We start from the raw sequence: 142,991 nt of genomic DNA on the forward strand, positions 1-142,991 counted from the left end.
ACCTGGGCAGGGCGGTCTTAGAGGTGACACCTGGGCAGTCTTAGCGGTGACACCTGGGCAGGAGGGTGTTAGAGGTGACACCTGGGCAGGGTGGTCCTAGCAGTGACACCTGGGAAGGGCAGTGTGTTTTCCTGTGGCTGGCAGTGTAGAGTCACGTGTGCAGTGTACGGTCACATGTGCAGTTGACACGTGTGCAGCTGTCAGGAAAAACTCGCAATTCCGCGGCCATCTTGGTACACTCACCCCGTAACACCAGAGTTCTGTTCAGGCACGCGGAAGTGTTTGCCTACGAAATCGCGTATCTCTCACAATATATCCGGTTCAGAGTGATGTTAAGTAGATTTTTATCATTGTAAGAAAAGTTTTCATTCTCAGAATGGGCACCACAATAAGATTAAGGTGTGTCTGGGTGTACAAGCATGGCGGCAGATCTTCGGCTCTGGGCTCGTGTGCTCGGGAAGTTCCGGGCAGTGGGCGTGGCCAGAGCTTGCATCAGGACCAGGCAGCTGCTGCATCTCTCAGCATCTCCAGGAGGCAGAGGGAAGACATGAAGTAAGGAGCCACCCTCACTCAGCCAGATCAGCCCTACCACACTCAGCCAGCTCCCCCCACACCCAGTCAGCACCCCCCCATACCCAGCCAGCTCAGCCCCCACATCCAGCACCCCCCCCCATACCCAGGCAGCTCAGCCCCCACACCCAGCCAACTCAGCCCCCCCCCCCCCCGACACCCAGCCAGCTCAGCCCCCCCCCCACACCCAGCTCAGCCTCCCCAACACCCAGCCAGCATGGCGGAGATCACCAACCTCAGACCAAGCTTCGGTAAGTACAGAAACCTTTAGGCGAAGCTGGGCTCCTGTTATTGGGATTTCTGGGCATGTCACGAGATGATGCCAGGCTCCGTTATGTGCGTTTCCATCTCTGTGTCAGGGGGGGGGGGGGGGATATTCAGGCTCTGTGTCGGGGTGGGGCGGGGGGATATTCAGGCTCTGTGTCGGGGGTGGGGGGGGGGATATTCAGGCTCTGTGTCGGGGGTGGGGGGGGGGATATTCAGGCTCTTTGTCGGGGGGGGATATTCAGGCTCTGTGTCGGGGGTGGGGGGGGGATATTCAGGCTCTTTGTCGGGGGGGGATATTCAGGCTCTGTGTCGGGGGTGGGGGGGATATTCAGGCTCTGTGTCGGGGGGGTGGGGGGGATATTCAGGCTCTGTGTCGGGGGGGTGGGGGGGATATTCAGGCTCTGTGTCGGGGGTGGGGGGGATATTCAGGCTCTGTGTCGGGGGGTGGTGGGGATATTCAGGCTCTGTGTCGGGGGGTGGGGGGGATATTCAGGCTCTGTTGGGGGTGGGGGGGATATTCAGGCTCTGTGTCGGGGGGGCTGGGGGGGATATTCAGGCTCTGTCGGGGGCTGGGGGGGATATTCAGGGGCTGGGGGGGATATTCAGGGGCTGGGGGGCGATATTCGGGCTCTGTCAGGGGCTGGGGGGGATATTCAGGCTCTGTGTCAGGGGCTGGGGGGGATATTCAGGCTCTGTGTCAGGGGCTGGGGGGGATATTCAGGCTCTGTGTCAGGGGCTGGGGGGGATATTCAGGCTCTGTGTCAGGGGCTGGGGGGGATATTCAGGCTCTGTGTCAGGGGCTGGGGGGGATATTCAGGCTCTGTGTCAGGCCCCCCTCCCCCCCCCCCAACAACTCTGTTCCCTCCCCCCCAGAGGTCTGTGCCCCCCCAGCAGCTCCGTGCCCCCTGCCTCTTGCCCGGTACAAGGCGTGGCTGTCCCTGTACACGGTGCTATGTAATGCTGGGCCTCATGGCACTGACATGACGTGATGTTTATTCTTATCTCCCTGCTCAGGTTCTGGGCGCTCCGGACTCCCGGGGCTGGGGGGATGGAGGGAGGGGGGGATGCAGTTGGGCAGCTCCCCCGACGTGGGAGGTCCCAGTGTGCTAAGCTCCCACACCTCTATCCTGTCAGCACTGGGAGTCACTGTGTGCAAGGCTGTATAGTGAGGAGGCTGTATACTGAGGGATCTGTGTAGTGAGGAGGCCTGTATACTGAGACAGCTGTATACTGAGGGATCTGTATAGAGGAGGCCTGTATACTGAGACGGCTGCATACTGAGGGTATATGTCACACACCTCAATGCCAGATCTTCCCAGCGCCCTGATAACGGCAGGGGTCCAAACACGGTGTATCTGAATATTCATACATAGTAAAATCATGTAGATATATTACACACTTTCAGAACCATAGCACACACATGACGTAAGAGAATAACATATTATGCACCATGTGGTCTTAGCCACCCAATTATGTATATAGTTTATTCTAATGATATTAATGTATGTGAGAGGGCATATTTATGTATAACGTGTTACCAAGTGACACATTGAGAGTTAGCTCTCGTTCTCACGCACAGAGTTAGGCCGTGATTATACCGAACAACAAGCGTAGCACAAATCCAATGAAAGTGCTCATACCGCAGGCGACGGCCGCGCCGCACTGCAAAGCGGGCGGCTGGGGAAGAGGCTGACAAATTAGTTTTTTTCTTGCGAAGGATGTGTCACGTGAGCGGTTCAGCCAATGAGGGCGAGCCGTTCATGGCCACGCCTCCGCTGCCCTGTCTCCCACCCGGTATAACCAAGATGCTGCTCGGCGGCAGCGCTGCGTGACGTCACAGAATAGCGCTGCCGCCTGCAGCTCTTGGTATAATCCCAGCCTTATGGTGACAAATAATACCTGGTTACATTAGGTTTGCAGGGTTATACATTATATGGCCTTGATTATACCAGATGCCGCTGAGCGGCAGCGCAATCCGGTGACGTCACCCAGCGCTGCCACCGAGCGGCATCTTGAACATACAGGGAGGCGTGGCGGAGCCGTGGCCGTGAGAGGTTCACCCTCATTGGCTGAACCGCTCATGTGACGCGGCCATCGCCTCAAGAAAACATTTTTGCTGTCTCTTCATGCGGCTGACGCTTGGCAGTATACGCGGCATGTGAGGTATGTTTACTTTAATTTGATTACAGCAATTTGTTTTTCAGCCGCGCTCGCCGCCGGCGATTTTTGGTATAATCACGGCCTATACCAGACATTGCATGCACAGTAAGAGATAATATATATTATAGGCGCATGTAACCGTTACAGACCTGGTTAAAATGTGAGACAGCTTTAGTTTTAGTTGGGGATGTCTCTGTGTGGGGGTTCATAAATATGTGTCCCTGATGTCTGTGTATTAGGAGAGGTGAGAGGTCTGTGTATTAGGAGGGAATGAAAGGTACGTGTCCTTGATGCCTGTGTATTAGGAGGGGGTGAGAGGTACATGTCCCTGATGTCTGTGTATTAGGAGGGGGGGGGCAGAGGTACGTGTCCCTGATGTCTGTGTATTAGGAGGGGGGAGAGGTACGTGTCCCTGATGTCTGTGTATTAGGAGGGGGGGAGAGGTACGTGTCCCTGATGTCTGTGTATTAGGAGGGGGGGAGAGGTACGTGTCCCTGATGTCTGTGTATTAGGAGGGGGGGAGAGGTACGTGTCCCTGATGCCTGTGTATTAGATGGGGGGGGGGGGGGAGGTAACGTGTCCCTGATGTGTGTGTATTAGGAGGGGGTGAGAGGAACATGTCCCTGATGCCTGTGTATTAGATGGGGGGGGGGGGGAGGTAACGTGTCCCTGATGTGTGTGTATTAGGAGGGGGTGAGAGGAACATGTCCCCGATGTCTGTGTATTAGGAGGGGGTGAGAGGAACATGTCCCTGATGTCTGTGTATTAGGAGGGGGTGAGAGGAACATGTCCCTGATGTTATAATCTACGTTTGTATTCACATGACTCCTGTCTCCTGCATTTTCTCTGTCACTAATACATGCGAGTGTCCAACATCCTCTTCACTGGTCACTAAATAAACACGAAACAGGTTTGTCATTACACAAGAGAAGAACAAAAATAAATATATCGCCAGAGATTGCGAGAAACGGCCCTTTCCCGAGATACCCGATGGTCACCCCATACATTTCCAGGCCTCGTTCACTCCATTCATTCCAGATCAGTATTTTCCAGAGGAAGGAGACCCTCTCTCCTGAGCAAACATCCATATTGTTCTGTTGGCCTTTTACCCACACACATTTCCAGCACAACAATGTATGGCTTTGCTAGTCCAGTGATATATTCCGGATAATACTCCTCTCAGCTCAGTGAGGTTATGTATCAAAGCTTTCTGCTGGCAAAACAAGATGGATCACAGATAACAATCACATTTCGTTCATTTGATTTGTGTTACAATTTGTTTCGACAGTTTTCAAGTCAGGAAACATTGATAAATAATCATCCTTACCTTCAGTTCTCTACAGAAATAATGTAAGATACATTCATTGTCACGGGATACCATCCCATTCATTCACACGAAATACCATCTCATTCATTCACACAGGATACTAGCTCATTCATTCACACGGGATACCATCTCATTCATTCTCACGGGATACCATCTCATTCATTCTCACAGGATACCATCCCATTCATTCACACGGGATACCATCTCATTCATTCACACGGGATACCATCTCATTCATTCACACGGGATACCATCTCATTCATTCACACGGGATACCATCTCATTCATTCACACAGGATACCATCTCATTCATTCACACGGGATACCATCTCATTCATTCACACGGGATACCATCTCATTCATTCACACGGGATACCATCTCAATCATTCTCACAGGATACCATCTCATTCATTCTCACGGGATACCATCTCATTCATTCTCACGGGATACCATCTCATTCATTCACACGGGATACCATCTCAATCATTCTCACGGGATACCATCTCATTCATTCTCACGGGATACCATCTCATTCATTCACACGGGATACCATCTCATTCATTCACACGGGATACCATCTCATTCATTCACACGGGATACCATCTCATTCAGTCACACGGGATACCATCTCATTCATTCACACGGGATACCATCTCATTCATTCACACGCGATACCATCTCATTCATTTACACAGGATACCATCTCATTCATTCTCACGGGATACCATCTCATTCATTCTCACGGGATACCATCTCATTCATTCACACGGGATACCATCTCATTCATTCACACGCGATACCATCTCATTCACACGGGATACCATCTCATTCACACGGGATACCATCTCCTTCATTCACACGGGATACCATCTCATTCATTCTCACGGGATACCATCTCCTTCATTCACACGCGATACCATCTCATTCATTTACACGGGATACCATCTCCTTCATTTACACGGGATACCATCTCCTTCATTCACACGGGATACCATATCCTTTATTCACACGGGATACCATCTCCTTCATTCACACGGGATACCATCTCCTTCATTCACACAGGATACCATCTCCTTCATTCACACGGGATACCATCTCCTTCATTCACACGGGATACCATTTCCTTCGGATACCATCTCCTTCATTCACACAAATTCATAATTCATTCATTCATTCACACGGAATACCATCTCATTCATTCACACAGGATACACTCTCATTCACTCACAAGGGATACACTCATTCACTCACACAGGATACACTCTCATTCATTCACACGGGATACACTCATTCATTCACACGGGATACCATCTCATTCATTCACACGGGATACCATCTCATTCATTCACACAGGATACCATCTCTTTCATTCTCACGGGATACCATCTCATTCATTCACACGGGATACCATCTCATTCATTCACACGCGATACCATCTCATTCATTTACACAGGATACCATCTCATTCATTCTCACGGGATACCATCTCATTCATTCTCACGGGATACCATCTCATTCATTCACACGGGATACCATCTCATTCATTCACACGGGATACCATCTCATTCACACGGGATACCATCTCATTCACACGGGATACCATCTCCTTCATTCACACGGGATACCATCTCCTTCATTCTCACGGGATACCATCTCCTTCATTCACACGCGATACCATCTCATTCATTTACACAGGATACCATCTCCTTCATTTACACGGGATACCATCTCCTTCATTCACACGGGATACCATCTCCTTCATTCACACGGGATACCATATCCTTTATTCACACGGGATACCATCTCCTTCATTCACACGGGATACCATCTCCTTCATTCACACGGGATACCATCTCCTTCATTCACACGGGATACCATTTCCTTCGGATACCATCTCCTTCATTCACACAAATTCATAATTCATTCATTCATTCACACGGAATACCATCTCATTCATTCACACGGGATACACTCTCATTCACTCACAAGGGATACACTCATTCACTCACACGGGATACACTCTCATTCATTCACACGGGATACACTCATTCATTCACACGGGATACCATCTCATTCATTCACACGGGATACCATCTCATTCATTCACACAGGATACCATCTCTTTCATTCTCACGGGATACCATCTCATTCATTCACACGGGATACCATCTCATTCATTCACACGGGATACCATCTCATTCATTCACACGGGATACCATCTCATTCATTCACACGGGATACACTCTCATTCATTCACACGGGATACACTCATTCATTCACACGGGATACCATCTCATTCATTCACACGGGATACCATCTCATTCATTCACACGGGATACCATCTCATTCATTCACACAGGATACCATCTCTTTCATTCTCACGGGATACCATCTCATTCATTCACACGGGATACCATCTCATTCATTCACACGGGATACCATCTCATTCATTCACACGGGATACACTCTCATTCATTCACACGGGATACACTCATTCATTCACACGGGATACCATCTCATTCATTCACACGGGATACCATCTCATTCATTCACACGGGATACCATCTCATTCATTCACACAGGATACCATCTCTTTCATTCTCACGGGATACCATCTCATTCATTCTCACGGGATACCATCTCATTCATTCACACGGGATACCATCTCATTCATTCACACGGGATACCATCTCATTCATTTACATGGGATACCATCAGGGGCGCAGTGATGCTGAGAGGGGCAGAGGTGCAGTGATGCTGCGAAGTGCGGGGATGCTCGGAGGCGCGGTGATACTGGGAGACGCCCATTTGGGGCGGGTTGTACATGTAATTTACCTATTGTATGGTGAGTCACAATTTTCCGCACTGCTTTCCTGACAGTGTTTGCACTGCAGATTTTGAAGCACACACCCGTCGCCTATTTGGGGCGGGTTATACATGTAATTTACCTAAATATGACATCTGAGAGTGGCTGTAATAAAACGGCTCTGTGATGTACTTCAGACTATTCTCTGCCGTTAGCTCACAAAGTGCTACACACGGTGCTATCATACTCCTGCTGTCCTGTCATGAGGCACTTCAGAAGAGCCGTTTCCAATTTGCCAGCACTCACTACTTCATATAGCAATGAGAGGGTGACAGGTTCCCAGCAATATATTCATTGCGGGCTGTTCAGACATCATGTAATGGCCAACGTCCTGCAGATAAAAGCATTAATAAAAACCCTTCTATTTCAGCATAATATGGTCTCCAGCCCTAAAGGGATTTCAATCATGAAGGTATTATATAGTCATTAGGATTATTAATGATTGGGAATCATTATTAAAACATTAGAAGAATGTGGGGGTCTTATTCTCTATGTTAGATGGGATGACCCTGTGACTCAGACAGCCCTATATCTAATGTAGGGAGACTCGTTCACCTTAATGGGCTGTAAGGTGTTTCCTGCATCAGAACGTGACTTAAGTCATAGCACTACTTACATAACATGGGCCTATGTGTTTAATAAAGATTGAGTTATATGGGGTAAATGTGAGCGGGGAACAAGCACATATACACTGTCTGAATAAATGGTATACAAACTTCTCTATTCTGCACATATTCTTGTCGGCCTGATATATTTGTTTTTACTGTGGTCATACCTCGTTCTCCAAGCCCAGGGAACTGCCGAGTGGGTGCCCGTGTGCATGAGTGGCAAGCGGTCTTCTGGCATTGGTTTTCTTGTTCCGGGGTAGGTAAGGAGAGATTGGGTTTCAGGTATGTGTTATGCGGGACTAAAGCGTGTTTTCAGGTTTAATACCTCCAGTGTGGCTGCATTTGTCCCAGTAGGATAATTACCCCTTTACGGATGGTGAGGAACAAGTTATACGTTGTCATGGAAAGTCGTGCAGTTCGGGTTGCCAGGTGGCTTCTCCAAAAATAATAGACACAATGGTGAAAGTTGCGACGTGCACCAGAGACACACACCTCTCCATGCTGTTTCCTCCTCTCCTTGGCCCCAACCCCAGGCTCCTGACACCACCTTCTGATTGGCTGCATTACCCAGCAGCAGCCAATCAGGATGGATGAAGCTGCCCAGACCCCTGGCACCAGCCCTTCTCTCACCCTGCACAGGGAAATCCTGCGGGCCCCAACCCGGTCAGGTCACTAAATCCAGAGAGGTAATACCGGTATACACATACATGCCCAGAGAGGTAATACCGGTGTACACATACATGCCCAGAGAGGTAATACCGGTATACACATACATGCCCAGAGAGGTAATACCGGTATACACATACATGCCCAGAGAGGTAATACCGGTATACACATACATGTCCAGAGAGGTAATACCGTTATACACATACACGCCCGGAGAGGTAATACCGTTATACACATACACGCCCAGAGAGGTAATACCGCTATACACATACGTGTCCAGAGAGGTAATACCGCTATACACATACGTGTCCAGAGAGGTAATACCGCTATACACATACGTGTCCAGAGAGGTAATACCGGTATACACATACATGTCCAGAGAGGTAATACCGGTGTACACATACATGTCCAGAGAGGTAATACCGGTGTACACATACATGTCCAGAGAGGTAATACCGCTATACACATACATGTCCAGAGAGGTAATACCGGTGTACACATACACACCCAGAGAGGTAATACCGGTGTACACATACATGTCCAGAGAGGTAATACCGGTGTACACATACATGTCCAGAGAGGTAATACCGGTATACACATACATGTCCAGAGAGGTAATACCGGTATACACATACATGTCCAGAGAGGTAATACCGGTGTACACATACATGTCCAGAGAGGTAACACCGGTATACACATACATGTCCAGAGAGGTAATACCGGTGTACACATACATGTCCAGAGAGGTAATACCGGTATACACATACATGTCCAGAGAGGTAATACCGGTATACACATACATGTCCAGAGAGGTAATACCGGTATACACATACATGTCCAGAGAGGTAATACCGGTATACACATACATGTCCAGAGAGGTAATACCGGTATACACATACATGTTCAGAGAGGTAATACCGGTATACACATACATGTCCAGAGAGGTAATACCGGTATACACATACATGTCCAGAGAGGTAATACCGGTATACACATACATGTCCAGAGAGGTAATACCGGTATACACATACATGTCCAGAGAGGTAATACCGGTATACACATACATGTCCAGAGAGGTAATACCGGTATACACATACATGTCCAGAGAGGTAATACCGGTATACACATACATGTCCATAGAGGTAATACCGGTATACACATACATGTCCAGAGAGGTAATACCGGTATACACATACATGTCCAGAGAGGTAATACCGGTATACACATACATGTCCAGAGAGGTAATACCGGTGTACACATACATGTCCAGAGAGGTAATACCGCTATACACATACATGTCCAGAGAGGTAATACCGGTGTACACATACATGTCCAGAGAGGTAATACCGGTGTACACATACATGTCCAGAGACGTAATACCGGTGTACACATACATGCCCAGAGAGGTAATACCGGTATACACATACATGTCCAGAGAGGTAATACCGGTGTACACATACATGTCCAGAGAGGTAATACCGGTATACACATACATGTCCAGAGACGTAATACCGGTATACACATACATGTCCAGAGAGGTAATACCGGTATACACATACGTGTCCAGAGAGGTAATACCGCTATACACATACGTGTCCAGAGAGGTAATACCGCTATACACATACATGTCCAGAGAGGTAATACCGGTATACACATACATGTTCAGAGAGGTAATACCGGTATACACATACATGTTCAGAGAGGTAATACCGGTATACACATACATGTTCAGAGAGGTAATACCGGTATACACATACATGTTCAGAGAGGTAATACCGGTATACACATACGTGTCCAGAGAGGTAATACCGGTATACACATACGTGTCCAGAGAGGTAATACCGCTATACACATACGTGTCCAGAGAGGTAATACCGCTATACACATACATGTTCAGAGAGGTAATACCGCTATACACATACATGTTCAGAGAGGTAATACCGGTATACACATACATGTTCAGAGAGGTAATACCGGTATACACATACATGTTCAGAGAGGTAATACCGGTATACACATACATGCCCAGTATTACCGCTAGTCTTTTACTGGACAGAGTGTCCAAATACAGGACAGTCCGGTTCAATACTGGACACCTGGCAACCCTAATGTACAGCCTTCGCCAAAAAGCTGTGTTCTTGAGTGAGTCCAGCAGCTTCTCTGCGTGATAATCTGTATGTACAGTATAAATAAATATACATATCATTGTTACAATTATTCAGAGCATTCTAACACCTCTACACCTACGCCTATAAGGGGTGGGGGTCAGGGTATTATGAGATGACCAAACCGTTTCTTAACTTTATTACATACAAATTGTAGTAAGGCGAAGTCTATCAGAAAAAGGAGCTATTACACAAGTAGAAATCTACGTTTTTATGGCAGATTTCATTACGGTAATTTTAAGTTCAGGCATTTCACATGAAGGCGCTAAAATACGGGGGCAATTCTGCGTCCCGACAGACTTTTCCAGGACAACGGGACACGTCAATGAAATAAGGGAAAATCCTGTATATATACAGGACGTCTGGTGACTCTGTGTAGGCCTATACCAACATATCAATATTAAAAAGAGCTAACCCTCAGTATATAATACATTTTGGCATCAATGCGAATGCCTGTTTTATTGAGGGTATATTGCGGAGTAAGAATGAAGGATTTCAGCGACGGGAATATTTTCTCCTTGTTAGACATAGATACATGTGAATGGACGCTTATCCCCCAGTACTCCACTGTGGACATCATGATGACGTTTTCTAAAAGCGTTCTCTCTTTTGCAGATATGTCCCCAATAGCAGCAGGATTCATTGGAGCTACGGTTCTGGTGGTGTCAGTCTCGGTGACAGTCCTTGTCTGGACCTGTTGCCACCACCGGGCAGAGAAGAAGCATAGAAACCCACCGTACAAGTTCATACACATGCTTAAGGGGATTAGCATCTACCCGGAGACCCTGAGCAACAAAAATAAGAACCTCCGCACCCGCAGGGAAAAGGAACCAGCCGACAATGACACTGCCCGGGGGAACCTATTGGTGGATGCAGCTGAGGCTGGTTTGATGAGTTCTGAGAAGGGTCCAAATGGACTAGCCACAGCCACCTGCATGGATCAGTTGCCCATCAAAGTGGACTATGGGGATGAAATAAGCCCAGGTCAGAGCTTGATTTCTGGTGGCAGCAAAACATCATCCCCCTCTTCTCCAGATGATGAGATCATGCTTGGGGCACTGACCCTCTCAGTGGATTACAACTTTCCCAAAAAGGCCTTGGTGGTGAACATCCAAGAGGCTCATGGGCTGCCTGTGATGGACGAGCACACGCAGGGCTCTGACCCCTACATCAAGATGACTATCCTACCAGACAAGAAGCACCGGGTGAAGACCAGGGTTCTGCGCAAGACCCTCGATCCAGTCTTTGATGAGACCTTCACATTCTATGGCATACCTTACAGCCAGCTGCAGGACTTGGTCCTTCACTTCCTAGTACTAAGCTTTGACCGTTTCTCCCGCGATGACATCATTGGAGAAGTCATGGTGCCACTCGCAGGGGTGGACCCCAGCACGGGAAAAGTGCAGCTAACCAGGGACATCATCAAGAGGAATATCCAGGTGAGCTATGTCCCAAACACAGAGATTGTGGGCACACTACAGCTGCTAAACTTTTCACCAGCACTTTCTTTTTTCTGTTATTAATTCTAATACTGAAATCTTGGGTCTTTCAGTTACAAATACCTTACAGTTGTGTGTCTTGGGCTTTCATTCAATTACTCCCAGAACAATGATAGGAAGTTACTGGCCCAGTCTGGCTCACAGGAGCTGGGTCTTTATCAAATCTTTTGACCACAGGGGATCCTAGCGTTTAATCTGAAGTGTAAATCAGGATAACTGAATGTCCTTCTGCAACCACTGAGATGGATATAATCAGAGATCACGACTCCAACATTATTCTTACTTTCCGAGTTGTTTTTACTAGTAAGTTAAAGTAGAAAACGTACAATTCAGTTTGTTTTCAGATCTACAGTAGGCGACTCTTGCAGTCTCCTTGCCAGTGGTCAGTATGAACATCACTTTACTCCATCCTGATATATACGTCCCTCGAGCAGCCACTTTACTCCATCCAGATATATACTCCGTCCCACGAGCAGCTACTTTACTCCATCCAAATATATACTCCGTCCCACGAGCAGCCACTTTACTCCATCCAGATATATACTCCGTCCCACGAGCAGCTACATTACTCCATCCAAATATATACTCCGTCCCACGAGCAGCCACTTTACTCCATCCAGATATATACTCCGTCCCACGTGCAGCCACTTTACCTTTTGTTCCAATATTGCCCCTTATTGCCTCCAGAACAGGAGTGTGCAAACTGGGGAGCGCAACCCCCAAGATTTCCCAGGGGGGGCGCGGCGGTTGCAGAGGCCCTGCACTCTTCCCCAAGGCACTTAAATTAAGTGCCGGGGGATCGCGTGAGGCCCCTGCAACGTCCCTTACCTTGTCTTCAGCAACGTGGCATCAAATAACGCTGCAGGGTCACATGACGTCACATAGCCATGGTAATATGCAGTCACGTGATCCCGCAGCGTCATTTGACATCGAAGACAAGGTAAGGAGGGGGCGTGAGCGGGGGGAGAGTAGGCAGGGGGGCGAGAGCAGGGAGGTTGGAGAGTAGGCAGGGGGGCGTGAGCGGAAGGGGGTGGAGAGTAGGCAGGGGGGTGCGAGCGGGGGGGAGAGCAGGCAGGGGAGCGCGAGCAGGCAGGGGGGGAGAGTAGGCAGGGGGGTGCGAGCGGGGGGGAGAGTAGGCAGGGGAGCGCGAGCAGGCAGGGGGGGAGAGTAGGCAGGGGGTGCGAGCGGGGGGGAGAGTAGGCAGGGGAGCGCGAGCAGGCAGGGGGGGAGAGCAGGCAGGGGAGCGTGAGCAGACGGGGGGAGAGTAGGCAGGGGAGCGCGAGCAGGCAGGGGGGGAGAGTAGGCAGGGGAGCGCGAGCAGGCAGGGGGGGAGAGTAGGCAGGGGAGCGCGAGCAGGCAGGGGGGGGAGAGTAGGCAGGGGAGCGCGAGCAGGCAGGGGGGGGAGAGTAGGCAGGGGAGCGCGAGCAGGCGGGGGGGAGAGTAGGCAGGGGAGCGCGAGCAGGCAGGGGGGGAGAGTAGGCAGGGGAGCGCGAGCAGGCGGGGGGGGAGAGTAGGCAGGGGAGCGCGAGCAGGCAGGGGGGGAGAGTAGGCAGTTGCTGCTCATGAGAGTTTACAGTCTATGCCCTTATTTGGTATGTCATTGTGTTTATGTAATATACATAGCTCTGTACCCCGTTGTACCGTTCTGTGGCATATGTTGGCGCTTTAGAAACAAACGATGATAATAATACAAAGTGACAGGGTTCTCCTCCTATAGTAATGCTGCTCCCGCCCGTTATCTGCACTAGGAAGCCTGGAAGCGGCGGTTTGTTCTGCCGTTATCTACTCTGCTCACTTAGAAGCATCAATGTCGCCTGGGACATCGCTTTTGTGACAAGTGTAAACATGAAGCTATGGGGAAAAATATGTATCGAGGTACATGCACCGAGGTGCGCTTGGCTCAATACACCCTTATCCCCCTGAACACTAGGTAAACCTCTAGGGGTTAACACACAAATGGGGCGCAAAAAAAGAAAAAACAAAGATTAATAAATTCAATAAAATGTTTTATAAATTGACTCATAAAAACATATAGCTCAAAATAAAAGACATGATCCGATATGATCACAAAAGATAAAAAAAAAACACCCCCACAAGGCTCGTGGTATAAATACCACCACTCCAGACAGAACAAACAAATGCCTTAAGATGTAAAAAGGAGTAAAAGAAAGTCCAGCTGCCAAAAAATGAAAACCTTATTCCCTTAACTTCTGTATGCGAGTGTCCTCGTGGAGCGGCCCCGCTGCTTCCGGGTTACGTCGTCATGCGTCTCCAGGCGCAGCTATGATCTCACCACTCTACGCGTTTTCGTGTCCATTGGACACTTCTTCAGGAGGTGATTGGGTGGTCCCGTGGTTACACTTAAGTACCCTGGCTTGCTAATATATCAGCCAATCAGAACCATACCGCATATTAAACTAACAAGCCGTCCAATAGGCTAATACAAACGTCTAGGGGTACAGGATCTGAGCCTTGGAAAAAATATAAATATACGTAATAAAATCAATTAAAAACACAGTTGATCAAAAATAGAAGCGCAAGAATGAAAATAAAACTGATAAATATACTCAATGATGCAAAAAAGACCAATAAATAGATATAAAATCACTGATAGCTATAACCCTTTGGAATGCAGACCATAAGTCAGTACAGATATAGTCCCAGTGGTCCTAAAGGTATATAATCTTCATATGTGTGTAGGAATATTAAGTACAGGCATACCCCGCATTAATGTACGCAATGTGACCGGAGCATGTATGTAAAGCGAAAATGTACTTAAAGTGAAGCACTACCTTTTCCCACTTATCGATGCATGTACTGTACTGCAATCATCATATACGTGCATAACTGATGTAAATAACGCATTTGTAACAGGCTCTATAGTCTCCCCGCTTGCGCACAGCTTCGCTCAGCTTCAGTACAGGTAGGGAGCCTGTATTGCTGTTCAGGACGTTCTGACAGGTGCATGCGTGAGCTGCCGTTTGCCTATTGGGCGATATGTACTTACTCGCGAGTGTACTTAAAGTGAGTGTCCTTAAAACGGGGTATGTCTGTAGTTGTGCTGTTCAACAAGTAGATGATGCTGCCCCACAGGAGAGAATACCCCACTCCTCTCAGGATAGAGAGAACCTTAAAAGAAAGAAAAAAAGAAAGTGACGGGCGCAAGAAATAGATGAAAAAATACTTTATAAATAGCTTTGAATATTAAAATACACACAACACAATGATGGATATTAAAACCTCCCAGTAGAGTCAAAAGAACATATGACAATGGTGGGATAGAAGGTAGACAAAAAATATGAGGGCAAATAAAATTGATTGTCTAATGGGTGTAATAAAATGAAAACTATAATTGCATGACCGTAGAGTCTGAGACTTTCTCCTTCTGTGACCGCTGGTGGCAGGAGCAGATGAGGGCAGTAGTTTTCCCAAGGGAGTCTACCAGGCTGCTGAATGGCTCCAACAATGCTGGACAAGTGTCCGTTTGAGTTCTGCAAAACCTCTGCTGCTAGGCAGTTGCTGCTGAGCCTCCCCAGGGATGCCGTTTCTGTCGGTGCCTTTTCCCTTCAGTGTCTGGGTGAGCTGCTTGCCTCGGGGTTACTTCCTGGTATCGCGTGATCCGCTCTCGTCAGGCTTGTCCGCCTCTGAGCCCCTCTGCTCAGTATGAGTACAAGTGCAGGTCCAGAGTTGGTCAGGATTTGACTACAGAAATCTGTATTAGCTCTTTGCTGCTCCTACTAGTATCCTCACTTGATGTGAGTTCATCAGGGATGGGTCTGCACCACTCCCCTCCCAGGTACTCATACACACCCTGCTGATTTGGCTAACCAGTGCTTGAATAAATGAATATATTAAACATTTCTTTGGAGCAGGCGTGTCATTAGGTATCCTGGGCAAAGGGAGTGGTTTGCTATCAGTGGTTTAACTAATGAAGTAATGTTTATAAAATGCACTTGATGTGTTCAAATAGGTGAATGATTAACTTAGATAAAACAATTGGCATTGAGAGTAAATAAACAAATCAATAAATAGGTAGCAGTGGGTCTGAAGGTATACAATGCCCATACTGGTATATACATTGAATACATTAAAAGAAATTACAACTCAAATGGTGGGCTCTCACTGGTGAATTGAAATAAGAAAAATGTAAATTAATGCACAAATATACCATCATAACATGAATGTTGTCTCGCAGAATGATTAGTATGATTACAACAGTAAAACATAGTTGATACATAAGTATATATCTTTTAGAAGAAACATTATCTTTCCTTGTGTATCTATAGTGCAGCTCATTGGGACTTGAGTGACCCCCTGTGGTCATTTGGTTGTGTTTTGTATGACTACGAGATACCCAGAAGTCTGTTTATAGGTACACTACTATTATTTTACCCCAGGAAGTTTTGGTTTTCTCACAATGCCATATACCATTCACAAAATCTGCCTTAACACTTCTGCACGTCAAACAAGATCCCGATTCATCTATACAGGCAGTCCTCGTTTTACAACGCTTCGCTTTACAACGAATGGCTTATCCAACGCTATGCAATGCATACCTATGTTCATTTTTACAACGCCAAAACGGCTTATCCAACGCTCTTACGACGCTTTGCAAAGTTGTTTATGTGTATATAATATATATATTATACTATATTATACTATATAATATATTATATTTTTATATTATATTATATATTATGTTATATTATATATATAATACAGTATATGCACTATATAATTTATGTATGTGCTGCATATCTTATTGTCTGCGTAAAATATTTTGTGTATTTTAGCATTCAAAATGCCTTCAGGAACGGAACCTTTCATTTAAACAGTGTTCCTATGGGAAAACGTGTTTCGCTTTACAACGTTTCGCTATCCAACGCCATTTTGAGTAACGCATTCTGTCGGATAACCGAGGACTGCCTGTATTGGTTTTACTAAAAATATACCAGGAAATGAGAGCTCTTTCATAAAAATGTAAACCGCATTTCACTGAAATCAAATTAGGTTTGGTGTTTGCAGTGTGGCCGTGTCCCACTGGGTGCTTGTAGGGTGGCCGTGTCCCTCTGGGTGCTTGCAGTGTGGCCGCGTCCCTCTGGGTGCTTGCAGTGTGGCCGCGTCCCTCTGGGTGCTTGTAGGATGGCCGTGTCCCACTGGGTGCTTGCAGTGTGGCCGCGTCCCTCTGGGTGCTTGCAGTGTGGCCGTGTCCCTCTGGGTGCTTGCAGTGTGGCTGTGTCCCTCTGGGTGCTTGCAGTGTGGCCGTGTCCCTCTGGGTGCTTGCAGTGTGGCCGTGTCCCACTGGATGCTTGCAGTGTGGCCGCGTCCCTCTGGGTGCTTGCAGTGTGGCTGTGTCCCTCTGGGTGCTTGCAGTGTGGCCGTGTCCCACTGGATGCTTGCAGTGTGGCCGCGTCCCTCTGGGTGCTTGCAGTGTGGCTGTGTCCCTCTGGGTGCTTGCAGTGTGGCCGTGTCCCTCTGGGTGCTTGCAGTGTGGCCGTGTCCCTCTGGGTGCTTGCAGTGTGGCCGTGTCCCACTGGGTGCTTGCAGTGTGGCCGCGTCCCTCTGGGTGCTTGCAGTGTGGCCGTGTCCCTCTGGGTGCTTGTAGGATGGCCGTGTCCCACTGGGTGCTTGCAGTGTGGCCGTGTCCCTCTGGGTGCTTGTAGGGTGGCCGCGTCCCTCTGGGTGCTTGTAGGGTGGCCGCGTCCCTCTGGGTGCTTGCAGTGTGGCTGCGTCCCTCTGGGTGCTTGCAGTGTGGCCGCGTCCCTCTGGGTGCTTGCAGTGTGGCCGCGTCCCTCTGGGTGCTTGCAGTGTGGCCGCGTCCCTCTGGGTGCTTGCAGTGTGGCCGTGTCCCTCTGGGTGCTTGCAGTGTGGCCGTGTCCCACTGGATGCTTGCAGTGTGGCCGCGTCCCTCTGGGTGCTTGCAGTGTGGCTGTGTCCCTCTGGGTGCTTGCAGTGTGGCCGTGTCCCTCTGGGTGCTTGCAGTGTGGCCGTGTCCCTCTGGGTGCTTGCAGTGTGGCCGTGTCCCACTGGGTGCTTGCAGTGTGGCCGCGTCCCTCTGGGTGCTTGCAGTGTGGCCGTGTCCCTCTGGGTGCTTGTAGGATGGCCGTGTCCCACTGGGTGCTTGTAGGGTGGCCGCGTCCCTCTGGGTGCTTGCAGTGTGGCCGTGTCCCTCTGGGTGCTTGCAGTGTGGCCGTGTCCCTCTGGGTGCTTGTAGGATGGCCGTGTCCCTCTGGGTGCTTGTAGGGTGGTCGTGTCCCTCTGGGTGCTTGCAGTGTGGCCGAGTCCCTCTGGGTGCTTGCAGTGTGGCCGCGTCCCTCTGGGTGCTTGTAGGGTGGCCGTGTCCCTCTGGGTGCTTGTAGGGTGGTCGTGTCCCTCTGGGTGCTTGTAGGATGGCCGTGTCCCTCTGGATGTTTGCAGTGTGGCCGCGTCCCTCTGGGTGCTTGTAGGGTGGCCGTGTCCCACTGGGTGCTTGCAGTGTGGCCGTGTCCCCCTGGGTGCTTGCTTGTAGGGTGGCCGTGTCCCTCTGGGTGCTTATAGGGTGGCCGTGTCCCTCTGGGTGCTTGTAGGGTGGCCGTGTCCCTCTGGGTGCTTGCGGTGTGGCCGCGTCCCTCTGGGTGCTTGCGGTGTGGCCGCGTCCCTCTGGGTGCTTGTAGGGTGGCCACGTCCCTCTGGGTGCTTGTAGGGTGGCCGTGTCCCTCTGGGTGCTTGTAGGGTGGCCGTGTCCCTCTGGGTGCTTGTAGGGTGGCCACGTCCCTCTGGGTGCTTGTAGGGTGGCCGCGTCCCTCTGGGTGCTTGTAGGATGGCCGTGTCCCACTGGGTGCTTGTAGGGTGGCCGTGTCCCTCTGGGTGCTTGCAGTGTGGCCGCGTCCCTCTGGGTGCTTGCAGTGTCCCTCTGGATGTTTGCAGTGTGGCCGCGTCCCTCTGGGTGCTTGTAGGGTGGCCGTGTCCCACTGGGTGCTTGCAGTGTGGCCGTGTCCCTCTGGGTGCTTGCAGTGTGGCCGTGTCCCTCTGGGTGCTTGTAGGGTGGCCGTGTCCCTCTGGGTGCTTGTAGGATGGCCGTGTCCCACTGGGTGCTTGCAGTGTGGCCGTGTCCCTCTGGGTGCTTGTAGGGTGGCCGTGTCCCTCTGGGTGCTTATAGGGTGGCCGTGTCCCTCTGGGTGCTTGTAGGGTGGCCGTGTCCCTCTGGGTGCTTGCAGTGTGGCCGCGTCCCACTGGGTGCTTGTAGGGTGGCCGCGTCCCTCTGGGTGCTTGCAGTGTGGCCGTGTCCCTCTGGGTGCTTGTAGGGTGGTCGTGTCCCTCTGGGTGCTTGCAGTGTGGCCGCGTCCCTCTGGATGTTTGCAGTGTGGCCGCGTCCCTCTGGGTGCTTGTAGGGTGGCCGTGTCCCACTGGGTGCTTGCAGTGTGGCCGTGTCCCTCTGGGTGCTTGCAGTGTGGCCGTGTCCCTCTGGGTGCTTGTAGGGTGGCCGTGTCCCTCTGGGTGCTTGTAGGATGGCCGTGTCCCACTGGGTGCTTGCAGTGTGGCCGTGTCCCTCTGGGTGCTTGCAGTGTGGCCGTGTCCCTCTGGGTGCTTGTAGGATGGCCGTGTCCCTCTGGGTGCTTGTAGGGTGGTCGTGTCCCTCTGGGTGCTTGCAGTGTGGCCGAGTCCCTCTGGGTGCTTGCAGTGTGGCCGCGTCCCTCTGGGTGCTTGCAGTGTGGCCGTGTCCCTCTGGGTACTTGTAGGGTGGCCGTGTCCCTCTGGGTGCTTGTAGGGTGGTCGTGTCCCTCTGGGTGCTTGTAGGATGGCCGCGTCCCTCTGGGTGCTTGTAGGGTGGCCGCGTCCCACTGGGTGCTTGTAGGGTGGCCGCGTCCCTCTGGGTGCTTGCAGTGTGGCCGCGTCCCTCTGGGTGCTTGCAGAGTCCCTCTGGATGTTTGCAGTGTGGCCGCGTCCCTCTGGGTGCTTGTAGGGTGGCCGTGTCCCACTGGGTGCTTGCAGTGTGGCCGTGTCCCTCTGGGTGCTTGCAGTGTCGCCGTGTCCCTCTGGGTGCTTGTAGGGTGGCCGTGTCCCTCTGGGTGCTTGTAGGATGGCCGTGTCCCACTGGGTGCTTGCAGTGTGGCCGTGTCCCTCTGGGTGCTTGTAGGGTGGCCGTGTCCCTCTGGGTGCTTGTAGGGTGGTCGTGTCCCTCTGGGTGCTTGCAGTGTGGCCGAGTCCCTCTGGGTGCTTGCAGTGTGGCCGCGTCCCTCTGGGTGCTTGCAGTGTGGCCGTGTCCCTCTGGGTACTTGTAGGGTGGCCGTGTCCCTCTGGGTGCTTGTAGGGTGGTCGTGTCCCTCTGGGTGCTTGTAGGATGGCCGTGTCCCTCTGGATATTTGCAGTGTGGCCGCGTCCCTCTGGGTGCTTGTAGGGTGGCCGTGTCCCTCTGGGTGCTTGTAGGATGGCCGTGTCCCTCTGGGTGCTTGTAGGGTGGCCGCGTCCCTCTGGGTGCTTGCAGTGTGGCCGCGTCCCTCTGGGTGCTTGCAGTGTGGCCGTGTCCCTCTGGGTGCTTGCAGTGTGGCCGCGTCCCTCTGGGTGCTTGCAGTGTGGCCGCGTCCCTCTGGGTGCTTGCAGTGTGGCCGCGTCCCTCTGGGTGATTGTAGGGTGGCCGCGTCCCTCTGGGTGCTTGTAGGGTGGCCGCGTCCCTCTGGGTGCTTATAGGATGGCCGCGTCCCTCTGGGTGCTTGTAGGGTGGCCGTGCCCCTCTGGGTACTTGCAGGGTAGCCGTGTCCCTCTGGGTGCTTGCAGGGTGGTCGCGTCCCACTGGGTGCTTGCAGGGTGGTCGCCTCCCACTGGGTGCTTGTAGGGTGGCCGCGTCCCTCTGGGTGCTTGTAGGGTGGTCGTGTCCCTCTGGGTGCTTGTAGGATGGCCGCGTCCCTCTGGGTGCTTGTAGGGTGGCCGTGTCCCACTGGGTGCTTGCAGGGTGGCCGCGTCCCACTGGGTGCTTGCAGGGTGGCCGTGTCCCTCTGGGTGCTTGTAGGGTGGTCGTGTTCTCTGGGTGCTTGTAGGGTGGCCGTATCCCTCTGTGTGCTTGCAGTGTGGCCGCGTCCCTCTGGGTGCTTGCAGTGTGGCCGTGTCCCTCTGGGTGCTTGTAGGGTGGCCGTGTCCCACTGGGTGCTTGCAGTGTGGCCGTGTCCCATTGGGTGCTTGCAGTGTGGCCGTGTCCCTCTGGGTGCTTGCAGTGTGGCCGTGTCCCTCTTGGTGCTTGCAGTGTGGCCGTGTCCCTCTGGGTGCTTGCAGTGTGGCCGCGTCCCTCTGGGTGCTTGCAGGGTGGTCGTGTCCCACTGGGTGCTTGCAGTGTGGCCGTGTCCCTCTGGGTGCTTGCAGTGTGGCCGTGTCCTACTGGGTGCTTGCAGTGTGGCCGTGTCCCTCTGGGTGCTTGCAGGGTGGTCGTGTCCTTCTGGGTGCTTGCAGGGTGGCCGTGTCCCTCTGGGTGCTTGCAGTGTGGCCGTGTCCCTCTGGGTGCTTGTAGGGTGGCCGCGTCCCTCTGGGTGCTTGCAGTGTGGCCGTGTCCCTCTGGGTGCTTGCAGTGTGGCCGCGTCCCTCTGGGTGCTTGTAGGGTGGCCGCGTCCCTCTGGGTGCTTGTAGGGTGGCCGCGTCCCTCTGGGTGCTTGTAGGGTGGTCGTGTCCCTCTGGGTGCTTGTAGGATGGCCGCGTCCCTCTGGGTGCTTGTAGGGTGGCCGTGTCCCACTGGGTGCTTGCAGGGTGGCCGCGTCCCTCTGGGTGCTTGTAGGATGGCCGCGTCCCTCTGGGTGCTTGTAGGGTGGCGGTGTCCCACTGGGTGCTTGCAGTGTGGCCGTGTCCCTCTGGGTGCTTGCAGGGTGGTCGTGTCCCTCTGGGTGCTTGCAGGGTGGTCGTGTTCTCTGGGTGCTTGTAGGGTGGCCGTATCCCTCTGTGTGCTTGCAGTGTGGCCGCGTCCCTCTGGGTGCTTGCAGTGTGGCCGTGTCCCTCTGGGTGCTTGTAGGGTGGCCGTGTCCCACTGGGTGCTTGCAGTGTGGCCGTGTCCCATTGGGTGCTTGCAGTGTGGCCGTGTCCCTCTGGGTGCTTGCAGTGTGGCTGCGTCCCTCTGGGTGCTTGCAGGGTGGTCGTGTCCCACTGGGTGCTTGCAGTGTGGCCGTGTCCCTCTGGGTGCTTGCAGTGTGGCCGTGTCCTACTGGGTGCTTGCAGTGTGGCCGTGTCCCTCTGGGTGCTTGCAGGGTGGTCGTGTCCTTCTGGGTGCTTGCAGGGTGGCCGTGTCCCTCTGGGTGCTTGCAGTGTGGCCGTGTCCCTCTGGGTGCTTGTAGGGTGGCGCGTCCCTCTGGGTGCTTGCAGTGTGGCCGTGTCCCTCTGGGTGCTTGCAGTGTGGCCGCGTCCCTCTGGGTGCTTGTAGGGTGGCCGCGTCCCTCTGGGTGATTTTAGGGTGGCCGCGTCCCTCTGGGTGCTTGTAGGGTGGCCGCGTCCCTCTGGGTGCTTGCAGTGTGGCCGCGTCCCTCTGGGTGCTTGTAGGGTGGCCGTGTCCCTCTGGGTGCTTGTAGGGTGGCCGTGTCTCTCTGGATCAGTGTCAGTATCTCATGGGTCATTTCCTTTCTGCCAGCGAGGGTTGTTCTGTGTTGTATTTGCTGCTCTCAGAACCATGCAGGAGACACACACAGGTATTATTCTGCTGGAGGATGTTTGGACTGGGGCGCTCCCTAGATTGTGTGGCTAACAAAAGTTACAACGCCTTAACTCTATTAAAAATAAAAATATGAATATGAAGTTGTGTTTGTGATGTAAAAAAGTATATAGAAATATATACTGGCCCTTTTTTTTGATGATTTTGTGGTTGCTGCTTTACCTTGAAGAAGGTAACCCCGTGTCCTTCTTAGCGTGGCAGTGGTGGTGTAAAGATGGTCAGCGCAAACCTCATGGACCTCACGATATTGATGGAACCGGATGGAGTTAAATAGAATAAAAAACTAATAAAAAAGGGGAATAAAACACAATATTAGTGCATCATATCCACATGTGTGGGGGATGGGTGGGGGGGTGGGGGAGGGATAGGTGTGGAAGGAGGATACGCTGGAAGGGTTGATGGTGTTTTTCCACTATCTAATCAAAGAATACATAAATATATGGATTCAGTGACTCACACGGGCTTGTGTGGTGATTCTCCCTCAACGCAGACTGAAGTGGGTTAATGCAGACTCATATAATGGAGTCTCAATATACATAAAACTCACACGGCCTAATGTGAGTTCTTGCCCTCAGAGGGTAGTGTCCTGTATGGATGGTGTCTGGTCGTCTCAGCAAAATATCCCCCGATAGGTGTGGTGTGTCCCTCTGGGTGCTTGCAGTGTGGCCGTGTCCCTCTGGGTGCTTGCAGTGTGGCCGTGTCCCTCTGGGTGCTTGTAGGGTGGCCGCGTCCCTCTGGGTGCTTGTAGGGTGGCCGCGTCCCTCTGGGTGCTTGTAGGGTGGCCGCGTCCCTCTGGGTGCTTGTAGGGTGGCCGCGTCCCTCTGGGTGCTTGCAGTGTGGCCGTGTCCCTCTGGGTGCTTGCAGTGTGGCCGCGTCCCTCTGGGTGCTTGTAGGGTGGCCGCGTCCCTCTGGGTGCTTTTAGGGTGGCCGTGCCCCTCTGGGTGCTTGTAGAGTGGCCGTGTCTCTCTGGGTGCTTGCAGGGTGGCCGCGTCCCTCTTGGTGCTTGCAGGGTGGTAGTGTCCCTCTGGGTGCTTTTAGGGTGGCCGTGTCCCTCTGGGTGCTTGCAGTGTGGCCGTGTCCCTCTGGGTGCTTTTAGGGTAGCCGTGCCCCTCTGGGTGCTTGTAGAGTGGCCGTGTCTCTCTGGATCAGTGTCAGTATCTCATGGGTCATTTCCTTTCTGCCAGCGAGGGTTGTTCTGTGTTGTATTTGCTGCTCTCAGAACCATGCAGGAGACACACACAGGTATTATTCTGCTGGACCCAACTCCATAGAGGTGCAGCAGTATCTATCTGAGGATAAATGGCTGGGCTTAATGAGTAAAGCATAACACTGAATACAAGAAATCATAGGTTCAAATCCATCCAGAGCCACCAGCATTCAGCAAATGTTATTTATTTTATGTATAAAATGTGTTACCAGGGAGTAATACAGTGAGAGTTACCTCTCGTTTTCAAGTATGTCCTGGGCACAGAGTTATGATAACAAATATAGGGTTTAAAATACATAGTTACATTAAATGAACAGGTTTATACACTATGTATAAAGACATTGCATGAACAGTTTAACATATTTTATCTTTTAGGCGTATGTAACAGTTACAGACCACATTACATTGTGAGACAGCTTTAGTTTTGAAAGAACTTAGACTGGAGATGACTTTGAAATGTGAGAGAATAAACAATAAGTGGGTAACAATGATATACAGAAACTCGTTTATTTCCTCTATTCCTCCATGATGAAAGGTAGTCAGATTGCTTGTATTTTTCAGAATCTAACACTCTGATTCAGATATCTCATGGGGACACTGTTATACACTCACCCAGTATAAATTCACACAAGACCTGGGAGGTTTGGAAATCTCTGTACATGCTTTTTCATCAATGAAGATGATCCATTGAAAGGTATCAGCCTGGGATGGAGCCGCTATACAAAGCATCCAAATCTATTGTTTCTGACCAGTTACAGATATGGCTTGTCTCTGCAGCGCACCCTCACCACCCAGTGTGCCACCCTCTGCTGCCTCCCCTCCACATTACACTTAATGACTCAGAACTACTAAAAACTGGCATGGGGAATACTGTCCCTGGTCCATCATACAGTGGGGCTCAACTCTGTAAACTTTCACCTCCATCTAAGAAGCCTCCGCTCTATATATATATCTATGTAACTCCTCCTTTATTTCCCTAGATGTATCAATATGTATATACTTGGGAAGGGGCCTGAGTACACCTCCACCATACCTGTAAGAGGATATTCAGCCGGTGAAGAGCTGGGCTGCGATCAGAGAACGCAGCGAGACACGTAACTTATAAATAACAGTACTTTATAAGTAGAGAACACAGAAATCACATACAGTGGCCCTCAGAATCGGAGGACCATCAACAATGCTTATGGCAAAACTACAGAAATAATATCAATGCTCCCTGCTGCGCAATTGTTTCACAGTGTCTCTTACTCCGCCCATGTCCTAACTAATGGGCCACTGTTGGTGCCGACACAGTGTTGGAGCTCATGTAGAGGTGTAAGTGTGTTAATAGTTGCAGGCCTAGTACTTTGCAAAGAATGGCAGTAGCCGTGTATGTTGAAAGTGGCACTGACGTGTTGTAGAGGCGTTTCTAATTGGTTTACTCGCCGCTACAAAACCCCAGCTTTCACGTGTTCCCATTCATCTGGAGATGTACCCTCCTGGATTGTATATATTATCCCAGGTACATGCTGTTCTGCCAGACTAGCCAGGCTCTGCCTCCGTGCTGAATCACTCACCTGGCTCCTCAGAACAGGGCCGCTTTCTCTCTTCCTCACGTACTCTTCTCTATTTCCACATAATGTGTCATTGGTACACCACGAGGTACCACACTTGCAGGGATCACATGGATCACGCACCATAGGTTCCCTCGTTTTGGTACACTACTTCCCGGGACTGCTCAGTTCTGGCAGTAGACGGGGGGGTCCTGTGGTAATGTGCACTGTATTTGAGGGGGGGCCTTCTGGAGACTCAGTCACCGGAGTCCATAATGTTAGATAAGTGGCCTAACAGTCTCTCACTTCCATACTCCTCTTCAGCCTCCTTCACCACCTTCCTCATCTGCAATGGCAACAGGTGGATTACAGGGCTGACCCTGACTTCTGTTTAGCCTGTTTCTTCGCCTAGGTGTCTCTAATGAGTAGGGGACAAAATGTCTAAGTGGCAGCAGATGCTTCCGATGGAGCATTTTAAAGGACCCATGTCACTTTTCAGGCTTTACTTTATTCACGGGTAGTTCACACAGCTTTTCAGTTATAACATAGGGTTCTGGTTTTCATAAATTAGCAATTTTGTGCTTGCAGGATATTCCTAAATTCTGTATGAGGACCCTGTCTCGCACATGTATTTCTTGGCCCTACACTCGTTTATCATAGCGGCCTTTGTTCCCTGTTGGCAGAGTGAGACGCTTCAGTAGCGAGTCTATAGGCTTTGCGTAGCTGCTCCTTGAGCCTCTGTACATACTGCATATATGTCATGGACGATGTCCCATTAGGAGACACATTGAAGAACAGATCCACAGGCAACCAAGTTTCACGTCCGAACATAAGGTAGTATGGGGAGTACCCTGTGGTTTCATTATAGGTACAGTTGTAGTCATGTACATGTTGACTTACTTTTCCCCTTTCTCTGGTATATAGGGTCCCCATCATATTCAGTAATGTTCGGTTGAATCTCTCAGGTTGAAGGTCTCCTTAGGGGTGGTCGGGTGTCGTCCTAGTCCCTAGTGCCCCCCCAGGATAAACATGATGGGACACTGTCTAATCTGTCTCTGTCAACCTGCACTGGGGAGGTTCAATGGGTGATGATTTATTTTCTGTGCCTTGGTTAACATGTCACCCTGTGGTGTTAGGGATTTTCTGCTTCTCTTACCCCCAGACTCTACAGGCCTTTCCCCTTCACTCTCTAAGTTACTTTGTTATTGTCTTATGATATGTCCCTGATAATCAGGACTAGCTTTGGCCAAGAAAACACAATGTCTGCATGGGCCGATGACTTTCTTCTTGCTTGGCAGGTATTTGATCTCTTTCCACCAAATTAATTTCCTTCACATGAAGCCTGTCCTTTCAGTCAGCCCAGAGCCATCTGGCAGTGCCAAGAATCAGCTAATTAGAGAATCACAGAATAACGAGCTCCCGGCATGGAGCGCGGGAACAAAACAAGAACAATAGGGAGCTTTATGGCAACCCTCGGTCCTGTGTTATGTGCCATGCTCTCTATTCATGGCAATGTGCACCATAGTATAGTATATAATATGGATGTATATACTGTATGTTGGGCATATATGCTTTTGGTTAACTAGTCATGCTTTATAATGCGTTGTTTGGCCCTCAGGCAATAAAGGGATTTGTCCCCAAGCAAGAGTATATATCAACAGTCTACAACTATTAATGGCTCTGTAACAGGGACTTATCTCTGTTAAAGCAACTTGCCTCTAATCCAGCAGTGTGCTGGTTAATTTCTGGTGTGCAACCAACCAGCTCCAGCTGCCTAATCACAGCTCTCTGAGAAATAGTCTGTTCTGAGACAGGAAGGGAGGATTCCTTAGTCTCACAATTGGGGGCTGAACCAAGAAAGAACAGACAGATTTCCTTAGCTCACATTTGGTGAGCTGACCCAGGAAAGCAGAGAAGCCTGCACAGACACTGTCTTGAGCACAAAGGGGTGCTGAGATAAAGACACCCAGAGACCTATATTCCTGGACACAGGGGACCCAGGAACCTACTAGAGACTGTCATGAAGGGCCACCTGCTTTAAGGTATCTCTTGAGACTTTGGGGAATATGGTGGTAATGGGATTATCCCTCCAGCCCTGCAGACAGGGACTGGGGAAGTAAGTTAGCCCTTACACAGGGATAGGTGTTTGTTGTTTTTGTTGTTTTCATATGTTTGCTGTGCTACTTAAGGGAAACAGGCAATAAAGCCTTATTTTAATTTCACCTTAAACCAGTCTCCATTGCGTACCTCTGAACACATCTCTTACAGGCTCCTTATCCCCTTCAGTTGTAGAGCGGCCTGGAAGATATCACAGATGTGTTTCTATAATGCACCAAGCAATGTCTCTCATGCATCTTCACCAATGAAGGGAATAAAATACTATGTGGAATCCCAGCATTGAATGTAATGAACACAAAACATACTGTAATATTAATGACAATCCCCTGTGCATTGGGTCCCCTCGCACTACAAGGTCTTTAGTTGTGGTTTAATGTGTACATGCCTGGGACTAGCCCACACAGCCACGAGACTCTTCTGCACGGGATACAACTCCTAATGCTCTCCCCTTCCACAGAAATGCATCAGCCGCGGGGAGCTGCAGGTATCGCTCTCGTATCAACCAGTGGCACAGAGGATGACCGTGGTAGTGCTGAAAGCCAAACACCTGCCGAGGATGGATATCACTGACTTCTCAGGTAGCAGCTATTTCCCCAGCCTCCTAACCTGCATACTTGAGAGGGGTTACCTCCGGCATACAGCATAATACATAATAAAAGCACAGCAGGCACTGCTGCTATAGGCATTACATGTATTTAATACAGTATAAAGCATACCAGAAATGCAATATTTTCATATTTCTTATACTTCAATTAATCAATTAGTTTGATTGTAACGATCACTGAACAATCTATTCTGGAGCACTCTGGGTGTGACCTGTAGTCATCGTGGTGTGTTCACTTATGTGTAATAGCCATTATCAAATATTAACGGCTTTACAAGTGAATTTCGTTTAAGAACTAAAGATACCCAACTTTAGTGAACTGTGCCAAAAGTAGAACCATCTCTGCAGCACCCTGTGTGACCACAGCTCAGCATCCAGGTACTGGGTAAAGAATTGGCTTATTACATATTACTACCCCAGACTATTAATATCCCACCGTCCCGACGGAAGCGAGATTTCAGCTGGGCCTCCCATCATTTCTGCTTTATAAAGCCATGTGTGAGTAGAATGGTTACACTAACAGGGTCACATACCAAGAAGTCCTGTAGTATGTATTTGCATCCGTCAAGATGTGTAATACATAAAAACCCTCAAATAACGAAGGTGTATAAAACAAAATATCAGTACAAAGAGTTGGAGCCTTTAGCAAGATACTTGGCGTATAGAAATGCACCCCAGCTCCCTGGGGAGGGGGGCTGGGCTTTGTGTGAAAAGAATAGGATGCCCTGGTGTTCTGTGATGGGTAGTGAATAATATGGAAATCAGACGTTTGAGCTGAGCATTAAAAACCCTGGTGCTGTGCTTGAATGCACAAGAACATCATTCTGAAAAACAATGGGACATTATAGACATTATTATTGGTGTCCTATCACATTCTACAAGTAGGGAACCCAAGGGGTCCCAAACAAGCTTTCCACATCCACCCTCTGACCCAAGGGTCAGATTTACTAAATGCAGCTGAACCTTATACTACACTAAGTGAATAGACCTTGAGATCAGCTATGATCTAACACTGTTTAGTATATCTAAGCCTAAATGTATTAAAGTTTCTTGGATTGATTTATTTGGGAGTTTCTGTTTTTCCCTGACAGACCCGTATGTCAAGGTGAATGTCTATCATGGCAGGAAGCGCATCGCCAAGAAGAAGACTCACGTCAAGAAGTGCACACTAAACCCCGTCTTCAATGAGTCCTTCATCTACGACATCCCCACGGACCTTCTGCCCGACATCAGCATCGAGTTTCTTGTTATCAACTTCGACCGCACCACCAAGAACCAGGTTGTGGGCCGGCTAATTTTAGGGGCGCATAGCATCACCGCCAATGGCATTGAACACTGGCGGGAGGTCTGCGAGAACCCTAGGAAGCTGATCGCCATGTGGCACAGCCTGAGTGAGTACTAGTTGTCACTTGTGGTGAAGGTCGAGGGAAGACTGGAGGGGTGGAAGGGATGAACACAGGTCAAGCTGGTGTTGACAGGACTGGAGCCAAAGGGGCAAGAAATGTCCTTTTTGTTTAACCTTGTATAACCTCTCCAGTGACGGAGGCGCCTTTAAACCACTGGATTAAAGGTCCGCCCGATACTGAAGGAGTTAACCTCGTTTTAGTGGTAGATCGAATCTTTCTTAGGCAGTCGATTCTTACGACATTTTGCAGGACACTATAATTCTAAACATTTACTAACTAAACCGTAAGATAACACAACTCTATTGATATGTATTCGTATACAGGAGTATAACCACGTTATTGCATGTTTAGGACAGACTGTTTTTTTTTTTTTTACGCAACCGAAGGTGTTTCTATTTTGAACCTATGGCCGGTCTCCGTGAAAGCCCTGTGCATGTCAGGTGCACATTACTGATCCCATTAACTCTTCGAGGCATTCTGCAAAGTACTGTGGGTGCCTAGAGAGACTACCAGGGCTGCTTTATTGCAGAAGAGGTTTTGAGTCTTTACTTTCACTGTTCCTTGTCTACAGTGAGTACAACAGCAAATTCTTAAGTGGACTCCTCTTGTTTTGCTCCTCACCTGTGGGTGCCCTAACCACTTTATGTAACATTTATATGCACTGTGTCTACAGCATGCCAACATGCCTAGATTACCCCAGAGCGAGCAGGTTAGTCTTCAGAATCAAGGGTGTTATTTAATGACGGCGGCTAGTACAAAACTGGGTCAAACATCATTTGTTGCTCTTTTGCAGTTGAGAACTTTACAGCTTAGCAGTCTTTAAATGACTCCTAGCATTCTCCGCCTTCCCCCAGTGGTGGCGCCCAAGCTTGGTGACGTTGCTCTAGCTGACGTCTCTTGGAGAGACCTCTGAAAGTGCTTACAGGGTCGTGTTTTGATGCACTTTGGTGCTCGCTTGTCATTTCAAGACTTTATCAGTTGGTATGAGTTTTGATGCTTCATCTTAATGGTGTTTTCCCAATTTTATCTTCTCTTCCCTCCTGGGGTTTTATTTATTAGCATGTTTTCCTTCTGTATTTCATGTATCTGGGGGTCAGCCTTCTGCATTTTTACAAAGGATTACATGACTTCTTAGAAAAACCTATAGGCCTCCCTTTTAATATAAAAGATGGCTCAAGAGAGGTTTAAAATCTGCAGTTACAATGTGAAAACTTTAACAGGCGGGAACAAGTTGTACAATTGGAGCCAAGAAGCTGTACCAGCGCATCAGGCACGAAAGAATGACTTGTAGGAGACGTGCAATTATTTCCCAGGGGCGCATGGTTACCTGCATTTGAGACCCATCGGTTTAATAAATGTTTGTATTGAAAACAATATGCAGCGTTTTCCCACAAGAGTGACGCCTGTCTCTGAGACAGAACCCGGGGGTCTCCTGATCTTCTTGTGGAGTTCTTTCTTTTGGATGCTCTAAAGAATACATTTTCTTTTAATTTCTTCTCACTTGTTTGGGGTATTTTCTTTTCACTTTACAATCTTGATTTGATCAGTTCACTATTGTGAATGCCACTGGCTATGAAACGACTTTTCTGTCATGTATTCGTGTCTCTGAAATGTAACCGTTGCTTGGATTTCAACCTGTTTGGCTCTTGATGGTCCAGCAATGTGCTGCTTGTGTAGTAGCTGGTACAGTACATGTCACGGAGCTGTTCTAGCTGAATCTTTTGTCTCTTTACCAGGATCTTTACTGAATGCTGGAGCAATAGAAGGTGTAATCCTTCTTGCAGTGACATAGATAGGGATTCTTCTAGGAGGCGTATCAGTCCCTGGAGAGCGGACTGTGCCACTGAGTTACAGTACACCTTAACAATGATAGTGTCAGTGAGCAATATGTGATCAGTGTCACAGGATAGCGAGCACACTGCCAGGCCTTGCAATAATCACTACACATGAACACACCACAGCCCTAGTTATCTGTGACATGTACGAATGTGCACTATAACCCTAGTGATGAGTATCACAGAATAGTGCACATTAATCTCCTACTGTACTGTACACAGATTAGTGCAATTCTAGTAATGACACAGAGATCAGTCTCCAATAGATATGAGAGTTTGCATTGCTCAGTGACCCAATAGACATCCCATTCTCACTCACTCGGAAAGGCAGACTCACTCACACTCACTCACTTTGCTTTGTACCACTTTGTACCACTTTTCCCAGCAAAGATCATTCTATATAAACATGATCGGCCCTTACCCAATGAAACATGTGGTCACACATCACGTCTGAAACGTTACAGAAACTCAGAGCAGTTAAAGGTCTCTAACAATGATTACCCCTTGGACGGAAGCACACCTGGGGACCCCTCACCTTTGGATCACATGGACTGTGCAGCACTCAGAGTGAGTCAATCGCTTGCTGTATGTTTTCCTGTTCAGGACTTTATTTAGACAATTGGTACGTTATAGGGTGTTATTATGCTCAATCTTCCTGGTGTTATTGTTAACAACAGCGTCACTTATTAGTGAGCTTACCATCCGGGACTGCTAACCAGTACCTGTCTTCTATCAAGTTTATGTTTAGGGGTCCCCCCTACAAGTATCTGGTCATTCATTCATTTATCCTACTGTTGGGGTCTTTAGCATTACGCAGTCACATGGTCTAACAATGATGGGACAGATTTTCAATAGCTGAATGCTACAGAATTTTGATGATGCCATTAAGGAGCTCCTTATCCCCCCTAACACTCCCCCGCCCCCATAAACCACCAATCCTAACAACCCCCCCCCCATAAACCACCAATCCTAACACACACACACACACACCCATAAACTACCAATCCTAACACACACCCCAATAAACCACAAATCCTAACACACCCTCTGATTCCCCATTTCCCGCACAAAGCTTTGCTCTTTATGAGCACTTTCTAGAAGGTTCTGTACAGTTTATTCCAACATGCTGGGGGATTTCTTTGTTTCTGTTCTGTGAATGTGCCACATTCTCACTGGCCCCTTCTGCAGGAGGCCAAAAAAAAGCTTCCCAGTTGTTAAGGGAAAGGCTCCAGGGAGAAAGACCAAGCTTGGCTTATCGTGTTGACATGAATTTATTCCAGTCTGGAGAATACTCCTGAGGAATAATAAGGAAGAGAGAAGATTTGTGCTGATACACGAGTTCTTTAAAATGAGCAAATGCTGAATCTTTCTTAGTGTATTGCAGATAATCCTCTACTGAATCCCGTTAAAACGAGCAGTCCCTCCAAAATGTGCTAACTACTACGCAACACATTTAGAGTTCATCTTTATTTCCTCAGAAATAATATAAGCATGTAATCATCATTCAGTATCACCATTATCCCCCACAATAATAGCAAAATAAATACCAGCAGATCTCTCAGGAGGGCTGTAGCAGAAGTAAAAGTAAGAATCTTGGTATAAAGTGTGAAAAGTTTTGTAAAAGGTGACGCAAAAAAAAAAAATGAAAAAAAAAAACACTTCAAGATCTAATTGCAGATAGAATCCCCTCCCTGCTTGTGAGGTCTGCTACACAATGCTACACAATGCCACACAACGCAGTGCCTTGCTGGTCTGTTCACAGTGGAAGGGGCCATCCATGGTTTCTCCTATAGTTACATAACCTCGACAGTTCTGTTTTTTTTTTTGTGTGTCAAATACAGAAAAAAAGATACAAAAATAAATAAAAAGCCTTTCAGTTTATACTGTGTGACATTGCATAGTGCTGTATGCTAACTTATACTCTGTAACGCCTTCTTGTATGTTGAATTTGTTAACACACATTGAACGTGCAAATAAAGATTAATTCACTTGAAGTAACTGCTTTGCCCCAAGACACTTTATGTACAGATACAGAGCTGAAGCCATCAGCCTGGACAAAAGGGATCTTAATGGGGGTGATGTCATGAATGCCAAAAAAGGGATCTTAATGGGGGTGATGTCATGAATGCCACAAAATGGATCTTAATGGGGGTGATGTCATGAATGCCACAAAAGGGATCTTAATGGGGTGATGTCATGAATGCCGGGTAACTGGAAGATGTGCCGCTCCGAGACTTTCTGCTGCTTAATTAACTACTGCAGTGCTGAACAACCTGCTACCCTGTGCTTTTAATTAACCCTTTCGAAGGTAAGTTCAAGTTAAGGGAGTAATATGAAGGGTACAGGTCATTTGTAAATGATTGCGCGGATACATTCCCCACGGGAAAACAAACAAACACATGACCAATTCCCTTTACACTTTATTTACAGCAATGTCTCATGCTTTTTTACTTTGATCTACGGTGTTTGCTTTACCATTTACATTTGCTGGTCAGAGCTGGTACTGTCCCATCTAATAATGTGTATTTGGGTTTTACTTTGAATGTATCTGACACACCCGCTAGGTGCTTGCCAAGTTTACTTCTTGTAATCTTTATCATCACGTCCCCGCTTACATGGCGCGCGGGCACGTACGGTCTCCAAAGCTTGGTGCTTGGGGAGACAGTTACATTTGACTTTCAAGCGCAGAGCAGGGTCACATGACCCTCCTCTGACCAATGGGGAGAGAGAGGCAGTATAGGCTGAGCGAGATAGTTGGAAAGGAGGGAGAGAGTGAGGTGAAAGGGGGGGGGGAGAGTGAGGTGAAAGGGGGGGGGAGAGTGAGGTGAAAGGGGGGGGGAGAGTGAGGTGAAAGGGGGGGGAGAGAGTGAGGTGAAAGGGGGGGGGAGAGAGTGAGGTGAAAGGGGGGGGAGAGAGTGAGGTGAAAGGGGGGGGGGAGAGAGTGAGGTGAAAGGGGGGGAGAGAGAGTGAGGTGAAAGGGGGGGGGAGAGAGAGTGAGGTGAAAGGGGGGTGAGAGAGAGTGAGGTGAAAGGGGGGGGAGAGAGTGAGGTGAAAGAGGGGGGAGAGAGAGTGAGGTGAAAGGGGGGGGAGAGAGAGTGAGGTGAAAGGGGGGGAGAGAGAGAGTGAGGTGAAAGGGGGGGGAGAGGTGGAAGGGGGGGGAGAGGTGGAAGGGGGGTGGAGAGGTGAAAGGGGGGGAGAGAGAGAGTGAGGTGAAAGGGGGGGGAGAGGTGGAAGGGGGGGGAGAGGTGGAAGGGGGGTGGAGAGGTGGAAGGGGGGGAGGGAGAGTGAGGTGGAAGAGGGGGGGAATGAGAGGTGGAAGTGTGGGGGGGGAATGAGAGGTGGAAGTGTGGGGGGGGAATGAGAGGTGGAAGTGTGGGGGGGAATGAGAGGTGGAAGTGGGGGGGGGGGGAATGAGAGGTGGAAGTGTGTGGGGAATGAGAGGTGGAAGAGGGGGGGAATGAGAGGTGGAAGAGGGGGGGAATGAGAGGTGGAAGAGGGGGGGAATGAGAGGTGGAAGTGTGGGGGGGGGGAATCAGAGGTGGAAGTGGGGGGGGGGAATGAGAGGTGGAAGTGTGTGGGGAATGAGGTGGAAGAGGGGGGGACTGAGAGGTGGAAGTGTGGGGGGGGGGGGAATCAGAGGTGGAAGTGTGTGGGGAATGAGGTGGAAGAGGGGGGGGAATGAGAGTTGGAAGTGGGGGGGGGGATGAGAGGTGGAAGTGTGTGGGGAATGAGATGGAAGAGGGGGGGGGGGAATGAGAGGTGGAAGTGTGGGGGGGAATGAGAGGTGGAAGTGTGTGGGGAATGAGGTGGAAGAGGGGGGGATGAGAGGTGGAAGTGGGGTGGAATGAGAGGTGGAAGTGTGGGGAGTGGGGAATGAGAGGTGGAAGTGTGTGGGAAATGGGGTGGAAGAGGGGGGGAATGAGGTGGAAGTGTGGGGGGGGAATGAGGTGGAAGTGTGTGGGGAATGAGGTGGAAGAGGGGGGGAATGAGAGGTGGAAGTGTGTGGGGAATGAGGTGGAAGAGGGGGGGGGGATGAGAGGTGGAAGTGGGGGGGGGGAGATGAGAGGTGGAAGTGTGTGGGGAATGAGGTGGAGGAGGGGGGGATTGAGAGGTGGAAGTGTGTGGGGAATGAGGTGGAAGAGGGGGGGGGAATGAGAGGTGGAAGTGTGGGGGGGGGAATGAGAGGTGGAAGTGTGTGGGGAATGAGGTGGAAGAGGGGGGGGAATGAGAGGTGGAAGTGTGGGGGGGGGAATGAGAGGTGGAAGTGTGTGGGGAATGAGGTGGAAGAGGAGGGGGAATGAGAGGTGGAAGTGTGTGTGTGGGGGGGGGGGGGGGAATGAGAGGTGGAAAAGGATTATAATGAGAAACTCTTTAACAATTCAATGGAGAAGACTAAAAACCTTGAGAGAAAAAAATCTCTTACAATCAAGGGAGGAAAGGGCCCCAGAAAGAGAATTAAAGAAAGTTTTCAGTGTCTCATTCCTTACAGATTATAATAGAGAAGCAAATAAAATAAAGAAAATTATCCAAAAACATTGGCATTTATTGCTTAATGATCCTATATTAAGGGAAGAGATTCCGGATAGACCCAACGTCATTTAAAAAAAAGCTTGCAAGATAAAGAATAAAATAGCACATATTGCTTTAAGAAAGATCAAACAAGAACTAGGTTGGTTAAAAAGAACAAAGGGATTTCATGGAGGCACATCCTGCACAGCTTGTAAATATAAATCAATGGAAAAGAATTTCTTTAAATCCAATGTGAAAAAAGATACGTATAAAATGGAGACATTTATAAATTGTAGGTCGGGCTATGTTATCTACCCACTAGAATGCCCATGTGGGCTGCATACATGGGAAAAACTATAAGACCATTAAGGACGCACATCCTTGAACATTTGAGTAATATTCAGAGGGGCGTAGTCACACGTAATGTGTCTAAACACTTTGCACTGCCCCACAATTCTGACCCATTGGGATTAAAATACAAGGGAATAGAACAGATCCCCCAACATTGGAAGGGCAGGGACAGGAGTTTGGATCTCAGTAAAAGAGAGATGTTTTGGATCCACAAACTGAAAAAAATTACACCATATGGATTAAATGTGAATTTTTAATTGATACCTTTTTTTTAAATAATTTAAAAATATTTATATAATTTTTTTACTGTATACATATTGAAGTAACAAATTAGATACTGGAATTTTACATTTTAAAAATTTCCAGAACTTAAAAGGATTAATACCACAGAAATATAGCTGAATTATATACTCCCATGTACTTTTGATCTTTGTTGAGGTAAAATGGTGTAATATACAGAGTCAGTGTGAAATATTAATTTCTCTTATCTGTTACATGCATTGATACCTAAATATTGTATTGTACTAACTGATATGTTGTCTCTCTGTTTCTTTTCTCCTGCGTAGTTGGGGGTTTACTGTGTACTTCTACATTGAGTATAATGTGTCTCATAAGTCAGTGATGTGTAAGCTAGAGCTGATACAAACCTCTGCATCTCTATATGAATAGTCATGAAAATTGGATATATCTATTATATCTTGTCTAGTGATTATCCATTTATGTTAGTATTTTGATATTGTGTTTTATTCATTTTATATACAATATTGTGTATTAAAGTATATGTTCAATTGTTTATAGTATGTAGAACAAGCACTTTCAAATATGCACTTTATTGTTGATTGCTGGTAGCAAATGTGGAATTAATTAACCATTAGGGCTATATAAAGGTAGAAAGACTGGGAAAGGTACATTCTCCTGAGGAAGCAGCGCTAAGCTGTGAAACGCGTTGAGAATGACTGATAGAGGACAGAGGACGGATCGCTGTTGGCTTGCAAGTGCTCCATAGCGAAAACCAGAAGTGACGCCAGTAAGCATCACCGGAAATGACGCAGGTCCAACCAGAGGTGACGTCAGACACCGGAGAAGCCCACAAGGGAATCCTCCAAAGGGATACCAGCGGGGCAAACACGCAACAAGCACGAATCCAAGGGGGCAGCTGGATAATCAAAACTTTGACCAGGGACACCATTCTGAGTTCCTCATGTATCACTTATTATATAGGCAGTGTCCCTTATTATATAGTCAGGGCCACTTATTATATAGGCAGTCTCACTTATTATATAGGCAGTGTCCATTCTTATTGTAACGCTCGCGCTACCCACAAACAATGCAAGACCCCGGTACTGAGGTGGGAAGGTACAAAGCCACGCACCCACAGCAGCGGAAGCGTGCCTGGAAGGCGGATTGTCTAGCGTTGCCGGGTCTGGGTTGGAGAGAGGGTTAATCTGTATACTTGCATGTCCTGGGATTGGAGAGAGTAGAATCGTAGAAGTCCGTTAGCCGTGGTCTGGGATTATAGATGGTAGGATAGTCCAAGTCCGTTTAGTCATGATCAGTGGTTGGAGAAGTCGCCGTAGTCGAGGGTAAGCCGTGGTCAATATCCAGAGGGGTTCACTTACAAGCCAGGTCGGTACACAAGAGGTTAATCTGAAGACTGGAACAAGGCAAGGCACAACTGTAGGAAGCAGAGAGGCTACACCGAATTATGCTGAGCACTGACTGAGAGCAGGAACAGGGTATATATAGGCAGATAGACAGGGGATGGAGCGGAGGCGCGGCCCCAGCGGAAGCTGGGATAGGCTGCAGGAGACAAGAGGCACAAATGATGCTTGACACGCAGCTGGGGATCGTTGCACGTTGTCACATACGCGCGCCGCACGCGAGAGCAGCGCTGTGCGTCCGGGGGGCGGAGCCAAGCTCTGTGGCAGGGGCTAAAGAGCTGTGGGTGCGCGCGCGCTCTATAATTAGAGCGGGGTTGCGCGCATGAGTGGTGAGTGGAGCAGAGGCAGCAGCACTAGGTAAGGAGGGAACACGTCGCAAAGGACGTGTTCCCAGATTCCTTACACTTATATAGGCAGTCACTTATTATATAGGCAGTGCCCCTTATTATATAGGCAGTGTCCTTTATTATATATGTACAACAGAAGACAGGGGTGCCCAATGCTACATCAAACTGACAAAACATATATGGTAATGAGTATAAAGTTTAAATACTTGAATAATAATAGTAATTACTTGGTTTTTTAGTTAAACCCTTTGGCCAAAGCGTCGTAAGCCTGCATACCAACGTCAAGGTAAACCAAAAATGCAGGTCCTAACACTAAAACTGTGAACCCTTCCAGTTACCTCTGTATGAGGGGAAGGAACTGCAGTGAGTCCTGTCCATTCAGCAAGTTCCCAGAACCTCCCAAGTTAAAAAGGTGGGGAGGGGCGAGCTCTGGGGGGAGGTGCCACCTAACCTCCATAGACTGTTACCAGTCAGAAATTGATTAACACACATTCCCAGATAGCTGAAACTCCTACATCCACCACATCCTGAATATATATTTATGCCAAAATGAGTGCTACTGAGCGTGGCAAATGTATACGTACAACAGAAGACAGGGGTGCCCAATGCTACATCAAATTGACAAAACATATATGGTAATGAGTATAAAGTTTAGATACTTGAATAATAATAATAATTACTTGGTTTTTTATTACAGGAAGGGTTCACAGTTTTAGTGTTAGGACCTGCATTTTTAGTTTACCTTGACGTTGGTATGCAGGCTTACGACGCTTTGGCCAAAGGGTTTAACTAAAAAAACAAGTGTAACGGTTATTCCCCCCCCAATCGCAGATCTGATGTGGGTGCAAGGAACATACGGTGTTACCATAGGTGTGTGTGGTGCGTTACCTGTTGGCTCACAGGAGGGCTGAGCTTCCGCCACGGGGAACCTGGGGCAATTACAATACTATGGACAACCACTTACAATAGGTGCAGCGCCTCCACCTGCGATGGCTCCCACCAGAGGGGGAGTGGTTCCTCGCAGGACAATCAATTACCACATACAACGGAATTGATAATGACTAATACCTTTACTAACATGCATAGAAGACATATAACATCAACACATAACAACAGGTGTCCCTCGCTAAGGGCAACCTGACTACGGCGTCTCGCTGGACGCTAACCTATGCGTCACGGCGGACGCTAACCTTATGCGTCACGGCGGACGCTAACCTTATGCGTCACGGCGGACGCTAACCTTATGCGTCACGGCGGACGCTAACCTTCCAAAGAGTGATCCCACCCAGTGTCCAGTAACCCCAACCCAATGTCTCGCACTCCCAAGTCATATACCAATGTGTGTGTGTGACTGCGCAGCCACTATGGTGATAGGCCTTGTTGGTGCACGTGAGTTTGTGGGTTACCTGCCCGGGCTCCAGCCACGGGCGCTGCTATACCACTGGGGTTGAGTCGCCGGGATATCCTCCTACGCGTGGGGTGAATTCCGGCGTGGATAATATCACCGCAGCTCTGCACCGTCTATACCTTGGCTAGGGTCTGTCTGCTACCAGCAGGCCACAGTCACTGCTAGCTTGGTCTCCGTGGAGATAGTCCAGCTCCCTTTTGGCAACGATCAATATGCTTTACTCACTAACTAATAAATGGATAATGGGGCAGAGTCCCTACCCTAGGGCCTGTCCCTACAATACTCAGCTAGGATGACTCAGGGCTATCTGGGGCCTAGGGGATTGCTGGCCTAGTGCAGAGAGTCACTGACTCCTGCACCCTACCTCCTTCCCGTAGCTGCTCCAGTCACCAACTGCCAATGTGCTCTCTGCCCGCGAAATGTATCAATCTCCTCTCCAGGGAGATTCTTCAGCCCTATTGGCTCCCTGGCGTCACGTGGGGTGCTGCTGGGGCTCATGGGACTTGTAGTCCTCTTCAAGAGCATTCCCTGGTAGGCTAGTGCTTCGCGGGCTTTTGTTAGCTCCCTTCTGCGCAGGCGCGAGCTCCCTAGGGCTGCCTGACTGTTCCCTATCTGCTCCGGCACTCGCGCGACCCTCACTGCCTCCAGTGCCTTTCCTGCGCATGCGCGAGTGCTGTGGAATGGCGGCACCCTAATCACCAGCCGCGGGGACCCTAGCGACTTGACCGCGGCCTTAGCAACGGCCCGATCGCGTCCCCGGCAACTGGCCATAAGCAGGGGAAGACGCGCGGCTCCCTGCTCCGGCCCCCACCCTCGGAAGCAGCCGTCGCTATCTTCGGCGGTGCACGTGACCATGCTGCGCAACCAGGAGGGGGTCGCCAGGGTAAGAGGGGTGACCTGGCTACATCCTCCCCCTGGTAAAATCCTGAACGTCCTCGCTTGGGACACAACTCAATGTAACTATATACAGAAATTATATAATGAAAATGCATTTGAGAATATAACTTAGCACATGCATGACGCTACACGATATTGCACAATTCGGTGAGCATCACACTCACAGATTGGATCTTGCTCCGAGAGCACTGCTGAGCCTCATAATGGGGTGCCCCCATCTGATCATAGGTTACCCGAGTTGGAGGGTACCTGATTCTTTGGCTCCATCGGAGTTGTTCTTCTGCAACTCCCTCGGGGGAGTAATAAGCACAGTCCTGAGGCTCAGCCTCTTCCCTTGAGGGGAGAAATGTCTCTGCACAGTCTCTGTTAGGCACAAAGCTCGGGCTCTGTGGATCCAAAGGTTGGCCTGTTGGTGCCACCTTAGTAGGCGTTGGCCTACGGGGCCCTTTACCCGTAGCTCCTCCGGGAGATGCCCCTTCTGTGGAGCATTCCCTTTGAGAGGGTCCTTCCATAGGATCTTCAGGAGTTTCAGAGTGGGTCTCGTTATTGACAGTCTCTTGACCCAGCTCTGATAAGTCGGGCTCACCGTTGAGCGGTGTAGCCAGTATCTCTGTCTCTTCATCTTCCACTTTTGGAATGGGGAGAAGATGATTGCGGTGCCATACCTTTACCCGGCCGTCAGTGTCTTTGATGCGATAGACCGGGAGGCCAGACATCTGAGATTCTATTTCACACACTCCGTCTCTCCATCGATCGGCCAATTTGTGTTTGCCTGGTACGCCCAAGTTCCGAAGCAACACAGTATCTCCTGGCCGAAGTTCCCGATATCTGACCTTATGGTCGTATCGCCTCTTATTGTCAGCATTTAGCTTAGTGGTGGATTTCTCTGCCTGCTGGTACGCCTGCTGCAAGCTGTCTTTGAGTCGTTGCACATATTTGAAATGGGTAGCATTATGTATCCCATCCGTTGAGACTCTAAGACGCACATCCACTGGTAATCTCGCCTCTCGCCCAAACATGAGGAAGTATGGGGAGAATCCAGTTGACTCGTGTCTGGTGCAATTGTACGCATGCACCAAGGCCTCCACGTGTCGACTCCACTCCGATTTCTGAGCACTCTGTAGTGTTCCGAGCATATCTAGTAAGGTCCGATTAAAACGTTCGGGTAGTGCATCTCCTTCGGGGTGATAAGGGGTCGTTCGGGATTTGGCAATGTTCAGCATTTTGAGCAGTTCCCTGATCAATGTACTCTCGAAATCCCGTCCTTGGTCAGAGTGAAGGCGGTTGGGAAGGCCGTAATGTACAAAGTACTTTTCCCATAATATCTTCGCCACGGTGATAGCTTTCTGGTCTTTAGTAGGGAAGGCTTGAGCATACCGAGTGTAATGGTCTGTGATGACCAGCACGTTGCATATTCCTCGGCTATCAGGCTCAATACACAGAAAGTCCATACACACGAGGTCCATGGGACCAGAACTTTTTAGATGGCCCATGGGGGCGGCTCGGGTAGGCAGGGTCTTGCGCTGTATACACCTAGTACAGCGGCGACAGTGACGTTCAACGGCCTCTCGCATATTGGGCCAGAAAAAGCGATCTCTGACCAACCCAAAGGTCTTTTCTATCCCAAGATGTCCATGATCATCATGTAGGGACCTCAACACCAGGTATTGTAAGTTCTTAGGGAGAACTAGTTGTCGCCTATCCGGGTGGTTGTGGTATTGCACCACCCGATATAGTAAGCCATTGTCTATTTCGAATTTTTCCCATTCCCGCATGAGCACAGCCACTAAGTCATTTGGGGCACGCTTCAGAAGGGTTGGATTCCTCTGGGCAATGGCTTGTCAGATGATACTGACAACAGAATCTCGTATTTGATAGTCTACCAGATCTTTCCACCGTAACACCTTGTCATGCGTGATGTTCATCCCCTTTGGATCGCAGTAGGTGGCTGGGACAGCCTGCGACCGGCATCCCAATGAGTCGGCCACTCTTAATTCTGAAAAGGCCACTTGGTCGTGGACGATGGCGGCCATACTACACATAGCTCGTACTCCGGGTCCGGGGAGTTCCTCCCATTCCTCATCGTCCGGAATAGCACTTAACCTGGGCCGTCTGGATAGAGCATCAGCCCCTATATTCAAAGGTCCCGGCTTATACTTCATAGAGAAACGGTAGTTGCTTAGGGCGGCCAGCCAGCGGTGTCCGGCGGCGTCCAATTTGGCCGAGGTGTTGACGTATGTGAGGGGATTGTTATCCGTCCTTACCTCGAAGGCAACACCGTACAGGTAATCGTGGAGCTTCTCGGTGATAGCCCACTTGAGAGCCAGAAACTCCAACTTGTGGACAGGGTACCTCTGTTCACTGGGGGTCAGACTGCGACTGATGTAGGCGACAGGCCGAAGACCCTCGGGGTGCTTCTGGTGCAGGACGGCACCCAGTCCATTGAGACTGGCATCCACATGCAGAACGTATGGTTGTTCGGGATCAGCATACGCAAGCACCGGTGCTTCGGTCAGACATTTCTTCAATTTAGAGAAGGCCTGTTCGCACTCAGACGTCCATTTATCGCCAAACGGTTGGCGAGCAGATACAGTCTTCCTCCCGGTTTCTTCGGGGTATATCTTCAACAGATTGTTCAAGGGTTTTGCCTTACTAGAATATCCTTCCACGAACCGACGGTAGTACCCGCAGAATCCCAGGAAGGATCGCAGCTCCGTGACATTCTCGGGACGAGGCCAGTTCACGACCGCTTCTACCTTGGCGGGGTCGGTGGCGATCCCTTGGGCGGATACGATGTGTCTCACATAGGCCACTGAAGTATGGCAAAACCGGCACTTGTCTAGAGACAATTTCAGCCCTTCATTCCCCAGACGGTCTATTACTTTAAGTAACCGCTCTTCGTGTTCTTCTAGAGTTCTTCCGAAGACAATGATGTCATCCAGGTATACAAGACACTCCCGCGGGCTCATGTCTCCGATAGTCTTCTCCATCAGCCTTTGGAAGGTAGCAGGCGCCCCACATATACCTTGGGGCATACGTGTGAATTGGTAGAATCCCAAGGGGCAGACGAAAGCTGTTTTCTCTTGGTCTTCCGCAGTCATAGGCACCTGATAATACCCGGATCGGAGGTCGAGCACGCTAAACCATTGGCTTTCATTCAGCGCGTTCAGGATCTCTTCAATGCGCGGGAGGTTGTACTGATCTGGTATCGTACGATTGTTCAGGGTTCGATAGTCAACACACAGTCGCACGGACCCGTTCTTTTTCCGCACCACCATTATGGGGGACGCATAGGGTCCCCGGGACTCCGTCACAATCCCAGCGGTCTCCATGTCGTGTAGGGCATTCCTCACATCGTCCACATCACGCGGGGCAATGCGACGCGAGCGTTCTCGGAACGGAGTGGCATCGCTCAGTCGAATGGTATGTTGGGCACTGCGACTGCACCCCACATCCATCTCACTCGTGGAGAACACATGTCGTCGTTGGAGCAGCTGGGTTGTCAGCCGTTCTTTCCACTTGCTGGACAGCGCCGACTCACCGAAGTCGAAGTCCAGATCGACTAACCGTTCCTCCGCGACCGCCGCCTTCACCTGAGGCGTGGTTTCTACAGGGCTGACTGGATATATGCACCCTAACTTCTGGTCGGCATCAAATTCCATCGGGAAGGGGGAGAGATTCTGCACATACACGTGGGTTCGTAGAGGGATCTTAGCCGTCCACTCCCTCACTTCAGGTAGTACCCTATATCCTCTCTGGACCTCTTCTTCTTCAGGCGTATTCTCCAGAGAGAACAGCTGGTCGCTCTTATCTCGTTCGGGATAACAACACCAGATGGCCATCTTTTGCACTCCCCCTGGTAATATGGCCGTCAGTCCGCGTTGACGGTTGTATAGATCCCCGTGGCGCTCCATGGCGTATACCCGTTTGCACTCTTCTCGTAGGACCGGATCTAGGAGAGAGGTAGCTAGCGGCAACTCGTTAGTCTCTTTCAGATATGCTCGGATCACGGCTTGTACTATATCCGCATTGGTGCCCAAGATGATCGGGTACTTGTACTGGTCTTGGGGCTCCGGACAGACCAGGGCCGCCACCCGCATGGGGTGTCTCTTGCCGGTGTTCAGCAGGGACATCGGCGGCTCCCGGAGGGGTTTCCGGGCCCGACTCGGCAGTTTGTACTAGGCATACCATCGACCGGGCTGGGTTTCTTCTGTCGGGCGGTTTTTCTTCTGGGAAGTCCTCCCTCTCTGGGCAGTTGTAAGAGACGTGGCCCTTTTTCCCGCAGTTGTAGCAAACTACTTCGCGGCGCTCCTTGTACGCAGAGGATGCCCTCTCAGGAACACGACTTTCCCTGGTAGGCGGCTTGTGGGTCGCTTCTTCCTCTGGGGCGGAAGATTTTTTACCCTTCGGGGCAGCGGGAACCGCGGGGTCACCCTTGATGGTAGCTTTGGATTTCTTTGGTTCATGGAAATGTCGCTGCACTTCATGTCCTCGGATGTACTCCATCAATTCTCCGTACTTAGGGGGTATCGCAGCGGTCGGTGCAGCCCGCATCATGATAGCTATGTTGTGATCCGGTAGCGATCCCTTAAGTAACTGTTTGAGTCGGTATCGATCCGCCTCGGCCGCGGAAATGATATGTTTGTCCAGAAGAGTCCCCAGGGATAGCTGTAGATCGCAAGTGAAGGCCGATAAATCCTGTCCTTCCTTTTGGCGAAGAGCTTTGAACTGAGCCATAAGTTCATCCTCGTCGTCTTTTCGGGCAAAGGACTGGATCAGCATTTCTACTAGTTCCTGGGCAGTAACTTCTCCCTCCACGCTCCGGTGAGTCCGTACCAACCGGGCGGCGGGGCCTCGGAGGCACTCGATGAGCCTTTGTCTTTTGCTGGCTTCAGAACACGACCACTCCGCGATGGCGGGGAGCGTATGTTCCCTCCAGGCCTCGATCCCTTCTTCTCCCACTGGAGTCGGCAGAATCCCAGAAAAAGCTTTTAGTTTCCGGTAGTGCTGGGCTTGGGTCGAGATGGTGACAGCTTCTACTAGTTGGGAGGCGATCAGGTTCAAGGAAAAGTCGCCACTGCTGTGTCCAGTTCCTACACCAGGCATGTTTGAAGGCCCGCCACCGGACCGTCTATCAGGAGTAGGTGAGGTGGTTGGGCTTCCTGCCCAGCTGCGGTTCCCCCCGATACCGCTCGGGGTGAAGGAGACTTTGGGGGGGCCAGTCCATTGAGGAGTACTGGCGGCCCAGTGGCTCGCACCTGGTCCAGTGAGTGTGGGCCCGTCGTCAGGGGCCTGGGTGTCAGGATAGATCATGATACAGTCCTCTGCCGAGGGCTCGGGTAGGTTCAATACAAGCGGAACAGTCTCTGAACATATGTCATGGGTGGTGGCCATAAGGTAGGTGGTTTTTCGGCCACCGACCCCCAGTTTAAGGTCTATCAGCCGGGCAGTGGCTAGTCCCGGGCAGTCCCGGACTTGGTTGCGTACGAGGTAACTGTCCGCGTCGTTGGGTACTCCCGCCACTGCAACCACGCGCCTTGGGGACACGCAGCGTGCTAAGGCCCAGTCATAGACGTCTTGCTTTGACGGCACGGACATGATGAAAAATCTGAATTGGATAATTTGAAAAAAATTGGAACAGGGCACCCCAGGGCTATCTCAGCAGCGACTCCAAATGTAACGGGTATTCCCCCCCCCCAATCGCAGATCTGATGTGGGTGCAAGGAACATACGGTGTTACCATAGGTGTGTGTGGTGCGTTACCTGTTGGCTCACAGGAGGGCTGAGCTTCCGCCACGGGGAACCTGGGGCAATTACAATACTATGGACAACCACTTACAATAGGTACAGCGCCTCCACCTGCAATGGCTCCCACCAGAGGGGGAGTGGTTACCAGTCAGAAATTGATTAACACACATTCCCAGATAGCTGAAACTCCTACATCCACCACATCATGAATATATATTTATGCCAAAATGAGTGCTACTGAGCGTGGCAAATGTATACGTACAACAGAAGACAGGGGTGTCCAATGCTACATCAAATTGACAAAACATATATGGTAATGAGTATAAAGTTTAGATACTTGAATAATAATAATAATTACTTGGTTTTTTATTACTGGAAGGGTTCACAGTTTTAGTGTTAGGACCTGCATTTTTAGTTTACCTTGACGTTGGTATGCAGGCTTACGACGCTTTGGCCAAAGGGTTTAACTAAAAAAACAAGTGTAACGGGTATTCCCCCCCCAATCGCAGATCTGATGTGGGTGCAAGGAACATACGGTGTTACCATAGGTGTGTGTGGTGCGTTACCTGTTGGCTCACAGGAGGGCTGAGCTTCCGCCACGGGGAACCTGGGGCAATTACAATACTATGGACAACCACTTACAATAGGTGCAGCGCCTCCACCTGCGATGGCTCCCACCAGAGGGGGAGTGGTTCCTCGCAGGACAATCAATTACCACATACAACGGAATTGATAATGACTAATACCTTTACTAACATGCATAGAAGACATATAACATCAATACATAACAACAGGTGTCCCTCGCTAAGGGCAACCTGACTACGGCGTCTCGCTGGACGCTAACCTTATGCGTCACGGCGGACGCTAACCTTATGCGTCACGGTGGACGCTAACCTTATGCGTCACGGCGGACGCTAACCTTATGCGTCACGGCGGACGCTAACCTTCCAAAGAGTGATCCCACCCCGTGTCCAGTAACCCCAACCCAATGTCTCGCACTCCCAAGTCATATACCAATGTGTGTGTGTGACTGCGCAGCCACTATGTCTGGTGATAGGCCTTGTTGGTGCACGTGAGTTTGTGGGTTACCTGCCCGGGCTCCAGCCACGGGTGCTGCTATACCACTGGGGTGGAGTCGCCGGGATATCCTCCTACGCGTGGGGTGAATTCCGGCGTGGATAATATCACCGCAGCTCTGCACCGTCTATACCTTGGCTAGGGTCTGTCTGCTACCAGCAGGCCACAGTCACTGCTAGCTTGGTCTCCGTGGAGATAGTCCAGCTCCCTTTTGGCAACGATCAATATGCTTTACTCACTAACTAATAAATGGATAATGGGGCAGAGTCCCTAACCTAGGGCCTGTCCCTACAATACTCAGCTAGGATGACTCAGGGCTATCTGGGGCCTAGGGGATTGCTGGCCTAGTGCAGAGAGTCACTGACTCCTGCACCCTACCTCCTTCCCCTAGCTGCTCCAGTCACCAACTGCCAATGTGCTCTCTGCCCGCGAAATGTATCAATCTCCTCTCCAGGGAGATTCTTCAGCCCTATTGGCTCCCTGGCGTCACGTGGGGCGCTGCTGGGGCTCATGGGACTTGTAGTCCTCTTCAAGAGCCTTCCCTGGTAGGCTAGTGCTTTGCGGGCTTTTGTTAGCTCCCTTCTGCGCAGGCGCGAGCTCCCTAGGGCTGCCTGACTGTTCCCTATCTGCTCCGGCACTCGCGCGACCCTCACTGCCTCCAGTGGAATGGCGGCGCCCTAATCACCAGCCGCCGGGACCCTAGCGACGCGACCGCGGACTTAGCAACGGCCCGATCGCGTCCCCGGCAACCGGCCATAAGCAGGGGAAGACGGGCGGCTCCCTGCTCCGGCCCCCACCCTCGGAAGCAGCCATCGCTATCTTCGGCGGTGCACGTGACCATGCTGCGCAACCAGGAGGGGGTCTCTAGGGTAAGAGGGGTGACCTGGCTACACAAGTAATTACTATTATTATTCAAGTATTTAAACTTTATACTCATTACCATATATGTTTTGTCAATTTGATGTAGCATTGGGCACCCGTGTCTTCTGTTGTACGTATACATTTGCCACGCTCAGTAGCACTCATTTTGGCATAAATATATATTCATGATGTGGTGGATGTAGGAGTTTGATCTGTCTGGGAATGTGTGTTAATCCCTTATTATATAGACAGTCCCACTTATTATATAGGCAGTCTCACTTAATATATAGACAGTGCCACTTATTATATAGGCAGTCTCACTTATTATATAGGCAGTGTCCCTTATTATATGGGCAGTCTCACTTATATGGACAGTGCCACTTAAATATATAGGCAGTGCCACTAATTATATATGCAATGTCCCTTATTATATAGACAGTGTCACTTATATAGGCAATGTCCCTTATTATATAGGCAGTCTCACTTATTATGTAGACCGTGCCACTTATTATATAGACAGTGCCATTTATTGTATAGGCAGTGTCCCTTATTATATAGACAGTCTCACTTAATATATATAGGCAGTGTCCCTTATTATATAGGCAGTCTCACTTATATAGGCAATGTTCCTTATTATATAGGCAGTGTCCCCTATTATATAGGCAGTGTCATTTATAATATAGGTAGTATCACTTTTTATATAGGCATTGTCACTTATTATACAGGCAGTGTCACTTATTATACAGGCAGTGCTACTTAATATATAGGCAGTGGCCCTTATTATATAGGCAGTACCACTTATTATACAGGTAGTGGCCCTTATTTTACAGACAGTGTCACCTATTACACAGGCAGTGCCACTTATTATACAGGCAGTGTCACTTATTACACAGGCAGTGTCACTTATTAGACAGGCAGTGTCACTTATTATACAGACAGTGTCACTTATTACACAGGCAGTGCTACTTATTATACAGGCAGTGTCAATTATTATTCAGGCAGTGACAGGTATACAGTCAGTGCCACTTACTAGTTAGGCAGTGCCACTTATTATACAGCCAGTGTCACTTATTATACAGGCAGTGCTACTTATTATACAGGCAGTGCCACTTATTATACAGGAAGTGTCATTTATTATACAGGCAGTGTCACTTATTACACAGGCAGTGTCAATTATTATTCAGGCAGTGACAGGTATTATAGTCAGTGCCACTTACTAGTTAGGCAGTGCCACTTATTACACAGACAGTGCCACTTATTACACAGGCAGTGCCACTTATTATACAGGAAGTGTCACTTATTATACAGCCAGTGTCACTTATTACACAGGCAGTATAACTTGTTATACAGGCAGTGCCACGTATTATATAGGCAGTGCCACTTACTATACAGGAAGTGTCACTTATTATACAGGCAGTGTCACTTATTACACAGGCAGTGTCCGGAGGGTGGCACTGCTGTTCTGATGCTCAGGGAAGGGACGCTGCAGTTTCCATAGAAACAAGATATCGTACGTCACGGCTCGCGCACTGTCCGGGGTTTGCCGCGCAGACATGGAGAGGAGGGCACGTAACGTAACGTGAGGCCATCTCGGATGTGGGTGAAATGGAAAGAACATGGAGTTAGTGAATCGCTAGATTATATAATCATTATTGTACTTGAGTAAAGATAACACCGGGGCCGGGAGTATTTAAGTACTGGTCACCACTCTCGGTGGCCACGTAATTTCCTTGCGCTTTCATGCCACTGTCAAATATGGCCGCCATCCATTCCGCGCCCTGCCCACGGTGACGTCATGACGCAAGCCTGTTAGAAACACGCAGAGGGTCACGTGTCTCCCGGTGACCGGGCGGCTCCCTGCTGTCGCCATCTTGTGGGAGGATATGAGGGGAACTCGGACCGGTGAGTGTGAGTAAGGAGAGAGTTCAGTGATTACTAGGATGCCAGTCACTGGTAATATAGCACTACCTTTATATCAGTAATTACTTATAGTGTGAGATAATGGCAGTCACTGGTAATATAGCACTACCTTTATATAACTCAGTAATTACTTATAGTGTGAGATAATGTCAGTCACTGGTAATATAGCACTACCTTTATATAACACAGTAATTACTTAATTACTTATAGTGTGAGATAATGGCAGTCACTGGTAATATAGCACTACCTTTATATAACACAGTAATTACTTAATTACTTATAGTGTGAGATAATGGCAGTCACTGGTAATATAGCACTACCTTTATATAACACAGTAATTACTTATAGTGTGAGATAATGGCAGTCACTGGTAATATAGCACTACCTTTATATAACACAGTAATTACTTATAGTGTGAGATAATGGCAGTCACTGGTAATATAGCACTACCTTTATATAACACAGTAATTACTTATAGTGTGAGATAATGGCAGTCACTGGTAATATAGCACTACCTTTATATAACACAGTAATTACTTATAGTGTGAGATAATGGCAGTCACTGGTAATATAGCACTACCTTTATATAACACAGTAATTGCTTATAGTGTGAGATAATGGCAGTCACTGGTAATATAGCACTAACTTTATATAACACAGTACTAACTCCCAGCTATGTATTAGGAATGTGAGGCCCATTACTCTGGTCTTGGAAGTGTCAGTTGTTGCCTTTTTGGTTTCACTGGAAGAAGAAAACCATGGCTGCTGCATCACGCACGGTTGAAAGTGATATCACAGCCTTTCGTTTTTCTTAATACTCCGCGCAGGTACAGCAACATCATGAGATGTATAACGTGTAAAATGCAGCTCAGAAACTGCCACAGGATTGTTACCGCATATTGTGTGTCTTGTATATGACAAGCGACAGAGAAGCTCAATGCTACATCCAATATGACAAAAATACACAGTGAAATACTAATATATTCTCTTGAAAAAGGGTCATTTAGTTTAACCCTTTGGCCAAAGCATTGTAAGCCTGTGAGCCACGACAAGGCAGACCCAGTTCACAGGTCCTAACACTACCAGATAAAATACTAATACACCTCTAGTAGGATTAAAATTCTCATGTACCTCTATTAGGAGGGAGACAGACCAACATTGGATCTATATCAAGTAAAATGAAAAGGAACCTGCTGACTTGGGAAGTGGAGAGGGGCGGGCTTAAAACCTTGGAGGGAGGGTCCACTAATCTCTTATAGTGTGAAAATAAGTTAAACAACACACACAACCCCCAGCAAGCTCATTTTAGGAACCCCCGAGTCCCCACAAAATATATATGTGTATAAGTGTCTTAAAGGAGAGCTATTGATCGTGGCAAATGTATACAACAAGCAACAGAGAAGCCCAATGCTACATCCAATATGACAAAAATACACAGTAAAATACTTATATATTCTCTTGAAAAAGGGTCATTTAGTTTAACCCTTTGGCCAAAGCATTGTAAGCCTGTGAGCCACGACAAGGCAGACCCTGTTCACAGGTCCTAACACTACCAGATAAAATATTAATATACCTCTACCTAAAGTGTCTTGTATATGACAAGATTATAATGCCTGTAAATGTGAACGTGGTAACCGTTACACGGGGTGACTTGTGCGCTCTGTGTGTGTGAACGTGCGTAACCATTACACGGGGTGACTTGCACGTGTGTGTGTGTAACGTTACACGGGGTGACTTGCGCGCTCTGCGCGTGTGAGTGTGCGTAAACCTTCACGGGGTGACTTTGCACTCTGTGTGTGTGAGCATGCGTAACAATTACACGGGATGACTTCGCGCTCTGTGTGCGCGTGAGCATTACACGGGGTGACTTGCGCTCTGTGCGTGTGAGCGTGCGTAACCATAACACGGGGTGACTTGCGCCCCCTGTGCATGTGAACGTGCGTAAACATTACACGGTGTGACTTGCACGTGTGAGCGTGCGTAACCATTACACAGGGTGACTTGCACCCCCTGTGCGTGTGAATGTGCCTAACCGTTACACAGGGTGACTTGCATGCTCTGCGCGGGTGAACATACATAACCATTACACAGCGTTACTTGCGCGCTCTGCGTGGGTTAACGTGCATAACCATTACACGGGGTCACTGATAATATAGCACTCTCTGTGGTTACGCCAAATAAATGTGTGTGTAATAATTACATGGATGACGTGTGTGATGATTACACTAGCAGACTGATTCCCTGTCTGCATGTGAACGTGTGTAACCATTACACAGGATAACTCTTGCCGTCTGTATAATGACTCCAAGGTAACAGAATGGGCTAATGATAAAGGGTTTCCTACAAGGTGTTTGCTGTTCATGTTTCATATTCATGTTTGATTCTCTGCTGCACGCACAGTGTCTTTGCCATGTTGCTGACGGACTGAAGTTGTCCTGGGAAACTGGTGAGGTTTTCTTTACTTGTCCCAGAAGCCTAAGGAAAGCTGCACGCCGTAGGTCTTATTCCAGTAACCCGTGTCAGAGAGACTGCGGAGGCGGGCGTTCTAGCATCACATGCTGCCCGTCATTTTCTCTCTTCCTTTTTTCTGTAATATAAGGTTTTTTTTCTCATGGTGACTGTTTGTCACTGGACAATAGTGAAACCCCTTTTCAGTATCTAACTCAAGAAGGTTTTAAGTCTGGTGAGGTCACCTTTATGTTCAGTTTTTGCAGAGGAAAGTAGGGTGTTCTTGTGAAATGGATCCAGCGATCGGTCGCCTGGCCAGTCCTGCACCGCCTGTGCAGCCGCGGGAATACAAGCTTGTCATGCTGGGAGCGGGAGGCGTTGGAAAGAGTGGTGAGTTTCACATGATCTGGGACATTTGAAGTGTATCATTTATGCACAAAGCTTGTCCAAAAAATATAACCGCACAATCAATATATTTGTTTAGCTCTCAACCAAACTGCAATTTAAAAAAGCACATCACAATTGAATTGTATCTGTATGCAATGTTTGTTATTAAAAAGGTTTATGAAAATTAATACATGATGAATAAAAAATGTTCATTACTGGGAAGAGCGGATTTTGCCGTGTTCGGTACTTTGTACTTTAAAAGCTTTTATGTTGAACTGTACATTTATTCCTCGTGTGTTTTTACCTTGTTCCCAGAAGTGAAAGGGCTTTAAACGTTTGAAATGCTATTTGTCCATTATCTTCGGTAGTTACATAGTAGATGAGGATGAAAAAAGACATATGTCCAAGTCCAACCTATGCTAAATTTAGACAACAGATACTTATCTTATATTGGTATGTACAGCATGTTGTGCCATTTGCACCTCACTTTACCGATGAGGGTACCACATTCCCTGACACTGACAGAACCCATGCTGACCCTCCATGATCTTCACAGTGAGGGGCGGTGAGCTAAGTGCAGTGTATGGGTCAGAACACTGTCGGAACATTTCTCACAGGAAATATAGGACGGTATTATTGTTCAGATATTTTCCCTGAACATTGTACTATTGTTTCTGCTACAAGGTTAATTTGATACAGAATTCGGTATTTTTGGAATAGATTCTTATTCATGTAAATATTGCATGTCACAATATTCTATTTGCTGTTGATGTCTACACTCCTAAATCAAGTTATGTTCTTATCGCTTCCTAATTGTGGAGGATCTAAATGATGCTGAAACGTGATTTGTATCTTTCCAGCCATGACTATGCAGTTCATATGTCACCGTTTTCCAGAAGATCATGACCCCACCATCGGTAAGTAAAACCTCTGCTGAATTGAGGCTGCAGTGCAACACCAACAAAACAAGGCATTCCGGGGATTTGGGGAAGAAGTGCATTCATCCCACACTAATCACCTAATTAATTGCATCAAACAGCACTAGAACATGTTCGGTTTTTACGTACTTATTCCAAATACTAATCAAACAGTGTTTCGCTACCTAGAACTGCTGGCTTGCCGGTTGTGATATTAGATTTTTTCTTATGTTCCTGCCCTTCTGCAGAGGATGCGTATAAAATCCGTATACGGATTGATGATGAACCGGCCAACTTGGACATTTTGGACACGGCAGGACAGGTAAACAAGTCTGGCCGGGTACTGGGTGTTGTTCCTTGATCTTGATCACTGCCTGCATTTGGTCCTCTGTACTTTCACCTGCTGAGCTCCCAGCACGAACATCACTATTCCTGTGACTGTTTTAACGCCCAGATGCTGTTCTTCTCTGAGGTTGTGATATTCTTGTGTATCCTACGTACCTATATGGTACAGTATGTGGATGGTAAAGTATGTGGGAGTTGTTTTCTCAATGTTCGCAGGCTCCACCTTTTTATAGACACCGTAACTTGTGCGTATGGGACACCGTATGTTCCGTTATCAGACATGGAAACTCCACTGATCCTGCTTTTATTCTCCACCAATATCCCTCACTCCGCTGAGTTCCCCCCCCCCCCCCCTGCACTTCTCGGCTGATCCTGCTGCACCTTATAGCTCTTACCTCCCCCCCCCCATACTCTCAGCTGTTCCTGCTGCACCTTATAGTGCTTACCTTCCCCCCCCCCATACTCTCAGCTGTTCCTGCTGCACCTTATAGCACTTACCTTTCCCTCATACTCTCAGCTGTTCCTGCTGCACCTTATAGCACTTACCTTCCCCTCATACTCTCAGCTGTTCCTGCTGCACCTTATAGCACTTACCTTCCCCTCATACTCTCAGCTGTTCCTGCTGCACTCTTCCACCATGCAGAACTTCACTCTCCCTATGTTTCATTTCAGGCAGAGTTTACTGCGATGCGGGATCAGTACATGAGGGCCGGCGAAGGCTTCATTATCTGTTATTCCATCACCGACCGCCGCAGCTTTCATGAAGTGCGAGAGTTCAAACAGCTCATCTACCGCGTGCGCCGGACGGACGACACCCCTGTAGTGCTAGTTGGGAATAAGTCTGATCTTAAACGCCTTCGGCAGGTGAGAACCACTCCGATTGTGACATGAGACACTGGATATGGTAAACGAGAAATGTTAAGAACGAAATTCCTTTGTGTACTGCAATGGAGACAGCATCTACAGACAATATATGTTCCAACCCCTGATCTAAGATTGGGCAGCAAAGAAACGTTCCTGTCATTGCACACTCTCCTCTGGGTTTCATTTGATTAAACTCTTTAAGTTTTAGCATGTAATGAAAAAACAATCAGAGGGAAAGGTAGGGGTGTGGAAAAGAACATCTAATCGGGAGTATATCCATTATAGCAAGGCAGAAAAAGAGGATAATAATACAAAAAGACCCCACAAAAGGACATAAACTATTCATTTTCTCTGGGTTTATTACACCCTTTGTCTAACTCTCTTCTTCAGCTGCATTAACAGAAAATTGGGAAATCTTCACAACTAATTGTAATCATTATTTTAAAGCCCCTGTCCCAATCACGTAAAATGAAGCTGTCCCTATTAATATCAGTGTTTGGGCAATACTGCTTAAACATTACAGTACACAAGAACTTTGCCAGGAACATTGTAAGAACAGAGATGAGGCAATAGATGGCATGTCTTTAGGAGATCTGATGATGGGGTGTATTATTGTATTTATACCTTTCTGCAATATTTTTTTTCCTTTTGACTGCTTTTTAACTGCAGAATCCCTGTGTCCCCTAAATAAATTATAATACTCCAGCCACGGAATATGAATCGCCACATGCTCTGGGCATATGAGGTGTTCCGGGGACTATAATTCTGCTCTGATGTTACAGGTCTCCAAAGAAGAGGGCACGTCTCTTGCGCGGGAATTCAGCTGCCCGTTCTTTGAAACTTCAGCCGCTTTCCGTTACTACATTGACGACATATTCCATGCGCTGGTGCGTGAGATCCGCAGGAAGGAAAGGGAAGCAGCACTGGCAAACGAGAGGAAATTCAAACCACGCTCCAGCATCTGGAAGCGCTTAAAGTCTCCTTTCGGGAAGAAGAAGAAAGACTCAGTCACTTGAAACGTCATAGGCCGGATAGACACAAGGCCTGAATTTTCAGAGCAAAGGGATCAGTCAGTGACTTGAACTCCTGAGCATTTTCATTTCTTGCTTCCTCTCCTCTGTGACACCAGAGACCTGGAGAATTCATAACCTGAGGAGTTACCTTTATGTAAGGGTTTCAGACGTTTGCTACAGTCAGATCGCATCTGCTCATGATGAATGCACAAAGCTCTGAGATAGGATGTACATATATATATTTTATGCTGAGGCTGCACTGGAATTATTTACAGATTTATACGTTCCTTCATAGCTACTTCCTTACAGCAGACTGTATGTAAGTGCCTTTTTTATCGGGTGTTATAACCCGCTTTACTAATACGGCTGTATGAGGTATAAAATCCTGCACATTCACTAACTGTTCCAAAAAACACAATCTTATACTCGTGTCCTCCGGAAGGGCCCATACAGCCTGCTGAATTTAGCTGCACAATAATGGAAGGAATTAGCTGAGCCTTCCAGTCTGTTGTGACCTCGGAGTTGACAAGAATCCAGGTATATAGGTTACAAATCTTGTGCATGGTGAAAGGATCCTGGCTCACACACATTAGCCTGTTGCTGCTCACACGTGGGCGTGCCCTGTGTAATACTTGAAAGCAGCCCATCTGCAGGCACATGCTGAGACTTACTAACCTCTAGTACAGGCCTGTGCACCCCGATCTGCATTAACGGCCATGGACTTGCTGTTAATGTGGTATTGTGGTGCGATAACACGTCTCTGGGGTTACTGAATCTCCCACTTTGCTCTAATCATATGTTAACAAAAGGCGCCTTCCCCTATGTTATATCTGCAGCAGCACCGCCTCATGTCTGACCTCTCTTACACACACACACACACACACACACACACACACACACACACACACACTCTCTTACACACACACACTCTCTTACACACACACACTCTCTTACACACACACACTCTCTCTTACACACACACACACACACTCTTACACACACACACTCTCTTACACACACACACACACTCTTACACACAGACACACAGTGTGCCTGTGTGTGACCGGCCGCATGGACAGTGAGTGAGCTATGAACACTATGCAAAGGGTTTATTACAGGTATATTTAAGCGTATACAAACAGAAATAAGTAGAGCTGCACTCAAGCAGCGTAATCCAGTACAGCTAAATGAGGAAGCTGTGTCTGCTACAGGAGGAAGAATGTGCTGGCTGAAGCATTGAATCAGAGTTAGTGATATGCAGATGTGAAAGGATGGAAGCATTGAACAGGTTAACCTGAAGTAACTGTAAAAGCACCTTGTTAAAGTAATGTTTCATTGTCGGCCTTAAGAAATGTGGTAGAAATTATACTGTGCAGTCACTACTGTGTATTTATGAGGCAGTTGCAAATGACCATGGGCTGATTATTTAGAATATGGTTTTGTTTAAATCTTAATGGAAATTTCAGATTCAATAACCTTTACTGCTAGACTTCAGCTGAATTAAAGCAAAGGCTTAAAGCCTCGTTCCTTACAGAAACGTAGAAGCCATCACAACACATTCTCTCTCCGTTCTAGCCCTGGGACTATTGTTTTCCTTCTGTACTTGCCAATGGTCAGTATGTGTCACCATAACAAAGCAGCGCTGTCTGAGCGGTGATCTAATGCACAGTACGTGGTAATACAGAGGGGTTTGGATGATCACAGCACCCACATATCGGGGAAACTGACATCTGCTTTCATGGATGAAATGAGGCCTGATGGATGAGTACATACAACTATACTTACTGTTAATGAAGATGCTTCAAAACATTTTGTATTTTGTAATTTTTCACTTGGAAATTTGTACACAAAACTTGCATTTTGTATGTGACATAATATAACATGCTTTTTAAAAAAAAATCAAATCTCGTTTTGTGACATTTGTGTGTAATCTAGTAAGGACATTGTGAAGTACAAATGTGTTTGCTAAAAAGTGTTGCAATGAAACAGCTAGTATTTGGCATCTGCTCACAGAGCATACTATTAGTTCTTTTAAGCGTATCTATGAATCAGCGGCTAGATCGTATCCCTATGCGTATGGTGTCACAATATAACAGGTATATATTTGACAAGAGATAGAGTAGTCGCCGTCCGAAACCCTCCGTGTTCACCCGCCTCGTGTCAGCTCTCCACCCGTCCGCGATTGGTTGGTTCCCGCACTTTCTGGTTTGGATGCCCGGATGTCAAATCGGAGAACCAGTAGCGCTGTGAACAGCATCCTGCGCAGCAGTGAACTTCCACACTCTCATCCCCGGTTTCATCAGTAAAATATATGCCTGTTATATTGTGACACCATACGTATAAGGATACGATATTGCCACTGATTCTTGGACATGCTTATAAAGAACATATGGTATGTGAGTACACATTCTATAGGCTACTGAAAGCCTGACCTGTCCTAATTGAGAGACATAAAAACACAAAATTGTGCAATATCTTTTATTCACATGTTTGCGCTCCCCACGATTTGGACTTCGACATTACATAGGATTGAGAGAGCAATCCCAGCAAGGGTTTGAGCAGTTTTTCGCTTTTTGATTTTTCAACACAGAATTATCTGTTTATATTATTGGATTGATATATTTTATATTTCACTGAACACTTTCTTATAGAAGAATTGCACTTATACTGTATGTAGTATAGAGCGCCACCACTCACAGAGCATGCCTGCATGGGCAGCCTTGCAGCTTTGGGAGTGCTGGGTATCTGCGTGGACAGCCTCGCTGCTGTGGGAGTGCCGGGTTTCTGTATGGGCAGCCTCGCAGCTTTGGGAGTGCCGGGTATCTGCGTGGGCAGCCTCGCTTCTGTGGGAGCGCCGGGTTTCTGAATGGTATCTGAATGGGCAGCCTCGCTGCTTCGGGAGTGCTGGGTATCTGAATGGGCAGCCTCGCTGCTTTGGGAGTGTCGGTATCTGTATGAGCAGCCTTCTGCTTTGGGAGTGCCGGGTATCTGCGTGGGCAGCCTCGCTGCTTTGGGAGTGTCGGTATCTGCGTGGGCAGCCTCGCTGCTGTGGGAGCGCCGGGTTTCTGAATGGGTAGCCTCGCTGCTTTGGGAGTGTCGGTATCTGTATGAGCAGCCTTCTGCTTTGGGAGTGCCGGGTATCTGCTTGGGCAGCCTCGCGGCTTTGGGAGTGTCGGTATCTGCATGAGCAGCCTTCTGCTTTGGGTGTGCTGGGTATCTGCTTGGGCAGCCTTGCTTCTGTGGGACTGCCGGGTATCTGCTTGGGCAGCCTCGCGGCTTTGGGAGTGTCGGGTATCTGCGTGGGCAGCCTCGCTGCTGTGGGAGTGCCGGGTATCTGCTTGGGCAGCCTCGCTGCTGTGGGAGTGCCGGGTATCTGCGTGGGCAGCCTCGCTGCTTTGGGAGTGTCGGGTATCTGCGTGGGCAGCCTCGCGGCTTTGGGAGTGTCGGGTATCTGTGTGGGCCGCCTCGCGGCTTTGGGAGTGTCGGGTATCTGTGTGGGCAGCCTCGCGGCTTTGGGAGTGTCGGGTATCTGTGTGGGCAGCCTCGCTGCTTTGGGAGTGTCGGGTATCTGTGTGGGCAGCCTCGCGGCTTTGGGAGTGTCGGGTATCTGTGTGGGCAGCCTCGCTGCTTTGGGAGTGTCGGGTATCTGTGTGGGCCGCCTCGCGGCTTTGGGAGTGTCGGGTATCTGCGTGGGCAGCCTCGCTGCTTTGGGAGTGTCGGGTATCTGTGTGGGCAGCCTCGCTGCTTTGGGAGTGTCGGGTATCTGTGTGGGCAGCCTTCTGCTTTGGGTGTGCTGGGTATCTGCTTGGGCAGCCTTGCTTCTGTGGGACTGCCGGGTATCTGCTTGGGCAGCCTCGCGGCTTTGGGAGTGTCGGGTATCTGCGTGGGCAGCCTCGCTGCTGTGGGAGTGCCGGGTATCTGCTTGGGCAGCCTCGCTGCTGTGGGAGTGCCGGGTATCTGTGTGGGCAGCCTCGCTGCTTTGGGAGTGTCGGTATCTGCGTGGGCAGCCTCGCTGCTTTGGGAGTGTCGGGTATCTGCGTGGGCAGCCTCGCGGCTTTGGGAGTGTCGGGTATCTGTGTGGGCCGCCTCGCGGCTTTGGGAGTGTCGGGTATCTGTGTGGGCAGCCTCGCGGCTTTGGGAGTGTCGGGTATCTGTGTGGGCAGCCTCGCTGCTTTGGGAGTGTCGGGTATCTGCTTGGGCAGCCTCGCGGCTTTGGGAGTGTCGGGTATCTGTGTGGGCAGCCTCGCTGCTTTGGGAGTGTCGGGTATCTGTGTGGGCAGCCTCGCGGCTTTGGGAGTGTCGGGTATCTGTGTGGGCAGCCTCGCTGCTTTGGGAGTGTCGGGTATCTGTGTGGGCAGCCTCGCGGCTTTGGGAGTGTCGGGTATCTGTGTGGGCAGCCTCGCTGCTTTGGGAGTGTCGGGTATCTGCGTGGGCAGCCTCGCTGCTTTGGGAGTGTCGGGTATCTGTGTGGGCAGCCTCGCGGCTTTGGGAGTGTCGGGTATCTGCGTGGGCAGCCTCGCGGCTTTGGGAGTGCCGGGTATCTGCGTGGGCAGCCTCGCGGCTTTGGGAGTGTCGGGTATCTGCTTGGGCAGCCTCGCAGCTTTGGGTGTGCCGGGTATCCGCGTGCGCAGCCTCGCTGCTTTGGGAGTGTCGGGTATCTGCTTGGGCAGCCTCGCTGCTGTGGGAGTGCCGGGTATCTGCTTGGGCAGCCTCGCTGCTTTGGGAGTGTCGGTATCTGCGTGGGCAGCCTCGCTGCTTTGGGAGTGCCGGGTATCTGTGTGGGCAGCCTCGCGGCTTTGGGATTGTCGGGTATCTGCGTGGGCAGTCTCGCGGCTTTGGGAGTGTCGGTATCTGCGTGGGCAGCCTCGCGGCTTTGGGAGTGTCGGTATCTGCGTGGCAGCCTCGCGGCTTTGGGATTGTCGGGTATCTGCGTGGGCAGCCTCGCGGCTTTGGGAGTGTCGGTATCTGCGTGGGCAGCCTCGCGGCTTTGGGAGTGTCGGGTATCTGCTTGGGCAGCCTCGCGGCTGTGGGAGTGTCGGGTATCTGTGTGGGCAGCCTCGCTGCTTTGGGAGTGTCGGGTATCTGCTTGGGCAGCCTCGCTGCTTTGGGTGTGCCGGGTATCCGCGTGCGCAGCCTCGCTGCTTTGGGAGTGCCGGGTATCTGTGTGGGCAGCCTCGCGGCTTTGGGAGTGTCGGTATCTGCGTGGCAGCCTCGCGGCTTTGGGATTGTCGGGTATCTGCGTGGGCAGCCTCGCGGCTTTGGGAGTGTCGGTATCTGCGTGGCAGCCTCGCGGCTTTGGGAGTGTCGGGTATCTGCTTGGGCAGCCTCGCGGCTTTGGGAGTGTCGGTATCTGCGTGGGCAGCCTCGCGGCTTTGGGAGTGTCGGGTATCTGCGTGGGCAGCCTCGCGGCTTTGGGAGTGTCGGTATCTGCGTGGCAGCCTCGCGGCTTTGGGAGTGTCGGGTATCTGCTTGGGCAGCCTCGCGGCTTTGGGAGTGTCGGTATCTGCGTGGGCAGCCTCGCGGCTTTGGGAGTGTCGGTATCTGCGTGGGCAGCCTCGCGGCTTTGGGAGTGTCGGGTATCTGCTTGGGCAGCCTCGCGGCTGTGGGAGTGTCGGGTATCTGTGTGGGCAGCCTCGCTGCTTTGGGAGTGTCGGGTATCTGCTTGGGCAGCCTCGCTGCTTTGGGAGTGTCGGGTATCTGTGTGGGCAGCCTCGCTGCTGTGGGAGTGCCGGGTATCTGCGTGGGCAGCCTCGCGGCTTTGGGAGTGTCGGGTATCTGCTTGGGCAGCCTCGCTGCTGTGGGAGTGTCGGGTATCTGCTTGGGCAGCCTCGCTGCTTTGGGAGTGTCGGGTATCTGTGTGGGCAGCCTCGCTGCTGTGGGAGTGCCGGGTATCTGCTTGGGCAGCCTCGCGGCTTTGGGAGTGTCGGGTATCTGCGTGGGCAGCCTCGCGGCTTTGGGAGTGTCGGGTATCTGTGTGGGCAGCCTCGCTGCTGTGGGAGTGCCGGGTATCTGCTTGGGCAGCCTCGCGGCTTTGGGAGTGTCGGGTATCTGTGTGGGCAGCCTCGCTGCTTTGGGAGTGTCGGGTATCTGCGTGGGCAGCCTCGCTGCTTTGGGAGTGCCGGGTATCTGCTTGGGCAGCCTCGCTGCTGTGGGAGTGCCGGGTATCTGCTTGGGCAGCCTCGCAGCTTTGGGTGTGCCGGGTATCCGCGTGCGCAGCCTCGCTGCTTTGGGAGTGTCGGGTATCTGTGTGGGCAGCCTCGCTGCTTTGGGAGTGTCGGGTATCTGTGTGGGCAGCCTCGCTGCTTTGGGAGTGTCGGGTATCTGCGTGGGCAGCCTCGCTGCTGTGGGAGTGTCGGGTATCTGCTTGGGCAGCCTCGCTGCTTTGGGAGTGTCGGGTATCTGTGTGGGCAGCCTCGCTGCTGTGGGAGTGCCGGGTATCTGCTTGGGCAGCCTCGCGGCTTTGGGAGTGTCGGGTATCTGCGTGGGCAGCCTCGCGGCTTTGGGAGTGTCGGGTATCTGTGTGGGCAGCCTCGCTGCTGTGGGAGTGCCGGGTATCTGCTTGGGCAGCCTCGCGGCTTTGGGAGTGTCGGGTATCTGTGTGGGCAGCCTCGCTGCTTTGGGAGTGTCGGGTATCTGCGTGGGCAGCCTCGCTGCTTTGGGAGTGCCGGGTATCTGCTTGGGCAGCCTCGCTGCTGTGGGAGTGCCGGGTATCTGCTTGGGCAGCCTCGCAGCTTTGGGTGTGCCGGGTATCCGCGTGCGCAGCCTCGCTGCTTTGGGAGTGTCGGGTATCTGTGTGGGCAGCCTCGCTGCTTTGGGAGTGTCGGGTATCTGTGTGGGCAGCCTCGCTGCTTTGGGAGTGTCGGGTATCTGCGTGGGCAGCCTCGCTGCTGTGGGAGTGCCGGGTATCTGCTTGGGCAGCCTCGCTGCTTTGGGAGTGTCGGTATCTGCGTGGGCAGCCTCGCTGCTTTGGGAGTGTCGGGTATCTGCTTGGGCAGCCTCGCGGCTTTGGGATTGTCGGGTATCTGCGTGGGCAGCCTCGCGGCTTTGGGAGTGTCGGTATCTGCGTGGGCAGCCTCGCGGCTTTGGGAGTGTCGGGTATCTGTGTGGGCAGCCTCGCGGCTTTGGGAGTGTCGGTATCTGCGTGGGCAGCCTCGCGGCTTTGGGAGTGTCGGTATCTGCGTGGGCAGCCTCGCGGCTTTGGGAGTGTCGGGTATCTGCTTGGGCAGCCTCGCTGCTTTGGGTGTGCCGGGTATCCGCGTGCGCAGCCTCGCTGCTTTGGGAGTGTCGGGTATCTGCGTGGGCAGCCTCGCTGCTGTGGGAGTGTCGGGTATCTGTGTGGGCAGCCTCGCTGCTGTGGGAGTGCCGGGTATCTGCTTGGGCAGCCTCGCTGCTTTGGGAGTGTCGGGTATCTGTGTGGGCAGCCTCGCTGCTTTGGGAGTGTCGGTATCTGCGTGGGCAGCCTCGCTGCTTTGGGAGTGTCGGGTATCTGCTTGGGCAGCCTCGCGGCTTTGGGAGTGTCGGGTATCTGTGTGGGCAGCCTCGCGGCTTTGGGAGTGCCGGGTATCTGCTTGGGCAGCCTCGCTGCTGTGGGAGTGTCGGGTATCTGTGTGGGCAGCCTCGCTGCTTTGGGAGTGTCGGGTATCTGTGTGGGCAGCCTCGCTGCTTTGGGAGTGTCGGGTATCTGTGTGGGCAGCCTCGCTGCTTTGGGAGTGTCTGGTATCTGCTTGGGCAGCCTCGCTGCTTTGGGAGTGTCGGGTATCTGTGTGGGCAGCCTCGCTGCTTTGGGAGTGTCGGGTATCTGTGTGGGCAGCCTCGCGGCTTTGGGAGTGTCGGGTATCTGTGTGGGCAGCCTCGCTGCTTTGGGAGTGTCGGGTATCTGTGTGGGCCGCCTCGCGGCTTTGGGAGTGTCGGGTATCTGCGTGGGCAGCCTCGCTGCTTTGGGAGTGTCGGGTATCTGCGTGGGCAGCCTCGCTGCTTTGGGAGTGCCGGGGGGATTGAAGCAGGGGGTCTTCAAAGCTGAACCCCATTAATTTCAGCTCCGGGGACCCCTTACTTCCCGAGATAGACCTCCAATGGGGGTGCCAGTATCTCTGCAAAGTTTAAAGCTCTCGTCACACGAGCTAATAGAAGCCCAACCTGATGACGTCACAGCTTCCTATTGGCCCGCAGGGCGCGGGAGCTTTCAAATGCCATTACGTGATCCCTGCTAGTGGCTCCCGGCACCCCCTATGGGGGTAAGTATTTCCGGAAGTAGGGGGTCCACGGAGCTGGAATTAATGTGATTCTGCTCTGTAGACCCCCTGCTTCCATTCCATGTTAAAAACAAATTGCCAGCTTACATTGTTGATTTAAAAGTAATGTATGGCAGCAAGCAATAAGTGCAATGTTATTCTAATAAATGTACTACGTCTTGCCGCAGGAAATCTGCTCATTATCCCAGGCCCAGTCCTGTAATGCGAGGCATCAGTGGACCTGCATAAGTTAAAGATGGCATCTGCTGAGCAACAAGCACTGATCCTGCCCCAACGTGAGCACAGGAGAGGAATGTAACCCACTCTTTGCCGTTGGGTGTGTATCTTGTAAATAACCGCACACAGGTGTATTGCCAAGACGCTTATTTAATAGTCTTACAGCACAGCACAAAGTATCACTGTTCCCATCTCCACGGTCATACGCAGGAAAACAAACCCTGTATTGTAGGGCAGGATATTCAGCACACTGACCCTTAAAGCAACGTGAATCCCTATTCCAACCCTACTACAGGGTGACCACTAATGGTGAAGCCTTTCTTACCAGCATTGGTGTTGCAATTACATTAAAGCACTCAGTAATTAAACACCATCTCGGTTGTTTCGAGTATGTGAATCGTTGATACCTGAAAGCCTAAGTACCAGTACAATAAACAAAAATCCCATATCATCCCATCCATAATGCATCACGAGAGAACAGTAACTGAGAAAACAGCCCTGCAATCCCACGTAGTATGTGCACAATATCATTATTAGCCTTTAGTCGACAGAAATACGAATTTACTTTCAAATGTATTTAAATTGGAAGCCTATTGGTGAAAAATGTGTTCAAGATAATATATCAAGGATATAATATACATATATACACACACATACAGTTGATGTGGACTACTTAGATTTTGCTTTTGATATGGTTCCACACGAGCTTAATGTACAACATAAAGCAAATTGGACTCGGTAAAAATATTTGCACCTGGATTGAAAACTGGTTGAAGGATAGACAACAGAGGGTTGTCATAAATTCAACTTTTTCAAGTTGAGCTAAAGTTGTGAGTGGAGTACCTCAGGGATCGCTATTTTAACTTGTTTATTAATGACCTTGAGGTTGGCATAGAGATCAAAGTCTCCATCTTTGCTGATGATACTAAATTGTGTATGTAGAGGGAGAGGGGGTTGGCCCGGTATTAAAGGGGTTGCACCCCATATGGCCACCCCTTGACCTCACCAGGGAGGCAAGGGGTTAACTGGACTGCGGTCCAGGAATGTGGCTTACACCTTGTTATGTCAGGAAAATGTACGTTCCCCTGTTCCCATGTTTCATTATAATCCTGTATTTTAAAAATGTTTTAAAGTGCATTTCTGTATCTCCGGTTCTGGAGGCCGCAGAGAGTTGAAATTTGGCCAATATGTAGAGTCACTGTAGGCATTAAAAACTGGCAAATTTCGACCCACTGGGCCCACCAGAACGGAACTTATTAATATGTGAAGATATTAAAGTGTATATGGTATTTTGGATCTGCTCTGAAAATGCAGACTCCATCTGCTATGCTAATAGGTCAGGAAGGGCAGCCAGATGATTTAGCATAAGCCCTGTGATCAAAAGTTAACTGCCCTGATTGTTTAGTCTAGGAACCAAGTACTGATCAAAAGACTCTGCCACTCTAACTGTATACCTGAGGGCGGAGAAGCATCAAACTGGAGTGGTTTGTAAGTGTTATATCTACAACTACAAACAATGAAGATCCTGCCAGATACTTCATCTGGTAGACTGGTCGTCGCCCCTGATTTAATTATGGGGCTTCAGAAATAAGACCCTCAGAGTCCCAATACGCATGGGCTAACTAGCTGGGGGGCATGGGTTAAACTGTGTTTCCACGTTAGGGATTGGATACAGATAATTGTTCACCAATAGTCTGTATTCAATGTTAAGAATAGGGTTACAAATGTATATAAACTGTCAACCCTACAGTTTTTGTTGATTTCATTTTGAATGTCACCGGATTGCTGGAGAATTGCTAGCTGATACTTCTCCATTCCCCAACCCTAAGTAAGTGTTACCTTCTTGCCTGTTAATTGTACTATATTGCTGTGTTCACCTTTTTAAGGAATAAATATATTTTATTATATCTAAGCCTCGTTCAGTTCAACCCAGATATTTGGTGTTTGTTATATCTTGTCATAAGTTACCGTGACAGTGTGAGGTAGTAGAATCAGAGCAGGATGTAATTTCTCTCCAGAGGGACTTGGAGAGACTGGAAACCTGGGCAGGTAAATGGCAGATGAGGTTTAATGCAGATAAATGTAAGGTTATGCATTTGGGAAACAAGAAAACAGGCAACTTACAAATTAAATCTGAAAAAATTAGGCGAATCCTTGATGGAGAAGGATTTAGGAGTGCTTGTAGACAACCGGCTTAGCAATAGTGCCCAAAGTCATGCAGTAGCTGCAAAGGCAAACAAGATCTTACCTTGCATTAAACAGGCAATGGATGGAAGGGAAGTAAACAGAATTATGCCCCTTTATAAAGCATTAGTAAGACCACACCTTGAATATGGATACAATGTTGGGCATCACTCCTTAGAAAAGACATTCTGGAACTAGAGAGTGCAGAGAAGAGCCACCAAATTAATAAAGGGAATGGACAATCTAACTTATGAGGAGAGGCTAGCTAAATTAGATTTATTTACATTAGAAAAGAGGCGTCTAAGAGGGGATATGATAACTATATACATATATATTCAGGGACAGTACAGGGAGCTTTCAAAAGAACTATTCATCCCAAGAACAGTACAAAGGACTCGGGGTCATCCCTTAAGGTTGGAGGAAAGGAGATTTCACCAGCAACAAAGGAAAGGGTTCTTTACAGTAAGGGCAGTTACAGTGTGGGATTCATTACCCATGGAGACTGTGATAGCAGATAAAATAGATACCCATATATTCTCTCCTCGCCTTTACCTGTATATTCTCTCTCTATACCAGGGTTCCCCGGGCATCCCTAAAGGGTTCCCTGCAATTTTCTGGTCATTTGAAAATTGTATTAAAAACAGAAGAAGTTACAATGCATCTGATCACAGACGCGCTATTAGAGAGGGTTGGAGTTCCTTACAATGCATCTAATGTCAGACACGCTATTAGAGAGGGTTGAGGTTCCTTACAATGTATCTGATGTCAGACACTATTAGAGAGGGTTGGGGTTCCTTACAATGCATCTGAGCTCAGACGCGCTATTAGAGAGGGTTGGAGTTCCTTACAATGCATCTGATCTCAGACACGCTATTAGAGAGGGTTGTTGTTCCTTACAATGCATCTGATCTCAGACGCGTTATTAGAGAGGGTTGGAGTTCCTTACAATTCCTCTGATTTCAGACGCGCTATTAGAGAGGGTTGGGGGTTCCTCAGAATTTCACTTAGGGTTCTTTAACCAAAAAAAGTTTGGAAACCACTGTTCTATACCCTTGGCATGGCGTTACCGAAGCACTTGAAACAGCAAAATGTTGGGTGGTTACCTGCACCTGTTGTGCATTCATGTTTAAATGTAAAAACATTTTTTTTCTTAATTGCTTGTCATACAGAAAGCACACACATCACCCAAATTGTTTATATAACTATATCCACGTTTAACTAATGACCTTTAAAAAAATAAAATGTATTAACCCATTATAAAGAGAAAAGGGAGTGGTGATAGAGAGTGATCAACTAAAGGCCATAAAAATTAACAAATTAAATAATCGATAATTATAATGAGTGGGTGCAAACTGTGAACGGAAAGTGAATTAGTGAAATGGTGAGCACACAACACAGGGTGCACAAAGAAAAATTCACTTAAATGCACACCACTGAGAATTAAAATGTAACTTTTAATAATATTACTTAAAACATATATTACCGATTGTAAGTGTAACAGTAATTTAAAAATCAAGTTAACAATAATGAGACGAAAAAACAATAATCCCTTTTTAATAATAAACACTGACACAGTACAATACTTGTCAAGTGATAGGGATTAAATGGTTAAAATCAGCGTTGATGGTAATCCCCGATAGGGAACAGAGAGAAAACTCAATAATGCACCTTAAGATTGTATTGTATTGTATGTCTTTATTTATATAGCGCCATTAATGTACATAGCGCTTCACAGTAGTAATACAAATGGTAATCAAATAAATAACAGATAATGGGAATAAGTGCTTTAGACATAAAAGTAACATTAAGGAAGAGGAGTCCTTGCGCCGAGGAGCTTACAGTCTAATTGGTAGGTAGGGAGAACGTACAGAGACAGTAGGAGGGAGTTCTGGTAAGTGCGTCTGCAGGGGGCCAAGCTTTATGTATCACTAGCTGAGAGACCCGGCGTTGCCCGTGAGTTAAATTTCCCGCTAGGAAAAGGTGGGGGGAGCGACAGTGGACAGGAGATGGAGAGGGGGGAGGGACAGTGGACAGGAGGAGGGGAGGGACGGGGACAGTGGACAGGAGGGGACGGGGACAGTGGACAGGAGGGGACGGGGACAGTGGACAGGAGGGGACGGGGACAGTGGACAGAAGGGGACGGGGACAGTGGACAGGAGGGGGGGTGAGAGTGGACAGGAGGGGGGTGAGAGTGGACAGGAGGGGGGTGAGAGTGGACAGGAGGGGGGTGAGAGTGGACAGGAGGGGGGGACAGTGGACAGGAGGGGGGGGCATTGGACAGGAGGGGGGGGGAAAGTGGACAGGAGGGGGGGGACAGTGGACAGGAGGGGGGACAGTGAACAGGAGGGGGGGGACAGTGGACAGGAGGGGGGGTGGGTTTCTTAAAATTTACGGGTCCCTCCTCTCCACTCTCCCTGTATGTTTCTCCGCTCCCCCCTCTCTCTCCGCTCCTGCCCCCCCGCCCCCCATGCGTAGCTCCGGTCCCCACCCTAGAGTGTCTGACACACACACAGTGTCCCACACACACACACAGTGTGTCACACACACACAGTGTCACACACACACACACACACACACACACACACACACACACACACACACACACACACACACACACACACACACACACACAGTGACACACACACACAGTGACACACACACACACACACATACACACACACACGTACGTCACCTCTCCTTCCGGCCGCCGCCATCTTAGTTACTCCGCGAGGGAGGAAGGGGGTCCTTCCGGCCGCCGCCATCTTAGGCGCCGCGTGGCAGCTGCAGGCTGCCTGGCCACTGCCTGTCCCCGGGGAGGGAGGTGAGTAGAGCGGGAGGGAGGTGAGTGGAGCGGGAGGGAGGTGAGTAGAGCGGGAGGGAGGTGAGTGGAGCGGGAGGGAGGTGAGTGGAGCAGGAGGGAGGTGAGTGGAGCGGGAGGGAGGTGGAGGGAGGTGAGTGGAGCGGGAGGGAGTGGAGCGGGAGGGAGTGGGAGGGAGTGGAGCGGGAGGGAGGTGAGTGGAGCGGGAGGGAGGTGAGTGGAGTGGGAGGGAGTGGAGCGGGAGGGAGGTGAGTGGAGTGGGAGGGAGGTGAGTGGAGCGGGAGGGAGGTGAGTGGAGCGGGAGGGAGGTGAGTGGAGCAGGAGGGAGGTGAGTGGAGCGGGAGGGAGGTGAGTGGAGCGGGAGGGAGGTGGAGGGAGGTGAGTGGAGCGGGAGGGAGGTGGAGGGAGGTGAGTGGAGCGGGAGGGAGTGGAGCGGGAGGGAGCGGGAGGGAGTGGAGCGGGAGGGAGGTGAGTGGAGCGGGAGGGAGGTGAGTGGAGTGGGAGGGAGTGGAGCGGGAGGGAGGTGAGTGGAGTGGGAGGGAGGTGAGTGGAGCGGGAGGGAGGTGAGTGGAGCGGGAGGGAGGTGGAGGGAGGTGAGTGGAGCGGGAGGGAGTGGAGCGGGAGGGAGTGGAGCGGGAGGGAGGTGAGTGGAGCAGGAGGGAGGTGAGTGGAGCGGGAGGGAGGTGAGTGGAGCGGGAGGGAGGGAGTGGAGCGGGAGGGAGGTGATTGGAGGGAGGTGAGTGGAGCGAGAGGGAGGCGAGCGGAGGCGAGTGGAGCGGAGAGTGGAGCGGAGGCGGGGAGGTGAGTGGAGCACCGGGGAGGGGGGGAGGTGAGTGTGATGGGGGGGGGGGAGAGGACAGAGAGAGGTGTGTGTGCGTGTGTGTGTGTGTTGTGTGTCCTTTGGCCCGTCACTCCGCCTCAGGCCAATGAGAGGTGTGCGGGGGCGGGCGGGCCAAGAGACCAATGAGATTTCCCCTAGAGACAGAGACCATGCAGACAGGCATACAGTGCTTTCACAATATAGTATAAAAAGATGTGTTCAGAATATCCTATTCATATGCTACTTTAAGCAAATGTGTCTTAAGTTGGCTCTTAAAAGTGGATAGAGAGGGTGCTAGTCGGGTACTGAGGGGAAGGGCATTCCAGAGGTGTGGGGCAGTCAGTGAAAAAGGTTTAAGGCGGGAGAGGGCTTTAGATACAAAGGGGTAGAAAGAAGACATCCTTGAGCGGAACGCAAGAGTCGGGATGGTGCATAGCGAGAAATTAGGGCTGAGATGTAAGGAGGGGCAGAAGAGTGTAGAGCTTTAAAAGTGAGGAGGAGAATGGAGTGTGAGCTGCGGGAAGATAATACGTTACCTGAAGACCATAGTAAATACTAGCTTCAGGTCTAATAAGGTGCAGCTAATTACATTATTATACCATAGAAAAACCTCTCTAAACCCAAAAGGGGAGAGGTGTGTAACTAGTTTAGGGAAATATATATATAAATAGTGTGTGGTAAATATGAGGTGACCAATAGATGGCAACCCTCCACACACACCACTAGATAGTATAAGTAAAGCAACGCAGAACCAACCATAAATAGAGAAAATGACTGGATATGGTGTTGCAATCCAAACTGATAGGGATGGATACTATCTATTCTAGACCATAAGCTGTAATGCAGCGTAGACTCTAAGATAAATAGACCATAGAGCCCAAGCTAAGGTGGCACTGAATAAACTCGTTCAAGCTCCTATCATAAGTGCCTAACTAATATGGTGTAACACAGTATATTGTAATGCTCTGAACAGCTGAGACTTCGTGACACAAACACTAAAACAGCTCCATAACGGAGGCTGATGACATCACTACGTGCCCTACGCACGTTTCCCTCCAGCTACGGTGCTTCATCAGGGACTTTTTTGCATGTGTAGGAAGACGGCACTATTTAAAGGCATACGTTTCCATAGTTACGCGATCAATAACATCAACTGAGCATGCGCAAACTAATATGCTTACACTCACCCTATTATGCCAAAGCACATGCTCGGAGAAAGATCTGACGATCGTGACGCAAATGTAAGTGTGCAGGGATATACAATATTCTAGTACATGCGCAAAAAGGTAATCCGATCGCGCAGATGGACTCTGAGCATGCGCAGGGTGATAGACACCATTCCCTTTGCAGAGCCTGAATGCGCTTGTGCAAGGAGATAAACGCCTTGCTAAGTGCATCAAGCTACTGCGCATGCCTAAGGCCTGGGACATAGTCCAACAGACCCCGCTGAGCCGCGCTGAGCAGATTAATTTACCCTTCATCTGTGATCAGCGCGGCTTTAGCAGCTGCTTCCGCATGCGTGCGGAGGCTCAGAAAATTTCAGCAGACAGGCAAGTTTAAATTTCGGCACTCAGGGGAGCAGAGGAGCAGTCACGTGACCGCAAACATCCAATGGGAGCGAGGGACTAGCCCCGCCTCCCACCACGCCTGTCCCCAAAGTGCGCTCACTGCCTCGCCTGCCAGGACGCAAAAAAGCACCAGATTGAGCAGGCGAGGCAGAGCAGGAGCATGGCTCAGCGCGGCCCGAGGCACCATGCCCGAGGCCTAAGGAGACTGTCTCCTCACTGCTCGTTCTATGAAGCTACACATGCGTGACGCCTCCCTCTGTGATACCAACCTCTGCTCCAACGCCTCCCTCTGTGATACCTACCATAGCTCCCATGCCTTCCTCTGTGATACCTACCACAGCTCCCATGCCTTCCTCTGTGATACCTCCCACAGCTCCCATGCCTTCCTCTGTGATACCTCCCACAGCTCCCATGCCTTCCTCTGTGATACCTCCCTCTGCTCCGACGCCTCCCTCTGTGATACCTCCCTTTGTGATACCTCCATATGCTCCGATGCCTCCCTTTATGATACCTCCCTCAGCTGACACCTCCCTGTCATGCCTCCCTATGCTCCGATGCCTCCCTATGCTCCGATGCCTCCCTATGCTCTGACGCCTCCCTCTGCGATACCTCCCTTAGCGTATGAGCACTCAATCCAGACTGCAGCACTTTTTTCCTTTAGCGCAGGCATTAAAGTCTCCAGCTCCACCTCCCACGTCATGGTATCAGACCCTTGTTGCTGGGATGGAGCAGCTGAATCTTGACCCAGTCTTCCCCACAGGTGAGTGAAAATATCTTGTCCTTTATTTATATCCTCAAAATTCCCGTCCAAACGTGACTCCTCCCTGCCTAGCAGTTTTCAGCCAATGATTTGACCCTTAGCCTAGCAACACACCTTCAACCAATCCCTAAAGACCTGCCTTATCTCTACCTATAACAACCTACACCTTTCCCGCCTAAGGCTGCGGTCCCAGTCATGACTGTGACACGCGCGCCCGGCGGGGGGGGAGGGGGCGCGTGCACAGCGCTAACTGCGATCTGCGGTCTCCAGGAGAGAGGGAAGCTTGCGACGGGAGAGGGCGTGGTTGGGGATTTACTGGGGTGTGGCCATCATGTCACGCGGCTGGTTCGCCCTCATTGGGTGAACCGCCGGTGGGGGCGTGGCCACACCTCCGTCGCAAGTTTTGAACTCAATTTCATTGAGTTGAAAAAAACCTTGCAGTACGGCGCGGCTGCACCTTCAGCGTGAAGGTGACTACTGGGCCCAGCCCCATTGAGGGGCGGTGCTTACACGCCGAGCTGTGCGCTGTGGCAGTTACTGGGACCACAGCCTAAATTTCCCAGCTTGCCATTAACCTTGTGCTGGCTTGATGCAGTCGGGGCCACTGCACCGAGTCCCGCGCTTACAGAGGCCCCACGCTCGTCCCCGCAACAATAAAACTGATTGCCGGTGGGAGAGCGCGGGGCCTCTGTAACTCTCTTACCTTCTCCTTCACAATGTCTTCCTGCAGTAGCCCTCATCATGGCACTGCGATGTCAAATGGCATCAAGTTGCCATGACGCCGCATGATGTCCCGTTGTCATGACAGCGTGACACCATTTGACGTCGCGGTGCCATGATGAGGGACACTGCAGGAAGACATGGCGAAGGAGAAGCTAAGAGGCCCCGCACTAGTTCCCGGCACGGAGCGCCGCAATATTACAAGCCAGACCTGCATTAACCAATCACCTTTCGGCCCCTTTGAGCGAGGTGAATCGGGTCATGCCCAGTCCCATGTCGCCCTATGGCTAATTGCCTCTGGGGCATTCTTTGTTTAACAGATAGGACCCAAAAACATGCAGTGTACTTGCTAAATAGGTACAGAGGGTATGTATTTATGTAGTGTACAGAGTAGCACAACTACTGTTGGAGAGTATGTATATATGCAGTATGCAGAGCAATACAGAAGTACCATCCATCAATTATTATCCCATCCCTTCCATACCATCCGTCCCCTATTATCCCATCCGTCCCCTATTATCCCATCCGTCCCCTATTATCCCATCCACCCCCCCTATATCATCCATCCCCTATTATCTCATCCATCCCTCCCATACCATCAGTTCCCTATTATCCCATCCCTCCCATACTATCCATCCCCTACTATCCCATCCATCCCTCCCATACCATCTATCCCCTACTATCCCATCCATCCCTCCCATACTATCCATCCCCTACTATCCCATCCCTCCCTCCCATACATCCATCCCCTACTATCCCATACCATCTGTCCCCTATTATCCCATCCCTCCCATACTATCCATCCCCTACTATCCCATCCATCCCTCCCATACTATCCATCTCCTACTATCCCATCCATCCCTCCCATACCATCCATCCCTCCCTCCCATACCATTCGTCCCCTATTATCCCATCCATCCCATCCCTATTATCCTATTCATCCCCTATTATCCCATCCCATCCATCCCTATTATCCTATCCATGCCTCCCATACTATCCATCCTCTATTATCCCATCCATCCCATCCATAATGCAGACCCCCCCCCCTGTGGAAGGAGGAGAGACTTCCCCCTGTGGTAGGAGGAAGAGGGACTTCCCCTTGTGGGAGGAGGAGTCCCCCCTGTGGGAGGAGGAGGAGAGGCTGCTCTGTGTGGCTGAGATTTCTTTCATTCCCAGGCTGGATTTATGTCACTTGATGGAGACAGTAAGATGGAGGCTGAGAAGAATTCGTGGGTCTGCTTCCTTCTGTGTGCCCTGCTGGGTGAGGAAGTGTGTGTGTGTCTGTGTGTGTGTATATGTATGTGTGTGTACTGCTGGCTGGGTGAGAGTGTGTGTGTACTGCTGGCTGGGTGAGGGTGTGTGTGTACTGCTGGCTGGGTGAGGATGTGTGTGTACTGCTGGCTCGGTGAGAGTGTGTGTGTACTGCTGGCTGGGTGAGGATGTGTGTGTACTGCTGGCTGGGTGAGGATGTGTGTGTACTGCTGGCTGGGTGAGGATGTGTGTGTACTGCTGGCTGGGTGAGGATGTGTGTGTACTGCTGGCTGGGTGAGAGTGTGTGTACTGCTGGCTGGGTGAGAGTGTGTGTACTGCTGGCTGGGTGAGAGTGTGTGTGTACTGCTGGCTGGGTGAGGATGTGTGTGTACTGCTGGCTGGGTGAGGATGTGTGTGTACTGCTGGCTGGGTGAGGATGTGTGTGTACTGCTGGCTGGGTGAGAGTGTGTGTGTGTGTGTACTGCTGGCTGAGGGTATATATATATATATATATATATATATATATATATATATATATATATATATCAACTGTAAATATTACTGTATGTTCATTTGCATGTCTCAGACAGGTCTGCAACCCTGCCTTTCACTATATGTATATATATATATATATATATATATATATATATATATGTGTGTGTATGTACTGTGTTAGCCAAGCTTAATAATCAAAAATGAATAGATGATACCGTTCTGTGGCTAACGAAATGCTTTTATTTGTGTGAGCTTTCGAGACACTGATCTCTTCTTCCGGCGATATTACAATGAATAAAGCAGACAAGGGGTTTTACGTAAAACAGTGCATCTTGGATGTGACTAGAGCTCATCCCTCCCCCCCTGTGTAGTGTGTGATTTATGACTTGAGGTGTTAAATAGTCCCTGAATGTTAGTTGTGTGTGTAAATATAAATGTATAAAATGCCCACAGTGTACACAGCGCTTTAGAAAAGGTGTGTGTGGAGTTGGAGTGTATATCAATGGTGTGGGTAGGTGTGGAAATGTAGGAGGGTGTTGCATTACTAAAAGTGTGTGTAGATACTATGTGGTCCCTATTGGTATATAGGGATGGAATAACAAAGTATTTGTATGTGTAAGAGACAGCTCTGTGTGCATTCATATAGCGCAGCATGTATAGACATGGCCTTAAGCACTCATGGGAAGAGAGTTCTCTTGCGTAGTGACTCATGAAGCTGCGATCTCGGTTTAGGCCGCTACTAAGTGTCCCGAACAGTTGCATAACTTTGTATTCATGCAACCGTCTCTCTTTCGGTGTTCTAAGATTACCTTTGAGTATGGCCACCTTCACGTTGTGCATGAGTTTCATGAGTCACTGCTGACACGAGAACTCTTTTCCCATGAGTGCTAAAGGCCATGTCTATAGATACTGCGCTATATGTACACACAGTTTTAGTAATGCAACACCTCCTACATTTCCACAGCTACCCACACCATTGATATACACTCCCACTCCACACACACCTTTTGTAAAGCGCTGTATACACTGTGGGCGCTTTATACACACACACACACACACACCTAGCATTCAGGGACTATTTAACACCTCAAGACATAAATCGCATACTGCACAGGGGGGAGGGATAGGTTTCAATCTGATACATTCCAAGATGCACTGTTTTTAAGTAAAACTTTGCTTGCTTTATTCATTGTAACACCGCGGAAGAAGAGATCAGGGTATCTTGAAAGCTCACACAAATAAAAGCATTTTGTTAGCCACAGAACGGTATCGTCTATTCATTTTTTGATTGATATATGCACATATACGCACAAACGCAGACCTCTCACCTGTAGACGTTTCCGTGGCGGTCTCTCTCTCTCTGCTGCAGACGTTTCCATGGCGGTCTCTCTGCTGTGGTTCCTGGGGATTTAGATGTTTCTTTCTTTCCCTGCAGGCTTATGCAGGTCCCGGGAGGTACAGGTCCCTGTAGGACCCCTGTATCGTGTAGAGGGCACGGCCATCTCCATCCCCTGCAACGTGAGCGGATATGAGGGCCCAGCCATGCAGAACTTTGAGTGGTTCATGTACCGACCCACAGCCCCGGACACCTCCATCAACCTTGTCAGCACTAAAGACCCCACCTTTCCATATGCAGTGTACAAGGCCCGTGTGGACAGCGGGGATGTGTATGTCCACCGTGCGAGTGGGGACCACGCAGAACTCCACATCAAGCGTCTGCGCCCCGACGATGCCGGCGTGTACGAGTGCTACACACCCACCACAGACGCAAATTACTACGGCAGCTACAGCGACAAGATCCTCCTGAAAGGTACCCCAACTCCAAAAAGGTCAAAAAAAAAACTATTATGACAATTAGAAACCGTCCCTTTGCTGTTACAAACTGGTGTTTTAAGATGCAACGTTCAGGGCCTTCCAGATGTGGGTCCCCTGAATATCAGGTATTCAGTAAACAGTAATTCCAACTTAATAAAAAAAAATGATGAGTGTGGCCAGGAAATGCACTTTTTTGTGTAACACTTCAGCTATTACAGTTTATTAAGAGCCACAGTTTAGCACCTTTTTACCTACTGTGTGTAGGTATATCTTTGTATTTATATAGAACTATCCATGCACATAGCACTTCGAAGCAGTAATATACATATATCACTAATAGCTAATGACAGATGTTTTGAGAAAAGAGTTTGAAAATCTTTAGTTGGATCCTGTTAAAGATCCGTCTTGCTGGTTCGCCAAATGAAGATTTTCTTCATTAAATGGGTGCAAATGAATGTCCCACCTTTCAATATATATCAAATAGTCCACGGCACTGTTCTTTCCTCAATTTAATCAGAGACCATAGAAAGCATCTGTTGCAGCATAATTACTGTTGGTTTCATCATTCAGGTGTATAGAATGCAGGTAGAGTGCGGAATCTGTAGCTCTGTTATTTGCTTGGGCGGTAAAGGATTCTGATTTCCATAAACTCGAATGCAATCTTTATACATCTCTCTTCAAGCAGTCTTAACATTGCAGTCACCTATTTCTCTTGCTATCAGCTCAAAATATTCTTGGTCAATCATCAATGCTTAAATCAATATTCCTTCATTTAGCAATATCCACTTTGATCTAGAACAGGGGGGCGTGAGAATTTCCTGGGGGGGGGGGGGGGGTGGCGGCTGTTACAGAGGCCCCGCAATTCCCCGAAGACATTTAAAAGAAATGCTGGGGATCGCGCGATGCCTCTAACGTTTTACTTGCCTTGGTTCCAGTGACGCGTCTCTATGGCAACCGGCGTCAAATGACGCTGTGGGGGGGGGGCGCAAGCTGGAGTGGAGACGGGGGTGCATTAAGGTAAGTTTGCGCACCCCTGATCTAGAAGAAACTTTGTTCCCTAAATAACTACAGTTAACCCTATGTTCTTAATATGTTAAGACCTGTTTTGTCTTACCAACTATCTATTTAATTAACCTTTCAATTCAAACTCTTGCAACAAAGCTGTCACACCTTTCTACACCTGGCTGTCTTCAGACAGATTGAACTTATCATTGCAGAGTCAGCTAATCGTTTTCAAATATAAATTCTAACAATACTAAATTAACTAGTTACATGCTGGATATATATCAATATAGCATAATTAATATTTAGGCTGATTTCAAGCTTATCTTCGCCTGTTTATCTTCGCCCCCCCCCCCCCCTGGGGGGGAAAGTAGATTTTGTCTTGAAGGTGTCTCAATAACTTCTATGTCTGATACCAGTGGAGATAGAGAGATGAATCTATAGAGCTAATAGAAGGTTGAGAGGGACCGTCTTTTTCTTCGAGAAGTGAGGTTAGTTTTCTGGTGGGTATTAAATCTTGTGAGTCTGTAATATCAAAGATTGGGATCTTATTATTTTTTTCTTCAGAAAAAATCTCTGTAAAGTCAATTTATGAATTTATTTGCTTAACTCTAGAAAAAGATTTTAAACTGATTTAGGTCCACAGTTGGGTGAGAATGAGTGGAAAGATTGAATATTTCTACATTGGATGGCATATTAGGAATGGAAGGAACGCCCTCTTTATGTCTCAGTCCCGGCTCTCGTACCTCTTCCAGATTTTTTTTTTTTAAATGTATTTTTGTCTTTTGCATGTTGTATGATGGTGTCCTTTTAGGGAATTGTTGTGTATACTATATGTGTATGTTATCGGTGTTGTATCTAAACCTGACAGGGAACACACGTCTCGCTGGCAGATTCTGCTTCAGATTCGGTGGGAGTTTCCGTACATTGGCGCCCGATTTGGTACCAAATGGCACTAAAGAAATTTCTGCCCCAAACAGCCTAATTACAAATTGCATCAATCAATCCCGTTCTGCCTGTAGTAATGTGCAGAGTGGTGTGTGTAATACTTTTTATTGAAATATTTTGAAGTATTACAAAAAGGAAAAACGGAATATAACTTTTTTTTTTTTTTTAGTTATTCCAGACAGTCTGCAAGTATCAGCCAAGTATCCTCACAAGGGGCGCCTGGCAGCCGTGTCCCCCCTGCAGCTAACCCTGGCGGAGAGTATGGAGCTGCACTTATCCTGCATAGCACGGAGTGAGTTTCCCCAGCATACTCACCTCTCCATCTCCTTTGGAGTGACCGCCCTTGATGCTCCCGATGGTCGCCAGACCATGCAGGATATCATCTCGGTGAAACGAGATTTCAGCATGGAACCGGCCCCCACGGGGGTGTACGCTGCCCGCTACCAAAATGGCGAGCTGCGCATTGAGAAACCTGACCCTGCCACATACAAGATGGTGATTTCCCGTGCCCGCCCACAGGACACCGGCACGTACCACTGTACAGCAACACAGTGGATCCAGGATCCGGATGGCAGCTGGCAAAGTATCACAGAGAAACAATCTATTCTGGCCCAAGTCATAATCCAGACGATAGGTGAGAAATTCAAGAATTAACACGTAAACCCTTCTAGGGACGGCTTTGAAAATGGGACAGAGTGAGAGAGTCGCAGAAAGGAGCTCTTGCAATAGCAGCCCATACTGCTAGAATTGGGCACTGAATCTTGTAGGGTAAAATGAGGGGGAGTGAGTATGTGGGGCCTGTAAGAATTATGAGAATGAAGGGGAGGCGAGCTGGTATTAAGAGTTATTTAGATACTGCGGCAGCACCAAGCTCGCGAGTACTGTCCATTGCTGCTGGTGGAGAGAGGGGAAATGGTCGGAGTTGTGCCGTCTTTGAGCATGGAGGAAATTCTTGTGCACCAAGAAGTTCTTTCCTGGAAAAAGGAGTCTAATGTAATGAGATCACTACATTATTTCAGTGCATTTAAAACCTTGTTATTGCAACACAAGTTGCAGTCTGCCTTCGCTCTGACACACTCCCCATTATGGAATTAGATAAATGTGGGGAGTGATAAAATATTGTCTGAGAATGAGGTATTGAGGGAGGTGCTTTCCCCAAGAGAGACATTGGGATATTACAGGCCGCTCTGCTAGCCCTTCTCTTTCACAGCTGAAGATGGTCCTCAATGCTTTCATCACATTCTTGTTCTCTCTAGAGAGTCAGCTGAAGGTCACCTCCGGACCTCCTGAGCTTGATGTCCGTTCTGGAGACACTGTGGAGATGTTCTGCAACGTGTCGACCGTTGCTGCTCCTCCACCAGATGTGGTGTTTTCCATGGAATGGGAGATGACACCCAGCCAGGACTCCCGTGGGCAGCTTGTGGCAGCGGTCACTACTGATGGGGTCATATCTTTGGGTGAGCGTTACACAGGAGGGGACGTGGGCATGCGGCACATCTCTCTGGAGAAGCTGGCACCCCTCCCTGGGTCCTTCCGTCTCAGGATATATTCAGCCCAGCCAGGTGATCTAGGATCCTACAGCTGCCGCGTCAAAGCATTTGTATCATACCCGGGTCAGAAGCTGCAGGAAGTGGCCAGCGTGATGTCCCAGAGTGTGACAGTGGCCATGCGGACACGGGGTAAGGGTTCTGCTTTTCATTTAAAGGTTCTTTTTTCTTATCTAGGAATAGTTGTATGTACAATTGTATTTATATAGCGCTGGCAATGTACGCATCACGTTACAACATTACAAGGTAAATAAATTACAAGCAAAGGGAATAAGTGCAGCAGGTAAATAACTGGGCAAAAGGAAACCCCGCCCCAAAGAGCTTACAGTCCAAGGGTTATGTTGGGAGGGTTAGAGACATGAGTAACGTGAGGTATATGGAGGTGCAGAGGGGAGTAACGTGAGGTATATGGAGGTGCAGAGGGGAGTAACATGAGGTATATGGAGGTGCAGAGGGGAGTAACGTGAGGTATATGGAGGTGCAGAGGGGAGTAACGTGAGGTATATGGAGGTGCAGAGGGGAGTAACGTGAGGTATATGGAAGTGCAGAGGTGAGTAGCGTGAGGTATATGGAGGTGCAGATGAGTAACGTGAGGTATATGGAGGTGCAGAGGTGAGTAACATGAGGTATATAGAGGTGAGGTATATGGAGGTGCAGAGGGGAGTAACGTGAGGTATATGGAGGTGCAGAGAGGAGTAACGTGACGCATATGGAGGTGCAGAGGAGAGTAACGTGAGGTATATGGAGGTGCAGAGGCGAGTAACGTGAGGTATATGGAGGTGCATAGGGGAGTAACGTGAGGTATATGGAGGTGCAGAGGGGAGTAACGTGAGGTATATGGAGGTGCATAGGGGAGTAACGTGAGGTATATGGAGGTGTAGAGGGGAGTAACGTGAGGTATATGGAGGTGCATAGGGGAGTAACGTGAGGTATATGGAGGTGCAGAGGTGAGGTATATGGAGGTGCAGAGGTGAGTAACGTGAGGTATATGGAGGTGCAGAGGGGAGAAACGTGAGGTATATGGAGGTGCAGAGGTGAGTAACGTGAGGTATATGGAGGTGCAGAGGGGAGTAACGTGAGGTATATGGAGGTCCAGTCATGAGTTTCATCCCACCATGTTTCAGTAATGCCTATGATATCATACTGCTCCCTTGTAGCTATTCAAGTTCCACCATTTTATCTGTCAGGCTTCTCGCATTAGCAAGCATGCATTTAAGTTTTTTTTCGGTCTGTACTATCTTATCTGCGCCTGACTTTCTGCGCCAATTGGGTTTAGTCTTTAGAAGTTTTCTAGTACTATCTGTATTTAATATAGGTGTCTCCCTGCTTGGCACTTGTCCCCAATCTACCTTCATAACCCCTTATTATTTCCCTATCTATTCTATTCATTATCTGTTTCATTCCCCTCCCCCCTCCATCCTAGTTTAAAATCTCCTCCAACCTTTTTAGCACTCTCCCCCCAGCACAGAAGATCCCTCTTCATTGAGGTGCAATCCGTCCCTAGAATAAAGATGGCACCTCTCAGAAAAGGAGTCCCAGTGCTCTAAAAACCCAAAATCCTCCTTCCTGCACCACTTTCTTAGCCATGCATTAACCTCCCTGATCTCTTACTGTCTCCCTGCGGTAGCGCATGGCACTGGTAGTATTTCAGAAAATACTACCTTGGAGGTCCTTGCCTTAAGCTTTTGGCCTAGATCTCTGAAATCATTCTTTAGGACCCTCCATCTTTCTCTAACTTTGTCATTGGTGCCAACACGTACAAAGACCGCCAAGTCAATCCCAGCCCCTCCCAATAATCTGTCTACCCGATCCGCAATGTGCTGAACGCGAGCCTGCGGAAGACAACAAACTGTTCGGTTCACGCGGTCATGGCAACAGATTGCCCTATCTACCTTGATAATAATGGAGTCCCCTACCACCACAATCTTTCTTGGTATCTGAGCATCATGAGTCCCCTCTGTGCTGGAGGAAGTATTCCCCTGGCTGCTAGAGGAATTAGTCTCCCCCAGCGTTGCCATTTCTGCCCTGACACTCCCAATATTTTCACTCAATATAGCAATTCTATTGGGATGGGTCAGCTAAGAACTGGCCTGCCTCTCCCTATTGCCCCTGCTTCCCCTTCTAACTGTTACCCAGCTACCTACCTGCTCCTCACTCACAGCTCCACCATCTGCACCACTAGTCCCAGCAAGGGCCTGCTCAGTGAGCACTAAACTCCTTTCAAGATTATCAATGTCCGTCAATGTTAAAAGTTTCCTCTTCAGATCAGCAATCTCTGACTCTAAAGAGACCACCCGCTCACACTTCTCACAGCGGTATGCTCCTTGGAATTGCTGCTCCAAGTGCACATACATGTGGCAAGATGTGCTTTGAGTCGCATTTTCAATCCTGCTCATTGTTGCAACTATGGAGTTATAAATACTAACAATTCACTGTACTTCACTATACTAGTATACCCTGTTTCACACATTCCCTGTTCCACACCTTCTGGGTCTAACTCCACACTTAATACAACCACCACTTGACATCAAACAGTAATCCAGGCATGCAAGCTCAGGATTCATTACAAGCCTCTGTTTTTAAAGAGCGAGACACCCCAACCAGGTGTTAGGTTAGCAATCAACTAACTACACCTACTGCAGGTTCAATCAGGCAGGAGAGGGAACAAGTTAGTTATAGACTTAGTTACCACACCATTTTTAAAATAAGTGAACCCACTGTACACCAAGTTCAGCCACCCCTTCTAGTATACCTTAGTATGCGCAGCACAGCACTTCCCTTTCTAACTCCGCACTTAATACAAAACAGTACTTGAAATCAAACCGTAATCCTGTGGCACAGATGGGACTGGACTGTAACCCCAAGTAGCGTGCTTGTGAGATAGTGGTGTTATGGACTGTAATGGCGAAGGGAAACATGGAACCTGGTTTGGGAGGGACTATGAGAAGCTCCATCTAATCCATATTCATGTTGAGGTCGGCGAAGGGCCGTCCATGTGTTCCTCGTTCTAGGACGTTTGGACGCGACCAAAACATAGCCGGGACATTTCGCCTCAACGTCCACTCCCCCAAACTACCGCCATCTGCTCCCGCGCCCGATAAGGCAGGTCTGCGGCGCCTTACCGCCCGCTCCGACAACTGCATGTTTAAATGTCCTGCACGGGACCGCTACACTGCCTAGACAGGCTGGTCTGACACACCATCTTTAAATGGCATTTAAAGATGGCGCGGCCTGTCTGGGCAGTGTAGCGGGACATTTAAACATGCAGTTGTCGGAGCGGGCGGTCAGGCGCGGCAGACCTGGCATGTCGGAGCAAGCGCTGGGGACATGTAGTTGTCGGAGCAGCAGGCTTGGCTTGTTGAATGGGCTGTTGAGCGCAGGAGTAGGCATCGCGGCTGGCTGCCCTGCGGCGAAGTGTCTTGGCTGCGGAACGCAAGCAGCGTTTTGGTCACTGCCAAAGGATCCATTCCGTGTTTTTTGATTTTCCTGAAATATTACTATAAATTATGCTTCCACTGCAGCCAGGGATTCTGGGACATTTATATTAACCTTCATATATTTACATTTGATACATAAACATTTACATTAGCCTTCGGCTGTCTTGCAGTGCTGACCCGTCTAGCAGACAAACGGTTAAAGTATGAAATAGGTGCTAAAGTTGTGTAGAAGCTGTTAAATGTCTAAGTGCTTTCCCGATATATTGCAGCTGTTGTGCTGAATGTCGATACCTCGCTGGCTTCCCCCACTCTGCACCGTGGCGATACCGCCATGCTGCTCTGCAATGTTACCGTGGATACTGCGCAGACTGTACACCTCGCAGTCAGCTGGTGGGTGGAGCTGGCCGGAGATCAGCCGGAGGAAAGAACTGGTCAATTGTTGGCGTCTCTGACCCGGGAGGGAGTGTCCGAGCCTGGGATCCGCCTGTCGGGGCAGGAGTTTAGCACCGACAAGGTGGGGCCTCGGTGCTACCGGCTGCGCATGCACAATATCCAGACACAGGATGAGGGGAAGTACCACTGTGCAGTAACCGCCTGGATCCAGTACTCTGACCGCAGCTGGTACAATGCGGCATCTATAAAGTCCAACTCCGTTACTGTGTATCCATACGCACTGGGTGAGGGATCAAAAGCTTACTCTCCACATGTTACCCTTCATGTGATTCTGCTGCTCCCGCTGAAGAATGGCGTGCCTGGCTTCTCTGTATCTCTCGATGTCCTGAGCCTCTAGGGCAGCAGTTTGTGCACCACCTGCAAAGCAATGTGTTCCACGAACCCCTAATTAATCTTATCGCCGACTCGTCAGACTCTCGCTAACAAACCTGTGTGACCGATCCCTGGCACTATCGTGTCCCGAGCTTGTGTGGGGAACACACGCTTAATAAGACCCCAAACTGCCCATCAGTGTGTGCAGGGAGCATGGGGGGTGTAGCTGTCACTTACTGTGGCAGCTTCCAAAGTCACACCCCACAATACCTTGCTGCTGTGGATGCAAAGCTTTGTGGGTAGTAACCTTGAAATCTCCTGCTGTAATTGACAACTATACCGCCCACACTAAGGTGCAGTTTGGGGCCTTACTAAGTGTGGTGTGCACACAGGCTCAGGAACCCGCTATATACTGTCTGGGATCTGCCACTACAGATTTATTTGGGTGATCCACTTAGAGGCACGTCACATATCCCAAGGAGTTTGTGACCCCCTTTTGGGAATCGCTTGTATTGTTTTGGGTATATACACTATCACTGAGGTCGTCCCCCTCCTGGGGGATTCTGTGATATGAGTTCTACAAACAAACTACTAAATCGGTGATGACGATTAAACGCCCTAGAAACGCCCTAGAAACACATTTGTAGTGTTGGTCGCCTTACTGCGTCTTTCTGTGCGAACTCCTGACAGGACAGAAAGAATGATGTATGGAAGCATCCTACAGACACACTGGTCCTTATTCTGTGAGGTGTGATAACCGCAGATGACGTGTTATCTATCGCATGAAAAGACCCATTAAAGTCAATGGCGTGCGCTTATCACACCATACAGAATAAGGCCTTGATTATACCGGCAGCCGGGCGCGCGCGCTCCCTAAGTGCGATGCGCCGCCCGAAAACTGCAGGTGGGAGGCGTACCGGAGGCGTGGCCATGACGTCACGAGCGGTTCGCCCTCATTGGCTGAACCGCTCATGTGACGCAGCCGTCGCTCCAGAAAATCTAATTCTTGGATCTGCTCGAAATTTGCGCGCTTGGCCGCCTCGTTCGTCGCGCGCTCCGCTGCTTTGGGTATAATTGTGGCCGCTCTCTAATACAGTGTCTCCCTCTCTCTAATTCTCCGTTTCCCGTCTCATATACACAGTGTCTCCCTCTCTCTAATTCTCCGTTTCCCGTCTCATATACACAGTGTCTCCCTCTCTCTAATTCTCCGTTTCCCGTCTCATATACACCGTGTCTCCCTCTCTCTAATTCTCCGTTTCCCGTCTCATATACACCGTGTCTCCCCCTCTCTCTAATTCTCCGTTCCCCGTCTCATATACACAGTGTCTCCCCCTCTCTAATTCTCCGTTTCCCGTCTCATATACACAGTGTCTCCCTCTCTCTAATTCTCAGTTCCCTGTCTCATATACACCGTGTCTCCCCCTCTCTCTAATTCTCAGTTCCCGTCTCATATACACCGTGTCTCCCTCTCTCTAATTCTCCGTTTCCCGTCTCATATACACCGTGTCTCCCTCTCTCTAATTCTCCGTTTCCCGTCTCATATACACAGTGTCTCCCTCTCTCTAATTCTCCGTTTCCCGTCTCATATACACCGTGTCTCCCTCTCTCTAATTCTCCGTTTCCCGTCTCATATACACAGTGTCTCCCCCTCTCTAATTCTCCGTTTCCCGTCTCATATACACCGTGTCTCCCTCTCTCTCTAATTCTCCGTTTCCCGTCTCATATACACCGTGTCTCCCCCTCTCTCTAATTCTCCGTTCCCCGTCTCATATACACAGTGTCTCCCCCTCTCTAATTCTCCGTTTCCCGTCTCATATACACCGTGTCTCCCTCTCTCTAATTCTCAGTTCCCTGTCTCATATACACCGTGTCTCCCCCTCTCTCTAATTCTCAGTTCCCGTCTCATATACACAGTGTCTCCCTCTCTCTAATTCTCCGTTTCCCGTCTCATATACACAGTGTCTCCCTCTCTCTAATTCTCCGTTTCCCGTCTCATATACACCGTGTCTCCCCCTCTCTCTAATTCTCCGTTTCCCGTCTCATATACACAGTGTCTCCCTCTCTCTAATTCTCCGTTTCCCGTCTCATATACACCGTGTCTCCCTCTCTCTAATTCTCCGTTTCCCGTCTCATATACACCGTGTCTCCCTCTCTCTAATTCTCCGTTTCCCGTCTCATATACACAGTGTCTCCCTCTCTCTAATTCTCCGTTTCCCGTCTCATATACACCGTGTCTCCCTCTCTCTAATTCTCCGTTTCCCGTCTCATATACACAGTGTCTCCCCCTCTCTAATTCTCCGTTTCCCGTCTCATATACACCGTGTCTCCCTCTCTCTCTAATTCTCCGTTTCCCGTCTCATATACACCGTGTCTCCCCCTCTCTCTAATTCTCCGTTCCCCGTCTCATATACACAGTGTCTCCCCCTCTCTAATTCTCCGTTTCCCGTCTCATATACACCGTGTCTCCCTCTCTCTAATTCTCAGTTCCCTGTCTCATATACACCGTGTCTCCCCCTCTCTCTAATTCTCAGTTCCCGTCTCATATACACAGTGTCTCCCTCTCTCTAATTCTCCGTTTCCCGTCTCATATACACCGTGTCTCCCTCTCTCTAATTCTCCGTTCCCCGTCTCATATACACAGTGTCTCCCTCTCTCTAATTCTCCGTTTCCCGTCTCATATACACAGTGTCTCCCTCTCTCTAATTCTCCGTTTCCCGTCTCATATACACCGTGTCTCCCCCTCTCTCTAATTCTCCGTTCCCCGTCTCATACACACAGTGTCTCCCCCTCTGTAATTCTCCGTTCCCCGTCTCATATACACCGTGTCTCCCTCTCTCTAATTCTCCGTTTCCCGTCTCATATACACAGTGTCTCCCTCTCTCTAATTCTCCGTTTCCCGTCTCATATACACAGTGTCTCCCTCTCTCTAATTCTCCGTTTCCCGTCTCATATACACAGTGTCTCCCTCTCTCTAATTCTCCGTTCCCCATCTCATATACACAGTGTCTCCCTCTCTCTAATTCTCCGTTTCCCGTCTCATATACACAGTGTCTCCCTCTCTCTAATTCTCCGTTTCCCGTCTCATATACACAGTGTCTCCCTCTCTCTAATTCTCTGTTCCCTTCTCATACAGTGTCCCCCTCTGTAATTCTCCGTTCCCTGTCTCGCAGTCTCCCCCTCTCTCTAATTCTCCGTCTCGCACAGTCGCCCTCCTCTCTCTCTCTAATTCTCAGTTCCGTCTCATACACACAGTCTCCCCCTATCTCTAAATCTCCGTTCCCCGTCTCATAGTGTCTCCCTCTAATTCTTCGTTCCCCGTCTCGCATTCTCAATTGTCTGTCTGTCTGTCTGTCTGTCTGTGTTCCCTGTCTCATACACCGTCTCCCCCTCTCTCTAATTCTCAGTTTCTGTCTCATACACAGTCTCCCCCTCTCTCTAATTCTCAGTTCCCTGTCTCATACACAGTCTCCCCCTCTCTCTAATTCTCAGTTCCCTGTCTCATACACAGTCTCCCCCTCTCTCTAATTCTCAGTTCCCCGTCTCATACACAGTGTCTCCCCCTCTCTCTAATTCTCAGTTCCCCGTCTCATACACAGTCTCTCCCTCTCTCTAATTCTCCGTTCCGTCTCATACACAGTGTCTCCCCCTCTCTCTAATTCTCAGTTCCCCGTCTCATACACAGTCTCCCCCTCTCTCTAATTCTCAGTTCCCTGTCTCATACACCGTCTCCCCCTCTCTCTAATTCTCCGTTCCTCTCCTGGGATTTTTTCTCTCCCTTCAGCGAAGGACCTGCTCCTGATGCCGATGATCGGTGGCGTTGCCAGTGCCCTGTTTGTTGGCATCACCATCCTTTCCACCGTCACGTGCTGCTATATGAGACATCTCCGGAACCGCAAGGGGTGAAGCGGAGCGAGGTGCGGCTGCCAGAAATGCAGAGGATATGTCGGGGGCGGAGGGGGGGTTGTTCTCAGGTGCACAGGGGGTTGTGGGATGGGGGGGGGAGGCTCTTTTGTGTGAGAATTATAAAGCTTTCTGATTTATTCTGCATATTACTGAATTTATGTCCAACACTTTATAAAAATAACATCCTCCTACTTTTTTTTTTTTGCAGGATTATTCCTTAATTAGGACTCTCCCAATAAAGCCCCTTGTATGAACTACTGACGTTACTCTGTATTTGGACACTTATCATCCTTCCTTCTGCAAACACACATACCTGTGCTTCAGAAAAGAAGATTCCAGGTATAACCGATGGCAGATAACCCAGGAATAGACCTAGAACAGAAGGAGCCGTGTACATTTAGTTTAAAAGAAACGCAAAGGAACTGGAGGCCGTTAGCACAGAAAATATATTTCTTGAAGGAAAATGCTCGGACCCAAGGGTTCTAGATACTGAACTCCATTTCAAAATGACCTTTTGCAATCATTGTTAATTTTGTTACTAGGAATATAGTAATATTTGTTTGCACAGTCAGAGTAAAAGCGCTCGCAGGGTTATCGCACACAGCCGGCACAGTCATATTCTGATGCACAAAGCAGAACTCTTACATGGGACTCGGGGCCTTTCCTTGCAAGGAGTAGTTTACTGTTGCATCAAACTTGCACGCTTAATGTCCTTTATTGGTGGCGCATGTAAAGACGTTTCAGGCCTCCAAGGGCCTTTTATAGTCTGTGTCTGTCACCTCACCCCAGCAGGGGATAAGAAGAAGCACAATTGTGTGTGTGTGTGTGTGTGTGTGTCCCCTTTGGTCCCAGAGGCACAAATGCCACTGTATGGCTCAGTTTTGTCAAATTTTTAGTGCTAATTTGAGCTTTATATGCACATATTTTGAGCCTGTAGCCACCTTGCCCTGATTTTGCTCTGCTCGCGTTATCCAGGGATGGGGACAGTGTTTGTAATGAGCACACGCAGGAGGAGCTGTGGATAAAGATACTTGATGCGATTCCACTCATTTTGAATCTTCTCTCCATTTTATGTGTGTGAATTGCCCGACCCAAACAGGTGGATTGCATTACGATGTGTTTCACCTTATAAACTGCTCCCTTTTGTCAGAACACCAAATCCCTGCTGTATTGAAATAATAGGTACACAGACCTTGCAGCTTTAAATGATCCCTTTTATTGATTATGCTCCTCCTAGGAGTATTTGGGTTATTTCTCTGATTACACAAAGCTGAAGCAGAAATCTAAGTGCACCTGAAGTCTTCGTACATACACGGCCGCGGGACCCTTCCTACATAAACACTACTTTCCTATTTACTACACAAAGGGGGTATCTAAAACCCTCTCCCACCTAAACTTTCTCACGGACTGCCCCTCCGGAATGCCCTTCCCCTCAATATCCAACTAGCAGCCTCTCTCTCCACCTTTAAACCCGTACTTAAAACACACCTCTTTAACTCTGCATATGAGTAGCTCCATGGCTGATACTATACGTATCTATACGTATACCTCATACATCGACCGTGGCCCCTGCAGACCCACCCTCCTCCTGTTGCTGTACGTTCTTCCTACTTGCCACTTAGATTGTAAGCCCTTCGGGGCAGGGACTCCTTTTCCTGGTGTTACTCTTATGTATGAAGCACTTTTTCCTATGGTCTCTTATGTCCTGTGCATTACTGCTGTGAAGCTCTGTATACATGACTGGCGCTATACAAATAAATATATACATATGTATACAGGATATTGTGGATAAACACTCTTACAGCAGGACAAAGATTAAGGGCACTAAGATATATGCACAACAACCTGTATTCGTGAATTCACCTGGAAATGTTTCTTCACAATTGAGGAGCAGTAATGAATGCAGTATAATTATCACAGCACCCCAGCCAATCCAAAATTACTTGTCTGAGCAGATCAGGAAACGTTGATTATTTTACAATACTAATTATGCATATTGCACTGCTGGTACGACATGAACCAAACACGGGATATCTTATTTTGGGGGATTCCGGTTTTCTGTTTTAATTTTTTCCTAAAATCTGTGTTTTACTTTTTCTGTGTTTACATTTTATTAAAAATATCTGTATCCGTGTGAAAAATGAACAGAAACTGTAAAACGTGTGAATTTGATGTATATTGGCGCACATTTCTTTCGTTTCCCTGCTCCCCTGTGTCTCCCCGGTGTCCCCCAGGTGGCTGCCACAACAGGTGGAATTTAGTCGCAAAGGAGCCCTGATTTGCGGTGTTTATCGGTGGAACTGGATGTAGCCGGAGCTCCGCCGCGGGGAATCCTTACTTACTGTACATTAAAGGGCCTGCAAGTGCAGTCTCTAATTGCACCAGTCGCATTATTTAATGCGTTCATTTCATTCATGTAGTGACCCAGCTACTAGACAAAAAAACAACATGATCTCCTTAATGTTGGGATCAAGGCACTCTATTAGATGGGTTACCATCAACTAAGCTACATTCCTGTGCCTCGAGTACAATTTCAGACTAAAACCACTACAATGTAATAAGTAAATCCAGTATTTAACAAATCTAAATACTGTAGTTAAATGCTGTTTTAATTGTTTTGTTTTCCTAAAGGCGCACAAGTGCAGGAACGTTATTGCCTCGTTCATGTGATGTTGATATTCTGTTTACTGATGGTCACCTAGGTGTAATGTAGCTCAGAATTAAAGTTTCTCTGTCACATACATGTGTTTTCTTTGCTGCTTCTTTGTATTCCGGTCTTTGCTGGTGAGGTCTGCAAGGTTTTACTCTGACAGGTGAAGTAATAGGAGGAGTAAGGCTGCGGCCAGGCTGGGAGCTGGCGCTCGGGCGCCGTGACCTCATGAGCTCTGCTTGGCCGTGCTTTTCCTGGCCAGCTAGTTGCGTGCATATGGGGGCGCGTCGGTTGGCACGGCCGTGACGTCATTGGGTGAACCGCTCGTGTGACGCGCTAGCGAGTGGCATAAACCAATTCGCTTGCCTCTGCAAGCAACTGAGCGCCGTGCACTCACAGGCATGCACAGGCGCTCGCTCACGCTGGCCACACACATTGCCGCAATGTGTTTCATCACGGCGAGCGCGTGCGCCCATTCAGCGTCACCTTGGCCGCAGCCTTAAGGAGACGCGTAGATGCGTTTTTAAATGGAGTTGGGCAGGAGTGGTTATATGTAGCGATAGGAGGAGTTATGGGGAGCGTTTATATGGGGCAATAGGAGTTAAAGAAGGTGATTTTTATATGGAGTAATAGGAGGAGTTAGGGAGGAGTTGTATAGAGTGGTTATATGGAGCAATAAGAAGAGTTATGTGATGCGTTAACAACACATACAGGGATTTCAAACTAGAAAGGCCGAATAATGCTTAATGTGTGGCAAATGTTCAATATATCCCCATGTTTTCTCATATTTCTCAAAATGACTGAAGAAAGGTATTCTCTCCTGGAATGTCCATGTGGGGGGGGGAGAGGTGGGGGGGGAGAGGTGGGGGGGGCGTGGGGGGGGAGAGGTGGGGGGGCGGGGGCCGAGGCACCAGAATGGGAGGGAGGGGGGCTGGGGGGGAGGGGGCCGAGGCACCAGAATGGGAGGGAGTGGGGCTTGGGGTCCTCTCTCTAGCTAGGAGTGCACCAGCCACAGAGTCAGGAACAAATGGTGTTCCCATAGCCAAACGCAAGATCGGGTCCGTACTTACAGGCTCCATTCCGGGGCACTGGGGAAATGTGTTTTCTGACTGCCCATAGAAAACGTCGTGCAGTTGGGGATATTGGTGAAGGAGATTGTGTCCGCCAGGAAGGTCATTTTAAGAAATCTGCGGTCTCGTTTGGTCCATCCAGCATACGTATGCCGGATCATGCCGATGGACGAGGTTTTTTTTTAGGCGTTTAGCTGCAGCCACGGCGAGGGTAAAAAGGCTTTGTCACTTTGTGACAATAGGAAAATACTTGAGGAAAGATGTGCAGCGTAGGGAGCATTTTCTAAAGGGCTTCAATGGTAGGAACATTTGGCAGCAATGTGCGGTACCCAACCAGAACTTGTGCCTATATCTGGATGCGGCGGGGGCGCCTGGGTTTCTGTTGTATTTACTGGATAATGGTGCGCAGCAGAGTGGAAGAGGATTGAAATGACTTGTAATCTTTTTATACATTGATATTCTTAAATAGCAGTTTTCTAGCCAATATATATCATTTTTTTTCATTACCTTCCCATTTTTTTGATCTCTACGTAAATTGGCTTTATGGTCTTTTCACAATAATTGTATGTTCCTGCTTTCCTATGCTATCTTCCACGTTTCCTTTTCCCCATGTTACCGGTGTAGATCCAGTGGCAGTGCTGATAGAAGAGGTCCCAAGCACAGCCAAGGTAACCAACGGGGACTCTTCCTGCCCCAGGTCCTTGCACAATAGCCGACTGCTCAGTTGTCCCCACCCCTCATCCTGTTAGCTCCTCCCTTTTATTTCACCTGTGGAGCACACCAGCCCCTCCACACTCACTGGCTCTGAGTAATTGACTCAGGACCAATGTACTCTTCCCTCCCCCCTCATGATGAGGCTTTCTTTCATTAGGACAATGTCACTCACTCTGATCTGGTCCTATAGAGGGTGACTTTTAGAAGTCATGATGTCATACTGTGACACACTGTTTTTCACTTTAATGACCCTGTGCTCGGGCACCAGGACACCCTGTTACCAGTTGTCAGGCCTAAAGCTCTCAACTCGCCATAACGGTCAATATGTCACCTTCGTGTTCATCACTGTCCCTGGCAGGTATCACATACCTCCATAGATCTGTAGAATAGATGCCTCTTCATTTCATTCCCCTCATCACTGTCTCCCACAATTCAGCCACCTCCCTCTCAGCCCACTATCTATTTACTATTTCCAGTTCCCTCTTCCCTCTGCCGTCAGCCCCCCTTCTCTTTTCTCTCCACCTCAATCCCCCATCTCCTTTTTTCCTTCAGCTTCCCCTTCTATTTCTCCCTTCAGCTCCCCGGGAGGTGGTGTGCAGGGGAAAAGTCTGCGCACCCCTGGCATAACCTATCCAGAATTTAATACGAATATTTCTGTCTGTTCAGCCTAATGTTCTATCTTATTCCGGTTCTTATTTAGCTTTTTCTTTCTTTTTTATATTTGAGAAACGCTATATCAATGTATTATAATAAATATATTATTACAGTATAACGATTCACAAATCCTAAAACATGTTCCAAAAAGCTTTGCCTAAATATATAGAACTAGCTGAGAAACCCGGCGTTGCCCGGGATGTAATGTTCCCGCTCCTCTTTGTCTCCTCTCTCCTCCCCCCTCTCTCTGTTTGTCCCCCATTCACATCAATCCAGTCCCCCCCCTCCCTCCTTTACAGCTCTGTTTGTCCCCCTTTACAGCTTCATGCAGTGTGTGCGTCAGTCATTGTGTGTGCGTCAGTCAGTCAGTGTGTGTGTGTGCGCGTACGTCAGTGAGTCTGACGCAGAAACACAAACACACACACACAGACTGAGTGACGCGCACACACACACACACACACACACACACACTGTCAGTGTGTGCGTGCGTGTGCGCGGCAGTCAGTGTGTGTGTGTGTGCGCGGCAGTCAGTGTGTGTGTGTGCGCCAGTCAGTGTGTGTGTGTGCGCCAGTCAGTGTGTGTGTGTGCGCCAGTCAGTGTGTGTGTGTGCGCCAGTCAGTGTGTGTGTGCGCCAGTCAGTGTGTCTGTGCGTGCGTCAGTCAGTGTGTGTGCGTGCGTCAGTCAGGGTGTGTGTGTGCGTGCATCAGTCAGGGTGTGTGTGTGTGTGCGTGCGTCAGTCAGGGTGTGTGTGTGCGTGCGTCAGTCAGGGTGTGTGGGTGTGCGTGCGTCAGTCAGGGTGTGTGTGTGCGTGCCAATCAGTGTGTGTGTGTGTGCGCCAGTCAGTGTGTGTGTGTGCGCCAGTCAGTGTGTGTGTGTGTGTGTGCGCCAGTCAGTGTGTGTGTGTGTGTGTGCGCCAGTCAGTGTGTGTGTGTGTGTGCGCCAGTCAGGGTGTGTGTGTGCGTGCGTCAGTCAGGGTGTGTGTGTGCGTGCGTCAGTCGGTGTGTGTGTGCGTGCGTCAGTCAGGGTGTGTGTGTGCGTCAGTCAGGGTGTGTGTGTGCGTCAGTCAGGGTGTGTGCGCGTGCGTCAGTCAGGGTGTGTGTGCGCGTGCGTCAGTCAGGGTGTGTGTGCGCGTGCGTCAGTCAGGGTGTGTGCGCGTGCGTCAGTCAGGGTGTGTGTGCGCGTGCGTCAGTCAGGGTGTGTGTGCGCGTGCGTCAGTCAGGGTGTGTGTGCGCGTGCGCCAGTCAGGATGTGCGTGCGTCAGTCAGGGTGTGTGTGCACGTGCGTCAGTCAGTGTGTGTGCGCGTGCGTCAGTCAGGGTGTGTGCGCGTGCGTCAGTCAGGGTGTGTGTGTGCGTGCGTCAGTCAGGGTGTGTGTGTGCGTGTGTCAGTCAGGGTGTGTGCGTGCGTCAGTCAGGGTGTGTGTGTGCGTGCGTCAGTCAGGGTGTGTGCGCGTGCGTCAGTCAGGGTGTGTGCGCGCGTGCGTCAGTCAGGGTGTGTGCGCGCGTGCGTCAGTCAGGGTGTGTGCGCGCGTGCGTCAGTCAGGGTGTGTGCGCGCGTGCGTCAGTCAGGGTGTGTGCGCGCGCGCGTCAGTCAGGGTGTGTGTGCGCGTGCGTCAGTCAGGGTGTGTGTGTGTGCGTGCGTCAGTCAGGGTGTGTGTGCGTGCGTCAGTCAGGGTGTGTGTGCGTGCGTCAGTCAGGGTGTGTGTGTGTGTGCGTCAGTCAGTATGTGTGTCTCAGGTGTGTGCGTTAGTCAGGGTGTGTGTACGCGCGTCAGTCAATGTGTGTGCGCGGGCGTCATTCAGTGTGTATCAGGCAGTCAGTGTGTGTGTGTGCGTCAGTCAGTGTTTGCGTGCGGGGGTGAGTGTGTGTCAGTCAGTGTGTGACTGTGTGTCAGTCAGTGTGTGACTGTGTGTCAGTCAGTGTGTGTCAGTCAGTGTGTGACTGTGTGTCAGTCAGTGTGTGTCAGTCAGTGTGTGACTGTGTGTCAGTCAGTGTGTGTCAGTCAGTGTGTGACTGTGTGTCAGTCAGTGTGTGTCAGTCAGTGTGTGACTGTGTGTGTCAGTCAGTGTGTGACTGTGTGTGTCAGTCAGTGTGTGACTGTGTGTCAGTCAGTGTGTGTCAGTCAGTGTGTGACTGTGTGTCAGTCAGTGTGTGTCAGTCAGTGTGTGACTGTGTGTGTGTGTGTGTACCTCCTTGCGCCAGCCGGTGCTCCCGGCCGCGGGGGGGGGGGGTGTTGTGTGTGTGTGTGTGTGGGGGGGGGTTGTGTGTGTGTGTGTGGGGGGTTGTGTGTGGGGGGGGGGGTTGTGTGGGGGGGAGGGTTGTGTGTGGGGGGGGATGTGTGGAGGGGGGGGAGGTTACCTCCTTGCGCCACCCGGTGCTCCCGGCCACGGGGGGGGGGTTGTGTGTGGTGGGGGGGGAAGGTTACCTCCTTGCGCCCCCCGTGCTCCCGGCTCGGCCGCGGGGGGGGGGGGGTTGTGTGTGGGGGGGGGGAGGTTACCTCCTTGCGCCCCCGGTGCTCCCGGCTCGGCCGCGGGGGGGTTAACTGCTTGCTGGCGCTCCCGGCGGTTAAACGGGGCCGCGATGAGAAGAGCTGAGTGAGGCGGCGTGTGAGAGGCAGCGGGAGTTTTGCTGGCGGCGGGAGTTTTGCTGGCGGTGTGTGAGAGGTGAGGTGGAGGAGGCTTGGCGCCGGGGAGGCTGAGGTTTGCGGTGAGGGGGGGCGGGGGGGTTTGCGGTGAGGGGGGGTTTGCGGTGAGGGGGGCGGGGAGTTTGCGGTGAGGGGGGGCGGGGGGTTTGCGGTGAGGGGGTCGGGGGGTTTGCGGTGAGGGGGGGCGGGGGGTTTGCGGTGAGGGGGGGCGGGGGGTTTGCGGTGAGGGGGGGCGGGGGGTTTGCGGTGAGGGGGCCACACACACACACACGATGGGAGTGAGAGGTGGTGGAGAGTGGGACTGGCGCAGATCCGAGGAGAGTGAGTGAGTGACTGTGTGTGTGAGTGAGTGTGTGTCTCTCCTTCGGCCCGTCACTCCGCCTCAGGCCAATGAGAGGTGTGCAGGGGCGGGCGGGCGGGCCAAGGGAGCAATCTCATTGGCCTGGCCCAAGGTCCAATGGGATTGCCGCTAGGGACACAGGGAGGGATACAGGGAGATACAGACATAGAAACATATGACTGTTTGAGAAATATATAGTATATTGGGTTGCTGGCCGCTGTGGCAGTAAGAAGTCTGTCCAAACGTTATTTTTCTATTCAGAAAATAGTGCCAAAAAATACACTTAATCTAGACAGGAGAAACCCTTTTAAACTTTGGGCTTCATTCACAATATGATTATCTGTATGGCCACATCAGTCACTAAAGTTAAGGACGAGAGCTGCACCCGCTACTTTTAACAAGATTGTGCCCTAGTGCAATCAGTGATAATACCATTCCTTTACAAGAGCCACAAACCTACGGCCAGTCCAAAGCATGGTAACAATCCAGTCTTTTGTTAATTTATTCCCCTTGCTAGTCTGTTAGCAACTTTGGTATAATACAGGAAGCTCACAATATAGACCGGTTTGGGTCAGGATCACTCTTTGACCTGCAATTACTGTAGTTGGCAGGTATGTGTGCTTAATAAAGCACAGGCTATGCTCGCATTAATATTGTGGACAGCAGGGTAGCAGCAAGTTGTGTGTGTGAAGAAATAGTACTCCAACTACTTAATACACTCCAGCCATACTTGGAGTCTAGTAGGACTCATTTACTTGCCCCCACCCAGTCGGTTAGGCTGCCATTTGCCACAAAACACTGCACCCATCAAAATATATCTTTATTGGGTTTGGTTGATGAATATGCGCTCACTCCACAAGCATGCGCTCACTCTCGGAACTATTTAAGCTCCCGTTTCTCTCCTTGTCCACGTCCTCTTTCTCTGTCCCTTCCTCCACCTTCTCATCTAGCTGGCTGGGGATAGACCAGTAGAGGTGGGCGTCTATCCGTGCTGCAGCCTCGGCAAGCTCCCTGGCGCTGCAAGGGGGAGTGGGAACCTCAAAAGTCTGATGGAATGTGTTGTAATCAACCTCATAGAAACCATCCTCTAGGCTTAACACGGACATGAAGCGATGTCCCCAGAGCACCTCATCTACCAGGTAAGAGCTCCGCGCCTGGCACGTCATTCCTGGGGAGGAAGAGAAACACTGGAACTGACAGCACATAAAGAGCACGTGGTCCAGTACTCACAGTAAAGCACACTGCAGATTATCCCGTTCCCTTCATAATCTGGTAACCCTTAGTGTACCTATTACTTTATTTGTCTACTACCTGTCCCAAGGATGTTCCTCCAGGTATAATGCTGCAGCCACAGAGCGCATGGATGAGCACAACTGCTCCACCTCAGACCTGCCTTTCACCTACGGTGCCATCAGCCGCCTCCCTGCAATCTCATTACATTTAATCCTAGTTTGTACAGGTATTTGATAGAGTTCTGGTCTTTTTGAGAAGTCAGGCACAAGGCTACTCCTCACTGATAACCGTGTGCCCGCGTGTCCTCTCGGAGCCCTGGGGAAACCATCCTGACATCAACAGCAGCAAACAACAAGGATCTTTACTCGTTTACAAAAAGAGGAAATATGCTCAGAAAAGGGATCACAGATGTCCTAAATGATTTTTTAACCCTCTATCGGCTGCAGGAAGTGACAGAAAACATAGTCCATTCAATTGCATTTAATAATTAGGCGTGTTTAGACTTGAATACTTTGTTGTGATATTTTAAGACCCGGCTCATGAGCTGCCCTTGTAATTGTTATAATGAGAAACACATCTACTACAAGCACGGGCTGCAGTGGGCCACGCTCCCAAAGCACGGGCTGCAGTGGGCCACACTCCCAAAGCACGGGCTGCAGTGGGCCACGCTCCCAAAGCACGGGCTGCAGTGGGCCACGCTCCCAAAGCACGGGCTGCAGTGGGCCACGCTCCCAAAGCACGGGCCGCAGTGGGCCACGCTCCCAAAGCACGGGCTGCAGTGGGCCACGCTCCCAAAGCACGGGCTGCAGTGGCCACGCTCCCAAAGCACGGGCTGCAGTGGGCGACGCTCCCAAAGCACGGGCTGCAGTGGCCCACGCTCCCAAAGCACGGGCTGCAGTGGGCCACGCTCCCAAAGCACGGGCTGCAGTGGACCACGCTCCCAAAGCACGGGCTGCAGTGGACCACGCTCCCAAAGCACGGGATGCAGTGGATCACGCTCCCAAAGCACGGGCCGCAGTGAGCCACGCTCCCAAAGCACGGGCCGCAATGAGCCACGCTCTCAAAGGACGGGCCGCAGTGGGCCACGCTCCCAAAGCACGGGCTGCAGTGGGCCACGCTCCCAAAGCACGGGCTGCAGTGGGCCACGCTGCCAAAGCACGGGCCGCAGTGGGCCACGCTCCCAAGGCATGGGCGGACCACACAATGAAAAGATCTCTGCACACTATCAGCGTATCCTGGTGCAGCACGTACCTGGGAGGGAGCGCTCACTGTATTTGTTACATGGTAACATATTTTATAAATAAATATACTGTGTGAAGGCTTCTTGTGGTGGGCCGCACACCATGTAACACGGAGGCTTCAGCTGGAACCGGTAACTTTTAGTGTGTGCCGTGATACCCATCACTTCCACAAAGCATTGCTTATCCCCATTACAGGAGGGGGCCAGCACTTTGTATCTAACCGAACATTATCCATTCCAATATTTATTAAATAACCTAGTTCCATCGAGCAGAGAATCAGGAAATCTTTTCCCTAACTTAAAGATGCGGTCACTGTACAGTAGTATAGAGTATGACATGCCTGTAACGTAATTGACCCTTTCAGTGCCAAATGCGCTGTCATGCCTGGTCAGCCCCTCACACGGTTTCCCTAAAATGTCCATTGTGTGTCGTTCTAGTCATTTAACTGTTATCCATATACGGCAGGGACAGGAATTTCTATACCATTGTTCCTTGCTGAATATACCTTTTAATGTGTAACTCCGCGCTACAGATTTTTTATAATTGAAATAAAAGGACACATTCTAATCCATTATGACTTATTGGGATGAAAGGGTTCAAGGCCACTAATTATGCCCATTAATTACGTTTCTGCAGCAGATGTTTAATGAATTTGATATTGTATCCCAGCTGGGAAATATTGTACTGCTGCTGATGCCAGAGGTTAGCTGTGTACGAGAGACAATTCGCCCATAGAAAGTGTGCGTGATATGTGTGCTGTGATAAGGGGGTTTCAGGCAGCCAGTGTCGCATATCACAGGAAACATGAACGTTCAGTTTAAACCTTTATCTCCTCTTTGCCTGGGAGGCTGCAGCACTATGAAACGGCAACATTTACTGTCACACTGTACCTGCTGATCTGATTGACTAGGGTTTTACAGCACTTGGGTCATGTGACTATACCTGCTGGCCCCTGATTGGCTGAGTTCCCAGCACTAGGACAATATGACTATACCTGCTGGGCCTTGATTATCCTCGTGCTGGGAACTCGGCCAATCAGGGGCCAGCAGGTATAGTCACCTTGTCCTTGTGCTGGGAACTCTGCCAATGTGACTATACCTGCTGGCCCGATTGGCTGAGTTCCCAGCATTAGGACAATGACTATAGCTGCTGTCCCGTGATGGGCTGAGATCTATACCTGTAGCTTCCACCATGCCTTCCAGGATCACAACAATCTCAAACTCATCCTTCTCCAGCTGCCGCTTGGACACCTCCCAGAAGGGGCTGTGCTCGTTAATTTCGTGGCTGATGATGAGGGGCGAGACCAAGAAGAGGCGGTCATCTCCTGTCTCAAACCCCACGTTCATGTCCGTCTGGTTGAGTGGGATGAACTCCCCCTCCTGCGTCTGTTTGGATTTGATGAGCTTGGTTCTGATAGAGGCCTCCACAATGTGCGAGTTGCGCAGGTCTCCCACTCGGAACATGAGGCAGAGCCTGTCGTCCCGTAGAGAGATTACCGCATGTGAGGAAAACACCAGCGTCTCTGCCCTCTTGTTGGGCTGGGAGATCTTTACGAACATGCAGCCCACCATAAAGGCGTTTACCATAGAGCCCAAGATTGCCTGGAGGAGGAGCAGCACAATGCCCTCGGGGCACTTATCTGTGATCACCCGGTGCCCGTAGCCAATGGTTGTCTCTGTCTCAATGGAAAAGAGGAATGCAGAGACAAAGCCATTGAGGTTGTTGACGCAGGGTGTCCATGCTTGGTCCCCCAAGTGATCCAGGTCCCCGCGGCAGTATGCGATAAACCACCAGATGACACCAAAAAAGAGCCAGGTGATGGCATAAGCGAGGATAAAGACCAGGAGGCTGACCCTCCACTTTAGGTCCACCAAGGTGGTGAAGATGTCTGTCAAGTACCGATAAGTCTCCCGAACATTTCCATGCTGGACGTTACACCGACCATCCTTCTCCACATAGCGCTGGCGGCGCCTCAGCTTTCTGTCTGCTTTCTCTGCTTTTTCGGACAGCTTAGAAGGTTGTGAGAAGGATGAAGATTTAGCATTGGTCTTTGTTGCCTCTGGAACCGAGGTGAATACACTGTTATCTTTAGCCATGCTGACTGGCTGGCTTCCAAGCACTGGATAGTTTACGGTCTGTACAAGAAAAAGAAAAACGTTAACTAAACCTGACATTTTCTCCTTGATGTGTCAATCACCCAAATGAGAGCCCTTAAACATGTCACTGGAATGAGTTCAGTTTGGTACTAGGAGGGATTCATAATAAGGAAATATCATCCAAGGTGAGACTAGAACATCATCTGAGCTGCATCTTGTGCACGTGTATGCTACATTATGGCAGGTACAATACACACGCACACGCGGTTACTTATCTGCTGGCAGGAGTTATGTAATGAGGTAAAACTGTTCACATGCCAACAACCTCCCCCATCTCATAACCCCCTCACTGCTGCAGGGGCCTAACTGCATCACTAGCTGCAGCAGCAAAAAGAGCCCATTTATTTCCGATCCGAGACCCCCGGCCAGTTTTACTAAATTTAGCATCATTTGATCATGTAAAAATCTATATGTGTCATCTCTCTTCCCAGGCACCCCTGCTTCCTGCTGTTGCCATGGGAACCATTCTGCATGTCCTTACTGACGACATTACAAACCGCTTTCTTTTCCTCGCTTTTGATTTATTTGTGTTACCAAAAATTCTGCTTCCTTCCGAACGTGTGTTTGTGTGTGTATACATATATATATATATATATATATATATATATATATATATATATATATATTCTCATTTAATGCATTACATACATATATTCACATTTCAAAGCCAGTTTATGCCTGAAGTGTTGACGTCTCAGCTGTGCGTCACTGCATGTAATATATTTATGACGGAAAGGTTTTTTTAATCCAGTTTCCCCGGTGTAAAATATCTCATTGGCATTAACAGAAATGTATTTGTATCAGAAATCTGGTCATATTTCTTGGGAAACCCTATTCTCTGTGCATGTGTCTGTCTGCACCTCCATACCTGTATTTATACATTTATACACATTACACCCCACAATATCGAATCAAATACTTGTATCTGCACATCCTACCCATGTCCTGGCAGCAACCATTACAGATTGCTGCAGGTAAATAAGGGGATATATTAATTGGGTCAAAGGGCTTCTAATCAAAAAAAGGTAATTAAAGGATTTAAATTGAAGTTATTATTATATCAACATATTATATAAGCAAGTACTTTGGTTGGGAAATTGAAATTGAGATATATTTTAAATATGTTTTTCATTGACCATGCTCCTCTGCTGCTATTTTGACCTGTGCGTGTGTGTGTGCGTGTGTCAGCTTGTGCTTCGCACAGAGAAATACTCACCTTTTTTTGCCTCGTATGTAGAATCCATGTTTTTTTTTTAATCTGATGGAGTTTTTAGGCTTCAAAAATAAAACTGTTTTAATGACTAGAGCGACAGAATGATTCATCGCCCCTAATTGCCCCAAATTCTAAGCTGACAAAATAAGTGCAAAGTGCCTTGCTACAAATATTAGGAGCATTTGAATGCAAAAACCTCCAGGCATCGATTTCATCGCAAAATTGCCTTACTGCTCTCTTATTTTCCCTGGGAGAGATGCTGAGATAGGAAATAGGAGGAAATGTGGTGCGGGAAAGAGAAGCTGAGAAAGAGAGGGGAGATTTTAGGGTCTTACCTTATAAAGAGAGAGCAGGTGCCTGGCTCCTGCATCTTGGATTCCCGTGTCATTGTGCCATCAGGGGTCCAAAAATAGACTCCTGGCCTGTGGGAGGGATGGGTGGCATTGAGGAGACAGGAGCTTGAAGGGACCCTTCCCCAGCAGAAAGGCTTTGTCTGTGGGGGGAGGAGGGAGACGCTGTTTCTGCATCAGGAGAGTCAGGGAATGAAGGAAAGGCAAATCAACCAGGGCTCTTCCCATGAGCAAAGCATGCTGTGAGTGTGGGTGAGTGTGAATGAGGAGTGTGCCTGAGGAGTGTGCCTGAGGAGTGTGCATGTGTGGGGCTGTGCCAGAGAAACAGGAGCAGCCTCCTATATGAGTGCCAGGTTAGGCAGGACTCTTCCTGTATACCAAACTCAATGTGTCACACTGACTGCTTAAGCCCTTATATTGCCCAAGATCAAACATGATGTTTAGAGCAGTAGCCAAGTACCCCAAAATCTTTATCTGAAGGCCTGACATGACACAAGAAGAGTTACAGTAGATTGCCTATTGGTTTAATGGAGTGCAGACCCATGGCATGAAGAGGTTAATCCTGTTTGCGATTGTCGCAATATAGCCATGTAAATATTGCATTTTGTATGCAGTTTGGCAACCAAGGGATTAACCTAGCTAAATGTGTAATTAAAGCTGCAGACCAAGCAATATCCGACGCGTGTTTAAAAAAAAAAATTCAGTTCTGTACTATGGGTAAATACTTGTAGCATTTTTTTTAAAAAACAACTCAGACTGGCATTTTTAATGTATTATAATGTAACAAGCATTTTGTTTCTATAGCAACCATTTACAAAGTCACATCCCCTCCCTCTTCTGAAACAGGCTCTGGCACACCCCTTTTTGAGCCCCGCCCTCTCTCTAGTAGTGCAGCAATTGTATCTAGTGACTGCCTGGTCACATGATCTTTGCATATTTGGTCCTCTTCTGCTGCACTGACAGCCATTTAGTGAACCCCGAACCGAATCTTCGCCGATCAATCACAGGAGAACGGATCGATCTGCAACTTAGCTAATTACTTATCGTTGTGTGGATTGTATTGATGCACATATTAAAGAGGATTTTTTTTTTTTTAAAGGCAGTTTGGATTGCTGCTTTAAAGCTTAGGTTTCATTTGCAGGATCATGTAACAAAGTAATTCAAGGAATAGAGAAGGATCCAAATTGGAAGTCACGGTGCACAGCCAGGTACAGGTGAAAAATTACAGTGGGAGCCACGACCAAAAATGTAATGAAAAAGTATTTATTGAGTGGTTAACACATGGGTAAGAGAGAAGCAGGTTAGAGACACCCCTCTAACGCGTTTCGTGCTGCAAAAGCACTTTGTCAAAGAGAGTCTCTAACCTGCTTCTCTCTTACCCATGTGTTAACCACTCAATAAATACTTTTTCATTCAATTTTTGGTCGTGGCTCCCACTGCAATTTTTCACCAGTACCTGGCTGTGCACCGTGACTTCCAATTTGGATCCTTCTCTACACATCAGTCTCTATGCGTGATGCACGCATCAGTAAGAGGTCATTTCAGCAGCTACCAGTATGTGAGTAATTCATTTTGATTGTACCCTGGCTAGGTCTCATGCTCTAGGGAAGACTCCTGGTGTTGTGTTTTAGATGGGGTCATTCAATCTGTGACCCCTTTCTTTTCACATATTACAGGTCAATATTGTCCACCCTTCAATGAGCTTTCTTATCTCATCTTACTCACCACCTACTGCTATTTAATTAGCCCTCTTCTCTGGAACTGGGGTTATTGTCTATTATTAACCCTTTCATACCAATTTTTTGGATGCACTGTTTTATATGGGAACTCATCTAGCTTTCATTATGCCAATTTAATTCAAGGAATACATGTTTTTTTCAGAAACCAACTTTCTCTATTTTTTCTGATCACCCTGGCAGTGGGCACCATTGGGTTAATCCCTTCTCACTCTAGGTAGGACAGGAAGTAGACTTTTGCAGGTAGGCCATATAAGGCCCCTCCCTCTACCTGCACACCAGTCTTTTTCCTGTCCTCACAGCTAGGTGTAGGATTTGTTATTTTTTAACAGGGCTCACCTACTGCACTTTGTGCAGATAACCAGGGTCTCACCCTCTCTGCCCTGAAGCTCCGCGGTGCGCCCTACAGGGGGCAAGACGGAGACCCCTTAGAGTCGGGGGTGCCCCTGTTGGGGGGGGGGGGAAACAGCTGCAGCGCAAGGAAAGCTTAAGTGCAATGCCCAGCGATCGAGGCGAACAGCTGCTGCAGCTGGGAGCCGTGGAGGCCCAGACTCACCGCATAAGCGTATGGTACGCTGCGGTAAGTACCCAGCAGCCCGCTAGAAGCGGAGGGGGGAGCAGCCATACCTGCGAGCAGAGGAGGCTCAATTGACCGCACTAGCGTATGGAACGCGGCGGTGAACTACCCCAGTAATTCTGCTGCGAACCAAAGGAGGTTCATATTGACCGCATGTGTATCTGAGATACTGCGGTAAAAGGGTACAGTGCAGGCGGCCGCTAGGGAGCGTGCGCGTCACGGCACGCCGGAAAATGCGTGCACAGACACGCGAGCCGTGCAGGAGCACTGGGTGACGACCACACTGTGTGTATGTGTGAGTGAAAGCTGCAGCATGGAACGCTCAGCAAGGAGAAGCCAAGTGCTGGATATGGATTCAAAAATGGAAACACCCAAACTTCAGTTCCCAAGACTAGGTGAGTCCTTAGTTTTAGTTCTGCATGGGAAAGAGAGATGGTATATAAACATTAGGGTGTATGTTTAGTATTTATTTTGTTTTTATAAATTAGTTCAGTGGTTACCCTCCCAGAAGCAGGATCTTCAAAAAGGACGGGGGAATCCCTGCAACATAAATGAAGGTTGCTAAGAAACTAAATGGTGAAACCAGCCCTAATAGGGAAGTAATTATGTGAAGATTGTCTTAAGACACCTGCAGGTGATACCAGTGAACAAATGAGCATTTTCTTTATTGATGAAGGAGGCTGTTAAACAGAGAGTTGATGCGGCAGTGCAGCAAGCTGTTAACCCTGCGCAGGAAAGATCTATATCCCAGACCAGTCTGGATAAGGGGAAAGGTTTTTCATCATATGGGTCTGAAAGTGATTGTTTTCATGTGTCAGAGAATGAAATGGATTCATCAGATCCATTCAGGAATAATCTGAAATTGATGTAGAAAGGGTGGATCCACTCATCAAAGCCATGATACAGGTTTTGGAACTGAAAGACATTTAGGAGTTAACACAAAAAAAAAAAAAAAAAACTACTGCTACTACGGCTGCTACTGCTACTATTGCTACTATTGCTACTATTGCTACTAGTACTACTACTGCTACTACTGCTGCTGCTTTAAAAAGGTAGAGTCTTTACTATCCATCAAGTAATTAAGCACCTCATTCAGGTGGAGTTGGCGCAACCAGACGCCAGAGTATTTACGCCTAAAAGGTTTGGGAAGATGTATCCATTCCCACAAGAAGAGGTGAGAAATGGGGAGGTTAGACCAAAGGTGGATATTGCTATTTCTAGAATAGTAAAAAAAGACCACAATCCCATTAGAGGAAGCAGCGTCATTAAAGGACGCTATGGATAAAAGGATGGATTATGCATTTAAAAAAGCATATGTTACGGCAGGAACAGCCTAGAAACCAGCCATAGCAACTACATCAACTGCTAGGGCTATGCGAGTGTGGATTGCCAACATTGAAGAGGCAATAGACAAAGGTGTAAAAGAAGTACTATTCTTAAGGCGTTGTCAGTGGTGAAATGGGCAACTGATTACATAGCAGAAGCCTCATTGGATGCAGTAAAAATAGCAGCCAAGTCTATGGCACTAGCGGTATCAGCAAGAAGAGCTTTATGGCTCAGACAGTGGATGGCTGACACAGCATCAAAGAACACCTTATGTACATTACCATTTGAAGGTGAATTCCTATTCGGCAGCAAACTAGATGCAATAATAACAAAGGCATCAGGACAGAGCCAGGAGATTCAGTCTCCAACAGATGAATAAAATCAATATAAAGAGGTGTTCAGCTTGTGAGAATCCAGCTGTTATAGGAATACGGCTTTAAGGAAATTACTACAGGCAGAAGTAATAGAACAGGTAAGAGGAAGCGGAATTTTTCCAGAATATTTTGGTAAAGATGCCTACAGGGGATTACGGAGCAATCCTAGACCTAAGAAAGGATAAGAAAGTTCAAGATGGTGTCTGTAAATCTGATTATACAAGAGGTACAACCAGGAGACTGGATGGTGGCGATAGACTTAAAAGACGCTTATTTACATGTACCAATAGCAAAAGGGCATCAAAGATTCCTAAGGTTTGCAGTAAATCAGGAGCATTATCAATACACAGCACTACCATTTGGTCTGGCAACTTCCCCAAGGTCGTTTACAAAGGTTCTAGCCCCTCTAGTGGCAGAGATGAGAAAAAGGGGGGTAGAGATATACCCTTACCTGGACGACATCCTGGTAAAATCAAAGGATCGGGAGAAACTCCAACAAGACCAGAAAATGGTAATAACCTTCCTAGAACATCACGGTTGGTTAATAAACGGAGACAAGAGCCATTTGGTACCCACTCAGCTCTTAAGATTTCTGGGAGTAGGATTCGATACAAAGAAAGGAGAAGTAAGATTGCCAGAGGCAAAGAGGCAAGACATAGCCATACAAACAAGGAGGCTCAGAAAAGCTACCAGGACTTCTGCAGAAGAATGCATGAGACTCCTGGGGAAATTCGCTTCAACATTAAGCGTCACAAAGTGGGCAGCGTTGCATATGAGACCTCTGCAAAACAATTTTCTGCAACAATGGAACGGGAAGCACAAAGACACAAGACAAAGAATCTTGTTACACCCACAAACAAAACAAGAGTTAAAATGGTGGGAAGATACCCGAAACCTGGTCAAAGGGAAAACGCTACAACCTGTGCACTGGTTAAAAATTACAACAGATGCGAGCAAGACAGGTTGGGGGGCTCAGATGGGAGAAGAAGTGGTGCAAGGAACCTGGGGAAATCAGATAAACCACTTACCATCAAATCTGCTGGAATTAAGCAGTACAAAAGGCCCTAGAAGTTTTCCAGGACAAAATGGCTAGAATCAGACAGCAGGTCTGTGGTCAAATATATAGCCAAACAAGGAGGAACCAGGAGCAGAAAGCTGATGAAGCTCACAGCAGAAATACTCGGTTGGGCAGAGTGCCACTTGTCGGATATTGCAGCCATGCATATCCCAGGACTAGAAAATGTCATAGCAGACTTTCTAAGTCGCAATATCATTCACCCAGGGGAATGGGCTTTAAATCCAGGAGTATTTCAAGAACTGGTAGAGCGATGGGGTCAACCAGACATCGATCTGATGGCGACACACCAGAATCGCAAAGTAAGGAACTATTGTTCCAGACAGTTTACCCAAGCGCACAAGCTACAGATGATCTCAGTCTCAAATGGGACTTCAAATTGGGATACCTGTTCCCTCCAATTCCTCTGATTCCAAAAACAATCAGGAAAATCAGGGAAGACAGAGCAGAGGTGATATTCATAGCACCATACTGGCCAAGAAGGCTTTGGTTTACACACCTGGTAAATATGGCAGTGGATACACCATGCACATACCAGATCGCAAAGGCCTGATGCAACAGGGGCCAATATGTCATCCGAATACCAAACAATGGGCTTTGACGGCATGGCGATTGAGCGGGAGACATTGAGACTGAAGGGTTGTTCAGAGAAAACAATTCAAACCCTGTTACAAGCAAGGAAAAGTTCCACATCAAGAGTATACCATAGAATTGGCTTTGCTTTGTGATTGGTGTGAAAAAGAGAAAGAAAATTTCCTTTCACCAAGAATTGTATCTATAGTGGAATTCCTGCATAAAGGATTTGAGAAAGGTCTCAGTCTCAGCTCATTAAAAGTACAAGTGTCGGCACTATCAGCTTTATTGGAAAGAAATCTGGCAATGGAAAGATTGATAATCAGGTTCTTTCAAGCAGTTAAAAGGTTAAAACCTCAAATTAAGAACAGGGTTCCTACATGGGACTTGTCTTTAGTCTTGGATGTATTAACAGCAGCTCCGTTTGAACCAATACAGGAGATAGTCCTAAAATGGTTGTCATGGAAAATGGCGTTTCTGATAGCAATCACCTCGGCAAGGAGAGTGGGAGAACTACAGGCTCTATCTGCCAAGGAACCATTCCTAATCATACATCAAGACAAGGCAGTTCTTAGATACATCAATTCCTGCCAAAGGTGGTATCACAGTTCCACATGAATCAGGAGATTGTGATCCCGTCATTTTGTCCAGAACCAAAAAATAAGAAAGAGGAAAGGTTACACAAATTGGACGTGGTAAGATGTCTTAAGGTGTACCTAGAAAGGATGAGAGATATCAGAAAGTCAGACAAATTATTTGTCATTCCAGAGGGACCAAAGAAGGACAAGCAGCATCAAAGACTACAATTGCACAGTGGATTGTGTCTTGTATCAAAGAAGCTTATGAAAACAAAGGACAAGATAAACCTTTGAAGGTGAAAGCCCATTCTACAAGGGCCATGGCTACTTCAGGGGCATTCAAGGCCCAGGCTACACCAGGGCAAATATGCAAAGCAGCTGTCTGGTCCTCATTCAAAACATTTTGAAATACTACAGACTAGACGTACAATCATCAGCTGACACAAGCTTTGGGCGTAGAGTCTTGGAAACTGTAGTGAAATAAAGTGTAAAGGGTATTAATAAAGGTTGAACTGATAAGACATTAAACTGGTGTTGTCTATTCTGATGTATCCCTCCCTAAAATTTGCACTGCTTGGGTATGTCCCAATGGTGCCCACTGCCAGGGTGATCAGGAAAGGAGAAAATTTAAACAACTTACCGTAATTTTCTTTTCCTGGAACCATGGCAGTTGGCACATAGGCATTAGACCTACATAGGGAGGGTAACTATGTGCCAACTGCCATGGTTCCAGGAAAAGAAAATTACGGTAAGTTGTTTAAATTTTCTCCTTTTTTTTTATATTAAAATAACAGCTGGATCAGAAGAAATTTAAAACCTTTAAATCAATGATGGCAGCGTCGATTCACAGGCTTTACAATGGGAAGCACACAACCCCGTCTTGAGAGGGAAATTAGTAAACATTAGGATTCGTGCAAATCTCTGCTCTGAAAACACTGATTGGGAAATTAGAAAAAGCACACAAGCAAAATCATTCTGACAATACCTTAAAAGAACTGACCACCCTAAGAAAGGAACTTAATCCCTGCTTGGATTGACTCTTTAATGCCTGTTTGACTTCCAAAACAGAAAAAGTGTTGTTATGACCCGAATAGTGTGTTCGCTAGTAATGAATCAGATTTATTTGCATTTTCAAAAAACGTGCCACAGTCTTTCCTAAACATTCAGGCTATCAGACAGACATCAGGTCTGCTGACCTCTAATCCAGATACCATAGTGAAGGAATTGGCACGTTTTCACACGTCTCTATATAACGGTAACAGAAGAGACCATAGTAGAACTTTGACACCATTCTGAATAATTATCTTATTGAAGCCAAATTGATTAAACTAGAAAGAGAGGAGTGTTAGGATTTACACCAAAGACGGGGTACAGTGTCGTCGTTTCCAAGTTTAAAATGCTTTGGCCAAAGAATTTAACTAAATGACCCTCACTTACGAATAGAAAAACAGATAAGTATTTAACTATATAATTTGTCATATTGGATGCAGCGCTGGGGCTTTTTGTTTTTGGTTATTGACAGAGGAGGTGAGCAAGATTAACCAGCCGGTAACCCACATTGAATTACTAGATACAATAAAATCTATCAAAAATGTTAATGCTCCTGGCCTGGACGGCAACACGAAATTGAATTAAAAAAAATGTGCCACTCAAATACCTTGGGATACATATTCTAACCAATAGGTATGTGGACTTATATAAATGTTAGTACCCACCTCTAATAAAAAAACCTCAAAGACAATCTCTACCAATGGACCAAGCACAATATATCTTGGATAGGACAGATACACTCGGTAAAAATGAATCTCCTGCCGAGAATATTACATCTGTTCCAGACTCTCCCGGTACCAGCTCCGCTCTTTAATGATCTGCAATCGCACATAACTAAATTAATCTGGTTAAATAAAAAATAACAAGGGATTAGCAGAACCATCCTAAGTAGACCCGAAGAATTCGGAGGTCCCATGTATCAATTTATATAACCGGGCAGCTAGCAACCTGGCATGCAAACCCCCTACCAAGGAGGTGTGTGAAATTGAAAGCAGCGTTCCTACACCCACACAAAATAAATTCGGTGCTCTGGCAACCCAAAGCAGTGAGAGAAAAAGTGAGGTCCCACCTACCAACCATAACACATTCCCTTAAAATCTGGGCCCAGAACAAGGAGAGATTTCGCCTAACTACCGAGTGCTCCCTGATGACCACTCTGTCCCATAACTCGGGGTTCCCTCCAGGTCAGAATCCAATAGCATTCAGAGAATGAATAACTAAGGGAATAACAAGAGTAAGAGATCTGATGTCTGACACTGGGCTCAAACTGTTTGAAACTCTGTCCACTGACCATAAAGTGGAGAGATTTTCTGCTACCTGCAGCTAAAAGGCTTTGCAAAAAAATTCAGACCTAAACCTGGATTAACAGTGTATCAGAATATTACATCAGTTCCCTTAACCAATCAAAGATGACTTCTATTTTCTACTCTTCAATATTTCTCATCTTCCCACTGGAGGCCAGCAGGTTTACACACGAGTGGGAATCGGATTTAACTAGGGTATTAGATCCTGAGGAATGGGAGAGGCGCCTTAGGAGAGGAGCCTGGGAACATCTTCCAGAGCCGCAATGGAGTTACGTACCATCGGTACAAGACCTTATAGGCATTTTCTTTATGATCTAACAAATGGACGTCTTTGAGGTGGCCTCGAAGATGACCGCCTTCTTCGAGGCCACCTCAAAGGCCGAGTCCATAGAAGGACAGGCCGCGCTGAGCCGTGCGGACGCTCCGCGCTGAGCCCCTGCATCCTCAATGAGGATGCCTTGAGAGGGGGCTCACGCGAGCGTCCGCAGGCGTGCAGAGGCGCTGGATTTTTCAGCCGACAGCCAAACTGTTTTTCAGCGCGCTGTCGGCTGAAAACATCCAATCAGCGCGGAGCAGCGTCAACGTCACGGCGCCGTAACGTCGGCGCCGTGACGTTGACGCCGGTGCGTCGCGGGCGATTGACCCAGAAACATCACTGCCCCGCCTCCCTCAGTCTCCCCCCGCCTCCGATCGCGCCCGCTGACTCGCCTGCATGGGCATGAAATCGCGCAGATTTCAGCAGGCGAGCCTCAGCGTCAGCGCGGCTCCGAACTCCTCACCCCTCTATGGCCCCAGCCAAAGACGTCCATGTGTCCGATCATAAAAAAAAATGCCTATGTAACTCCATTGCGGCTCTCGAAGATGTTCCCAGACTCCTCTCCCATCTGCCAAAGATGGTGTGGACAACGGGATGACTTTCTACATATCTGGTGGTCCTGCCCTACGGTGGCTTCTCTGTGGGCCAAAGTACACAGGCTGATACAGAATGTTCTAGGCTTTACATGGAGGTTGGACCCATGGTCATGTTTATTAAATTTACCATCCCAAGACCTGTCCTAGACAAACACACCAACAAATTAATTTCTAATATAGTGATGGCGACCAGGTGTGCCATAGCCCAACATTGGAAAAAAAGAAGAACTCCTCTCAACGGTATACATCAAAAAACAAATTTAGTCCGTTCTCCAAATGGAGAGAATGAAAAATTTTCAAGAGATTCTTGCCCCAGATTCCAGGTGTGGCAGCGGTGGCTGATACACCACAGTATGTGTATGTACTAAATAGCTCCACAGTCCTACTCTGAGACCATACGCTCCTGGGACTAGGGGTGGACAATCAGCTCTAGGAGCCTTCGTAATTTACAGAGCAGAGTGCCAGAGATTCTAGCTTCATACTTACCTGTACCTACTTAAAAAAGTACCTACCTGTATTATAATATTGTAATTTTGTAACCAGGTTTTGTTTATAATAAGACTTGATACATCGATTCACATTGAAACATAGACTGAAACCCCCCACCCCCCATTTTCCTCCTGTACCCCATAACAAATGCCCAACCTCCAGTAATATTCATTGTTGTATAAGTATTTAAGTATTTGTAAAAACAATAAAATATGAGTATTTTTTTTTTAAGTGCTACTCTAATGGCTCCACGTTCGCTGAAATGTTTTAACCCTATTCTACCAGGTGAATCATTCCCACCATCTATGTTACAGTCCAAGTGCTAATTTATTTATTTATAACAACATTTATATAGCGCCCTTCAGAACACTGTACATTAGTTAGTAAAACTTGCTTGGTTGGTGGCAGGCGAGGGAACATTATCGACCAGGCTATGGGTTGCTAGCATTTAAGAGCTTGTTTGGTTGGTGGGCTGGGTAGGGAACATTATGGACCGGGCTATGGGTTGGGAGCATTTAAGCGCTGGCTTGGTTTGTGGGCAGGGGTCGGGGTAAGGTCTCTGGATTTAATCTGGTCGGTGGTATGGTCAGGGCCGCCAACAGAAATCATGGGGCCCAGGACAAACATTTTGAGCAGCCCCCTCGCCCCCCGTGTTGGCGGTATTGCCTGCCGCCCCCCCTTTTCACACCTCATGAGCCCCATCTCTTCCCCCCTCTTCCTATGTATTTCTCTCCCTTCCTTCTCACCCCCTCTCACTCTCCCGCCTCGCATGTATTTCTTTCCCGTGTCTCACTCTTAGGCCCAGGACATAGTGAACTCAGCGTCGCTGAGGCGGGCTGAGCCGCGCTGAACAGATGCACAAAGCCCCTGCATCTGTAATCAGCGCGGCTATACTTTCTCCCTCCGCATGCGTGCGGAGGCAGAGAAACTTCCCCGAGACAGGCACGTTTGAAATTTGCCGCTCGGGGAAGCGGAGGAGCGGTCACGTGACCGCTCCCATCCAATGGGGCTGCAGCTGGCATTTCAACTGCTGTGTCGGTGTTCATAGCCGAGCCACCAGAAGAGAGTAGAGGCGGCACAGAGAGGTGTGTGTATGTGTGTGTGTGTATATATATATATATATATATATATATATATACATATACATATACATATATATATATATATATATATATATATATATATATATATATATATATATATATATATGTATGTGTGGTGTATATGTATGTATATATTTATCAAAGTTGCACAATGTTAATAAATAATTTATTCTCACATGTCTTTTTTTTTAATTTTTAAAATATTATATAATACACACACACACACACACACACACACACACACACACACACACACACACACACACACACACACACACACACACACACACACACACGTTCCCCAGTGACACACAAACACACAGACCACTTCAAAGTGACAAACAGTTACCCAATCACACACACTAAATAACAGCTACCAAGTGACAAACACACACAGTGATACCCGCCTCCCAAGCGCGCTTGCTGTCTCCTCTGCCAGGACAGCAAAAAGCTCCTGGTAGAGCGAGCGGCAGCAAGCAAGAGCGAGCAGCAGCACCAAAGTATGTACTATGTCCCAGGCCTTACTCACCTCTTTTCCTCACTCACCCCCTCTCCCTCCGTCAAGTCAATTACCCCACGCTCACTCTTTTCCCCCTCACACAATTCCCCCACAAGATATATACCAAAAAACTTCCCACCCCAAATACATACAAAAAAAATCCCCACCCCCCAAATATATACAACCTCCCCCACCCCCCAAATGCATATGTAATGATTATTCCCCCACCCAATCGCATATATGGCGTATGTAAGGGGAACCTAATGTTACCTGGTGTGGTGCTTTACCTGTCAGGCTCGCAGGAGGGCTGAGCTTCCGCCGTGGGGAACCTGGGGCAAGTACAATATGAGTAACCCTGTACTCGGTGCAGCGCCTCCACCTGCGATGGCTCCCACCAGAGGGGGAGTGGTTCCTCGCAGGACAATATATCAATACACACACACTCAGCATGTATAACAACCAATGCCTTTACTATGATAACGAAGGGTGGCAATAACACATAACATGTACACTTATATTATAACGGTATAACCTTAGCGGCTCCCTCACTCATCAGGAGTACGTCTACGTCCCCTCACCGCAGTGCCCCACACACCGTGTCCATGTATAGCAATATGTTGGATAAGGCTCGGTCCTCTACTCGCTAGTGTCCTTAAATAGTTGAGCCTAAGGCGGGATCAGCGCCTGATGACCGGTGTTGGTGCACTTGTTGTTATAGTACCTTCCGGTCACAGCGGTGGCCGGTATCTCTTCGAAAAGGGTCAGGCGGATCGCGGTCTGCCTCCTGGGTCTCAATGTCCAGCCGTCTGGTCCCAGACGACTCGCCAGCAAACCTGCTCCGCACTCTTGTCCCTGTCCCTAGCTGGTACTCAGTAAGGGTGATGCTCGCCGCTACTATAGGCCGTCCCTACAGCACAGCAACCTTAAGTGACTTCAGGGGAAACTCATAGGGGCCTACGGGGTAGCCTGTCCTATGCAGGTGGGTCACTGACCCCCTGCACCCACACTACCTCTCCCTTCACCACCCGAGTCTCCTCTGACTAACTTCTACCTAATACTCACAGCACCTGCAGCAACCGCACTGCACTCACACTGAACCTGCTTGGTGCCTGCAGCAAACGTGCTACACACACACACGATGCCTTCTTGTCAGCCCTCACAGCACTGACAGCCGTGACACTGACAAGACTGCACGCCACACGCACCTAAGGGCAGGGTCCCTAACCTAGGGGCCATCCCTCAGTACTTTCCCACTAACCTAGTGGGGAGTTGGGGCCTGCCTGGGATATGGGGAACCTTACCTGGTGTAGGAGCCACTTTCTCCATACACCCTTCCTCCCCCTTCCTGCTCCCAGCTCCAACTGCCGTGCTCCAAAGCCCGCGAAATGTATCTATCTGCCTGTCTGGGAATCCTGGTCTCTCATTGGCCACCTTGAGGCACCTGGTGCCTGCCTCTCTATGCCTCATGGGAGTTGTAGTCCCGTGGAGGCTGCTAATCCCTTGGGGCCGCGTGCGAGATTCTCCTGCGCATGCGCGAGTCTCCAATGGCCGCCGCAACTCCCTGACTGTCCCCGCGCATGCACGATCACTCACACGCTCGCGCAACCTGTCATGGCGGCCCCCGCTAGCCGGGTGCGCTGCCGGGACTCTGAGCGCTCGGAGCGCTCCCTGCACTGGCCCCCACTTTCGTGTTGTGCCGGCGGGTCCGTCGCTGCCTCCGGCGGCACCCGCGACCGCTCGGCACTTCGTGAGGGGGGTCTCTGGGAGCCGGAGGGCACCGGGGCTACACATACAAAAAAAACACCTACCCAATACATATATAAAAACAATACATATAACGCCCCATACATACATATATAAATACACACACATATATAAATACACACACATATATATATACACACACACACACACACACACACACACTATATATATATATATATATATATATATATATATATATATATATATATATATATATATATATATATAAACACACACACAATACATATTAATAATAATACATATAAAACCCACCCAAATACATATATAAAAAAATCCCAATGCATCTAAAAAAAAAATACCCCAAATGATATGTATCACCGTCTTCAAATGTCCCCATTTCCCTTTCTCCTTTTGTATCCTTGTTAACATTTTTTTTCTCAAAAACCTCCAGATTCTCTTCAGGATTATTTTCTAAACCGATGGATAAAGGGAAAATGTGTAAACCTTTTTTGGAAGGGTGGAAAGCTGAACCGCCACCGTGATGTGGCAAACGCTCAACCGCCGCGCCAAAAATCTTGTCTTTTGGCAAAGGCCAACACGCTTTGTGCAGGCGCGCGGCGGCAGTGACTGGGGCCGGCCCCATAGAGGGCCATATAGCGCGTGCAGCCGCGAGCAGTGTGGATGAGGCCTAAGATCTCGCTCAGAGAGGGCGCGTTGAGACGTGCGCGCGCTTACGTGCGCACGCACGTCCGTCGCAAATTTGGGTTGTTTGGTGGGAGTTTTCAAACTGAGCGTTGTCGCTGCGACATTTTGCCATCACAACCCAAATTGTAATTTTGGGTTACAGTCGCGAACCAGCTCTGTGACGTGTACGTTACGCCCCCAAAATCCGCGACCCAACTCCTGCAGTTTGAGCAGAAATCGCCGGGCTGCAGGAGCGTGCGGCGGAGGCACGAACGCAAGTACGCGGCCGTAGCGCCCTGTCTGAGCGCAGCCTCAGTCTTCTCAGGGTCGCTTGGTGAGTTTTTGCCAGCTTGTAGTAAAGGAGTTTGGTGAACACAAGAGGGCGCCAGGAACTTTATAACTTGTCTTTATTAGAATACAAAATAGGCATGTCAAACAGAACAGGCTTTCCTTAGTCTTGGAACTCTGGATTCCAGCTTTCTCTTGCTATGAGCCCGTGGTGCTCACTCTCCCTTAGAGCTTCTTGCCTACGCAGGACTAATCAGGGGATTTAACCCCGAATCTCCTGGCATAGACCCCTCTCGTCACTTAGATAGGGAACCACTTCTACTGTAGGATAGTCTTGCTGATTCCTTGGTTCATAAGGGCCCCCCTAACACTGGGAAACCAATAAAAGGGAGGCTGTTTCTTTGCCAACCCCACAGGCCCCCCTTGATAGTGTTGGAGTTTGGGTTTTGAACTATAAGGGTCCCTGGCGGTCTGGGGATAAAAGGGTGGATACTCACCTTGTATACGTAGGGAGTGGCCAACACTCTGCCCCAGTATCACTTGGTCACACCACTAGACAGGTGACACTCGAGCAGCTTCTAGACTCGAGAACCACAGGGCCTAACGTGCCCAGAAGTGCAACGTTTAGAAACATAACCGGGACTAACTCGCATGTCTACTACCCTTGTGTGGGCTGTTAACCCTGGCATTGCCTGCAGCTACCAGAGCTGACGTGCAGGGTGCTACAGGTAGAAAAGATTCAGGTTTGAGACTCCCATTTTGAGGGGAAACAGGGTGTATACACTTTCTGTGTGTGGATCCCATATCTTCGACCCGTGACCTGTTCCAAATTATTTGTGGTGTGTTGATATGATTCCATTTTATTTTACAACTACCTGATCTTATTTCCTGTATGTTCTTCTGTAATCTTTTATTTTCATTTTGATACGAGCACTGTAACACCCTGTTGTTATATTGAATCTAAAATGTAATAAGAGCTGTCATTGAGCTTCCATTGAACCTGTGTCTGTGTACCCTTGAAGAGATTCCCCTAATTTGTGGCCCCGTTTTCCTAATAACTTATATAGCACAAGTACCTTCCCCCTGCTGCTGACGGAGAGGCAAACAACACAAACGTTTAAGTTTATGGTCAGCAAAAAAGCGGGTTAGGACGTTTGGCCGTGACCAAAGACCAAAGCGCCGCTGCCACGTCAACTCACCGCTGGGCACCTCACTGCGCGCCCCGACCCCGTCTTTAAATGTCCGAGTCCTGCTTGCCCTATCCCTTGCGGCCGTAGCTCCGACTCGCCATCTTTAAATGTCCCATGTGGGACTAGTCGTGGGAGTTTTTATCCAGCTGTTGTTAAGAGAGCAGATCGCCAGCAAATCCTGTAGATACCACATATTTCCTACCGCTCCCTCTCACCGCTTCACTCTGCGGGGAAATGTGAAAGAAAATGGCCAAGTTGTAGTTTTAGAAATTGGCAGATTTTTTAACAATTACATGACTATGATAAAAGCAATAAAAGTAAGGTAGAAGTGAAGCCTTTCATTGCTAACTAGTGGTTAAAAAGAGTGCAAGCTTTTCGGACCACAAAAGTTTCCTTCAGGATAAGAAAATCTACTTGAAAAGGGGACCTTTGTGGTCCTGAGAGCTTGGACTCTTTTTAACCACGATTTAGCTATTAAAGGTATCACTTCTACCTTACTCTTATTTTTCTATCCTATGAGCACACATTAGGCCTCGGGCATGGTCAGCGCTAAGCTAAGCGCTGACCATGCTGACCCGTGCTGAGGCGCGCTCTCGCTTACCAGTGAGCCCCTGCAGCCGCAATGAGAGCGGCTTTAGCAGGGGCTCGCGCACGCTTCTGCAAGCGCGCGGAAGCGTAGGTCTTATCCAAATTTTAGTTTCAAGCACTCAAGGGAGCGCAGGGCCGGTCACGTGAGCGGTTCGCCCAATGAGGTCGAACCAGCTCCGTGACGTCACTGGCCCGCCCCCCGACACGCCCCCGGACGGCGCGCAAACCAAGGCCAGGGAAAGCACCCGCTTTGCCTCAGCCTCAGCGCGCCTCCGCACGGCTGCTGCAACCCTGGACGCAGCCTTACGCTCCTCTAGCTGGGAGTGGGCTGAGTAGGAGACACTCACTGCTGCAGGCGCTGCGGATTTGTGTTTCAGGAGGAGTGTATTGATTGGCCGGCGTTCAGTCTTCATTCAGCCCAGTTTACGGGTTTGAGTGTCACAACGTATTGTAATTATTACGGGGAGATCATTATCTCCTGCAACCAGCGTATAGTGGAATGTAACGTGTCAGGGAGGGTAACCCTACATTAAAGGGGGTGTGCAGGTATGCACTTCCTTGCTACTAACCCAAAGCACAGGCGCCTGTGTTCACACTCACTAAGGCCTTGGACATAGTAACAAATACTAATGGCATGAACGACTATACGGACAGAGATATGTTTTATAGAGAAGGATGTTACAAGTGTAGCCCCGTGTAAACAGCTCAGGCTATACCTATCTTCCTTCTACTGAGGAGTATCAGGAGGCTGCGGTATCCCCGGCGCAGCGTGCCGGTTGAGAGCGAGAGGAACCAAACCGATCAGCGTCTATAAGTAGAGCTGATAGAATTATAGACTGGGGGACCAATGCCCTCACCCCACTGCCAGGGGTGATGGGGAAAGAATTCCAGACCCACCTCAAGGCTAACCTCGGGGGCGGGCCACGGGGTATTGCAGCCCTAGCTCAGACCATCCTGTCGGCCGAGTGACTTGGGGGGAAGGAGAGGAGGAAGTCGTGGGAGTTGAGCGGGTTGTACCTCGCACGGGCGATTGTATTGTGGCTGCTGGAAGCCTTAGTGTTGGGATATCGTTGCTCTGTCAAATAAAGAGACTGTTCTGCACCCGTAAAGACTGTGTGTGATTTGGAGAGTATAACCCTGGGACCCGAGGGGTTCTTCTATACCGGTCCTGTCCCATATTCCTGGGAGTATAGAAGATGGAGGCGCTGCACTACTAAGATATCATGGAGGCTATCACCCCAGAAGCCCGGTCCTGGCTCCCCCACAACATCGCGGGAAGCTCAGGCCCTCCTGTTCCTCACAGGTACGCACCACACCGCATGTAACCAGCCCCCATGCACCCCTCACACTCCCGTAGAGACTGGGGGGGGGGGGGAAACAGGGTTACACAAGGAAGGGAAACCATAATATAACTATAACAGGGGCTTCTGAGCACAGTTTGGTGAGTTGAAGGGACTAACATGTAGGATGGAGAGAAACACGCAAAGTGCACGTTCAAGCACATGAGAAATAAACATGCTACACACTCGCACAGTAAAATATCTTCCTAAAGAGAGACAGGTGGGAACTGATATGCCCACTGGGTGGGATTTTAAATTGATTATTACCTCAGACATTCTGCCTATTAGTAAGTATTAAGAGGTGTAATTTCCCTGGTAAGTGCCATGAGGTCAGCTTGTGATTGTCTGATGTAGCTGAGGACAGACAGTGCTGCCACAATGTCCCATTGCACATCAGAGAGGATCGCCTGCCTCAGGAATGAAGAGAATAAAGAGTAGACCACAAGGGGGAGTGGATTACAGCCACACATTAGGAAGGGGCCCCGGGATGGGGTTGTCGGCTCCATAAAGGCTGCAACGGCCTAATAGACGTGAGCTTGGGGTTTGCCTGACCCCCCTCCCCCCACGGTGGGGAAGGCTGCCTGGGAGGGTGCAGGTAACGGGGCAGCCAAATGGCGAGGGGGACAGGGCATAAAGAGAGGGCCTCCAGAGGTGGGCGGCAGAACTAATGGAATTTCCTTACCTTGCGTTTCAGGAGCTGATCTGCACCTGACCAGACCAGGATGGAAGGCTTTGTGGACTCCCGGCGCTCCATCCTTCAGCCCGGACAGCTTCCCCACCAAGCCCAATCGCCTCCCGGTAGTCCAACGCGACCTTAGGGTTGCCACCACTCCAGGTTTTACCCAGAGACTACGGTTTTTGGCCACTTATCTCCGGCCTACGGGTTTACATAGTAAACCTTCAGGTGGCGGCGGGCGGCGTCTCCCGGCATCCTCAGTGTCCTCCCATCTCCACCTGCAACTACTGCCAATATGGCTGCGTGGTGTGAAATGGCGCCGCGTTACCATGCCAATGGGGAACGCTATGTGATGTCACAATGTAATGCGTTGCCATGATGCCTAGGTGCCATAAGGCGTCCTGTTGTCATGGCAACTTGACACTGTGTGACATATTGACGGGAGTTGCTGAGGGAGATGTCCGGAGGATGCCAGAGGATGCCGGGGGACGCCGCTGAGGCAAGTGCTAAAGGCATTTTGCAGCGGTGCCCACTCAGCCCAAAAGTGCTTAAAAGAAACAAGGGCCACCGGCTAGCAAATTGACGCCAATTCAAGTAGAACGCATGACGCCATGGCTCCAGGCTTACGCCTGTCAAGTGAAACCGTATTTTCTCGAGAATGGTTTTAGCAGGTGTTTTATCATCCCGGTCACGGACAATTTAGGAATCACACGCGCAGGTCGCAATATAAAATCAGCCACCCCACATCGCGCTAGGCCGAGCGCGCTATGGCCTGCCTCAGAGGTACAGCCTTTTGTTCACGTGGCGCAGAGTATGGACGCGGCCTAAATGTTGCAAGGATACATACAGACATCTGCAAATCTGAGATATAGAAAAGCTCTTACTCTGTTACTGGGGATACAACAATGGGGGAAGGGAAGGGGATGAAAACCCTCGCATCAGCCTATAATTAAGTGAAATAAACAACGGTGCAATACTGGGGAAGCAGTGACCCTGTACATGAACAAAAGGACAAGACTAGGATAGTCTAAATCTTTATAGAGAGCGCAAAGGTGCTGACTGAAAACCAGCTCTTCATATAGAAAGCATAGAATCTATTCCGCTTCCTTTTCATTCATCACCATACGTATGTTCATAAGAGTGTATGCACTAAAATGCAAGGCACTGGGAGATATAAGGAAGGGCGTGCTGATGTTAGGTCCTGTAGCTGTAGCACATACTGCTGAATGCAGCAGCAGAGATTCAGGGTCTGTACAGGCATACCCCGGTTTAAGGACACTCACTTTAAGTACACTCGCGAGTAAGTACATATCGCCCAATAGGCAAACGGCAGCTCGCGCATGCGCCTATCAGCACGTTCTGAACAGAAATACCGGCTCCCTACCTGTACCGAAGCTGTGCGCAAGCGGGGAGACTATAGAGCCTGTTACAAATGCGTTATTTACATCAGTTATGCACGTATATGATGATTGCAGTACAGTACATGCATCAATAAGTGGGGAAAAGGGAGTGCTTCACTTTAAGTACATTTTCGCTTTACAAACATGCTCCGGTCCCATTGCGTACGTTAATGCGGGGTATGTCTGTACTTTAGTTTCAAAATTTAAATACATAAACACAGGATTTCCAAAATAACAGTTGTTAGGCTCTTAGGAGGAAAGGACTATTCCACCGGTGTGATGCTGTTTGTTCTGTAGTGAATTATTAAGTGTAGGTAAATAAAATGTGTTCGAAAAATGTGTATGGCTGTATTATTCAGCATCTGCTTTAACTGAATAACAGACTTCAACACCAGAGATTAGGTTAGACGTACGGAAGATCTCTCCTTGTTTGTTGTTACAATACAGAGAATCTGCTTTACTTCCAAAGTTTTTGATTCTGGTGCAAAGAGAGGAGAGCAGAGTTCCCATGGATGGGCTGGTAACATGCAAATAACTTCCCACATACAGTATTGTGGGTGGGCATCATATTCCTCTGGAGATTGCTCATCTAAGTTCTTAAGGGAATAGCAAGGAGACACTTCACCTTTCCCAGCAATAAATGTTAGACGAGGAGGTGCGATATTCTCTGCACAGAATAGGAACATCTGACAGAGAAGAGAATCAGCCTCCTTGACCAGGCACAATAGAAAACAGGCTCCAGGGCACTCTAAAACGATCTGATTCTCTTCTGACTTTTTTGTCCTTGACCAGACACACATGCATTTCATGTCTATACACTTAGTATCTTTAGGGAAAAGCTTGTTCATATTGTGAAACATCATTGAATGGATGGATGCTTAACTTAATCTCTGCTCCCTTTTTAAACACCTACAGAAAATGTTGGAGGCTCTGAAGCCCCCTTGACAGGAAAATAAAATACACCAACATTCTTTATGTAAAAATAGAGTGGGCTTAAGAATATGAACAAGAGCAGTCTTGTGTTCCAACAACTGTGTCCTGTTCCTGGGTACTCCCTGTGTGCCCACATCACACGCCTGCAAACAACAACTTCTCCGATTGGCTCAGCTGTTACACACATTTGTCGTACTACATACTACAGATCATTGCAGCGACTGACTGTTACTATGTGTTTATATTCAAGGACGGATATTATAATTGCAAACAAATCAATATTAGTGATTCCCCTTCATCACGAGAGAAAAGTTCTATGAATCTAGTTATAAGCAATAAAGCCCGTTCCAGAGGTCTGACATTGCTATGAAAGTGAGCATGCCCTAAGCATAGGGTGGACTTGTGTTAGCCCAGAGAAGACAAAATACACATGTAAGGTAAAGATAATCCCTTTAATGGCTAATTTAGGATAGCCAGCTTTCAGTTACATACAGAACCGGCAACTACAAGAGACTGATAGGGCAACTAATATGTGACCAGAACGCTGATGTGAGCAAGAATACACTAGGCCTTTTCATGAATGAAATATCCCACTAAATGTGCCAGATGGGTTGTATGTTGCTGATATAGTCTCGAGATAAGGGCAGTTGTCTTGCCAGAGGTGGGAATAAAGTATGGCATCTGTGACAACTTTCTAAACATGGTCTTTTTAGAGCTAGCTTCAAAGCATTTTCTGTAGGGTTCTGTAAGGTCCAGGGGAAATGGCTAAGGAAGTATTCAACCTAAGAGTGTGTTTATTAAAAAAGAGAATATCATGTGATGGCATCTCCTCTGCATAATAAGTGTTAGAAATCTGTAATCGTGTCACAGAATGGCATGTTCTGACATCACACACTGCATGTTCTGACATCACACACTGCATGTTTAAGAGGTACTAAGGGACAGATATTCATTTGTTGCTCAGGTTTAGGGGTAAAATGCTTAATCTTGTTGCATCCGCCAGAAGCACCTGAATGTATTGATGTGACTCACGTGTGTGTAAGTATTAGTTAAGGAAAGTTATCAGTACATTTACATGTTGAGACAGGATTCAAATGTCGTTTGTAAAGGTGTTTTTTCCCTCTGTCATAAAACTGTCAATCTCACAGCTGATTTGCGACAGGGGTGGAGGGGCGGGATTATGTGGTTTCCATGGAGAAAGAATGTATTTAAAGAATAGCAATGTATTATAGATTTCGATTTCAACAGAGGCGTGTTTGGACCAAACACGTGATATCTCATGTTCTGTACCAGTGACCTCTCTGGGAGAAAACATATGACATCTGATACTGTATACAGTTTTCTTTTATGTTATATACTTTTTATTTTGAGAAACTGTTCGGCATTTATTGTAACTTTATGTTCTTGTAATCCTTTTTTTCTGTAATCTAAGCACTGTATTTTTATATATGTTAAAACATTTAATAAGTGATGCTTTGGGCTCTGAATGAACTGTTGCACGCTCTGGAGAGAGTATTTACATTTTCAGACACATTTTGCTACAATGGATTTTTGTGGGTTAAAGTGCATAATTTTTTCTATAATACACAGGGACACAAATATTAATATTACATCTTTTATTTGCATAACTCGGGTGGTGGAAGCGTATAGATATGATTACAATTGAGTAAGGGGTTAATATTAACTCATTGGAAGTACCTTGCACAGTAGAAATGTGGGTTGGATAGAGTAACTGTGTGTATTAACCCTGGTTGCATATCTAAGTCACGTGCTCACTTGTGTGCTTGTTTGTGACAGATGGTATATGGGGACGGATTGAGGGGAGATATTGTTAATTTGAAGGACCTTTGCGAAGGTGAAAAGTGGGACAGCTTGCAAGCTGTATGCAGATCACGTGCTCACTGGTGTGCCGTACGTGATCTCATGATATTATCATGACACCGGACATCACTGGTCTGCCAGGGGCTTCCTAACTGGCAGAAGTCTCTCTACCCGCCTGGGGAAACACTAGCTCAGTTGGTGCAGGCTACTCCTGCCTTTTAAACCCTCAGTCTCTCAGGAGTCCTTCCTGCTTAATTAGCTGCAGGTGCATGCCTCTCCAGGAGGAGTATGCTGGAAGCACACATATGCTCCTCACTCCAACATACCGGGTTAGTGACTCTGTCACAATATATATATACTAGCTGATATACCCGGCGTTGCCTGGGATTGCAGGGGCGGGGTGGGAAGGGGGGGGGTGCGTGAAGGGCGGGGTGGGTGCGGGGGGTGAAGGGCGGGGAGGGGGCGGGGGGCGAAGAGCAGTGGGAGGGGGTGGGGGGCGAAGGGCAGGGGGAGGGGGTGGGGGCGAAGGGCAGGGGGAGGGGGTGGGGAGCAGGGGGTGGGGGGCGAAGGGCAGGGGGTGAAGGGCAGGGGGAGGGTGTGAAGGGCAGGGGTAAGGGGTGAAGGGCAGGGGTAGGTGGTGAAGGGTAGGGGGTGAAGGGCAGGGGTAGGGGGTGAAGGGCAGGGGTAGGGGGTGGGGGCTGAAGGGCAGGGGTAGGGCGTGGGGGGTGAAGGGCAGGGGGGGTGAAGGGCAGGGGTAGGGGGGGTGAAGGGAAGGGGTAGGGGGGTGAAGGGCAGGGGTAGGGGGGGGGGTAAGGGCAGGGGTAGGGGGGTAAGGGCAGGGGTAGGGGGGTAAGGGCAGGGGTAGGGGGGGTGAAGGGCAGGGGTAGGGGGGGTGAAGGGCAGGGGTAAGGGGGGTGAAGGGCAGGGGTAGGGGGGTGAAGGGCAGGGGTAGGGGGGTGAAGGGCAGGGGTAGGGGGGTGAAGGGCAGGGGTAGGGGTGGTGAAGGGCAGGGGGTGGGGTGAAGGGTAGGGGGTGGGGTGAAGGGCAGGGGGTGGGGGGTGAAGGGCAGGGGGGTGAAGGGCAGGGGGTGGGGGGTGAAGGGCAGGGGGTGGGGGGTGAAGGGCAGGGGGGGTGAAGGGCAGGGGGGTGAAGGGCAGGGGTGGGGGGGGTGAAGGGCAGGGGGGGTGAAGGGCAGGGGGGTGAAGGGCAGGGGGTGGGGGGTGAAGGGCAGGGGGTGGGGGGGGTGAAGGGCAGGGGGTAGGGGGGGTGAAGGGCAGGGGTAGGGGGGGTGAAGGGCAGGGGTAGGGGGGTGAAGGGCAGGGGTAGGGGGGGTGAAGGGCAGGGGTAGGGGGGTGAAGGGCAGGGGTAGGGGGGTGAAGGGCAGGGGTAGGGGGGTGAAGGGCAGGGGTAGGGGGGTGAAGGGCAGGGGGGGTGAAGGGCAGGGGGGTGAAGGGCAGGGGTAGGGGGGGTGAAGGGCAGGGGTAGGGGGGGTGAAGGGCAGGAGTAGGGGGAGTGAAGGGCAGGGGTAGGGGGGGTGAAGGGCAGGGGTAGGGGGGGGTGAAGGGCAGGGGTAGGGGGGGGTGAAGGGCAGGAGTAGGGGGAGTGAAGGGCAGGGGTGGGGGGGTGAAGGGCAGGGGGTGGGGGGGGTGAAGGGCAGGGGGTGGGGGGGGTGTGAAGGGCAGGGGTGGGGGGGTGAAGGGCAGGGGTGGGGGGGGGGTGAAGGGCAGGGGTGAAGGGCAGGGGGGGGGGGTGAAGGGCAGGAGTAGGGGGGGTGAAGGGCAGGGGTAGGGGGGTAAAGGGCAGGAGTAGGGGGGGTGAAGGGCAGGGGTAGGGGGGTAAAGGGCAGGGGTAGGGGGGGTGAAGGGCAGGGGCAGGGGGGTGAAGGGCAGGGGTAGGGGGGGTGAAGGGCAGGGGTAGGGGGGGTGAAGGGCAGGGGTAGGGGGGGTGAAGGGCAGGAGTAGGGGGGTAAAGGGCAGGAGTAGGGGGGGTGAAGGGCAGGGGTAGGGGGGTAAAGGGCAGGGGTAGGGGGGGTGAAGGGCAGGGGCAGGGGGGTGAAGGGCAGGGGTAGGGGGGGTGAAGGGCAGGGGTAGGGGGGGTGAAGGGCAGGGGTAGGGGGGGTGAAGGGCAGGAGTAGGGGGGGTGAAGGGCAGGGGTAGGGGGGTGAAGGGCAGGGGTAGGGGGGGGTGAAGGGCAGGGGGTGGGGGGGTGAAGGGCAGGGGTAGGGGGGGGTGAAGGGCAGGAGGTGGGGGGGTGAAGGGCAGGGGTAGGGGGGGCCGCGCTTCCCCTCCGTCCGGGAGCCGGTGCAGGGTGGCGCACGTGATGGGGGGGTGGAGAGAGAGTGAGAGAGTGTGTGTGTGTGTCCCCTTTGGCCCGTCACTTCGCCTCAGGCCAATGAGAGGTGTGCGGGGGCGGGCAGGCCAAGAGAGCCATCTCATTGGCCTGAGGCGGAGTGACGGGCCAAAGGTCCAATGTGATTGCCCCTAGGGACAGTGAGACACAAGACAGACAGGCATACAACGGTTTGAGAAATATATATATAGATATACAGTTGTGTGAAAAATAAAGTACACTCTCTTTGAATTCTATGGTTTTACATATCAGGACATAATAACAATCATCTGTTCCTTAGTAGGTCTAAAAATTAGGTAAATACAACCTCAGATGAACAACAACACATGACATATTACACCGTGTCATGATTTATTTAACAAAAATAAAGCCAAAATGGAGAAGCTATGTGTGAAAAACTAAGTACACCCTTACTGCTTCCATAGGAATTAAGATGCTAAGTAGCAGACAGGTGCTGCTAATCAAATGCCCTTGATTAATTGATGATCAGCAAGTGTGACCACCTCTATAAAAGCCAAAGTTTTAGCAGTTTGCTGGTCTGGAGCATTCAGGTGTGTGTTAACACAATGCCAAGGAGTGAAGACATCAGCAATGATCTTAGAGAAGCAATTGTTGCTACCCACCAATCTAGGAAGGGTTATAAGGCAATTTCCAAACAATTTAAAGTCCATCATTCTACAGTGAGAAAGATTATTCAAAAGTGGAAAACATTCAAGACAGTTGCCAACTTCCCAGGAGTGGACGTCCCAGCAAATTCACTCCAAGGTCAGACCGTGCAATGCTCAGAGAAATTGCAAAAACCCCAAGAGTTACATCTCAGACTCTACAGGCCTCAGTTAGAATGTTAAATGTTAAAGTTCATGACAGTACAATTCGAAAAAGACTGAACAAGTATGGTTTGTTTGGAAAGGTTGCCAGGAGAAAGCCTCTTCTCTCTAAAAAGAACATGGCAGCACGGCTTAGGTTTGCAAAGTTGCATCTGAACAAACCACAAGACTTCTGGAACAATGTCCTATGGACAGACGAGACCAAAGTGGAGATGTTTGGCCATAATGCACAGCGCCACGTTTGGCGAAAAGCAAACAGAGCATATCAGCACAAACACCTCATACCAACTGTCAAGCACAGTGGTGGAGTGTGATGATTTGGGCTTGTTTTGCAGCCACAGGACCTGGGAACCTTGCAGTCATTGAGTCGACCATGAACTCCTCTGTATACCGAAGTGTTCTAGAGTCAAATGTGAGGCCATCTGCCCGACAGCTAAAGCTTGGCCGAAATTGGTTCATGCAACCGGACAATGATCCCAAGCACACTCGCTGCTTCTCTCCTGTCCCTCACTCGCTGCTTCTCTCCTGTCCCTCACTCGCTGCTTCTCTCCTGTCCCTCACTCGCTGCTTCTCTCCTGTCCCTCACTCGCTGCTTCTCTCCTGTCCCTCACTCGCTGCTTCTCTCCAGTCTCTCACTCGCTGCTTCTCTCCTGTTTTTCACTCGCTGCTTCTCTCCTGTTTCTCACTTGCTGATTCTCTCCTATCCCTCACTCGCTGATTCTCTCCTATCCCTCACTCGCTGATTCTCTCCTGTCCCTCACTCGCTGATTCTCTCCTGTACCTCACTCGCTGATTCTCTCCTGTCCCTCACTCGCTGAATCTCTCCTATCCCTCACTCGCTGATTCTCTCCTGTCTCTCTCACTCGCTGATTCTCTCCTGTCCCTTTCTTTACTTCTCTCCTGTCCCTCACTCGCAGTCTCTCTCCAATCATTCTCTTTTTCTCTCATGTCCCTCACTCGCTGCTTATCTCCTGTCTCTCACTCGCTGCTTCTCTCCTGTCCCATACTCGCTGCTTCTCTCCTGTCTCTCACTCACTGCTTCTCTCCTGTCTCTCACTCGCTGATTCTCTCCTGTTTCTCACTCGCTGCTTCTCTCCTGTTCCTCACTCGCTGCTTCTCTCCTGTTCCTCACTCGCTGCTTCTCTCCTGTCCCTCACTCGTTGATTCTCTCCTGTCCCTCACTCGCTGATTCCTGTCCCTCACTTGCTGATTCTCTCCTGTCCCTCACTAGCTGCTTCTCTCTTGTCCCTCACTAGCTGCTTCTCTCTTGTCCCTCACTCGCTGCTTCTCTCCTGTTCCTCACTCGCTGCTTCTCTCCTGTCCCTCACTCGCTGCTTCTCTCCTGTTCCTCTCTCTACTTCTCTCCTGTCCCTCTCTCTACTTCTCTCCTGTCCCTCACTCGCTGCTTCTCTCCTGTCCCTCTCTCTACTTCTACAATGTCCCTCACTCACTGCTTCTCTCCAATCATTCTCTGCTTCTCTCCTGTCCCTTCCTCTACTTCTCTCCTGTCCCTCACTCGCAGTCTCTCTCCAATCATTCTCTTTTTCTCTCATATCCCTCACTTGCTGCTTCTCTCCGGTCCCTCTCTCTCTGCTTCTCTCCTGTCCCACTCTCTCTGCTTCTCTCCGGTCCCTCTCTCTCTGCTTCTCTCCTGTCCCTCTCTCTCTGCTTCTCTCCTGTCCCCCTCTCTTTCTGCTTCTCTCCTGTCCCTCTCTCTCTCTGCTTCTCTCCTGCCCCTCCCTCTCTCTGCTCCTCACTGAATCATTATCCCCCTCCTCTCAGTAATGTGATTCGAGAACTCCATTCATTTCCACCTCATTAAATCTGTTCTGAAACTTTTTTCCCCTCCCCACTTCTTGTCTCATTTTATCGTCTCCCTCCCTGCACTCTCCTCCAATCACCGATTCCCCATCCCCTGTTTCCTACTCACTCCTGAGCCCCTTCCCTGCTGAGAAATAAAAATATTCCTTTCATTCAATCCAACCTGAAGTTTTTTTTCTTGAAGTCAGGGAGATGAAACCCGTGTGTTTAAGTAGAGGGTTCCTGGACTCCTGATGCCTGGTGGTCTGTATCGGGTCTGGGACAAGCAGTTAATAGAGAGACCCCTTTGGCACACTCCGTCACTCGCTGCTGGCAGGGGGAAAGTTTGCTCCTTGCTCTGTACTTAGTGTACCTGCTACTCTCGTGTCATCTTCTGGTGACATCCAAGGATCTGCCTTCTGTACCAGACACGGTAAGACCAGAGCTTGCACAGGGGAGTGTGCTGTGTGATGTGCTGGGGCTGGGGATGTGCTGGGGATGTGCTGGGGCTGGGGATGTGCTGAGGCTGGGGATGTGCTGGGGATGTGCTGGGGATGTGCTGAGGCTGGGGATGTGCTGAGGCTGGGGATATGCTGAGGCTGGGGATGTGCTGGGGATATGCTGGGGCTGGGGATGTGCTGAGGCTGGGGATGTGCTGAGGCTGGGGATGTGCTGAGGCTGGGGATGTGCTGGGGATATGCTGGGGCTGGGGATGTGCTGAGGCTGGGGATGTGCTGAGGCTGGGGATGTGCGGAGGCTGGGGATGTGCTGGGGATGTGCTGAGGCTGGGGATGTGCTGGGGATATGCTGGGGCTGGGGATGTGCTGAGGCTGGGGATGTGCTGAGGCTGGGGATGTGCGGAGGCTGGGGATGTGCTGGGGATGTGCGGAGGCTGGGGATGTGCGGAGGCTGGGGATGTGCTGAGGCTGGGGATGTGCTGAGGCTGGGGATGTGCTGGGGATGTGCTGAGGCTGGGGATGTGCTGGGGATGTGCTGGGGATGTGCTGGGGATGTGCTGGGGCTGGGGATGTGCTGGGGATGTGCTGGGGCTGGGGATGTGCTGGGGATGTGCTGAGGCTGGGGATGTGCTGGGGATGTGCGGAGGCTGGGGATGTGCTGGGGATGTGCTGGGGATGTGCGGAGGCTGGGGATGTGCTGGGGATGTGCGGAGGCTGGGGATGTGCAGAGGCTGGGGATGTGCGGAGGCTGGGGATGTGCTGGGGATGTGCGGAGGCTGGGGATGTGCAGAGGCTGGGGATGTGCGGAGGCTGGGGATGTGCAGAGGCTGGGGATGTGCGGAGGCTGGGGATGTGCTGGGGCTGGGGATGTGCTGGGGATGTGCGGAGGCTGGGGATGTGCGGAGGCTGGGATGTGCTGAGGCTGGGGATGTGCTGGGGATGTGCTGGGGATGTGCGGAGGCTGGGGATGTGCTGAGGCTGAGGATGTGCTGAGGCTGGGGATGTGCTGAGGCTGGGGATGTGCTGGGGATGTGCTGGGGATGTGCTGAGGCTGGGGATGTGCAGAGGCTGGGGATGTGCTGGGGATGTGCTGAGGCTGGGGATGTGCTGGGGATGTGCGGAGGCTGGGGATGTGCTGGGGATGTGCTGAGGCTGGGGATGTGCGGAGGCTGGGGATGTGCAGAGGCTGGGGATGTGCTGGGGATGTGCTGAGGCTGGGGATGTGCTGGGGATGTGCGGAGGCTGGGGATGTGCTGGGGATGTGCTGAGGCTGGGGATGTGCTGGGGATGTGCGGAGGCTGGGGATGTGCAGAGGCTGGGGATGTGCGGAGGCTGGGGATGTGCAGAGGCTGGGGATGTGCGGAGGCTGGGGATGTGCTGGGGCTGGGGATGTGCTGGGGATGTGCGGAGGCTGGGGATGTGCGGAGGCTGGGATGTGCTGAGGCTGGGGATGTGCTGGGGATGTGCTGGGGATGTGCTGGGGATGTGCGGAGGCTGGGGATGTGCTGAGGCTGAGGATGTGCTGAGGCTGGGGATGTGCTGAGGCTGGGGATGTGCTGGGGATGTGCTGGGGATGTGCTGAGGCTGGGGATGTGCAGAGGCTGGGGATGTGCTGGGGATGTGCTGAGGCTGGGGATGTGCTGGGGATGTGCGGAGGCTGGGGATGTGCTGGGGATGTGCTGAGGCTGGGGATGTGCGGAGGCTGGGGATGTGCAGAGGCTGGGGATGTGCTGAGGCTGGGGATGTGCTGGGGCTGGGGATGTGCAGAGGCTGGGGATGTGCTGAGGCTGGGGATGTGCAGAGGCTGGGGATGTGCTGGGGATGTGCGGAGGCTGGGGATGTGCAGAGGCTGGGGATGTGCGGAGGCTGGGGATGTGCGGAGGCTGGGGATGTGCGGAGGCTGGGGATGTGCTGGGGATGTGCGGAGGCTGGGGATGTGCAGAGGCTGGGGATGTGCGGAGGCTGGGGATGTGCAGAGGCTGGGGATGTGCTGAGGCTGGGGATGTGCTGGGGCTGGGGATGTGCTGGGGATGTGCGGAGGCTGGGGATGTGCGGAGGCTGGGATGTGCTGAGGCTGGGGATGTGCTGGGGATGTGCTGGGGATGTGCTGAGGCTGAGGATGTGCTGAGGCTGGGGATGTGCTGAGGCTGGGGATGTGCTGAGGCTGGGGATGTGCAGAGGCTGGGGATGTGCTGGGGATGTGCTGAGGCTGAGGATGTGCTGAGGCTGGGGATGTGCTGAGGCTGGGGATGTGCTGAGGCTGGGGATGTGCTGGGGATGTGCGGAGGCTGGGGATGTGCTGGGGATGTGCTGAGGCTGGGGATGTGCTGGGGATGTGCGGAGGCTGGGGATGTGCTGGGGATGTGCTGAGGCTGGGGATGTGCGGAGGCTGGGGATGTGCAGAGGCTGGGGATGTGCTGGGGATGTGCTGAGGCTGGGGATGTGCTGGGGATGTGCGGAGGCTGGGGATGTGCTGGGGATGTGCTGAGGCTGGGGATGTGCGGAGGCTGGGGATGTGCAGAGGCTGGGGATGTGCAGAGGCTGGGGATGTGCAGAGGCTGGGGATGTGCAGAGGCTGGGGATGTGCTGAGGCTGGGGATGTGCTGGGGATGTGCGGAGGCTGGGGATGTGCTGGGGATGTGCGGAGGCTGGGGATGTGCAGAGGCTGGGGATGTGCGGAGGCTGGGGATGTGCTGGGGATGTGCGGAGGCTGGGGATGTGCAGAGGCTGGGGATGTGCGGAGGCTGGGGATGTGCAGAGGCTGGGGATGTGCGGAGGCTGGGGATGTGCTGGGGCTGGGGATGTGCTGGGGATGTGCTGAGGCTGGGGATGTGCTGGGGATGTGCTGAGGCTGGGGATGTGCTGGGGATGTGCGGAGGCTGGGGATGTGCTGGGGATGTGCGGAGGCTGGGGATGTGCAGAGGCTGGGGATGTGCTGGGGATGTGCGGAGGCTGGGGATGTGCAGAGGCTGGGGATGTGCGGAGGCTGGGGATGTGCTGGGGATGTGCGGAGGCTGGGGATGTGCTGGGGATGTGCTGGGGCTGGGGATGTGCTGGGGATGTGCGGAGGCTGGGATGTGCTGAGGCTGGGGATGTGCTGGGGATGTGCTGGGGATGTGCTGGGGATGTGCGGAGGCTGGGGATGTGCTGAGGCTGAGGATGTGCTGAGGCTGGGGATGTGCTGAGGCTGGGGATGTGCTGGGGATGTGCTGAGGCTGGGGATGTGCAGAGGCTGGGGATGTGCTGGGGATGTGCTGAGGCTGGGGATGTGCTGGGGATGTGCGGAGGCTGGGGATGTGCTGGGGATGTGCTGAGGCTGGGGATGTGCGGAGGCTGGGGATGTGCAGAGGCTGGGGATGTGCTGAGGCTGGGGATGTGCTGGGGCTGGGGATGTGCAGAGGCTGGGGATGTGCTGAGGCTGGGGATGTGCAGAGGCTGGGGATGTGCTGGGGATGTGCGGAGGCTGGGGATGTGCAGAGGCTGGGGATGTGCGGAGGCTGGGGATGTGCGGAGGCTGGGGATGTGCTGGGGATGTGCGGAGGCTGGGGATGTGCAGAGGCTGGGGATGTGCGGAGGCTGGGGATGTGCAGAGGCTGGGGATGTGCTGAGGCTGGGGATGTGCTGGGGCTGGGGATGTGCTGGGGATGTGCGGAGGCTGGGGATGTGCGGAGGCTGGGATGTGCTGAGGCTGGGGATGTGCTGGGGATGTGCTGGGGATGTGCTGAGGCTGAGGATGTGCTGAGGCTGGGGATGTGCTGAGGCTGGGGATGTGCTGAGGCTGGGGATGTGCAGAGGCTGGGGATGTGCTGGGGATGTGCTGAGGCTGGGGATGTGCTGGGGATGTGCGGAGGCTGGGGATGTGCTGGGGATGTGCTGAGGCTGGGGATGTGCTGGGGATGTGCGGAGGCTGGGGATGTGCTGGGGATGTGCTGAGGCTGGGGATGTGCGGAGGCTGGGGATGTGCAGAGGCTGGGGATGTGCTGGGGATGTGCTGAGGCTGGGGATGTGCTGGGGATGTGCGGAGGCTGGGGATGTGCTGGGGATGTGCTGAGGCTGGGGATGTGCGGAGGCTGGGGATGTGCAGAGGCTGGGGATGTGCAGAGGCTGGGGATGTGCTGAGGCTGGGGATGTGCTGAGGCTGGGGATGTGCTGGGGATGTGCGGAGGCTGGGGATGTGCTGGGGATGTGCGGAGGCTGGGGATGTGCAGAGGCTGGGGATGTGCGGAGGCTGGGGATGTGCTGGGGATGTGCGGAGGCTGGGGATGTGCAGAGGCTGGGGATGTGCGGAGGCTGGGGATGTGCAGAGGCTGGGGATGTGCGGAGGCTGGGGATGTGCTGGGGCTGGGGATGTGCTGGGGATGTGCTGAGGCTGGGGATGTGCTGGGGATGTGCGGAGGCTGGGGATGTGCTGGGGATGTGCGGAGGCTGGGGATGTGCAGAGGCTGGGGATGTGCTGGGGATGTGCGGAGGCTGGGGATGTGCAGAGGCTGGGGATGTGCGGAGGCTGGGGATGTGCTGGGGATGTGCGGAGGCTGGGGATGTGCAGAGGCTGGGGATGTGCGGAGGCTGGGGATGTGCAGAGGCTGGGGATGTGCGGAGGCTGGGGATGTGCGGGGGCTGGGGATGTGCTGGGGATGTGCGGAGGCTGGGGATGTGCGGAGGCTGGGATGTGCTGAGGCTGGGGATGTGCTGGGGATGTGCTGGGGATGTGCTGGGGATGTGCGGAGGCTGGGGATGTGCTGAGGCTGAGGATGTGCTGAGGCTGGGGATGTGCTGAGGCTGGGGATGTGCTGAGGCTGGGGATGTGCAGAGGCTGGGGATGTGCTGGGGATGTGAGGAGGCTGGGGATGTGCAGAGGCTGGGGATGTGCGGAGGCTGGGGATGTGCTGAGGCTGGGGATGTGCTGGGGATGTGCGGAGGCTGGGGATGTGCTGGGGATGTGAGGAGGCTGGGGATGTGCAGAGGCTGGGGATGTGCGGAGGCTGGGGATGTGCTGAGGCTGGGGATGTGCTGGGGATGTGCTGGGGATGTGCTGGGGATGTGCGGAGGCTGGGGATGTGCGGAGGCTGGGATGTGCTGAGGCTGGGGATGTGCTGGGGATGTGCTGGGGATGTGCTGGGGATGTGCGGAGGCTGGGGATGTGCTGAGGCTGGGGATGTGCTGAGGCTGGGGATGTGCTGAGGCTGGGGATGTGCTGGGGCTGGGGATGTGCTGAGGCTGGGGATGTGCTGAGGCTGGGGATGTGCAGAGGCTGGGGATGTGCTGGGGATGTGAGGAGGCTGGGGATGTGCTGAGGCTGGGGATGTGCTGAGGCTGGGGATGTGCTGGGGATGTGCTGAGGCTGAGGATGTGCTGAGGCTGGGGATGTGCTGAGGCTGAGGATGTGCTGAGGCTGGGGATGTGCTGAGGCTGGGGATGTGCGGAGGCTGGGGATGTGCTGAGGCTGGGGATGTGCTGAGGCTGGGGATGTGCTGAGGCTGGGGATGTGCTGAGGCTGGGGATGTGCTGAGGCTGGGGATGTGCGGAGGCTGGGGATGTGCTGAGGCTGGGGATGTGCAGAGGCTGGGGATGTGCTGAGGCTGGGGATGTGCTGAGGCTGGGGATGTGCAGAGGCTGGGGATGTGCTGAGGCTGGGGATGTGCTGAGGCTGGGGATGTGCTGAGGCTGGGGATGTGCTGAGGCTGGGGATGTGCAGAGGCTGGGGATGTGCTGGGGATGTGAGGAGGCTGGGGATGTGCAGAGGCTGGGGATGTGCGGAGGCTGGGGATGTGCGGAGGCTGGGGATGTGCAGAGGCTGGGGATGTGCGGAGGCTGGGGATGTGCAGAGGCTGGGGATGTGCGGAGACTGGGGATGTGCGGAGGCTGGGGATGTGCTGGGGATGTGCTGAGGCTGGGGATGTGCTGAGGCTGGGGATGTGCGGAGGCTGGGGATGTGCGGAGGCTGGGGATGTGCTGAGGCTGGGGATGTCCTGAGGCTGGGGATGTGCTGGGGATGTGCTGGGGATGGGCTGGGGATGTGCTGAGGCTGGGGATGTCCTGAGGCTGGGGATGTGCTGGGGATGTGCTGCGGATGTGCGGAGGCTGGGGATGTGCTGAGGCTGGGGATGTGCTGAGGCTGGGGATGTGCGGAGGCTGGGGATGTGCTGGGGATGTGCTGAGGCTGGGGATGTGCTGAGGCTGGGGATGTGCTGAGGCTGGGGATGTGCTGAGGCTGGGGATGTGCGGAGGCTGGGGATGTGCGGAGGCTGGGGATGTGCTGAGGCTGGGGATGTCCTGAGGCTGGGGATGTGCTGAGGCTGGGGATGTGCTGGGGATGTGCGGAGGCTGGGGATGTGCTGAGGCTGGGGATGTGCTGAGGCTGGGGATGTGCGGAGGCTGGGGATGTGCTGGGGATGTGCTGAGGCTGGGGATGTGCTGGGGATGTGCTGAGGCTGGGGATGTGCTGGGGATGTGCGGAGGCTGGGGATGTGCGGAGGCTGGGGATGTGCAGAGGCTGGGGATGTGCAGAGGCTGGGGATGTGCAGAGGCTGGGGATGTGCTGAGGCTGGGGATGTGCTGAGGCTGGGGATGTGCTGAGGCTGGGGATGTGCTGAGGCTGGGGATGTGCTGAGGCTGGGGATGTGCGGAGGCTGGGGATGTGCGGAGGCTGGGGATGTGCGGAGGCTGGGGATGTGCGGAGGCTGGGGATGTGCGGAGGCTGGGGATGTGCGGAGGCTGGGGATGTGCGGAGGCTGGGGATGTGCGGAGGCTGGGGATGTGCTGAGGCTGGGGATGGGGATGTGCTGAGGCTGGGGATGTGCTGGGGATGTGCTGAGGCTGGGGATGTGCTGAGGCTGGGGATGTGCTGAGGCTGGGGATGTGCTGAGGCTGGGGATGTGCGGAGGCTGGGGATGTGCGGAGGCTGGGGATGTGCGGAGGCTGGGGATGTGCGGAGGCTGGGGATGTGCTGAGGCTGGGGATGTGCTGGAGATGTGCTGGGGATGTGCTGAGGCTGGGGATGTGCTGGGGATGTGCTGAGGCTGGGGATGTGCGGAGGCTGGGGATGTGCTGAGGCTGGGGATGTGCTGGGGATGTGCAGAGGCTGGGGATGTGCGGAGGCTGGGGATGTGCTGGGGATGTGCAGAGGCTGGGGATGTGCAGAGGCTGGGGATGTGCGGAGGCTGGGGATGTGCTGAGGCTGGGGATGTGCTGGAGATGTGCTGGGGATGTGCTGAGGCTGGGGATGTGCGGAGGCTGGGGATGTGCGGAGGCTGGGGATGTGCTGAGGCTGGGGATGTGCTGGGGATGTGCGGAGGCTGGGGATGTGCTGAGGCTGGGGATGTGCTGAGGCTGGAGATGTGCGGAGGCTGGGGATGTGCTGGGGATGTGCTGAGGCTGGGGATGTGCTGAGGCTGGAGATGTGCGGAGGCTGGGGATGTGCGGAGGCTGGGGATGTGCGGAGGCTGGGGATGTGCGGAGGCTGGGGATGTGCTGAGGCTGGGGATGGGGATGTGCTGAGGCTGGGGATGTGCTGGGGATGTGCTGAGGCTGGGGATGTGCTGAGGCTGGGGATGTGCTGAGGCTGGGGATGTGCTGAGGCTGGGGATGTGCGGAGGCTGGGGATGTGCGGAGGCTGGGGATGTGCGGAGGCTGGGGATGTGCGGAGGCTGGGGATGTGCTGAGGCTGGGGATGTGCTGGAGATGTGCTGGGGATGTGCTGAGGCTGGGGATGTGCTGGGGATGTGCTGAGGCTGGGGATGTGCGGAGGCTGGGGATGTGCTGAGGCTGGGGATGTGCTGGGGATGTGCAGAGGCTGGGGATGTGCGGAGGCTGGGGATGTGCTGGGGATGTGCAGAGGCTGGGGATGTGCAGAGGCTGGGGATGTGCGGAGGCTGGGGATGTGCTGAGGCTGGGGATGTGCTGGAGATGTGCTGGGGATGTGCTGAGGCTGGGGATGTGCGGAGGCTGGGGATGTGCGGAGGCTGGGGATGTGCTGAGGCTGGGGATGTGCTGGGGATGTGCGGAGGCTGGGGATGTGCTGAGGCTGGGGATGTGCTGAGGCTGGAGATGTGCGGAGGCTGGGGATGTGCTGGGGATGTGCTGAGGCTGGGGATGTGCTGAGGCTGGAGATGTGCGGAGGCTGGGGATGTGCTGGGGATGTGCTGAGGCTGGGGATGTGCTGGGGATGTGCTGAGGCTGGGGATGTGCGGAGGCTGGGGATGTGCTGAGGCTGGAGATGTGCGGAGGCTGGGGATGTGCTGGGGATGTGCTGAGGCTGGAGATGTGCGGAGGCTGGGGATGTGCTGGGGATGTGCTGAGGCTGGGGATGTGCTGGGGATGTGCTGGGGATGTGCTGAGGCTGGGGATGTGCGGAGGCTGGGGATGTGCTGAGGCTGGGGATGTGCTGAGGCTGGGGATGTGCTGAGGCTGGGGATGTGCTGGGGACGTGCAGAGGCTGGGGACGTGCAGAGGCTGGGGATGTGCTGAGGCTGGGGATGTGCTGAGGCTGGGGATGTGCTGGGGCTGGGGATGTGCTGAGGCTGGGGATGTGCTGGAGATGTGCTGGGGATGTGCTGAGGCTGGGGATGTGCTGAGGCTGGGGATGTGCGGAGGCTGGGGATGTGCTGGGGATGTGCTGAGGCTGGGGATGTGCGGAGGCTGGGGATGTGCTGAGGCTGGGGATGTGCTGAGGCTGGGGTTGTGCGGAGGCTGGGGATGTGCTGAGGCTGGGGATGTGCTGGGGATGTGCTGAGGCTGGGGATGTGCGGAGGCTGGGGATGTGCGGAGGCTGGGGATGTGCTGAGGCTGGGGATGTGCTGGGGATGTGCTGAGGCTGGGGATGTGCTGAGGCTGGGGTTGTGCGGAGGCTGGGGATGTGCTGAGGCTGGGGATGTGCTGGGGATGTGCTGAGGCTGGGGATGTGCGGAGGCTGGGGATGTGCGGAGGCTGGGGATGTGCTGAGGCTGGGGATGTGCTGAGGCTGGGGATGTGCTGAGGCTGGGGATGTGCGGAGGCTGGGGATGCGCGGAGGCTGGGGATGTGCGGAGGCTGGGGATGCGCGGAGGCTGGGGATGTGCGGAGGCTGGGGATGCGCTGGGGATGTGCGGAGGCTGGGGATGTGCTGGGGATGTGCTGAGGCTGGGGATGTGCTGAGGCTGGGGATGTGCTGGGGATGTGCGGAGGCTGGGGATGTGCTGAGGCTGGGGATGTGCTGAGGCTGGGGATGTGCTGAGGCTGGGGATGTGCTGGAGATGTGCTGGGGATGTGCTGAGGCTGGGGATGTGCGGAGGCTGGGGATGTGCGGAGGCTGGGGATGTGCTGAGGCTGGGGATGTGCTGGGGATGTGCGGAGGCTGGGGATGTGCGGAGGCTGGGGATGTGCTGGGGATGTGCTGAGGCTGGGGATGTGCTGGGGATGTGCTGAGGCTGGGGATGTGCGGAGGCTGGGGATGTGCTGAGGCTGGGGATGTGCTGAGGCTGGAGATGTGCGGAGGCTGGGGATGTGCTGAGGCTGGGGATGTGCTGGGGATGTGCGGAGGCTGGGGATGTGCTGGGGATGTGCTGAGGCTGGGGATGTGCGGAGGCTGGGGATGTGCTGAGGCTGGGGATGTGCTGAGGCTGGAGATGTGCGGAGGCTGGGGATGTGCTGAGGCTGGGGATGTGCTGAGGCTGGGGATGTGCTGAGGCTGGGGATGTGCGGAGGCTGGGGATGTGCGGAGGCTGGGGATGTGCGGAGGCTGGGGATGTGCGGAGGCTGGGGATGTGCTAGGGATATGCTGAGGCTGGGGATGTGCTGGGGCTGGGGATGTGCGGAGGCTGGGGATGTGCGGAGGCTGGGGATGTGCTGAGGCTGGGGATGTGCTGGGGATGTGCTGGGGATGTGCTGGGGCTGGGGATGTGCGGAGGCTGGGGATGTGCTGAGGCTGGTGATGTGCTGGGGATGTGGGAGGCTGGGGATGTGCTGAGGCTGGGGATGTGCTGGGATGTGCTGGGGCTGGGGATGTGCGGAGGCTGGGGATGTGCTGAGGCTGGGGATGTGCTGAGGCTGGGGATGTGCTGAGGCTGGGGATGTGCTGAGGCTGGGGATGTGCTGGGGATGTGCTGAGGCTGGGGATGTGCTGGGGATGTGCTGAGGCTGGGGATGTGCAGAGGCTGGGGATGTGCTGGGGATGTGCTGAGGCTGGGGATGTGCGGAGGCTGGGGATGTGCTGAGGCTGGTGATGTGCTGGGGATGTGGGAGGCTGGGGATGTGCTGAGGCTGGGGATGTGCTGGGATGTGCTGGGGCTGGGGATGTGCGGAGGCTGGGGATGTGCTGAGGCTGGGGATGTGCTGAGGCTGGGGATGTGCTGAGGCTGGGGATGTGCTGAGGCTGGGGATGTGCTGAGGCTGGGGATGTGCTGGGGATGTGCTGAGGCTGGGGATGTGCTGGGGATGTGCTGAGGCTGGGGATGTGCAGAGGCTGGGGATGTGCTGAGGCTGGGGATGTGCTGAGGCTGGGGATGTGCTGGGGATGTGCGGAGGCTGGGGATGCGCTGGGGATGTGCTGGGGATGTGCTGAGGCTGGGGATGTGCTGGGGATGTGCTGAGGCTGGGGATGTGCGGAGGCTGGGGCTGGGGATGTGCTGGGGATGTGCTGGAGCTGGGGATGTGCTGAGGCTGGGGATGTGCTGGGGATGTGCTGAGGCTGGGGATGTGCTGAGGCTGGGGATGTGCTGGGGATGTGCGGAGGCTGGGGATGTGCGGAGGCTGGGGATGTGCTGAGGCTGGGGATGTGCTGAGGCTGGGGATGTGCTGAGGCTGGGGATGTGCTGGGGATGTGCTGAGGCTGGGGATGTGCTGGGGATGTGCTGAGGCTGGGGATGTGCAGAGGCTGGGGATGTGCTGAGGCTGGGGATGTGCTGAGGCTGGGGATGTGCTGGGGATGTGCGGAGGCTGGGGATGCGCTGGGGATGTGCTGGGGATGTGCTGAGGCTGGGGATGTGCTGGGGATGTGCTGAGGCTGGGGATGTGCGGAGGCTGGGGATGTGCTGGGGATGTGCTGAGGCTGGGGATGTGCTGGGGATGTGCTGGGGATGTGCTGGGGATGTGCTGGAGCTGGGGATGTGCTGAGGCTGGGGATGTGCTGAGGCTGGGGATGTGCTGGGGATGTGCTGAGGCTGGGGATGTGCGGAGGCTGGGGATGTGCGGAGGCTGGGGATGTGCTGAGGCTGGGGATGTGCTGAGGCTGGGGATGTGCGGAGGCTGGGGATGCGCGGAGGCTGGGGATGTGCGGAGGCTGGGGATGCGCGGAGGCTGGGGATGTGCGGAGGCTGGGGATGCGCTGGGGATGTGCGGAGGCTGGGGATGTGCTGGGGATGTGCTGAGGCTGGGGATGTGCTGAGGCTGGGGATGTGCTGGGGATGTGCGGAGGCTGGGGATGTGCTGAGGCTGGGGATGTGCTGAGGCTGGGGATGTGCTGAGGCTGGGGATGTGCTGGAGATGTGCTGGGGATGTGCTGAGGCTGGGGATGTGCGGAGGCTGGGGATGTGCGGAGGCTGGGGATGTGCTGAGGCTGGGGATGTGCTGGGGATGTGCGGAGGCTGGGGATGTGCGGAGGCTGGGGATGTGCTGGGGATGTGCTGAGGCTGGGGATGTGCTGGGGATGTGCTGAGGCTGGGGATGTGCGGAGGCTGGGGATGTGCTGAGGCTGGGGATGTGCTGAGGCTGGAGATGTGCGGAGGCTGGGGATGTGCTGAGGCTGGGGATGTGCTGGGGATGTGCGGAGGCTGGGGATGTGCTGGGGATGTGCTGAGGCTGGGGATGTGCGGAGGCTGGGGATGTGCTGAGGCTGGGGATGTGCTGAGGCTGGAGATGTGCGGAGGCTGGGGATGTGCTGAGGCTGGGGATGTGCTGAGGCTGGGGATGTGCTGAGGCTGGGGATGTGCGGAGGCTGGGGATGTGCGGAGGCTGGGGATGTGCGGAGGCTGGGGATGTGCGGAGGCTGGGGATGTGCTAGGGATATGCTGAGGCTGGGGATGTGCTGGGGCTGGGGATGTGCGGAGGCTGGGGATGTGCGGAGGCTGGGGATGTGCTGAGGCTGGGGATGTGCTGGGGATGTGCTGGGGATGTGCTGGGGCTGGGGATGTGCGGAGGCTGGGGATGTGCTGAGGCTGGTGATGTGCTGGGGATGTGGGAGGCTGGGGATGTGCTGAGGCTGGGGATGTGCTGGGATGTGCTGGGGCTGGGGATGTGCGGAGGCTGGGGATGTGCTGAGGCTGGGGATGTGCTGAGGCTGGGGATGTGCTGAGGCTGGGGATGTGCTGAGGCTGGGGATGTGCTGGGGATGTGCT

General features: G+C 50.6%; 4 protein-coding genes across 15 annotated transcripts in view; 3 read left to right on the forward strand and 1 right to left on the reverse strand.

Annotated features, from left to right (window-relative positions):
• The first annotated feature begins 476 nt into the window (after nucleotides 1–476).
• Nucleotides 477–33,489, forward strand: SYT11 (synaptotagmin 11). Of its 3 annotated transcripts, none has more exons than XM_075608157.1 (4): nucleotides 477–821; nucleotides 11,246–12,069; nucleotides 28,104–28,227; nucleotides 29,342–33,489. In XM_075608157.1, exons 1-4 carry the CDS (start codon nucleotides 788–790, stop codon nucleotides 29,650–29,652), a joined length of 1,293 nt encoding a protein of 430 aa, XP_075464272.1. In that variant the 5' UTR covers nucleotides 477–787; the 3' UTR covers nucleotides 29,653–33,489. The 3 variants fall into 3 exon arrangements, with proteins under 3 accessions (XP_075464272.1, XP_075464273.1, XP_075464274.1); XM_075608158.1 differs by having other exon boundaries at nucleotides 28,104–28,224; XM_075608159.1 differs by having other exon boundaries at nucleotides 534–552.
• Nucleotides 33,490–49,866: 16,377 nt separating this feature from the next.
• On the forward strand, nucleotides 49,867–91,484 carry RIT1 (Ras like without CAAX 1). 9 transcript variants are annotated; one of them, XM_075608160.1, is made up of 9 exons: nucleotides 49,867–50,252; nucleotides 72,764–72,862; nucleotides 74,759–74,843; nucleotides 76,764–77,138; nucleotides 79,263–79,727; nucleotides 80,350–80,772; nucleotides 84,347–84,754; nucleotides 88,624–88,756; nucleotides 88,954–91,484. In XM_075608160.1, the coding sequence occupies exons 3-8, from the start codon at nucleotides 74,768–74,770 to the stop codon at nucleotides 88,743–88,745; spliced, it is 1,869 nt and encodes a 622-aa protein (XP_075464275.1). In that variant the 5' UTR covers nucleotides 49,867–50,252; nucleotides 72,764–72,862; nucleotides 74,759–74,767; the 3' UTR covers nucleotides 88,746–88,756; nucleotides 88,954–91,484. The 9 variants fall into 9 exon arrangements, with proteins under 9 accessions (XP_075464275.1, XP_075464276.1, XP_075464284.1 ...); XM_075608161.1 differs by having other exon boundaries at nucleotides 72,769–72,862; XM_075608167.1 differs by lacking the exons at nucleotides 72,764–72,862; nucleotides 74,759–74,843; nucleotides 76,764–77,138; ... (3 more) ...; nucleotides 88,624–88,756; nucleotides 88,954–91,484 and adding exons at nucleotides 52,976–53,108; nucleotides 53,966–54,022; nucleotides 54,271–54,344; nucleotides 55,040–55,231; nucleotides 56,014–58,149 and having other exon boundaries at nucleotides 49,894–50,258.
• A 6,122-nt stretch (nucleotides 91,485–97,606) lies between these two features.
• Nucleotides 97,607–118,666, reverse strand: KCNJ9 (potassium inwardly rectifying channel subfamily J member 9). Of its 2 annotated transcripts, none has more exons than XM_075608171.1 (5): nucleotides 118,501–118,666; nucleotides 110,963–111,115; nucleotides 102,994–103,151; nucleotides 100,467–101,424; nucleotides 97,607–97,983 (listed from the first exon to the last, which is right to left on the reverse strand). In XM_075608171.1, exons 4-5 carry the CDS (start codon nucleotides 101,383–101,385, stop codon nucleotides 97,664–97,666), a joined length of 1,239 nt encoding a protein of 412 aa, XP_075464286.1. In that variant the 5' UTR covers nucleotides 101,386–101,424; nucleotides 102,994–103,151; nucleotides 110,963–111,115; nucleotides 118,501–118,666; the 3' UTR covers nucleotides 97,607–97,663. The 2 variants fall into 2 exon arrangements, with proteins under 2 accessions (XP_075464286.1, XP_075464285.1); XM_075608170.1 differs by lacking the exon at nucleotides 118,501–118,666 and adding an exon at nucleotides 115,326–115,951.
• Nucleotides 118,667–130,403: 11,737 nt separating this feature from the next.
• KCNJ10 (potassium inwardly rectifying channel subfamily J member 10) overlaps nucleotides 130,404–142,991 on the forward strand; it is a 64,305-nt gene continuing 51,717 nt past the window's right edge. The window contains exon 1 of the mRNA XM_075608173.1: nucleotides 130,404–130,658. The gene's annotated coding sequence lies outside the window, so the exon portion shown is untranslated. The remainder of the gene's footprint in view (nucleotides 130,659–142,991) is intronic.

Source organism: Ascaphus truei, chromosome 7 (genome assembly GCF_040206685.1).
Source record: "Ascaphus truei isolate aAscTru1 chromosome 7, aAscTru1.hap1, whole genome shotgun sequence".
Classification (NCBI taxonomy): domain Eukaryota; kingdom Metazoa; phylum Chordata; class Amphibia; order Anura; family Ascaphidae; genus Ascaphus; species Ascaphus truei.

Bases quoted from the DNA above. Each gene is read 5' to 3' on its own strand.
- SYT11 (XM_075608157.1), top strand. From the start codon at position 788: ATGGCGGAGATCACCAACCTCAGACCAAGCTTCG. The intron at 822-11,245 runs GTAAGTACAGAA...TCTCTTTTGCAG, and splicing joins CAACCTCAGACCAAGCTTCG to ATATGTCCCCAATAGCAGCA. The intron at 12,070-28,103 runs GTGAGCTATGTC...CCCCTTCCACAG, and splicing joins TCATCAAGAGGAATATCCAG to AAATGCATCAGCCGCGGGGA.
- RIT1 (XM_075608160.1), top strand. From the start codon at position 74,768: ATGTCACTTGATGGAGACAGTAAGATGGAGGCTGAGAAGAATTCGTGG. The intron at 77,139-79,262 runs GTACCCCAACTC...TTTTTTTTTTAG, and splicing joins CGACAAGATCCTCCTGAAAG to TTATTCCAGACAGTCTGCAA. The intron at 84,755-88,623 runs GTGAGGGATCAA...CTCTCCCTTCAG, and splicing joins TGTGTATCCATACGCACTGG to CGAAGGACCTGCTCCTGATG.
- KCNJ9 (XM_075608171.1), bottom strand. From the start codon at position 101,385: ATGGCTAAAGATAACAGTGTATTCACCTCGGTTCCAGAGGCAACAAAG. The intron at 97,984-100,466 runs GTATAGATCTCA...CTTCCTCCCCAG, and splicing joins AGGCATGGTGGAAGCTACAG to GAATGACGTGCCAGGCGCGG.